Here is a 121,504-nt window from a genome sequence, read left to right as displayed (position 1 = left end):
CTTAGAATCAACTAATCTTTGCTGTTTACAAATAAGGAAGGAAGCTCGGAGGCTCTTGGGCGCTGGCAACCATTCATAGGGATCCAGGGCTGCCTACAGGCCGCTCTGGACGCGAAAGGGAAGAAGGCACGGAGAGGGAGGGCGCCACGCCGGTGGTCGCACAACGGAACCCACTCGGGATCCTCGCGACCCGCCCTGGAGCCCCGAGCGCGGACCGCCTGGCTCGGGGGTTTCAGCGCGCAGCCCGCGCGGTTCCCGAGTGCCCGCCAGGGGGCGGTGGGAGCCGCGAAATTGGGAGAGCGCGCGTGGGCGGGAAGAGCGAGCGGTCAGCGTGTCCCGGCGGCGGCGGGTGTGGTCGGGGGGCTCGGCCCGCGGTGTCCGCAGGCCGAGGCCCCCGGGCGAGAGCGCGCGCGCGTGCGCACACATGGTGGTCCCTGTGGGCAGCGTCACCTCTCCTCCAGGAGCCCGTTGGTCCCTGGTGTTACGTGTCAGGGGTGGCGTCCCAGGTGGCGCACGCTGGCGGTTGGGGCGGAGGCACGATGTGCCCGAGCTCGCGCGCACACAGCCCCACGCCCCAGGGCCTGGTTCCCAGGCCCCCGCGGCGGGAGGTGGGAGGGAGGGATGTCCCGGAGGGAGGGCCCCTGAGTAACTTTTCTTCGGAAAATATGTCGGTCTGGCCCCCAGCCCAGGCCTGAGTCATCAGGCTCTGCTGCATTGAGTCATGGCCTCCACCCCCCGCCCCTGGGACCTTGGAGGGGACCCCCCCCAACCTCAAGCTCTGCCCAGGGCTCTTTTTCCCCCGGAGTCCGGGGAGAGCCATCCCCAACCCCCCCCCCAACCCATCCCAAGACGGCCTGACTTCCACGTGGCTAGAAGCCTTGGCTTTATTTGCTCTGTGGGAACGTTCGCTGTTCGGTTCACAGGCCCCTCCTAGGCATGGCGGTGGGGGGGTGATGGTGGGTGTGGAAATCCCCGCGAGCATCGTGGGGGGGGGGCGTCGTCCCCACCTATGTCGCCCTTCCCCATCTTTTCCATGGGGTCCCCCACCAGGGTCAAGCACTAATAAGTGGTGAAGGCACGGATGGGTGGAGGGCGGGACGTGAGGGGTCCCTTTAGGGAGGAGAAGGGAGAGCTGTAGCACCAAGAGCCCCCCCGCCACGCATCCCTGAAAGGGGGACTAAAATAAAGCCCTGGCGCCTTTATATCTGGTGGGGGCTCTACTTAAATATGGGCTGATGGCAGAAAGGCTGTGCTCCCGCAGTCTACAATTCAGGCCACCAGCTGTGGGGAGCCTGGGGCGGGGGCAGCCAGGCTGGGTTTTCAAACCAGGGCCCTGTGGGCCGAGGCCAAAAATACCTCAAAGTGGGCAGAGTCTGGGCGAAGCAAGGATCGAAGGGGCTTTTCTGTCTGCTAAGAATTCTTAGTACAGAAAGGGGTGCAACCAGAACTGGGCGGAGGGGCTGAAGAGGGGTCCCTCCGACGAAGTAGGAGGTTGTGTCTCCCCTCTGAGCCCCCAGTGGTCCCAAGGCCTGAGAACAGGATGGAGTTTGGGGGGAGGGGCGGTCCTTGCCCGGATGGGCAAGAAGTGGGGAAGGGGGCCTTTGTGTTTGTTATTTCAAACAAGGGGCCACTGGACTATGGGGAGAGGCGAGGGGTCCTGCCCAGAATTGGGGATCGGGCTGGTTAGGGCCTGTGTCTGTGTGTGTTTGTGTGACTGCGTGGGTATCAGCCCCCTGAGGGCAGATACACGTGTCTGTTTTGCTCTCTGGGGTACTCCCCAGTGCCCAGAACAAGCCCTGCACATCCAAACATAGTACGTGCTCAATAAATACTTGAACGAACGATGACTGAATCGATGGCTCTGTGCGTGTGTGTGTTAATGTCAACGGGATGTGCCTAAGTGTACGTGAGGGTAGAGATGCAAGGCCAGGCAGAGAAGCCTTGCCCCTCCCCTGGTCCCCACTGTCTGGCAGAGGGGAGTAGAGAGACCCCCATCCTTACAGCTGAGAAGGTGGGCAGGCAGCGTGCGTGCAGGCTGGGGCGGGGGTGTGCGTGCAGCCAGCTGGTGCTGGGGAGCCACAGCAGGGCAAGAGGGAGGGAGGGCCGGCAGGCAGTGGCTGGCTCACTCTGCAGAGCCCTTGTGGCGCCGCTTGGAGGGCGGCACCAGGCGGCGGGGCAGGTTGGTGGGCAGCCCGTGGCCCTCGAGCTTGGCCTCGATGAGGTGGCTGGCCAGGGCGAACTCCTCGTCATCCAGCATGCCGTCCCGGTCGACGTCACTCAGCTTCCAGATGCGCCCCAGCACCGAGTTGGGGAGCTTGGTGCCCACCATCCAGGTCTTGGCCTTGGTGCCGCTCAGCTTGCCATCGGCGGGCGCCAGGTTGTAGAAGATCTCGTCGTACTTGGACTTGTCCTTGGTCACCACCCACTCGGCCTCGTCGTCCGAGCCCTCCTCGCCGTCCTCCAGGGCCTCATCGGGCCCCCGCTCCACGAACGGGCCCATGTGGGTGCCCTCGAAAGCGCCGCCCTGCACGCCCACCTCGGTGCTCTCCAGCTCTTCCTGCCGCAGGAGGGGCATGAGCTTGGCGATGTCGTGGGTCAGCATCTCGTCCAGGGCCTCCAGCAGCTTTGGCTTCAGCGAGTGGAATTTGGTGAAGTCGTGAGCCATCAGCAGCTCCTGTTGTGGGGTGAGGTGGAGAGGGGAGCGCTGGGAAGTCAGGGGGCACCGTCCTCAGGGCCCCCCAGCCCATGGGGGCAGTGGGACCCTTGGGCAGCTCACTTGGTAGCAGGTCTCGGCTGAGAGGTGCGTACCTGTGCAACCCATTTCACTCGGGCACCCACCACGCAGAAGAGACTAGGACAGCGGGGTCCCAGGGGCCCTCGCCCTGCCCCAGGCGTGCCCCCAGGATCACTGACGGTAGGGATGTACGTGGCCCTGTGAGGACTTAGAGCAGTAGCTGTGTACCAGCCGGCAGAGGATTTCAGTATTCCGACAGTGGCCCCAGCCTTACCCAGCACAGCCCTGGGTCTGCCCAGCCTCTGGGGCACCCCAGCTGCAGCTGGCCAGCACCCCACCACCACCCCGTTGTGCAAATCGAGAAAATTCCATTCCTGCTGCTCCATTAGCTCTGTCACCCCACTTCACAGAAACGGGTGAGTGGCTTGCTGCCAAATTTGGAGGTTAGGTTGGGGATGGCCAGATTCTTAGGAGCTCCTGGGACAACCCTCCCTCCCCCTGCCCCCCTCCCCCCCCCAGAAGTCATCCTGTGCTAGAGCAGCTGTGGGGCTGGATTTGTGGTCACGCTGCTTCTCCCCTGCGGCCGCTCTGAGTCACCTGCACCAGGAGACTCACAGCAAAGACCGATCTGGTTCATGGACCCACACTGATTTCCAGAGCCGAGGCAGAGAGGCCCGCTGATCTGGATATAAAGGGGTTGGCGGGGGGGTGTCTGGACTCCAGGGCCAGCCTGCCCAGGTCCCAGCCCAGTTCTGCCACTTAGGAGCTGTGTGCCCTCAAGCAAGTGACTTCACCTCTCTGGGCCTCAATTTCCACACGTGTACAACGGATCAATAACATTAGTGCTCCCCTCTTGGGGGGATGGGAAAGGCTAATGAAGTCATCTGGATAAAGCGTTCCAGAACTGTCAGTGTAATCTTACCAGCTGCTGTTTATCTAGCCCAGTGGTTCTCAGCCACGGGAGATGTTGTCCTTCCCCAGTGGACACTTGGCAAGATGTAGCCATTTTTGATTGTCACCAGCTGGGGGAGGAGTGTGCTACAGGCACCTAGAGGTCAGGAGGATGCAAACATCCCGCAATGCACAGGACACCCCTGACCACGAACACTCGGACCCCAAATGTCAGTAGCGCTGAGGTTGAGAACCTTGACCTAGCCCCAACTCTGTGCCACACACTGATCTTAGGGGGCTGCAAGCACTGGCGGATTCAGCACCCACAGCAATATGTACTATGACAATGCCCATTTCCCAGTTGAAGAAACTGAGGCTCGGGCAAGGTGACTTGTCCAGACTCACAGAGCTAGTAAGTGGCCGAAGGGAAATGCACTCTGCCAGAATTCCTCAGAGTCTTGGGTTAGAAACCATCTCAGACCCAAAGGTCACAGGCTTGGAGTATCAGCCTAATGTAGTCTCAAAACAGAGGCTCAACCCCGGGCTGGGGGGGGCTAGTCCCCGCCTCCTCCACGCCTGAGCCTGGACCTCTGTCCCCATGTTTGTTTGGTCCCTCCTGCCCCGCCCGCCTCCAGTAGCTCCAGCAGCTCTTCATTCACCCCCTGCCACTGCACCCACACCCAGTGCTCTCCCCAACACTGGTTAATCCTAGACCTGGACATGCAAGGGGTCCCCCCGTTCCCATTTGTTCCTTCATCCTCAGCACCGGAATCCCTGAACATTACCTGGACACCTGGCCACCTAGAAGGAAGACTACACTTTCCAGCTTACAGCCAGCCTTGGCCATGTGGCTACCTTCTGGCCAAGCGGATGTCAGTGTACCTTGCGGACACAACTCTAGAATTGTCCTTTCCAATACGGGAGCTACGTGTGGTTATTTAAATTTAAAATAGCTAAAATTAAATAAAATCTAAAATGTCAGTTTTAATGGGGCTAGCAGCTACCATATTGCAAGGCAGAGCACAGAACATTTCCATCATGGTAGAAAGTACTATTGGACAGCACTGTTCTAGAAAATGTCCTTAAAGACAGAGACTGTACAGGTAGCTTTCCCTCCCGTCTCCCTCATCCCTTCTTGCTGGCTGGAATGCAGACAAAATGGCTGGAGTTTTGGCAGCCATTCTGTACCACGCGGGGATCTTGGAACTGGAGGCGGGGCATGGAGGAGAACTGAGACAGAGGCGGACTTGGTCCCTAGCTCTGTAAAGCACCAAACCAGCCCTGGAGCACCTTCTAGGATTTTATGGAGAAAAACAAACTTCCGTCCTAATGAAGCCACGGTTCCTTGGGGTTTTCTCTTCATTCCCTTGTCCTAACGCACAAAACCATGCTCTTATGGAACCATTTGCAGGAGGTGCTTTCCAGAACCTGCCCTCCATCCCTCCCATTTTTGAGGGCCCACCCGAAAGCCCACAGAAGCTGACCCCTTCCGCCTCCCTCCCGGGCGACCTCCCACCTGCATCTTCTGGCAGTCCGGGAAGTCACCGGGAGATATGTGATGCTCTAGCTGGATCTTGGCAAAGATGACGGGCAACTTGAGGATCAGCTGCTTCTTCTTGTTCTCCTTCCCAAATACGGAGGGCATCTCCTTCTTCAGGTAGCTGATGATGTACGCGTGAACCTGCAGGAGGAGAGCGCTCACCTGAGCCTGCAGCACCATCACCCGGGGCCCCCACACCTACAGCTCCTGATTCGCGTGGCCCAGAGGGGGGCCTGAGAATGTGCATCCCGACCCTTACAGGTGAGTTGCTGCTGCGGCAGCCAGCAGCCGAGGGCAGAAGACCTCCCCCCAATCTGCATACCGGCCCGAGCCTGTCTCTGGATTGCCTTGTCCACATTCCTGGACAGCTCGTCTGATGCCCAGCGGAATCTGGGCCCGGCCCCCAGAGCTGTGTCACCCTCAGCTGTGCCCGTCGCGGGAACAAAGGGCAATCCCACCTGCTCCCTCCCCAGTTGAGGCCAGACTTCCCTGAAACCTTTCCTGCTTTGATGCTTCTGACTCCTCACCAGCCGCAGCCAGCCACCAGCGAGCCCTTTGCCCTTTGCCTCCTACATCTGTCCGCTCTGTTTTCACTGCTTTGCATCTCAGGGGGGCCACCACCCCCACCTCCCCACACCTGCCTGGGGAGACACAGCAGGCACCCCACTGGTCTTCTGGCCTCTCTTGCCCCTACAATGCCTTCTCCAGGCAGCGGCTGGAGAGGTCTTTTTGTTTTTTAGGAACAAACACCAGATCATGAGACACTGCTCCAAAGTTTCGATTTGCTTCTTATCCAAGTACAAAATTCCGACCATAGCTGACAAGTCCCTACAGCAGCAATTCTCAAAGTGTGGTCTGGGGAACCCCAGGGATTGCCCCCCACCCACCCCAGCCTCTTTCAGGGGTTCACATAGTCAGAGCTATTTTAATAACAACATTAAGGTGCTATTTGTCTTTTGTGCTCCCGTTTCCCCCCCAGGGGACAGTGGAGTTTTTAAAGGCAACAGGATGCATGATAACCGTAACTGAGTGCAGGAACAGATGTGCAAAATCCAGAGGTCTCCTTCGAAGCCAGACATTAAAGAGATTTGCAAAAATGTAAAACCAGGCCACTGTCCTCTGGAATTTTGTTGTTGTTGTTGTTTGGAGAGAATTTTCATAAAACGTATGGGACTTAGGTTACCAAGTCCTGGGCTTATGGTTATTTAAAAACTGATCTTATAATATCTATTATCCATATTAATTAACATAAATTGAACTCTCATAACTCATCGATAACATTTATCATCAATAAATTGCTACTTATTAATAGTTAAATGGTTATTGTTGGTTAAGCAATATTACTAGATAAATATGAAACATTTTCTCAGTTTTAACTTCTGGTATGGCCAATGTAGACAGATTCAACCCATGCACCTACACACTCTTTGGGGCGCTCAATCATTTTCAAGAGTGTCGTGAGCTCCTGTGACTGGAAGTTTCTCCAGAGTCTGGCTCCTGGTGTTTCATCCCGCATCCCCCCTGCCCTGCCTCCCTGCCAGCTTCCTCACCTGCCATCCTTGTCCCAGCATGCTAATATTTTTCTTACCACAGGGCCTTTGCACATGCCACTCTCTGCCTGCAGCCCTGCTCTGATCTCCCCAAGCTGGCTCTCTCAGCTTCCTTTTGATGTCACCTCCTCACGGAGGCCATCCTATGAGAAGCAGGTGCCCCAACCACCACCATCTAATTATTTTCTACCGTCACTTCCCTGGCCCCCAAAATGTTTATTGCAACCCATCCTTATTTTGTTTACCTGGTGGTTTACTTATTCTGCCTCCTTCCATCAGAATGTGAGCTCCAGGAGGGCTGGGACCTTATCTGTTCCCTCTGTCCCTCTGCACCGGCACGGTATGCACAGAAAGCACTCAAGAAATACTTGCGGAGGGAAGCAATGAACTTGGGAACCTTTGAGCCCCAATCTCCAGAGTTATCAAAAAACAAACAAGGAGGGCAGAATCATGAACATTTGCATTTTTGAACTGGAAGCTCAGTGATTAACTGCATGTGCTTAAATAAAAATAGACTATATCTGGATAAAGACACAAGAAACTCCTCATGGGGGCTGCCTCCAGGGAAGAGGCCCTGCGAGCTGGTGGGGGGTTGGGGGGAGGATCAGGGCTGGGAGGGAACATGTTTAACCGAGCTTACATGCTTTACCGTGAGACGGTCTTAAAGGTTCGATGGAAAACACTTGTTTGAAAGTTCTCTTAATGAATCATAGGTTTAGAATGCTAAAAATTTTGGCGGTCCCTGGCTGGTTCTGAATCTTTACGTCCCCCCAACTCCACCACTCTGCCTCCTCCAGCCGCCCTGGGCTCCTTGTGCGGGCCTGTTCCTGCCTCAGGGCCTTTGCACTTACTGTTCCCTCCTCCTGGTAGGGTCTCCCCCAGACCTCCACTCTCCCTCCTTCAGGTCTCTGCTGGGAGACCCTCCCTGACCTCCTTAAAACAGTCCCTCGCCAATCTCCTTTCCTGCTTCATTTTCCTTCCTGATCCTTATCACATACAATACTGTATGATATTATAGATTCATTTGTTTAATATCCACTTCCCCAGTGAAAAGTAATTCTACAAGAAAAAAAACAACCTCAACTCGTTTGTTCCCTGCTGTATCTCCAGGGCCCCAAACAGTGCGGAAGCACGTTGTAGGTGCTCAGTAACTGTTTGTTGAATGAATGTCACTGAGCCGCCTCAGAGAAACTCGGTAAGAAGACCTAGGGCACCTTGGCCTCTTTAGTATCAGACTCTCTCAAGATCTTGGCCTCAAATATCTCAACACAGTGAAATCGCCCCTTCTCGCCGATACCACTTCAACCAAAGGACGGAGCCAGGTGACTCATCCACACCCTATATCGTACAGACAGGGAAACCGAGACACCGAGGGGTAGTTACCCAGAGTCCAGAAAGGCCCTGTACTTTGGGGGAGAGAGTGTGGGGAGGTAAATGGTGTGGACTGTTGTTTGATGGCCAGACCAAGTGTGGTGGCGGAATCACACGTGGGGAATGAGTGGGTGACACGGAGCAGGGGAGGGGCAGGGAAGCTCGGTCACAGTTGGACCCTGGGTGCGGGGCACTGGGGAGCCACAGATGGATCCGAGGGAGGGAGGGGAAGGAATGGTCGGTCGATAGGTGTGAGGGGTTAGCGGGGCAGAGGCGTGGCCAGGCTGGTGGGCGGGACCTGCGAGCGCGGGCCAATGGGGGCGCAGGGGCGGGGCCTAAAGTGGCTCCTCGGGGACCCAGAAGAGGGAAGGCGGGAGGGCGCTGATGGCTTTTCCAGAGAGGAAGCGGGGGAAGGTGCCAGGAAGAGATAAGGTGGGAGGGCGGGCTGGGCCGGGGCGCGGGGCCCGGACTCCGGGGTTTGTCCGGGTTTCCGGAGCCGCCTCCTGCCCGGCGGGGGCACCAGGTGTCCGGCCCGACCCCGCGCCTCTGTCCCACGGCCCTGGGCCCCAGCCCCCGCCGCTGTCTGCGTCCCCGAGGGGCCGGGGTTCCGTGGGGGACGAGGGCGAACCGGAGGGGGGCGGCGCTGAGAGAGACACGGAGGAAGACAGAGGGGGAGAGATAGAAAGACAGGCGGGGAGATAGAAGGAGAGAGAGAAAGGAGAGAGGGACAGAGAATGAGGGAAGGGGAGGGGAAGAGGGGAAGAGCCCCAAGAGAGAACGAACGAGTAAGAGGGAGAGAGAGGGACGCTGTGAAAGAGGTAGAAATGAGGAGAAACACAGAGAGAGAGAGACAGAGACACAGAGACGGTCCAGAGCCCGGGTGGGGGAGGGGGGAAAGGTGGACTCCAAGGCTCTGAGCCTCCAGAGCCTCAGAGCCGTCCCTGCTGGGCCGCTCCCTCCCAAGGAGGATTCCTGGGGTGGGGGTGGGGTCCCTGACTCACCCCCTCTTTGCTGCTCCTTAAACCAACACCTCAGGCTCCTCCACCCCCCATAACCTTCTAGGCCTCCCTGCCTGCCCAGCTTCCTGCCCCACCTCCACCCTGGCAGCCTCCCCTATGAATGTTCCATTTGGCCTCCAAAATCGCTCTCAGACCAGTGCTCCCCTCCCCCTCCCAAGGCCCTGTTGGGATCCAGGCTCCTCCTTGTTCCTCCGTCCCCAGCCTCCTCCATGGTCTCTGGCCCCAGTTTAACAGCCCTTGAAAGCACCCACCAAAAGGCAGCCTGAGTAGGACCCTGTCCCTCCTCTGCTCTGAACCCTTGCATGGCTCCCCAGTACCCTCAGGACAAAGCGCAGGTTCCAGGTCACAGCCCTGGGTGGTGTGACTCCCACCTCACCAGCCTCAGATTCAGTTATTTGCACTGTCTACACTGGGTTCAACACTGACATTTTCCCTCTCTTCCTTGAAACGGGCCACGTTCTCATCTCCGGTCCATGCACTTGCTGGTCCCACGGTCGAGAATTCCTTCCCCTCCTCACCCTCCTTTTCCTCCCATTTGCAGCTCTGATGCCCTCTCCTCCAAGAAGTCTGCTGCCCCAATCCCCACCCCCCGGCTCCCCAGGACCGGCCCTGACCATGCTGGGTCATCACTGTCTGGGGATGGGTCTGTCTCCTCCCCTGAACTGCCTTGGTCACTGCTGTGTCCTCAATACCACCCAACACAGGGCTGGGGACAGGGGAGACTGTGTCGAACGAGACTGTTGGTTCAACGGCATTCGTTCCATAAATATATACGGAGCACCAACTCTGTTCCAGGTTCTGGGGATACAGCAGCGAACAAATTCAGACGTCTCTGATTCTGTGAAGCTTACATGTGAGTGGAGACAGGTAGTAAACCCAGAAACCCAATGAATGGATGATGTCCGGCCAGGCAGCAATGAATGCTATGAAGGAAACTACAACAAGGATAAAGCAAGACTCACATGACAGGAGCGGGGAGGGAGTTATAGTCATAAGGAGGGAGGGCAGACAGGGAAGCCTTCCGGAGCATGTGGAGCAAAGAGGAGGTGAAGGAGGTGGGGAGCGAGCCAAGTGAGAGAGAGGCGGGGGGGGGGGGGGGGGGGGGGCTGTTCCAGGAAGAGGGAACAGTAAGTGCAAAGGCCCTGAGGTAGGAGCGAGGAGGCCAGCGCGAAGTGCAATGGATGATGGGAAGGGAGTGGAAGAGCAGGACGGCGAGAAAAAGCGGCATGGAGGGGGAGGGGGAGGGGGAGGGGGAGGGGGAATGGGATGGCTGTGGACCTCACCGCAGCCCCGGGTGGCTTGTGCGCAGAGGTGGGCCATGATACAATGTGACTGGTGGTGGGACGTGGATGACAGGACACAGAAGAGACAGGGAGATGCGGAAACAGAATGATAGATGCGCAGCAGCAGGGGGATAACTCCCCATGCCATTCGGCTTCCCCCACTCCACCTTGCGCCGGAACGACCCACCCTGGAGGACTCTCTTAGACTGGTGAACTAAGTCATCGGAGAGCCCCTAAGCCAGGGAGACCGGGCGGGAGGCAGGGCAAAGGGCAGCCCCCGCCTCCGCGCTCCAGCCCCGCCCCCGCCCCGCCCCACCCCCACCCCCACCCCCCGCCCTCCCGCGCTGCTCACCCGCACCAGCCGGGCCCTCTTCACTAGGTCGTTGAGCTTGCGCAGGGCGGCGTGGCGGGGCAGGCCCTGGATGTCGCGGAAGAGGTCCTGCTCCTCCAGCTCGAAGAGGCGCCGGTTGTCGGGCACCAGGAGGGGCTGGGACCAGAAGGAGCCGATGTAGACGCGCAGCACCTCGGGCGTGCCCACCACCTTGCCCAGCGCCCACATGAGCGCCCCGTAGACGCGCATCAGCTGCTGGGTCTCAACCATGTCCGCCTTGTTGAGCACCACGCGGATCTTGTCCTCATGGCCCCGCAGGGCGCCGATGGCCTCGGAGAACTCGTCGGAGATCTCCAGCTTGTGCGCGTCGAAGAGCAGGATGATGAGGTCCACGCGCTCCGCGAACCAGCGCAGCACGGCCGGGAAGTCGTAGCCTGGGGGGACGCAGTGGAGGCGGCACGAAGGGCAGAGGTCAGCCCCACCCCCCACCCCACCCCGCCCTCCAGTCTTTCGCAAGCATCCATTCCCTTGGAGGGATAGCAGACCGTACAGACGTTCAGGTTGTTAACTTTCCGAAACCCTTCTCTGGGCAAAATAGCCAAGGGCCCAAGAGTATCCCATGGCTCTGCCCCCGTCCCCCCAGGCCCCAGAATTACCTCATCACTCTGGCCCCAGGCCCTCAGGCCACCTGGCTAGAGGGCTATCGCCCGCCCCCTTTTCATTCATTCCTTAGGCAGATATTAGTAGCGAGCACGGGTCCGGATGTACAGGTTGTTAAAATACTGAAGTGTTTTTTTAACAGACTCTCTGTGCCTCTATGAACCCCCCCCCCCGGGTCTCCCAAGTGCCTCCATCACCCCAGCCGCTCCCTAGGACTTCTGGAGCTCCCCACAATCCAGCAACTGAAGAGTCCATGCTGGCTCGGGCTCTGCTCTCGTCAGAGCAGATGGTAAATATTTTGAATTTATTTAACAATATTTACAGAGAGTCTTCTGTGTGCCAGGCCCTATCCTGGGCACCCAGAGATACCGCAGAGGGCACAGAGACAAGTCCTGGCCTTCATGGAGTACCTGTCTCAACAACGGGCTTCATTCATTCATTCCTTCCTCGTTCACTCATTCGTTCACACCCTTTGCTTTTGCTGCTCACTCGTGCATGCAGCAAGTGATGCTTAGGAGAGTAGGGAGGAGGGGTTGGGACGCCCTGACTCGGCGGTCAGGCAGTCCTGGGTTTGAATCCCACCTCTGCCCCACCCCACCCCCCAGCTGTGTGGCCTTAAGCAAGTAGGAAACCTCTCTGAACTTGTTTCTTCTTCTGTAAAATGGAGGTCCTAATAGAATGTGACTTGGAGGGCTGTTGCGGAGATTAAAAGAATATAAATGAGCTAGTATATAACATACAATAAGAGCCTATCTATAAAGAGCTTAAAACAGTGCCTGTTTAAAATGGGTGAGCTTTAGGGCGCCTGGGTGGCTCAGTTGGTTGGGCGACTGCCTTCGGCTCAGGTCATGATCCTGGAGTCCCGGGATCGAGTCCCCGCATCGGGCTCCCTGCTCAGCGGGGAGTCTGCTTCTCCCTCTGACCCTCCCTCCTCTCATGTGCTCTCTCTCTCTCTCTCTCTCTCATTCTCTCTCTCAAATAAATAAATAAATAAAATCTTTTAAAAATAAATAAATAAATAAAATGGGTGAGCTTTAGGCATGTCAATTGTACCTCAATCAAACAGTTAAAACAGGGGCGGCCTGGGTGGCTCGGTGGGTTAAGCGCCTGACTCTTGATTTCCCGGGTCGTGATCTCAGGGTCGTGGGATCGAGCCCTGCATCGGGCTCTGAGCTCAGGGTGGAGTCTCCTTGAGATTCTCACTCCCTCCCTGTCTGCCCCCTCCCCCTGCTCTCTCTCTCTCTAAAAAAATAAATAAATAAAATTGTAAATAAAAATAAACCGTTAAAACAAGCAAACACAATCTGGGAACACGGTAAGTGCTCAACAGTTATCAGTTGTTATACATGCGGGACACAGTGGGGACCTCCTTCGGGAACTGTCCCCAGAGCCATCCCTGTCCTGTTCTCATCCGGATCACAGTCCACTGAGGACACAAACCCATCCCCAGAGTGGTCAGGCCAGGGTGGGGGAGCCCAGAGAGCTTTAGGAGCCCAGCGGGAGCACCTGACCCAGCCTGGGGGGGGTGGTCAAGGAGGGCTTCTCGGAACAGGGGACACGGTGGTGACCTGGGAGACAAGGCGTTACCTGGCAGAACAGGGAGCCACCGCTGACTCACCTGCCATCACTGCTTGCTCTCCCTGAATCATCTAGTTGAATCTTCAAAACACCCTCGGGAGACAGGCGCTTTTGTGATCCTCATTTTCCAGATGAGGAAACTGAGGCACGGGCAGGTTGAGGGATTGACTCAAGACATGCGGGTGGGAGGTGCGGAGCAGGAGCCTGCATGGGTCTCTATGCTCCACTGAAGAGCGGGTGCTGGGCGCATCCTGCCAAGGGGGGAGCAGGCTCCTTGTGGTCCCTGGGGACTGGACGGGGGGGGGGGGGCATTGCTCGGGGGGAGGAAGGATGGCAGCGGGGGCTCCTTCCCTCCCCAATGTCTAAATGCACACACACACACACACACACACACACACACACACACACACACGGGCCAGGATTTGGAAAGTGTGTCTCCTGTGGGGCGGGAGGAAGGCAGTGAGGTTGAGTCAGGGTGGGAACGAGAGACGTGGAGACGTGGCAGAGAGTACCCGGGCCCAGAGCTACGACACTCACCGGGAACAGAGTTGCCCGCACATCCACAGCGCCTACTGTGTGTTGCACCCCGAAGTGCTTTGCAGGTTTGACATTTAATGTGAACCCTCCGTGCAACCTACGAGGCTGATGCTATCATTATTCCCCTTTTACAGCTGAGGAGAGCGAGACAGGGAGAGATGAGTGGCTCCCCCAAAGCCCATGGTTTAACAAGAGCAGAGCCCAGATTTGAACCCCACCAGAGGCTCCCATATGCTACAATCACACAAAAGTGTGGGCACAGATTTGATTCGCAAGGGCAGCCAGCCACCCATCCCGCCAATGCACGCACACGTGCGTACACATCCGGACACAGTCATAGCCGCGGGCTCCGCGCACTCCCAGACACACCCCTGCGCGCGCGCGCGCACACACACACACACACATCCACAGACAGACCGACGGACTCGCCTCCTCTTCCTCTACCCAAGCTGCCAGGGAGGGAGACCCCGTTCTCTACTCTCTCCTCCTCCCCACAACCTCGGGCCCCCAGCGAGCACCCCTCCCGCTCTCCCCTCCCGTTCTCCCCGCCCACTCTCCCAGGCCCAGCCCCAGGGGCGGCGCCCCAGGGACTCCCGGCCCGCCCCCCGCCCTCGGGCTGGCCGCTCGCCCTCCGATCGCTTCTGCAGCTGCCCCCTGCCTGTCTCCCAGGGGGACACGCGCCCGCTGGGTAGCAGCCAGGGACACCGTCACCCTCCGCGCTCCCGCCCTGCCCGGCGGCCCAGCGTCCCGTCCCCTCTGCCCGACAGTGCAGCCTCCTTTGCCCCAGTTCCGGGCCTCGGAGGCCGCCGAGCTGGCGCGGGACAGACACTGCGGGGTGACTGGGGGGTGGGGCGCAGATGCAGAACGGGCTGGGCAGAGGTGGGGGCCGGCTCGCCCGGAGGCCCCGCTGGAATTCACCCCCCGCCGCTCCCCCTGCACAGCTGTTTATAAATTCCAGGCCCGGCCTTGGCCCACGCCCAGATTCCCCCTCCCAACCCCTGCTCAGCCCCATCTGCGGCCCAGAGGTGGAGCCAGGAGCATGCCCAGGGCCCAGGGCCTCCCTCCTCTCTGGGTCTCCTGTGTCTCTGTAAGGCTGCCCGCACTCGGGATCTGTCTCTGACTTCGCGGGTCTCCCTCTGTCTCTCTTGATCTCTCCCTCCCCATCCTCCGGACCAGCCCAGGCACGGAGGAGCAGCCTGCTCACACGTGTTCAGGCACACGCCTCCCCTGCCCCTTCTACGTGCACAGACATGGAGGAACCACAGCCTTCCAACTGGCTCCCTTCTGCCACCAGCCAGCTCGGGGCCAGCTGACACAGGCCCGAGTCTCAGCAGAGACCCAGCTGCCTCCTCCCTCAGACCCAGGACTCGGGGCCCCACTCACCCCGGCTCACTCTCTGCTTGGCGCCTGACAGGATGCCCGGAGTGTCAATGATACTGATGCTCTCCAGGACCTGATTGGGGAGCTGGGCGCACATGAACCTGAGGCAGAAGGAAAGTCAGGGGTCAACACAGGGAGAGGCAGGAGGAGAGGACCCATAAGAAGGGAAAATTGGGACCGCACAGAAGGTGACTCAGGTACAGAGCAGGGAAGAATCTCGAAAGATGAGGACAGAGAATGAGAGCTACTAAAAAACACCTGAGAGCTGATGCTTACTGAGCACATACTTTGTGCCACATGCTGTGCTAAGCACTTTACATGCGAGTGGGGACTATGGTTATCCCCATTTTCCAGATGCAGACAAGAGAGGCACCGAGGGGTTAAGTCACTTGCCCAAGGCCGCCCAGGTAGAGCGGAGGTGGACCCAGGCAGGCTGGCCCTGCACTGGCTTCCCTGCTCCCCATGAGGAGGCGGGAAGGGGGAGGAGCAGGAAGAGAGGAGGGAATTGGAGCGGGAAAGAAAGAAACACAGGCGAGCGTGGGGGCCAGGGATGGGGAGATGCACCCCTGCCTCCCAAGCTGCAACACCTGTTGAGGAAGGTGTTCCCGAAAGGGTTGAGCTTGCGGAAGGGCTTGTCAGGGTCAACCACAAGGGCGTTGCCCGGCACAGTGCCCTCGGTGTCCCCGTGCATGACAGCCACGAAGCAGTCGGTGGTGGGCTCAGGCCCCACGCGGGAGCCTGGCACCTCCTGCTCCAGCAGGTACTGGATGAAGCTGGTCTTGCCCGTGCTGTACTGGCCAGCCACCAGGACCATGGGCTTGCCGTCGAAATCGGCATCCTCCAGGGCCGGCGAGTGGAAGGCGCCGAATCGGTAGTGCTCCTCGAGAGGCAGCAGCTTGGTGCGGTAGAGCTCCTTGAGGGACGAGGTCACAGTGCGGATGGCCTCAGGCTGCTGGCCCCGCGCGCCGCCCCGCTTCAGCCAGCTGAACATGGTGGCTGCACGCTGCCGCTGGTCTCGCCGAGGGAGAGGGGCAGGGGGGAGCTGCCTGCAAGGGGGGGGACAGGGCGTTGATGGGGGCCTGCCTGGCGCAGGAGGAGGAGGAGGAGGAGAAAGGGAGCCAGAAGGTGGAATGGGCGGTGGGGGGGTGGGAGAATGGGGAGAGGGGGAGCGGCAGAGAGCACGGCAGGGCAGGAGGTGATGGTTCATGGAGGAAGAAGGTGATTACTCCAGCTGGAGGAAGAGAAGGAGATTAACGGTGGGGTGATTGAAGAAGCCGGACTGATGGGGGGAGGCCAAGGGATGATGGACAAAGGGAAGGATGCAGAAGCTGCGTAGAAGAAATGGATTCCTTCACCCGTTTGCTCTTTCCGTCCTCCCCCTACCCATCCTTTCACGTATTTTCACTGAAATCACCTCACGTGTCAGGATTATGGATCCAGAAAGAGGCCTGAGATAGGCCCCTACCTATTCAGAGCCCCCATTGAGGAGGAGACCTGGCACCAAGCAGCCAGTGATGCCTGGGAAATGCCAGGCAGTGGACTTGTGGGCACCAGATGGGGACATAGTGAACCGACCACGGGATCAGCAAACTGGCTGAGCTGACTTTTGAACTGCTCCCCTCCATGCACAACAGGGATACCGTGCAAGACAGGCAGAGAGGGTGGTGTGTGCCAAGGCCCCGAGCTGTGAAATGCATGAAGGGGGTTGCTGGACACAGGAAGGGCGAGAAATTAAGCTGAGGAGTTGCCTGGGTGCACCCAGGTCATGAGGGTCCTCAGGTGATCACAAAAATATTAACATTTCTGATCACTGCATGCCGGACGCTGCTCTAACTCATTTAATCTCCCTAACAACATGGTAAAGTAGGGCTGTTACTATCCCCGTGTTTCTGACTCACAAAGGGGGCTCAGGAAGATAGCAATAACTTGCCCAAGATCACTTGGTTGGAAAGCGCTCAGTCTGGGACACCAGGCAACCTGACCTCGGAACCTGTGTTCTTATCTGAGTTAGGAAGAGAGAATGACCAATCCAGCAGCGGCAAGCACCCCCAGCACCCAGACTGTGTTCTCTATATTCCCTTACTATCTTTTCATTCTCTGTAGGACCTGTAGTGATGTCCCCTCTTTCATTCCCGATATCAGTCTTTTGTCTTTCTTTCTTTTTCTTCCTTGATCAGTCTAAGTAGATGCTTACAATTTTACTGATCTTTTCACAGAACCAACTTTTGGTCAGATTGGAGTCTCCAAACACCATTTTCCATTAAAACAACAACAACAACAACAACAACAACAACAACAACAGGACTTCTTGGAGAAATGGCTGATTCTAGGGCTGGGGCAGGGGAAGAACAAGTGAGCCTGGATCAGGTAGTGGGAAGGTGCTCAAAGATGGAAGGGGCATGCCACAGGGACGCAAGGACCAGCCTGAAGGAGCTCCCACTGGCCAAAGATGGGACAGTTTGAGCATCGAAATTAACTGCAAATCAAAAATGTTAAAATCCATAAAATCACAGTGACGCTTAAAGGAAAATGAATAAATAGAAAGGAAAAGGAGTAGAGGGGAAAGAGTGACGGAGAGGTAAAGGAGAGGCAGGAACTGGGAACTGGGATCTTGGCAGAGGGAGGGGGCCCTGGGCGGTGTCCCAGGCAGGGAGGGGTCCGAGGCACATTTTAGGGGTAGCTGGACAGGCCGTGGGGTTGGTAAAGAAGGAGAGCAGCTCTCGAGTGGCAGGAGGGACCAAATAGGACCGAGATGGGGGAGGGCAGTAGAGGGAGACTCCAAGGAGGGGATCTCTTCTGGCCGAGAGGATGGGGAGGCCAGTTGGGAGCGGGGGAAACTGAGCACGACGGGAAGAAACCAGGAGGGCAGGGGGCACTCTTACAGGCTGGAAGGAGCTGGAGGGAGTGGGGGAGAAAAGGAGGTTTCGCGGAGCGGGGTGCTGGAGACCCCGGGGACACCGCTACACGTTGCGGGGGGTGGGGACTGAGAGTCTTGGGGCGGCAGGGGAATAATCACGCTCCTAGGCTCCGCGGGCCGGGCGGGGTTTGGGAGGCGACAGCGGCGGTCGGGGACCACTCACCGATGGGGCGCGCAGGCGGCTGCACGGGTGGCGGGCTGGACAGGGGTCCCGCGGGGATCCGAGGCGCCCGCGGAGCGGCCTGTGGTCGAGGTCCGGGCCGGAGCCGTCTGAGCCGGGTGGGGCCCGGAGCGGGGAGGAGGGAAGGGAGGGGCGGGGGGGCGGGACCAGGCGCCCCCCGCCCCCCAAACCGGGAGCCCGGCCTCTGGTGCCCCCTGGTGGGGAGTGGCTGGGCGGCTTCTCGAGATGGGTGAGAGCGGGCTTCGAATCCGAATCCCGGTTGTTCAAAATCCGTTCCACCTCTGACGCTGGGCCACTCCCCGATCTCTGTCTCTCCTCTTCGCATGGGAGTGTTCATATTAATCCTGCTACTAACAACAGCAGCAGCAACACCAACAATAATAATTTAAAAACTTACCTGAGATCATGAGATTCCTCTTCTCACAACCGATCCCGGCTCCTCTCTAGAGAACTCAAAGTAAAAGCCAAAGCCCTCAATGGGGCCCACAAGGCCCTACGCGGATCTGCCCGTTCCCTTTGCCCTCACCTCCCTTCCTCTCCCCCTGGCTCACTCTGCTCCAGCCACGCTGGCTTCTTTGCTGTTCCTCAAGCGCACCAATAGCCCTCCAACCTCAGGGCCTTTGCACTTGCTGTTCCCTCCACCTAAACCACTTTCCCCGCAGGGATCAGAACAGCTCACCCACTCCCCTCATTCGTGCCTGCTCAAATGTCACCTCCTCAGAGAAGCCCTCCCTGATCTCCTTATTTAAGGCTGCCCCCACCATCTATCCATTATCACTGCTTTATTTTTCTCCACAGTTCTGATTATTCTACATTTCTCTGCTTAAGTGACTGTCTCCCTAGCAAGAACACAAGCCCTCTGAGGACAGGGATTTCCAAGTGGGTGGTTTCCTGTCGTGTCCCCAGGCTAGCACCGCGCCGGACACACCAAAAGGACTCAGTAAATATTTGTTGAATTAATCTTTCACGGTTATTGAGCGCCTCCTTATGTGCAGGCTTATTAGCTAAGAGTATTAGCTCGTTGAGTTCTTAGAACGTCCCTGAGAATGGTTATCCCCATTTTACAGATGAGATAAATGAGTCCCAGAGAAGTGAAATCAAAAAGCACAGAAGGATCGTTCAGGGCTTAGCCCTGCACCTGGCCCCTAACTGGTGCTTAAAAAACATCAGGTCATATAATCCAGGTCTGGAGCGGGGTTTTTTCTCTCAGCATGGGAGTCAGAGCATACAAAGCCTCAAGTCAAACCCCAGCCCCGCTACTTGCTTGCAAGAGAACCTCAGGCAAGCGATTCCGTCTCTCTGAGCCTCAGTTTCGCCATCTGTCTTACTACAAAGGACCACTTCCTTTGGGTCTTTGTTCAGATGGTACCTCCTCTGTAAGTCCTTCCCTGACTCCCCCCAACCCCCCACCACCCAGGTACCTACTTCCTTTTCCTTCCTAGCACTTAGCACCATCAGCCAGAAGAGAGAGGTTCCTTATTTTTACTTCTTTTTGCACTTTTATTTTCATGTATTTATTTTCAGTGTGACTTATTTTTAATCTGTCCCTGCAGGAATGTCAGCTCCTCGTGGGCAGGGGCTTGGGTCTGTTTTGTTTGCTGTTGTCACCCCAGTGCCTAGAACAGAGCCTAGCACCCAGCAGGCACTCAGTTAAATATTTAATTGGCTGAATTCAATAATGTACATAATGGGGGGGGGCACCTGGGTGGCTCAGTTGGTTAAGCATCTGCCTTCGTGGCTCAGGTCATGATCCCTGGGTCCTGGGATCGAGCCCAGCATTGGGGGGGGGGAAATCTCTGCTCAGTGGGGACTCTGCTTATCCTCTCCCTCTGCCCCTCCCCCTGCTTGTGCTCTCTCTCGCTCTCTCTCTGTCAAATAAATAAATAAATAAATCTTGAAAAAATGTACATAATGGGGGTGGTGGAAATGTTCTAAAATTGATTGTGGTGATGGTTGCACACCCCCTGCAAATACACTAGAACCACTGAATTGTACACTTTATTTTTATTATTTTTTTAAAGATTTTATTTATTTATTTGAGAGAGAGAGAATGAGAGATAGAGAGCACGAGAGGGAGGAGGGTCAGAGGGAGAAGCAGACTCCCCGCTGATCAGGGAGCCCGATGCGGGACTCGATCCCGGGACTCCAGGATCATGACCTGAGCCGAAGGCAGTTGCTCAACCAACTGAGCCACCCAGGCGCCCTTGAATTGTACACTTTAAATGGGCGAATGGCTTCTGAAATATCTCAATAAAGCTGAATAGATCGATTGATAGACAGCTAGACAGATACAGTTGACCCTTGAACAATATTCGTTCATGGGTCCACATATAAGTAGATTTTGTTCGAGAAATACAGTACACTATTGTAAATGTATTTTTTCTCATGATTTTATTTTTTTTAGAAATAAGCTTTTCTTAGGCTTGAGTATTACATATTTTGAGTATTTATTAGAGCTGCTAGCGTGACCCTAACTAACAAAGGTTTTGAGTGGCTAGCAATTGAAGGACTGGAACTTTTTTTTTTACTGTTTCTTTTTTTTTTCTATGTTACGTTAATGCCCATCATTAGTCTTTGATGTAGTGTTCCATGATTCATTGTTTGCATATAACACCCCGTGCTCCATGCAGAACGTGCCCTCTTTTTAGAAACATTTTATTTATTTATTTCTGTAAGTAATCTCTCCACCCAATGTGGAGCTCGAGCTCACGACCCCGAGATCAAGAGTCGCACGCTGTACTGACTCAACCAGCCAGGCGCCCCTCTTAAGATTTTCTTAACATTTTTTCTCTGGCTACTTTATTGTAAGAATACATATAATATACAAAATATGTGTTAATCGACTATTTATGTTATCGGTAAGGCTTCTGGTCCACAATAGCTTAGTCGGTAAATTTGGGGGGAGTCAAGAGTTATACGTGGATTTTCGACTGGGAGGTCGGCATCCGTAACCCCCATGTTCTTCAAGAGTCAACTGTATTCTATGGGACGCCTGGGTGGCTCAGTCATTAAGCGTCTGCCTTCGGCTCAGGTCATGATCCCAGGGTCCTGGGATCGAGCCCCGCATCGGGCTCCCTGCTCAGCGGGAAGCCTGCTTCTCCCTCTCCCACTCCCCCTGCTTGTGTTCCCTCTCTCTCACTATGTCTCTCTCTCTCTCTTTTTTAAAGGTTTTATTTATTTATTTGAGAGAGAGAGAATGAGAGATAGAGAGCACGAGAGGGGGGAGGGTCAGAGGGAGAAGCAGACTCCCCGCTGAGCAGGGAGCCCGATGCGGGACTCGATCCCGGGACTCCAGGATCATGATCTGAGCCGAAGGCAGTCGCTTAACCAACCGAGCCACCCAGGCTCCCTCTCGCTATGTCTCTATCTGTCAAATGAATAAATAAAATCTTGAGAAAAAAAAAGTCAACTGTATTCTATAAAGAGGTGTATGAATATAATACATTTTATACATAATTATATAATTATAATACATGACCACATATAATGTATAATGGTGTATATATTATATATATTTAATAACAGGCTTGGGGCTTAGTGGTGGCTAACATTATTACAGCTAGGAGCCAGGTCCTCTTCTGAAACCTTGACATGGGGCATCTCCCTTCCCCCTTGGAGGCACCCCCGGGGCTGCTCAGCCCACTGCGTCGTGCTCAGATGAGATTTGAGAGGGTCCGTGAACTTGGACATGGAGAAAAACATGATATCTGGATCGTTCGCTGAGATTTCACGGTTTCTGTCAACCGTGAACTAACAAAACACAGTGACATCAGCGGGACCTGTATTATTGCCACAAAGGGGAATGTGGTTGTTTTCACCGCATTGTGGTTGTTTTGGGGATTTCCAGTGATTGTTTACTCACCACTGATTAGACCCACCGTTAGCTCTTTCTAATTAGTGTCTTAATATAAGAGCCCTTATTACTGTGTCACAGATTCGTGGGGGGGCTTTAAATACACCAATAGCTGGATTTCAGGATAATTGGTCCCCTTGTCATCCTGCCCTGCCTCATTTTATTTTCATTCTTAATAAGATTTTTATTTATTTGAGAGAGAGAAAGAGAGAGATTGAGCAGGGGGAAGGGGCAGAGGGAGAGGGAGAAACAGACTGCCCGCTGATCAGGGAGTCCAACTCGGGGCTCAATTCCAGGACCCTGAGATCATGACCTGAGCCAAAGGCAGACACTTAACCGACTGAGCCCCCCCAGGAGCCCTGGACGCCGCCGCATTAAACATGCTTTGAGCTCTCAGTTACTGGGGCTACCGTCTTGTCTTGCTGTGTCGCTGATCTCCGAATCGGGAAGTCTCCGTCTGACAAGTCTCTCGGTGCCCTTACAGCCTCGGGAGCCCTCTCCCCATGGCACAAGCCCTCCAAAAAAAAAAAAAAAAAAAAATGCCCCCTACCCCTCTCCCTCGCCAGTTGTCAAAACCGGGTGGAGAAATTCTGGCACATTCTACAACATGAATGAATCTTGGAGACGTCATGCCAAGTGAAATAATTCCGTCGCAAGAGAACAGATACTGCATGAGCCCGCTCTGGAGGTGCCGCGAGCAGTGGGGCCCATCCGGACAGAAGGTGGCGGGCTGGGCTTGAGGAGTGGGAGTTAGCGTGTAAGGGGTTAGAGCTGCAAGTTCAGAGGAGAGCCGATGGTGGTGTTTGCACGATGTGAAGGAAGGTACTGAACGTCACTGAGCAGCATACTCAGAAATGGTTAAAGCAGTCAGTTTTATGTTATGTATATTTTATCACAATTAAAGAAGGAAAAAAAAAAAACAAACAAACAGATGGAGCAGGTGGCCAGCCAGAAGTTAGGGATGAACTTCGGCCGCGGTCAGTCTAGGGTTTCAATCCTGCTCTGTGCCCAGGCGACTATTTTTTCCCCAGATGCCTCAGCCAGGAAAGAGGAGACGCCACACGCACCCACCGAGCTGGTTCTAGGATCTGGGAGCAGCGGTCTATGAAGTTTGGTCCCCAGTTTTGGTCTCCTCCCCAGCACGGGGTTGGGGGGGGAGAGCCTCTGGCTCTCGCACTGCCCTCTGGGAAAGGCCTTGCTGTTGCCCGCCCCGCCCCCCACTTCCCTGGAAGCTGGGTGTGCAGAGGCCAAGATCGTGGGCTTGCAGCCAGACCGCCTGGGGTGCAGCCCAGCCTGCCACTGACTGCCGCGGGGCCTCAGTTTCTTCATCCGCAAGATGGGGCTATCAATCCCCATACCGGGGCGTCTGTGAGGACCAGATAAAACATCCTGGGTGAAGGGCTTGAAACAGTGCCCATGGTAAGTGTTCCATAGTTAGTCATCGCTGATTCCCTGCTGGAGCTGCATGCAGTCAACCTTCCAGAACCAAGGCCCCAAGCCCGCGGAAATCACCCGCAAACTTTTTGGCACAGCCACGTGGGGTCTCCCCGGAGCGCTCGGGGATCCAAAGATGTTAAGGACTTCGTTTTGCACGTGGGGAGGTAGGTATACAGCTAGGAAGGGGGACCGTCTCTCTCTCCGTGGCCCTACATACCAGCTTCCCCCGCCACAAACACCCCCAGGGCCTGCAGAGAAACTGGAACATCACCCTGGTCCAGCCGCGTCACGGGGCACCTGGACCTTAGCAGTGTGGCCTCTTGTTTGGGCTCCGGGTCCGCACTTGGGCTCCGGGTCCGCTCTTGCCCCATCCGTTCCCCACGCGGCCGCCAGAGGGCGCTCAGGAAACCCAAGTCAGTTTAGCCCTCGGCTTAGAACCTTCGCGTTCTAAGGGTCGTGATCTCAATGTCGTGAGATCAAGCCCCATGTTGGACCCTGTGCTCAGCGGAGAGTCTTGAGATTCTCTCCCTCTCCCCTTCCTGCTCATGCACCTGCTCTCTCTCTCTCTCTAAAGTAAATAAATAAATCTTAGAAAAAGAAGAACAGAGATTTATTCTTTCCGCCATAGGTCAGCAAAATCATCACCATGAAGCACAGGGTCCGACACCACAGGCCAGCTTTGTCCCCTCTGACTTCACCTCTCGTTCCCTCCCCCCTCCTCCCACCCCCCAGCTTCCAGCCACATGGGCCTCCTTGCTGTCCCACGACACTCCAGACGTGCTCTTGCCTCAGATGCTTTCCCCCCCAAGAACTCCCTGTGGCTCCCTCCCTCATTTCATGTAGGTCTCCGCTCAAATGTCACCTCCTCAAAGAAGTCTCCCCTTCCCACCCGATCCCGGACACCTTAATGTGCAGTTACACATGTTGTTCACTGCACAAAGCACTCACTGAATGGGTGAGAGGCGGCTGGAATCCAGCTCACACTCTGCCCTTCAAAACTCAGTGCCTGGAAGAAAGGGGCACTGCTTTCTAGTTCACACAAAGGCATCCTAGTTTGGGACTAGAGCCTTGTCCATTCCTCTACCCCCCCTACCCCCACCTGAGGAGATACGCATATGTCCTAACCCCCTGCACCTGTGAATGTGATCTTATTTGGAAAGAGGATCTTGGCAGATGTAAGCAAGTGAAGATGAGATCATACTGGAGTAGGGTAGGCTATTATCCAATATGGTCTCCTTTTAAGAGTAGATACCAACGCCGAAAAAGATGTAGCCACAGGACCAGGAACACCCAGAAAGTGGAAAGTCAAGGAAGGATCCCCCTGCAGAGTTTCTAGGGGGAGCATGGTGCTGCTGGTACGTTGGTATGGGCTGTCCAGCCTCCAGAACGAGAAAGAATAAATCTCTGTTCTTTTTCTAAGATTTCTTTACTTTAGAGAGGGAGAGAGCGAGCAGGAGCAGGTGCATGAGCAGGAAGGGGAGAGGGAGAGAATCTCAAGACTCCACGCTGAGCACAGGGTCCAACATGGGGCTTGATCTCACGACCATGAGATCACGACCCAAGCTGAAACCTAGAGTCGGTGGCTTAACCGACTGCGCCACACAGGCGCCCCAAATCTGTCCTTTGAAGCCACCCATTTCCTATGGCATCCACAGGGAACAGCCTGCTTGATGGCTCTTCCTCTCTCCATCCGATGCTCTTCACATTTACAGGCGATCCTCATTCTTTATGGATGCCCTATCTGTGAATTCATCTGCTTGTTTTTTTTTTTTTAAGATTTTATTTATTTGTTTGACAGAGAGAGACACAGCGAGAGAGGGAACACAAGCAGGGCGAGTGGGAGAGGGAGAAGCAGGCTTCCCGCGGAGCAGGGAGCCCGATGCGGGGCTCGATCCCAGGACCCTGGGATCATGACCTGAGCCGAAGGCAGATGCTTAACAACTGAGCCACCCAGGTGCCCCATCAGCTTGTTAAAATTTATTTGTAACGCCCAAACTCAAAGCACCTTCACAGACATGTGCAGCGCGGCAAAAAAATCTGGGTCACCCAACGTGCATGTTTCCAACTCAAGTTGAACAAGCAACGCTCTGCCCTCTGGTTTCGGTTCTCATACCCGACAAGCATCCTTTTCGAGGTCTGTTTCATGCCATGTTTTCACATTTTTGTGCTTTTGTTGGTGACTTTACTGTTTAAAATGCCCTAGTGCTGAAATGCTGTCCAGGGTGCCGAAGGGGAAGAAGGCTGGGATGTGCCTTATATAGAACACACGTGTTAGGAACGCCTGGGTGGCTCGGTCAGTTAAGTGTCTGCCTTCTTCGGCTCAGGTCATGATCCCGGTGTCCGGGGACCTAGTCCCACATCGGGCTCCTTGTTCAGAGGGGAGTCAGCTTCTCTCTCTGACTGCTCTGCCTGCCTCTCCCCCTGCGTGTGAGCTCGCTCTCTCTCGCTCTGACAAGTAAATAAATAAAATCTTTATTAAAAAAACCATACGTGTTAGACAAGCTTCGTTCAGGCGTGAGTTATAGTGTTGGCCATGAGCCCGATGTGCACAAATCAAGAATATATATTAATAAGGTGTCCTTATGGAAATACACACAAGGTTATGTATGAAATAACATACAAAAATGTTGTGATGGGAGGTTTGTAGGAAGCTAACTGTGTATTTCTGCCAGGAGCGGTAGTTCAGTATTCCCGAATTCCGTGTTCCAGGAGACCACAGAACCTTATGCGGGAATGGTAAGAATCCCCCCCGTTTGGTTTAGCTGTTTTCCATCTGGTTTCTCCACTAACAAGTCAGCCGCCCCCACCCCCAGGGGTAGAGACTTCTGCCTGCCGTGTTCAGCTGCACCCCTGTGCCCAGAACAGGGCCTGGCACCCCTAATAGGTATTCAACAAATAATATGTGCAATGAACCCTCACAATCCCTTCCCCCACCCAGGTCTGGACCCAACCCCCAGACTTCAAACAACACCCCCCTCCCAAGGACCCAAAAGCAATGGGGCCGAGACGGAGTCGGTACAGTTTTAAAAAAAGGATCAGTTTTTAATTTACAAGAGTTCTAAATGTACAGAATTCTCCTTTAAAAAAATCGTTATACACAATAAATACAGTACAAAAAAATTTATCTTACAGTACTAGTTTTGTCTCCGAGATTTCAAAATCTGGCGCGGGTGGCTGGCGGCAGGAAGAACAGAGGGAAGACTGGCTGGGGAGGGATGGAGGGGTGGGGAGGAAGACCCGGGTTTCCTGTTTTGGAGGTGTTCGGATTTCAGTCGAGGGGCGGGAGGGTTCGAACTCTCTCTCTCTCTCTCTCGCTCGCTCACTCGAGCACACACACAGGGACACGGGACGCGGAGCTGGACGCACACACATGGATGGGACACAGGTGCCCGCGGGCACAGCCCTCCGAGGTGGGGGTCCGGGACGCTGGCTGACGCCCGCCCTTCCCTGCGTTTCCTTTTACAGCCTGTGGGGGGCGGTAGGGAGAGGCTGAGCGAGGCTCGCGAAGGACCCTCGCGGCTTTGAGCGCCCTCGACGCGTGGATCTGTGCGGCCACACGGACAAGCCCAGTACCGGGACACGCGTGAGCAGTGGGTACGACCAGGGTACCTCCATCCCTGGCAAACACACACGTGTCCCCCCTCCCCTCCCCCACGGAGGGGCGGAGTGTGGCAGGAAGCGGGAAGAAATAGGAAATGACACACCGGGATTACCCCCACCTTTGGCAGGGGGACATTTTACATTACAGCCCCCTCCCCTCAATCCACAACCTCCACCCAACAACCCGGCTGAAGCAGGAAGTGGGGGAGGAGGCCTTTGTGACTCAAATAACTTAGGCAAGAAAAATCGGTCAGGGGATCCCCGGCTCGTGTCCCCCAGGAGGCTGAGGTCAGGCGCCCGTCTGCCGCCCCCCCCCCCCGCCGCTGCCCCCCCCCCCCGCCCGCCGCCGCCCGCGCATGCGCAGGACAGGGGCCAGGGAAGCGAAGACCAGCCCGGTGTTATCTGTTCAACGTCCTGGCGCCGAGGCCACCGTTGTGACTGGAGGGCGGGTAGGCCTCTGGCCTGTGCAGGGGCGACGGGGAGGCAGGCGGGACGGCCGTCGGGGCGGCGTGGGGGTACGGGGGTGCAGGTGTCCGCCCCGGGGCCTGCTGGAGGTTCAGGATGCTGTCGATGGCGCTCTGGAGGTGTTCCGTGAGCGTGTCGTCCTGCGGACTGTCGCTGGAGAAGCTGGCCTGGTCCACGTCGGGCGACTCGGACTTGCGCCGCTTGGCGGGGGGCGCCTCCCAGCCGGGGTCCCTGCTGCCGCTGCCCTGCCCGGCGCTGGCCGCAGGCTCCGGGGGGGCCCCCTTCAGCACGCGCTGGTACAGCTCGTCCTCCACCGCGGCCAGCTCGCGGATGAGCCCGCTCGTGGCCTCGTCCACTTTGGTGGGCAGTGGCGCCGGACTGCTGCCCCGGGCTCTGCCGCTCCCGGCCCCCTCCCCGGCCCCGGCGCCCAGGGCCTCCACGTTCTCGCGGTATGTCTTCCGCAGGGGCAGCCGGGGGCAGTGGGGGGCCAGGGCCGTGGGCTTGCGGTCCGGGGCGGCGGGCGGCGGGTGGTCCACTGTGCCGTTCATCTGGCCCGTGGCCGGGGGTGGCGGTGGCGGCGGGGGCCGGGGCGGGGGCTCTGCTGCCTTGAGGGCCGCAGGGGGCGGGGGCTGGTGCACAGGGTCCAGGGCGGTGTTGTGGACAACCTTGCTGAGCCCAGCTTCCTGCTTGATCTTGAGCTTGAGGCCGATGCGGCTACGGGCCTCGTAGGTCTTGATGGGAGGGCGGTTGCGGGATGGCATGGGGCCGTCCTCATCGGCGTCCAGGGAGGAGGCGGCCGAGGAGGACGAGGAGGAGGAGGAGGAGGAGGAGGAGGGCGCCCGTGCCCAGGTCACCGAAGGGGAGCCCCCCGCGCCACCGTGCCGAATCACCAGCTTGGTTGGCAGGTGCAGAGGGGGCTGGGCGGGGGCCCCGGACACTGACGATGCTGCTGGGCCCTGGCCAGGGAGCCGGTGTCCCTCAGAAGAGGCAGCGATGGGGAGGCCAAGAGAGCGCGAGGAAGACACATACTCATCTGCAAAACGGGGGCGGGGAGGGGGGCCAGGAAAGCATGAGACGCCTACGCAGAGCACAGCTAAAAGGAGCCCGCAGGCGATGGGCATCAACTATCTGCCAGGCCCGGGGGCCAAGCCCTTGACTCATCAGACCCTCAGGACGCACCGCTGGGTACCACTCTTCTCAGCGATCCCCAAACCCCCTAATGCGCAAGCAGGAGCTGATGCCGGAGAATGGCCCTTAAATTTTGCAACCACCCCAGTCCTGGCTCTGCTCCTCGCTTTTCTGTCCCCCTGGGGGTGGTGGGATGTCCCAGCCAGGATGGAGTGGAATGGACACACAGGGATGGAGGAGAACAAACTCAGTTCTCTCCAGTCCCAGAGCCTGGAGGTCAGGGTAGGCGCCGCCACAGCAGGAAGGCGGGGCGGAGAAAGGTCAGGCCGCCGTGTACCCCGTCTTCCTGCCCCCAGGTGGAATTCCACTGCAGGGGCAGGAGCTGGGGCCCCCCTCCCTCCCCTCCGCTCTTACCGGGCTTCTCCTTGGCCAACTGTTTGTCCAAGGCAAGGGTGGTCTTCTCCTCCTGAATGAACATTCGGTCGATCATCACCATCTCTGCGGAGGGGCTCACCCTCTGAGGGGGAGGAAGAGAGGATGGGCCAGGGAAGGAGCCAGGCGGGGGAGGGCACGTGGGCAACCCGGAAGGATGGGAACGGATTCCAAACGGTCTTGGGATCTGACTACCAGCCTCCCTTCCTCCCGAGGCTTCGAGGCTTCAAGGAGAAGGTCCCCCGCCCCCCCAATACGGGCCCAAAGAGAGCAAGGGGAAAGGGCGGGGCCTCCCAGGGCGGAAGGTGCCAGCACCCTACCCGGGACTCCTCCAGAAGCAGGAGGCGGTATTTATTGAGCATGGCCTGGGTGCGTTTCAGCAGCTGCGTGGAAACCGTCTCAAACTCCTCGTCCACTGTGGAGGAAGAGAAAAGGTCCAGGGGCACAGACGCTGGGGAGCGGGGCTTGTCCTGAGCCTCAGTCAAGCGGATGCAAAGGGGTGTCTGCACCTGCGTGTGTGTGGTCTCTTCCCACCCCCCTCCCCATGCTAGGGACCAGGGAGGGAGAGTCCCGGGGGAGCGGGGGGGGGGGATGGAGTGGTGGGCTCACCTTTGTGGTAGTCGTTGGGGGAGGGGAGGGCACCCTGGTAGACATGGTAGGGCAGGAGGCGATGCAGGGCATCCTCGAAGGAGGGGAAGGCTGTCTTGTAGTCAGGGTGCAGGACGGAGCCCTGATGTTTGTGCAAATGTTCCAGGAAACTGGGGGGTGGGGTGGGGAGAGACCACACACATACACACACACACACACACACACAAACACACACACAGAGCTGGTGGTGAGGCCGGGAGAAACCAGACCCCGACCCTGAGCACCCGGGCCCCAACACAGACAGCAGGGAAATGCGCTAACGTGGGACGGACGCGCTTGTTCTGTCTCACGGACTCTGGCAACAACCCAAGGGACGGGTGCTATCATTATCCCCACTCTACAGATGGGGGAACTGAGGCCCGGCGGAGTGATGTTCCTCCACCCAAAGCACATACAGAGTGGGGAAGAGGCAGAGCTGGGAGCCAGATGCCAGGGCTTGAAACGCATCCGCCTCATGCTATCCTGTCTCCTGCCACCTGGGGTCAGCACGTCCTTACTCTGCCTCAGGCCCAACAGCAACCTCGGGAAGGTGGGGAGCGAGGGAGGTTGGTCCGTTGGGTGGTACCATCCAGTTCTCTCCTGGGCTGTTTTCTACCACATCACGTGGCAGTGAGTTATGTCTCTTCATTGTGTGATTGTCTCCCTCTCCCCAGACATGTTCATCTCTACCCTGAGCTGAAGACCAGCACCCCCACCACACCATGGGGGCCGGAACCCTGTCTTGTTTTCAGAATCCAGCACAGGACTGGGCACTGAGTGAGTATTTCATAAACACAGTAGAAGGAGAGCAGAAGAGAGAGAATGCAGGCAAGCATCCAACATTTACCCGTTGTCCACCCAGACCCCACCCACCCAAACATCCATCTATCCACCCAAACACCCATCCAGCCAGCCAGCCATGCACCCACCCCAGACCCCATCTAGCTAGCCAAACACCCGTCAGTTCATCCATCCAAATAGCCATGTATCCACCCAAACACCCATCCACCCAGACATCCATCCACCCAAACATCCATGTATCCACCCAAACATCCATCCAGATCTCCATTCATTCACCCAAACACCCTTCCATCCAGCCATGCACCCACCCCAGACCCCCTCTATCCATCCATCTAGCCAAGCACCCATCGATCCTTCTAGCCAAATACCCGTTTATCCAACCAAACACCCATCCATCCACCCAAACGCCCATGCAGACCCACATTCGTCCATGCACCTACCCGAACTCCCATCCACCCATTCACCCAAACACCCACCCACCTTACCACAGTCGCAAGGGATCCTCACCTGTTACCCTCTCATCACTACTATTACCACCCCACTCTCTAGAAGGGAAACTGAAGGTATTTGAGGGAAATTATATAGCCCCAAACCACACAGCTAACAAGAGGCAGGGCCCGCGCAACCCCACTTCTGAAAGGTGGTCCCCATACCCTGCTTCCAAGCTTCCAGGAAGGCGGGGGGGGGGGGGAGGTGCGCAGTGCTGCAATGCAACTCACCAGGCTTCTTTGCTGGGCTGAAGCGCGGGGGGTTTCTTCAGACTGCTCATCTTGCTTTCATACTGCGGGGCAGAGAGGTGAGTCAGAGGCCATGCCGCCGAGGGGCCTTCCCTTGGCGCCCTGACCCCCTTTCGACCCCGCCTGTGACAAAGAGGAGAGCCGGCCCATGTCTCCCCACCGGGCCCCCCCTCCCTCCCGGGTGGGCTCCTGGCCCCAGGTGCCGGATGTGCTGCCCAGCACATGAACCTGCCGGGAAGACCTGGGCTGGGCCTTGCCTGGCTCGCCACCTGCCCCTTCTCCCATGGCGTGGGTATCGGCCTCCACCTGACTCTTGGTCTGGACACCAGGCAGGCTCCTGCAGGCTCCCTCCCTGCCCATCTGATGGCCTTGGCCTCTGCTCATGGTGCCGGGTTTGGCCCACCTGGCTGCCAGGGTTCTCTCTTTCTGCCCCTGACTCCGCCCATGATGCCTCAAACCTCTCCACCGTGACTTCCCTCTCGGCCGCTAGCCTCGGAGGCCCGGCATCCTGGTCCCCCCACCTGCTGTGTTCTTATCTTCCTGCCTCCCCTCCATTTCCCCACAGACGGCCTCTGCCTCAGTCTCCCCCACTCCCCTCAGTCTCCGCCCTGTCCCCTCCATTCTGGGCCCCCCATCGTGAGACACCCTGGCCCTCCCATCCCCCCCCCCAGCTCCGTCTAGGGTCTCACCGCCTCCTTTCGCTTGCCTCCCTCATCCAACCGTCTCCCCACGCCCACGTCCCCCCTCCTCCAGCCTCGAACTCTCCCTGCTCCCACCCCCCAGTGATGGCCTCAGGGACGCACGCGAGCCACCGCTCCTATCGTCACCCTGCGTCTTGGTGTCTGTGGTGCTCCATCTGTCTCGTTCTCTGGCCATGCGCCCATCTGGGCTGTCCTGGTGTTGGACCCACCGCCCAGACTGCTCTGTGACGGCCTGTCGGCCTCCTCCGCCCCGCCGGCCCCTCTGCTGGCTCCCCGGTGACCTCGCTCTGGCCCTAGCGCCCCCCAGACGGGGGGCCTCTTACCTGCAGCCCGGAGGACTTCCCTGGCCCAGCCGCAGTGGCCTTGGCCACACTCAGGGTCGGGAGGGTGCTGGCAAAAGCTTTGCTCTCGGCAGGAAGCAGAGGAGGGAGGCCTGAGGGTGGGGGTGGGGGCAGACAGGGCTCAGGGGTCACTGGCACAAAGGCCCCTCCACAACGTGACCCCCAAGCCTGCACCCCGTTCTCCTCTGGTCCTTTGGCCTTGGCAGCCCCGCTAGCCCTGAATCAGGTGCCCCCGCAGATCTGGGGAGACAGCCCTATCTCCTCCACCTTCCCTGTCCCGTGAGGTCTAGGGGACCCCTTGGGCTCACGCCCCCACAGCTCTGCCCCAGCCCGTCCCCCTCCCCCTGCCCACCCACCTTCAGGCCCCCCACTTCTCCTGCGTGGGCTACCTCTCCCCTACCTGCGGTGGCCATGGGTGCCGGGGCAGGGGGATGGCTGGGGGCGGTGGGGGTCCCGGACGGGGCCTGCCCGCTGACCAGCACAGAGGCAGTGGGGCTGGCGAGGGGCCCCAGGCTGGCGGAGGTCTGCGGGGCGGCGGGCGCCCCCCCGGCCTTGTTCTGGAGAATGATTCCGGACGGCACCTGAGGAGAGGGACAGGTGGTTGAGGGGTAGGGGGCACACACTAGGAGTGGCGGCGGCCAGGCACCAGGGCTGGGGATGAAGAGAAAGCTGGAGCGTGGGAGGGACTCCCCATCGGACTGGAGGGGGAGGGCAGGGCTTGCAGAGTGGGTGGTGGGGCTGGTCCCTGCCTCCGATTACCTGGTGAAATCTCTCGAGAAGAGCCTTCGGCTGGGGCAGCGCCGGGAAGGGAGTGGTCACCATCTGGAAGGTCCGAGGAGGCGGTGGGGGGGGCGCTGCGGGCTCAGGGACCAGGTGGAGGGTTGGAGGGGGCGTGGGGGACTTGTGGGGCCCCTGGCTGGGCGGGAACTGGAGCTGGAAGTCGGGGGGCGTAGGGGCTGGCAGCCTGGTGGCTGTATCCGTGGAGGCCACGACAGAGGATGTGGAGGTGGGAGGGAGGTGGGGGGCTGGGGGCAGTGGCCCCTCTGGGGGCTGGGATGGGGGGCGCAGGGGGGGCTGGGGTGGGCCTGGGGCAGTGGGGGCCGGGGTGTTGGCAGGTGGGGGGACTCCCAGCTGGTTCTGGATGACAAAGATGCCAGGCAGGGTAGGGGGTGCCTGGGGCGGGGGGCAAGGGTGCAGGGTGGGCTCTGAGGGTGGGCGGGACAAGCTCTGGGGCTGAGAGGGGGGGCGGGAGTGGGGGCGGGAGGGGGGGCGGGAGGGAGGCCTGGCGGGATGTGGCGAGGGCAGGTGGGGGCTGTCTCCCAGAGGGGCCTGGTGAGGTAGTGACGGGGACGAGGAGGGGCCTGGGCCCTTCAGCGGAGCCGCTGCCGGGATCTGGGCAGGGGAGGGAGGTAGAGGGGAGGGGGCGGGGGTCAGAACCAACCTTGGCTCCCATTGCCCCAAGACACTGGGGACCCCAGCCACACCCACCAGAAACCCTCCTTCTTAGCCACCCCTGTCTTGACAGAAAGGACTCCGCCATGCCTGTCCTTCCCACATCGAGTTTCTGAACTCCCCACTTCACCTGTCCACCTGTGCCCCCAACCCCACCCCTGCACCTGTCCCTACCTCAACCCGCCACCTCTTCCCACCCCACCCCTGTACCTCTCCCTTCCTCATCCCTCCACCAGTCCTCCACCTCACCCTGCACCTGCCCCCGCCTCATCTACAGACCTTTCCCTCTGCTCTCACCCCCTCCCCATTCCCCCCCCGCCCCCCCCCCCCAGATGAAGGTGAGCTCTGCAGGGTTTGGGGGCAGCAGCGGAGAAAGCAGTGGCGGCGGCAGGGGGCACCACACCAGCTGCCCAGCGGGGAGGCGGGGGGGGCAGGGAGCGTGAGCACAGCAGCAGAGGGGAAGGAGGCGGCCGGCCGGGGGGGGGGGGGGCAGCATCCCAGCCGCCAGCCCCGCGGGGCCAGACCGTACAGCCCCCCACCCGGGGGAGGACGGACGCCAGCATGGATGGAGCGGCTGCAGAACATGGGGCTGCTGGCTGTGGAAGGCACGGGGCGGGGGGGGGGGCGCTGGGGGGGCGCAGAGAGCGGGGGCTAAGGATGACACCTGAGGGGTGGGGCCGGGTCCCTCTAAGTGTCCGTGACCTCTGCCTCCGTGTGCCTATGTGGCCGCGGCTGCAGGCCTCCCTGGGTCCCGTGTGAGCGTGCGGGTATGGGCACGTATGTTTGGGTGTTATCAGACTCGCACATGACATCCGGGCACTAGTCTGTGATAACCGCGACCTTGCCGAAAACACACCTCCGCACTGTCCTCCCCCAGAGTCCTAACCTCGGCAGCCATTGTCTCCCCAGCGGGTACCAGCTGAGTCCCGACACTGGGCTGGCACCCCTTCGCTGTCACCGAATCCACACCCCGGTGACAGAGGAGAAACTGAGGCCAGGGAGCCAAAACGGCTGGTCCTGAGTCTCCCTGCCTCCCCCCCGCCCCCCAAAGCTGCCACGCTCCAAAGCTGGGGCTCTTCACTGTGAGCCCCCAAAGTGGGCCGACTCGTGATTTCGAAGTTACGACTTGATTGAAGCTTCCAACACCTTGGACCCTTCTCCAACACCCCGTCCGAGGCTGACCCTGAATAACTTCTGGCAATTCAAAACAAAGCCCCCCACACCAATCCATCCATACACAACCCCAAAGGCTAGCCACCTCTAAGAAGAGATCGGCGAGGCCCTTGGCTCTCGGAAGCGGCTGCTGAGGTTGTCACCCGGACAGCACTGTGGTCTGCGGACTTCGAAAGGGTCGCACGCCCTTTGACCTGGCAATCCGCCCTTGAGGAATCAGTGAGGAACCATTCAGGCACTGGCTCACAGGGCTCCCCCATTGTGGGAGCATTTAGAATAGAGAACAGAGGAAAACAACAGGTTTTGGTAAGGGCAGGGAAGACAGCTGGCTACCTCATGAAGCCCTGGGAAGCATGTGCTCGGGGCTTGGTGCTGAGAAAGAAAGGCCCCCGAAAGCTAAGGGTAATCAGGAGAGTAACGCATGACATGATGGCAGGACGACCAGCAACACTAGGTTATGCACAGTGGGTAACAGTACTGTCTCAGTGCTAAATCGGCTGAATTTGATACCTCCGCTGTGGTCAGGCAGGAGAATGTTCTTGTTCTGAAAGGCTGAGATGTTAAGGAGTAAAGAAGCAGAACGTCTGCAATTTACTCTCCAAGGGTTCTGAATAAAAATGTATACATATCGAGAGAACGGAGAATAAAGCGAATGTAGCCAGATGTTTACGGTGGGAAAATCTGGGCAGTAGCCAGCTTCCAAGGCGCCCTCCCCCCGTCCCCCGATCCCCCCCCCTCCTTACTATTCGGTCTCCTCCCACATGGTGCCCGGGGTTGGTCTCCGGGACCAACAGATTTGGCAGAAGTGATCTGACGCTACTTCCAAGATTCAGTTACAGAAAGGGCTGCGCCTTCCATCCCAGGACTCTCCTTTCTGGTGGATCATTTCCTTTGGGGGAAGCCACCTTTGGAGATTGTTATAAGCTGCCCTTGGAGAAGCCTGTGTAGGGAGGGGCTGAGGCATATTCTCCAGTCCAGTTGAGTCTTCTGATGACCGCAGCCCTGGCTGACTATAACCTCATGAGAGATTATGAGGCAGCACCTTCCAGCTACAGTGCTTCCGGACTCTTGATCCTTACAAGCTACGTGTGAGAAGTGAATGCTTGTTGTTTAAAGCTGCTAAGTTTGCGGGGGGGGGGGGGGGGGGGGGGGGTCATTTGTTACATGGCAACAGATACTAATATATGCGGGTAAAGAGTAAAGAATTCCCATGAGTTCTCTGTACTATTCCTATAACATTGCTATCTAAATTCTTTTTAAGCGTTTAAAAAATAAAAACTGAAAAAGTTAATCTCGTACTCATTAAAAATACAGACAAACACGCCTCCCCTCTCCCCTAACCACGTCAAAAAAACCAAATGATACACTGGGGGAAACAGCTGCAATTCACAGTGCAGACAAAGCTCCTTTCCATCATATATAAACAGCCTCCAGAAATCACTAAGAATAACAACCGGTGAGAAAAAGGCGCCAAGTATATGATCAGACAGTGCACAGAGAAGGAAACACAAAGGCTTATATAGTTCAAGAGAGGCTCCACCTCATTTGTACTAAGAGTAATGCCCATTGAAAGCTCCCTATGGAACCTTTTTCACTCATTGCATTAGGAACAAGCCATGTCTCATAAAGACACTCTCTTCTATCGCCTCTGAGGGTTACTGGCACAATCTGCTAAAACCAGGACAATGCAATCCAGCAGCAGCTGTGCGAATTTAAGTACACATTTGCTTTGACCAAGCAAACAGGCTTCCGGGAAATGACCTGACAGATGCACGTGCACATGTGGGAAATGACAGGTCGACAAGTTGTTTACCACAGCTGTGTGGGGAGGGACAAAACTGGACTTGGCTAGTGTGCATCTACCCAGCATTTACAGAGGAGAGGAATGACAGTCCGTCCCTATAGAGGAATACTTCACAACTCTAACAAGGGATCAAGGAAACTCTCCACATGCTGCCAAAGCAAGCATATAATGTGCTACCTTCTGGGCAGACAGAAACGGGAGAGAAACGTAAATCCACATTTACACTAGGCTGTACGTGCGCAAAGAACTGGAAGGATATACGACAGCTAAGTAACTGTGGTTATCTGGAAGGGCAGGTGGGCTGGGAATGTAGGCATGGGTTTGGGACACTCCCCCCCCCCGCCTTTTTAAATTTTATTATGTTTTAAAGATTTTATTTATTTATTTGATGGAGAGATAGAGACAGAGAGCACAAGCAGGTGGAGTAGCACGGAGAGGGAGAGGGGGTAGCAGGCTCCCGGCTGAGCAGGGAGCCCGACTCAGGGATCGATGATCCCGGGACCCTGAGCTCATAACCCAAGCCGAAGGCAGATGCTTAACCAATCCCCTTACTTTAAAAAAAAATGCTTTTTGGAGCACCTGGGTGGCTAGTCCATGAAGTGTCCAACTCTCAATTTTGGCTCAGGTCATGATTTTAGGGTCATGAGATCAAGTCCCGTGCTGGGCTCCGTGCTGAGCATGGAGCCTGCTTAAGATTCTCTTTCTCTCTCCCCTTGCTCCTCCTCCTGCTCATGCTCTCTCTCTCTCAAAAAAAAAAAAAAGCTTTTTGATGATTGAGTCATGTGAACATTAACACCTAATTGTAAAAATTAAAAATGCTTTAAACGGGTGGGAAAAAAATTAGGCTAAAAGAAAACCTCAGGGGCACCTGGGTGGCTCAGTCGGTTAAGTGTCTGCCTTCGGCTCAGGTCATGATCCCAGGGTCCTGGGATCGAGCCCCACGTCGGGCTCCCTGCTCAGCGGCAAGCCTGCTTCTCCCTCTGCTCCTCCCCCTGTTCATGCTCTCTCTCGCTCTCTCTCTCAAATAAATAAAATCTTAAGATATAGCTGGGAAGATGTGCTCAAATTCATATGAGAATGAGAGCAAGCACAGAGGGGTGAGACCCTGCAGCCTGGCCGGGAGCACAGCGATTACTGAGCTAGGGCTGATGAAGCCGCCGGAAGAAGCCTTCACAGGCAAAAACCGCATCTGAGGCGCAACTGCGTTAGCGCTTTCCATAAAATGGGAAGCGCATCCGCCCTCTGATCCAGCAGTTCTATTTCTAGAAATTTACCCACACATACGTGCAAAGCCTGGGCCCCAGAATATTCAGAGGAGTGTTATTTGTTGACATACACGGGAAACCACTTCAAGTGCTCTCTCTCGAATAGGGAACCAAGTAAATAACTCACGGTGTGTCTCTATAATGAAAAACAGACAGCAGCGAATTGCAGCCCATAGGCCAACTCTGGCCGGCCTGGCCCACTTGGCCTATCATTTTATATGGCCCACAGGCTGAAAACGGGTTTTATAAATTTTTAAAAACTATTTTATTTATTTATTTGACAGAGAGAGACACAGAGAGAGAGGGAACACAAGCAGGGGGAGAGGGAGAAGCAGGCTTCCTGCCGAGCAGGGAGCCCGATGCGGGGCTCGATCCCAGGACCCTGGAATCATGACCTGAGCCGAAGGCAGACACTTAACGACTGAGCCACCCTGGTGCCCCGGGTTTTACAATTTTAAATGGTGGAAGAGAGGGGCGCCTGGGAGGCTCAGTCGGTTAAGCATCCGACCCTTGATTTCAGCTCGGGTCATGATCTCAGGGTTGTTAGATGGAGCCCTGGGTTGCGCTCCACGCTCAGCAGGGAGTCTGCTTGAAATTCTCTCTCCCTCTGCCCCTCCCCACCATGTGCACACTCTCCCTCTAAAATAAATAAGTAAATCTTTTTAAAAAATGATGGAAAAGAAACCAAAGATATTGTGATTGGCGACAATGATATGAAATTCAAATTTCAGTGTCCATAAATAAAGTTTTATTGGAACACGTGCACGCTCACTCATTTACGTATATGGTCTAGGGCAGCTTCTGCGCAAAGCCTAAAATGTTTCCCACTGGCCCTCTATATAGAGTGTTGGCCTGACTTCCTTTCAACACGTCTGACCTCGTTCAAGCACCTTAACGTGTAATAGCTTATTTATTCCTCACAACAACCCTGTGACCTAGATGCTGTTATCCTCACCCTCATTTTACAGGGAAGGGAACTGAGGCACACAGAGGCAAGTGACTTGGCTAAGATCACTGAGCCTCTAAGTGCAGAGTTGGGATTCCGGAGTCCCCATGTCTAACGACTACCTCAGATGGTGGGTTTCAAATCACACCTAGTGCCTGTTAGTAATGGTTCCAGTCACTTTAGTGGGTCGTGACTAGCATTTAAAAAGAACAGAGGAGGGGCGTCTGGGTGGCTTAGCTCCATCGGTTAGGCATCTGCCTTCAGCTCAAGTCATGATCCTCGAGTCCCGAGATCGAATCCCCCATGGGGCTCCCTGCTCAGCAGGGAGTCTGCTTCTCCCTCTGCCCCTCACCTGCTCGTGCGCTCTCTCTCTCTCACTCTCTCTCAAATAAATCTTAAAAAAAACAAAAGAAAAAGAACAGAGGAAACTAAATAAAAAATAGTGTATTATCCTGTGAAAGCTGTTTCAGTGATATGCATATACATACAGACACACATGTGCGTCTCAGGGGGTGCTGTACAATGGGAATCTCATGCAAGTCAGCGGTCCAAGAGATCTGGCTGAACGAGCAAAGCAAGGTCCACAAGAACGGGACGGTGTGCTTCTGTGTGTAAGAAGGGAGAGTGTGCACCCGCATGTGCACACGCAGGCTGTCACGTCTAGCTGGCTCCAAGCTCAGACGACAAGGGAGGCCTGTCATGCGCACAGTACAGCGGTTCCCCACCCAGGTGATTCCGTCCCCCAGGCGACATCTGGCCATCTCCGGCCATCGCCATGGTTGTCCCACCTGGAGAAGGGGTGTTGCCGGCAACAAATGGTTGGAGGCTTAGGGATGCTGCTCAGCGTGCCACCGTGCTCAGGACAGTGCCCCACAATGGAAAATGACTCGATCCCAAGTGTCCCTAGTGCCTGTGCCATGAGGACACAGTGGGGCTCCACAGAGAAATCGACAGTGGTGGGAGTCTATGGGGAAAGGGCCAGAAATTCCACAGAAAGGAAGGCTCGCTTTCACTGTATGCCCTTTTTTCTTTTTAAACAAGATTTTTAAAACCACGGCTGGGTAACGCTCTTGAATCATGACAAAGTGTGTGTGTGTGTGTGTTAAGCCTACCATAAGCAACACACAGCAGGCCTTGAGCTTCCTGAGCAGGATGGTCAGTGTTCCCTCTCTGAAAAGACAGTCAGGGTCCCATGAAGGGACAATTTCGAGAGCCGGGATATTGATGACAAAATCCATCCCTGGAGTATGAGCCCCGAGAGGGCACGGCCGTGGCTGCCTCACCTGTACCTCCCTGCAAAGGGCTGGGCATGAAGCAGGTGCCTGGGGAACATGGGCTGAAGCAATGACCCACCTCCAGTCTGGGAGTGGCATGCGTGCACGCATGCGCATGCACGCACGCACGCACACACATTGGCACACTGCTGGTATTTCTGTGTGTCTGTATTCTTCAGTCAATCCAGTCACCCACTTGTCCACCTGTCCATCCATCATCCACCTGTCCATCCACCCACCCCCACCTCTCCATCCACTTGCTCACCCAACAAATATTCATTAAGAACTCCCGTCATGCACTGTCGTGGGCGCAGAGGCTGCAGGTGGCCAACGATGTGTCTAGCCCCGCGCTGGCCTGCAACTGGGAATCAGCTCACGTGCACAGCTGACCTTTCTTCTCAAAGGCCATCCACAGTTTTGTTACTACCCGTACCGCTAATGACAGGTACCTGCTCACCGAATGCCCACTCTGTGCAGAGCCACCGTTTCCCCATAAACCGTGTCTCAGAACGTTTGATGCTAAGCAGGGCTGGGATTCACGCTCAGGTCTGGCTTTCTCGAGACCTCAGGTGTTCCGGCCGCTAACCATTCAGGTTCGAATCCTGGCCCTGCCAGCTAGGTAACCTTGGGCAAGCTACTTAATCTCTGTGCCTCCATTTCCTCATCTGTAAAATGGGGAGAATATCTACCACCTACCTGATGGGAGGTTTCAACGAGACGATGCTTGTGAAGGGTTCTGAACAGCACTTAGAAATAATAGAAGTGTTACCATTCATGAAGTTTTTACCGTAATGCCCTCTTCCTCATGCCTCTAAATCCCTGAAGCAAGCTCCAGATTATGCCCTGAATCCTCCAATGTCCCTCATCATCGCTGTGACCACCCTGGTCTTTGAAACCCTGTCATCTTGTCCCATGAGGATCTCGGGACTTCATTCTCGTTGCCCACCAAACCATTTTCCGATGGAAGTCAGAGGGATCACTGAAAATCATATAATCAGCCCATGCCACGGCCCAGCTGAAAGCTCTCCAGTGGTTTGGCCAGGTCCAAACTCACTGGCCCACGAGGCACTGCCAACCTCTCCGACCCGACCTCCCTCCACTCCCCTTGGCCTATCTTCCATTCCTTGATATCCCAAGCTTGTCCTTGCCTCAGGGCCTTTGCACATGCTGTTGCCAGCCCCCCCCCAACTTCTCTTCCTTCAGGCCTTGGCTTAAATACATCCCCCTCCCTGAGGTGGTTCCTGCCTACTCTCCCTAGAGTGGGTTCCTCCCCTGTTTCCTCATGGGGACCCTGATCCCTTCAATGCTTTCATCTTTCGGGCTGTTTCCCTGCAGCTGACCCACAACTCCTTCGAGAACATTCTCTCCCTTTGACTGCACTGTGGTGTACTCAGCACATGGTGAGCACAGGGCGGGCTCCCGTGCGTGTGCTTGGTTTCATCAATAAATGATTTCCTCCACTGATTTACCCAATTCTACAAACCCCCTGGTACAGCTGACCATGGGAGGCTCGGGGAGGAGAGGCCGCTTGCTGGAGGGACCCAGGCCAGCAGCATCTGACCCACTCTAGAGATGCTGCTTCCAACTGGAGTTGTTCAAAGGCCAGGCGGCTCCTGGCCTCTTGTCTCTCCCCCACCTCTGCTTCTTTCTCCTCCTGGGGGAGAGATGGCTTGAGGCCATCTCAGTCCCGAGTCCCTCTAAGACTGTGATTCTGGACCTGATCCTGTTATACCCCACAACAATAATAATGATAATAAATATTTCTTGAGGGCTTACTCTGTGCTAAGCATATGTTAACTCACTTACTCCTAATAGGCCTTTAAGAAACTATTATTCCCATTTTCCAGATGAGGTAATCAAGGGTTCAGCAGTTACGGGGAATTGCTCAGGGCAGCACAAGGCCAGGCACATACTAAGTGCTGTTCTTCCCCAAATAATCTGTTTAAGGAAAGAAGAAACTGGTCGCTTAAGGTCACATGGCAAGTAGCAGAACCTGAGAGTGAAATCATGGCTGTTTAAGGCCAAAGCCCACGCTGCTTTCTGTCACCCTGACCTTGCTGAATGTCATTCCCTCCTCCACCTCTTACCAACCTCCTCTACCCATCCACCAGTCCTTTCTGAATGAGTACAACATCCCCCCTCCACAACAAAAGGGGGCCCTCTCTAAACTCTCACGTGCTTACGACTCATAGGAGACAAAGGCTAATTTTCCTAATATGTAAAGAGTTTCTACAAATCAACAAGAAAAGGACCAGTAATTTTAAGGACCCCAATTTTAAATTTGGCAAGGGGTATGGGCCAACAGTTCCAGAGAAAACACAAACAGTGCTCAATCTATGAAAACCTGCCCCACCTCATTCACAGTAAAAGAAATGCAAATTAAAACAAAATAAGGAGCCACTTTTCATCTGACCAGATTGGCTAAGTTCAATACGCTGCTGAGGTTGCAGAAGAACAAGCAGAAGCAACAGACTGATGATCAAGGGCAAACCAACTGATACTCCACAGAGGGCAATCTGGCAGCATCTGTCAACGCCCCAAGTGCAAATGGCCTCTGACGGGCCCAGCGCTTTCTTCTTTGAGAACTGACCCTACATAATGACATATCTACAGTCATCCTTTGCGGCTTCGCTCATCGCAGCAAAAAATCAGAAGTGGCCTGACTGCCTGACAACAAGGACTGGGGAGATAAAGAACAGCGCATCCACACAGCCAGAGCACCGTGCGGTCCTATGGAAGAACGAAGTACCGTCTCCAAGATGAATCTTTCAATGATCAAAGGTGCGAAACTGCCGAGTGCGCTACCGTGTTTGCAACCACGGGAGGGAAAGAATCCAGATGCCATTCTCCTTGTCCGTGCGTGGGAAAGGCTGCAAGAAACTGCCCTCGGGAAAGCAGGGGGCTGTGGTTCTGGAGAAGGGGCTTTTCAGCGAGACCTTTGGTAGCTTTGGAGATATGAACCCTCTGAATGTCCTGCTTATTCAGATATGAAAATGAGAACTCCCTGCCTGCTGTGTGCACCTCTGCCTAGAGTGTGGGCTCCCCCAGGGTTGCAGGGGGAGTCCATGACTGTCAGAAGACCCTCGGGAACTCTCTGGGGAGCGAAGGAGCACCCTTCCCAAGCCAGCAAGACAGAGAGACAGGCAGGGCAGCCAGAGCGGGGGAGGAGGGAGCGGGAGGAGGGGTCGCAGGGGCAAGGCTCGGTCTGAGCTGGGACAGAGGCTGCTGGGGTTCATCTACCTGGGGGGCCGGCGCTGGGGAAGCCTGGCTGTCGGGGGCCTGAGGGCCGAGGCCAGCTCCTTTGGCGATGGGGGTGCTCGGGGCTGGGTCTTGGGCGGGAGGCGGGGCGCTGACTATGACCGAGGCGGGCACGGAGAGGTGGGGGCCGTCTGCGGAGAGGGGCTGCTGGCTCCTCTCCTGAAATGGGCAGCCCGCACAGGGTCAGAAGGGCCACCCCGCGGTCCCACAGCCTCCCCACCCCGAGACCCCGGCCTCCCCAAGGCTCCGGAGAAGGGGGTGGTGGGAACCGGGCAGAGGGGCACTCGAGAGGCTGGGCGCAGAGGCCAGGACGGCCGGGAGCCCCGGTGTCCAGGCACCAGGCAGGGAGGCCGCAACCCCAGCTCAGTCTGCCCGGGGCCCTGCCAATCTTCCAGCTCCGCCTCGCCCACAGCCTCCCGCCCCGTCTGTCTGTCCGTCCATGTCTTGCCCACTCTCTCCGCAATTCTCACGCCCTCCAGCAGGAGGACGGTCAGTCCATCAGCCAGCCTCCTTGTCTGTCTGTCAGTCCCTGTCACCAAGGGGGGACACACGCCCCGGGAGCAGGGGTGCCACCTCTGAGACGCTCTCCCTAGCCCACCAGACCCTCCCCAGTCGCTGCCTCCACTGCACACAGTTTCAGCTCCAGCTCCTGGCCCCTCTCTGCAGCATACCCCCTGCCCCTGCCCTGGCCACCTCCTCCGTCCCCCCCCCCCCCATCCCCGCCTGCCCAGCCCCAGTTACCTGGGGCAGGAACATCTGCAGGGAGTCCTGAGTGAGGATGGCCGTGGTGGCGGCAGAGGGCGGCTGTCCCAGGACGATCTTCTCGGGGCTGGACGCCAGGCCTGGGCTGGGCTGGGGGGTGGTGGCCTGAGGCGGGGCGGCGGCCTGAGCAGTAGGGGCCTGTGGGGGCTGCTGCTGGGCCGGTGGCTGCTGGAGGCCCAAAGGCAGCGGGGTGCTGACCGTCGGTGGCGCCTGGGGGGCTGTCTGAACCGTGAGGACAGGCGTGGCCTCCCCCGTGGCAGCAGGGGTGGCTGGCTGCACCAGCCCATCAGGGGTGTTGAGCATGGCCACAGCGCTGGGGGGCAGAGTGACTCCCTGGAGGACGGTCGTGGCAGAGGGGCCGGTGGGTGCCGGCTGGCTCTGCGTGGGCAGGCTGCCTGCGGCCAGGGACACAGGCATCTGGAAGAGCGCCGGCTGGCCCACTTGGATGGGGGCGGCCGAGAGGATGTGGGCTGCGCTGTGGGCCCCAGAGTGGGGGGCCAGCACGGGGCCCAGGCTCAGTGGACCCGCCAGGTTCTGGTTGGTGAGGATGGGGTTTGCGATGAGCTGTCCGCCTGCGTGGGGGGCCGCGGCCGCCAGGATCTGCCCGCCGACGTTGGTGGGCAGGGCAGAGAGCGTCTGGGGGAGCTGGACGGCGGGTGTGCCTGGCAGCAGGAACTGGTTCTGGCCCGGCAGCATGTGCTGGGCAGGGATGACAATGCTGCTGCCTTGATTCAAGAGGTGGACGCTCATTGGCTTGCTCAGGGCCCCAGGGGGCTGGGGTGGGGCGGCCCCGGTCGTGGTGGCAGGAGGCTGCTTGAAGACATTCGCCTGCAGGGCAGGTGCGGGGAAGCCTGACAGCACCACGTTCTGGCCGGCCTTGCCCGCTGCCATGAAAGTCAGGTTCTGGGGGGCCTTGGTCTGCTGTGGGAGGCCCCCCGCCTCGCCCTGGATGGTGAGTGTGGTGCCTGCTGGGGCGAATGGCTTGGGTGTCAGCTGGTAGAGCTTGGGGGGCAGCACGCCGGCAGGCTTGGGCTGGATGGGCGTGGGCGTGCGATGCAGGATCACGTTGGGCGCCGGGACCAGCGGTGACGTGCCGAGGCCGGGGGCCACCGCCAGCGGTGGCCCTGAGGGCGCCCCACTGGCCGCTGCCGTGGCTGCGCCTGCCCCTCCAAACACCGAGTTCCCGTTGAGTGTGGTGGCCACGGCGGTGGGGAGGTTCTTCTGAATGACCAGGCCAGCCCCCTGGGGCGAGACGCCGGCGGACGCCAAGGTCACTGGCTCTGAGGGGCCGGCTGCTGAGGCCAGATAGCCACTGACGGGCACCTGCTTGGCAAGGAGCTGGGAGGTGGGCGGGTTGAGTGCCATGACGGGCTGGCCCACCACCTGGATGGGTGCCAGGCCGAGCGTGGCCGCCGTGGCGCCCCCAGGGCTGCCGTTGGGCAGGCCCTGGAGGCCTGGGATGGGCTGCAGGGTCACATTGCCCAGGCCCACAGGCTGCAGGAAGGGCTGGACGCTCAGGGCTTTGTTGACCACGTCCTGGGGCGGCACCAGGGCCTGGTGGGTCAGCACGGTGGGCGGGGCCTGCAGCCCCAGCAGGTCGGTGCCACCTGGGAACAGGGCCTGGGGCCCAGCGGCCACGGCAGCAGCCCCTCCGGCACCCGCCGGGCCTGCTCCGCCATCCGCAGGCTGTAGGGTGGGCAGCTGGAAGGGGCCCAGGTCCAGCTCGGCCTCGGCCTCAAGTGTCTGCTCAGTGATGTTGGCCTCTTGGAGGCTCTGCTGGAGGATGTCGCAGGGCTGGTCGGCGCCCCCGCCACCCCCGCCACCGCCCCCCGCGGCAGGCGAGCCCAGGATCGCATCCTCCAGGAAGTCGAGGTCCACGCTGGGGGCCGGCTGCGTGGGCTCTGGGCTCAAGTGGTTGCCAGAAGCTTCTTGCACATGGAGCTGGAGGCCGGGTAAGGTGGGAAGGGAAGAGTGAAGGTTAGCAAGGGGCTGGCTCAGGGCACGGCTGAAGCAAAGGGACCCTTGGTGCCAGAGCAGTATGGGCAGAGAGAATATTCCATCTGGAAGTGGCTGGACCTAGGTTCAAATCCCAGCTCCGCTTAGCCATACAACCTGGGGCTTGCTCAGTCTGGCCTATTTCCTGGTCTGTACATGTCAGCAGAATGGAATAAAGACCATCTTTTAAAGAGCCATAAAAGCCCATAATACTTAATCTGCAATTCCAAAGCTCAAAAGGGCCCTGAAAATGGCAAATGTCTTCATAACTCTTTTGATAGCAAAACCTGACCAAAAGTGACGTGGAGCGCTCGGGGAGGGCCATGATTTGTCCACGTAACGGGACTCTTCTTGACCACAGAAAGGTGTGTGAGCATGCTATGTGACGTTCTGCATCACCTTCCCAGCATCTGGAAAATTCCGAAATCTGAAACGCGCCTGGCCTCAAAGGTTTTGGATAAGAGACCACGGCTGTGTTAAAGACAGGAGCAGCTACCGCCCTGAACCTGATTTTGTGCAGGCGGCGCTGAGTCTGACACGTCTTCCCACGTTGCGTCCCACGCTGTCCCGGATTGCGATCCAGAATGAACACAATCGATAAACGTGTGATCATTTGAGCAAATACCACATGAGCGATAATTATGCTTAGAGCATGTAATCCCCACTGATATTTGACCAGATAACAGATCAAAATTTGGGAGTTTAAAAGATCCGGAGTTCAACCACATGGAGGGCTTACCATGGTACCTGGCACCTTAGCACGTGTGCGAGAAACACCACCTAACGCTATCATTATGCCGTCCATATTGTTGTCGGTAACAAGCTCAGTGAGGCGGGCACTGCCCCCCCATCCTCCTTTCCCAGACGGAGAGAGGGGAGTGCTTGGGAGGAGGGGGCCCCTGCTCGGCCCCCAACCCAGAATCAGGCGGTTCTGAGTTCTTCACCGCTAAATGGCTACAACCAAACCTGCCTCCTAGGATGGTCGTGACTTTCGCTGACCTCACATATGGGAGGCTTAGAACCTGACCAGGGACTTTATAGGTATTTATACTATGAAAGATGAATTATTATTTTGAATGAATTAATACGTTATTATACTTGTTGTGGGCATTAAATAAAAGTGACTGAAAGGGGCTTGGCAGCATATAGTAAGTGTTCAGCAAATCACAGTTATAATGACCAGGAGGGAGGGGGGAGAAGCGATGGGGGGGAAGGGAGAACGAGGAGGGGGGAGGGTTGGGGAGAGGAAGGGAGAAGCAGCAGAGGGGAGGAAGAAGAGGGAAGGACAGCTGGCACAGTCAGGCATACAGTAGGTGCTCAATTAATGTCCACTACGTTCCCCACTCTGGGCTTGGCTCATCACCCCTGCCTTCGTTTTCCAGATGGGAGACTGCAGTCTGTGTCAGTCGATCCCCTTCCCCCAGGTCACACCCCACCATGATGGCTAAGCAGGGACAGGCCTCCAGGCCCCCACACCCTCTGCTCCCGAGAAGAGTGTCCCCGGTGAACCCCAGCATCTGCCTCAATGCCCAGGACCGCTCTGTAGCAACTGATCCCCAAGGCCCGGGACCCAGGACCCTCCCTCACCTCCTCTGAGGAGCCCGTGGGCAAGGCATTCCACTGTGGCCCCACCTCCGCCCCACACTGCTGTCAGTGACTGCCCTCCCCAACCCCCCAGCGAGGTGCCCCAGGGGGATGGTCATGGCCCCTTCCCTCTCGCTGTTAGGGCCTCCCTCCTGCTGGCCGCCACCAGGGGCAACATGAGCCATGATTGAGAGCCTGGGGCCCTCCCTGAACCCCTGGGCCACTTACCCCAGGACCTTCATAGAAGGCACTTTGGGCCTCCCCGGGGTTATCCAGGAGGTCATCACCATCGAGCTGCAACAAGACCCGCCCCCACCCAAGGTCAAAGATCAGCCAGGCGGCGGGCAGGCCCTGCTCTAGAACAAAAACCAATTTAAAGTTACACTAGACCAAAGGACAAAGATGGGGTGGGGGGTGGGGGGTGCAAGGAGTACAGGAAACTCCATCTCCAGAGAAGAGGCACCAAAGAACGGGGCTTGGCAGCATGTTTAAAACCCAAGGTGCGCCCAGCACGGAGTCCAAGGCTCTCCCAACATGCCTGCCTGGAACCCTAGGATCCTGCCTCCATGCCTTTGCCCAAGCTGTGCCCCTGCCTTCCCCCTTCACCTCTCTGACAGCACATCCCTCAGGACCGGTCACGGTCACCGCCTCCTCCCAACAGCCGCCCGTCCCACCTGACTAAGCCACTCCTTTCTCTATGCAGCCCAAGTAGCTGGCATGCCCCACCACCCGGCCACCCAGTACACCCTGCCGAGCCCATCTCTGGGAGGCCAGGGACCTGTCCAACTCCCAGGGGCGTCTCTAGCACCTAGAACAGGGCCTGGCATCCACACGAGTGCCTGCTGAATGTCTGTCCATAGCAGAGCCTTCCCGGTTTCTACCTGGACATCTTTCCAGAGCCCCAGCCTGGCACGGCCAACAGCCTTCCTTGTGGAGTCTGCCCCAAACTCCCAAGCTCTGGAGACACAACCCACTCAGCTGCTCAGGCCCAAATCCAGGAGCTAACCTGACACTCTCCTCCTCGACATCTACTCCACCAGCAGGTCTAGTCGACTCTGTGCGAGAAACATCACCTAATACGCTATCATTATGCCGTCCATATTGTTGTCGGTAACAAGCTCAGTGAGGCGGGCACTGCCCCCCATCCTCCTTTCCCAGACGGAGAGAGGGGAGTGCTTGGGAGGAGGAGGGGGGGGCTCGGCAGGGTCTGGCACCAGGTGGGAAGGGAAGAGTGAAGGTTAGCAAGGGGCTGGCTCAGGGCACGGCTGAAGCAAAGGGACCCTTGGTGCCAGAGCAGTATGGGCCTGGCACCCCCTCCGCTGCCCATCCCACAGCCCTGGTCACCCTCAGCCCACTGCACTCGCCCCTGCTCCACAGATCATCTGTGCTTCTCCTTCCAAGATGTGGAGCTCCGCTCCCCTCCCTGGGAGTGTGGGCTGGGTTGGTGACCTGCTTCTAATGAATATAAGGTGACAAAAGCGATGGTGTGTGACTTCAGAGACGAGATCATAAGAGGCCCCGAGCATCCTCCTGGCTCTCTCCCTTGGGTCACTCACCCTGGGGGAACCTGGCTGCCATGTTGTGAGGATGCTTAAGGATCTCAGGGAGAGGCCGATGTGGTGAGGCCCTGAGGCCTCCAGCCCACAGCCGTGGGAATGAACCATCAGGGAAGCACGTTCTCCAGCCCTAGACGAGCCCTTGGATGACGGCGGCCCCAGCCAACATCCTGACTGCAACCTCTGGAGAGACCCCCGAGTCAGAAGCACCCAGCTAAGCTGCTCCCCGAGTCCCGACCCTCAGAAACTGTGAGAGCACCAACAAGTTGTTTTAAGTCACTAAGTGTTGGGACAATTTGTTACGCAGCCCTAGATAGCCGATACACTCCCCGTGGCTCAGCACTTCCATTCTCCCCCACTTTGTTCCAGGCCCCGCATGACCTGTGACTTTTGTCCACTCTGGTCTCACCACTACTAGTTTCCCCTTCCATCCGGTCCCACCAGCCTTCTTTCTGTTCCTCGAACACAGCAAATTTTCCTGCATTTCTACCTGCCCTTCCCCTGCCCAGAGCACCATGGGTGCCTCCCTCTGATCCTTCAAGGTCGCCTTCAAGGTCACCTCCCTGCCCACACTAGCTAAAGAAGCCACTGTCCCTGCCCCCCCTTTTGTTTTAAACCATTTTCGTTGTGCCGGGGACATTCTTGTTTCTTATCCTACACTGCAGGGTTCTGTCTGCGATCACCTTTAGCAGTTAGTACTTTGTTTACCAAGGAAATGTGTATGGCATGAGGGCAGGGATCTGTCATCTCTTCTGCTCTTGCCATAACCCCAGGGCCCAGCTCCCAGAATGCAAGAGGCAGATGTCTACTTAATCAGGGGCTCAGGTCTCTCAGCCCCCCCACCCCGGGGAGGCCCCTGCCTGCCCCAGCACTCACCTTCTCGGATCCATGTAGGAAGTCATTGAGGGCCTGAGGGTCACTGAAAGACAGAAGGGGAGAGACACTGAGGAGGTGAGGGGCAGGGCAGGGGGGGACAGGGAGGGCAGAGGGAGTCTGTTACTCACCAAATCACGTCTAGTAAGCATCTCCCATCCTCATCATCCATCGCCACTGAACCAGGGGGGGCAGGAAGGGAGCAAGGGGGACAAGGTTAGACGTAGGCAGTGTGCCAGGACCCTCCCTTCCAGGACCCCTCCTTGGAACCAAGGTCTCTGGTAGGTCAGAGTTTCTGTTCCCTTGAGCCTATGGGTGTGGGTGGGGGTGGTGAGCAGCCAGAGACAGCTGCCTTCTCCTCCTCCCCCGACCTCTTCCCCAGCATCTGATGCCCACAATGAGGACATCCACCAAGACTGAGTGAGCCCTGATCACGTGCAGGCCTGTGCTGAGTGCTTCACACACCCGTAACTCTTTTAATTCTCATGGCACCCCACAAGATGGGTCCTGCCACCCCCACCCGTGTTGCAGAGAAGTAAACAGGGGCCCAGAGCTCGTCATTCATTTCCCAGCCAGCAGGGGGCAGAGCCAGGCCTTGAACCCAGAGTCTGGCCCAGAGCCTGGGCTGCCAGGCCTCCCTGGGAAGGGGCCTGGCCCAGAGCGGGGTGTGACAGGGGTCTGCCCTGTGTGTGAACGGTCCTGAACTGTTCAGGTTCTTCTCTGAACAGTGCCTTGGAGAATCCGATGAAGGCAAAAGACCCTTCTGACAAAAACACGCAGGTGGGGCGACACTGTGACACACACTTTCCCAAGGGCTGTGGGACACACACGTGCACACCCTGGGGCCTTGGGTCAACACGCCCAGCCTAGAACACGCCATGCAAAGCTGGCGGGAACACCCCCCTCCACGCACACCAATGACTCTCCCTTCCAGCGTTGGCCATGGGGACCATCCCTCGAGGTCCCTCCCAGGCACTGGCTGCACTTGGCAGTGGCGACAATGGGCTCTTGCCAGCTCCATATCCCAGGCCCACCTATGCTTCCTTCTTCCTGTGTCACCACGAGGTCAGTGGCCTACTAGCCCTGCCCTCTCCGACCAGCCCGGGGCAGGGGTTGGGTGAGAAGGGAAGGGGACAGAAAGGAAAGACCTGCAGAGAATCTGGAGAAAAGGGGAACATGGGGAGAAGATCCCACCTGCAGTTGGCATGGAGAAAGGGGGATGGTCCAGATGACCCAGGGGGCCCAAGGCCGGAGGGGGAGGGGCGGAAGGGTGTTGGCTAAGTCAGGCTCTGCCAAGAAGGAGTGTTCCTTCCTCTTTTGGGGGTCAGGGTGGGCCCAGGGAGGTGGAATGAGGGACAAGCACCCCTCCAGGCACGAACAGGGACCCTTGGCCGGTTACCTGCGCTACAAACGAATCATGAAGGGAAGGAGGGGGTGTCCACTCCAGGTCTACGCAGGGCCCCCGGCTGGGGACTTGGGGAGTGTCCTTTCGGGGGCCAGCTGTGGAGAGAATAAGGGAGGCTGTAAGGAAGTCCGTGACAAGGAGAAGGATGGGCAGAGGGAGGGAGGGAGTGGGGAGCCCAGGAGAGGGGTTGACCAGGCCACGTGTAAAGAGGTAAGAAAAGAAGGGGTCAAACACAAGTTTAGGAGCAGGTGAGACAACACTACACGTGATCCCATATGCGATAGGCACACACAGAGCACAGGGTAGGGCGCTACATAGCCACACGTACTACAGCAAGGTAGAACGTCATATGATATAATTTATTGACACCTGGACCTCATAAAACACAGTCGATTCTCGTTATTTGAGGCACTTGTGTTCTGCACAGCTGCCATGAGCACGCGGTCGTGAATTCCACGCCACCGATCCCGGGGCGGGTAGGGGGTGGGGGGGAGACACAGGGTGGCCTCCTGCGAGCCTTTGCTCACATTCTCATCAACCCATCAATACACAGCCTCAGTCTACTGGTGTTTCTGTTTAGAGACACCTAAGGTAATATAAACTGTTGATTTGTTAACACCGAACCCACGGCTAACAGCTCTGTGCACTCGTGCCTGAAGGATACTCATCTAACACACGCGTTCTCCCTGGAGGGCACATCCTGGCCTTCCTGCACTCGGGGACACCAGGCAGCACTTCAGTCCTACGCTGGGAGCCGTTTTCAACAGCAAAACCACCCACAAAGAGCACAAAGATGCGAAAACCATGGCACTCAACAATATGGGAGCTGAACCAAGAAGGCAAAGCGTGGCCTTGTTCAACCTCAGCGGGCACAGACACTCGGGGCCACTCCGACTTTTCTCAAGTCCCCTGGTGACCAGGGAAGTGCATCGGTACTGATCTGCGGGTTATACGTGCTCACGAGTAGGCAGCTTCACAAATATGGACACAGCTGTGATGACCACGATGTTGGTGCCCGCCCATCACTGGTTTTAAGCGCTCTACCGGTATGAACCATTTCACCTTCTCTAGATCCCTGCAAGGCAGGCACTTTTATTAGCCTGTTCCGTAGATGGGGAAACGGAGGCTCAGAACGGTGTGCAATACGCCCAAGAGTCCTCAACTGGTAAAGCGGCCAGGCTGGGGCTTGAGCCAAGGCAGACTCACTCAGAGTCCCCGCCCTTAACTGCTATCCCATGCATGTGCCTCTCGTTCCTCTCATCATGCTGTTTCTCTTCTAAAATCTGAAGCAAATATGGCAAAAATGTCAAGATAAGATGAAGCTGGGTGGCAGCCTTTGTTATCATTTTAAGAATGCTTGGAATAGTTCAGATTCAAAAAAGCGAGAGGAATGGGAGCACCCAGTGGCTTCCCCTCTTGCTCAGCAGGCCCAGGCCTCAGAAAGATCTAGAAGCCATCTGTCACATGACCCAGGAACATGGGATCCTGTCCCAGCGAGATTCCGGGTGCACTGCCATGGCCTGGGGGTGTCCACGAGCACCCAAGGTGGCTTTGCCAGAGCAGCCAGATTTGTGTGGGGTCTTCCCTCCCCCCTGCGCTGAGTTTCAGGTGTGGCCCAAGCTCTGCAAACCTCGGGCCAGCAGAATTAAGAGCCAGGAGCGAGTGCTTCCTGATCAGAACTCTCCAAATGGGGCCCGCGGGTGAATGTATGTCTCTGTGAGGATTTTTTTAATTTGTGTATGTGCGTGTGTTTTAAGATTTATTTATTTATTTGAGCAGGGGAGGGGCAGAGGGAGAGAGAGTCTTAAGCCAACTCCATGCTGAGCATGGAGCCTGACATGGGGCTCAAGCTCACAACCTATAAGATTAGACCTGAGCCAAAACCAAGAGTCAGACGCTCAACCAACTGAGCCACCCAGGTGATCCCATTTGTGCATTTTCATTCCACCAGTAACAGCAGAGAAATGAAGGGGGGCTGGTTTTAGACGAGAGGAAAATGCTCTGCCTTGTGATGGGGTGCCTGTTTCGTGAGGGTTTAAAATGTCACAGCTCAGATTTGCGCATGTAAGTTCAAAACATGTAAATTTGACCTTAAAAAGCTCTAAAAAAACCCAAATCGTCACCATCAAGTGGTAGTGGGATTGGGGGGGGGGGAACGACAGGGTGTGGCAGGATGTTGATAACGGTTAAGGCTGAGTGAGGGGTACCTGGGGGCTTCACGGTACCATTCTCATCACTCTGTACATTCTGGAAAGTTTCCATAATAAAAAGAAAACGGTATGTCAGTGATCAGCAGGTCTGGTACCTCCGCCTCCCATGTCTCCTATCGGGTTGATGCCAAGAGGTCCAGCATGAAATGACAGGGGTTGGAGTCAGGGGTTCCGGTCCCTGCTCCACCATGTATGGGCTGGGTGACCCCAGGCAAGTGACTTCACCTCTCTGGGCCTCCGTGTGTTCACTGGTCAAATGGGTGGAATCACAGTCCTCATGTCTCATGTGGCGGTGAAGAGTCTCTTAGAACAGGGCCTGCGGTTTGTGCAGAGTAAGTCCTGGCATCAATACTGGCCTTGATCCTGCTGTTTTGTGAGTTCGCTAACAAGAAAAGGGCAAAGGTGCAGCGGCCTCCAGCTTCCACCCTCTGCCTCCCTGACCCTGTCTCATCTCATCCCTGCTGTCTTCACCCTCATTCCCAGGACCTACCCTGGGTCTAGGAGGTCAGAAATTGGGAGAGGGGCCAGAGTGGTTACATTTGGAATAAATGCTTCAGATTCCAGCGCAGCCAACAGCTCCGAGGTGGCGGGGCACCAGTGGCCCACCAAGTGCTCATGGCGGGCATCAGGTGCACCTAGACTGATAAAGGTCCCTTGTGGGACGGCGGGGTGGTATGCTCTGCAGCTAGCCGCCCCAGGGCCCACCCCAGCCCTGCCACTTACTAGCTGTGTGCCTACAACAAGTTACTTAATGCCCCCACACCCGTGCCTCGGTTTCCCCACCTGGAAAATTCAGATAACGGTATGCGCCGCCCCCCCCCCCCCGCCGCGGGATTGTTCCATAGGAATGTCTTTAATCTTCGCACGTGGTAAAGTATTTTGTGAGTGATGTATACTACTGCGATAATTTCAACTGACGCTGTGAAGAGGATCTCACGGGGCAACGTGAGATGAAAGCTTTCTGGCCCCAGCCCAGTCAGGCTGGAAAAAAGTCCCCGAGCTCTGGCTTGGCCACCTGCTGCCAGTTGCCCCGTGTCACCCTTGAGCACCTCTGGAAGGCTTTATATACCACCTGCTTCGGCTGTGGGTCATGCACACGGTCCTACTTAAACCACCAGGCACCAAGGCTCCTCGGATCCTTCCAGGTCCGTTCTTACCCCCATTTCTCAGATGAGATACGTGAGGCTGAACAGAATGGTTATGGAGAGGCCATGGGCCAAAGACAGCCAAGGAAACGTGCCTGCGCGGGGCTAGCCAGCTATACTGCAGCCCTCAAGCCAGCAGTCACAGGGAGACTTGAAGGACACAAATGAACCCACCAGCTGCTGAAAGACAGAATTCGAACACTGGCCGGGTATTTGACAATATTAAGAAATTGTGATTAAGATTCAAAGTGGATGGGGGCGCCTGGGTGGCTCAGTCGGTGGAGTGTCCGACTCTTGATCTCAGCTCAGGTCTTGATCTCAGCGTCGTGAGTTCAAGCCTTGCGTTAGATTCCACGCTGAGCGTGGAGTCTACTTAAAAAAATAATGTAAAAATAGTGTAATAATGGCATCATGGTGTTGTTTTTCTTTTTCTTTAGAGTCCTTACCCTTTAAAAACACACCCTGAAATATTTAGGGGTGAAACGGTAAAATGTCCAATTTCCCCCCAAAAGAACCTAGTTGTGGGTGTTCGGGGGGCATACAGACCTGTGCCGACCAATACGGCTGACCCCCAGCCACATGCAGCTACGTATAAATTCAGGTTAATTCAATGGAATTAGGACAGAAGACTTGAATAAGACATTTCTCCGAAGAAGATACACAGGCGGCCACAGGCATATGAAAAGACGCTCAACATCACTCATCGTTCGGGCAATGCGGTCGCGACCGGAGACACCAGCTCACACCCGTTAGGATGGGCTACTATCAAACACGACACAAAACAAAAAGACCCCAGACAACAAGTATTGTTGAGGACGTGGAGACATTGGAACCCTCGTGCACTGCTGGTGGGAATGTAAAATGGTGCAGCTGCTGGAAAACAGGCTGGCAGTTCCTCAAAATGGTAAAAATAGCACTCTGCCATATGCTCCGGCAAATTCACTTCTGGGTATATCCCCCCCGCCCCCCAAGAACTGAAAAAGGAGGGTCTTGAACAGATCTCAGCACACCCAAAGTCACAGCAGCGTTATCCACAGTCGCCAAAAGGTGGAAACAGCCCACGCCGATGGATGAATGGAGACGCGGTGGCGACTTACGATGGGATGTTATTCAGGAAGGACATTCGGACACAGGCTACAACCCGAATGACCCGGGAGGACATCGCGCTACGTGAAACGAGCCAGTTACAAAGAGACCCACACTACATGATCCAACATGTAACGTGCCCAGAGACAGAAAGTGGAATGGTGGCCGCCAGGGGCCGGGGAGAAGGGGGGATGGGGTGGTACTGTTTAGTGGGTGTGGACTTTCAGTTCTGCAAGATGAAAAGTTCTGGAGGTGGATGGGGACCGTGGTTGCACAACAGGGTGAGTGTTCCAATGCCGCTGAACTGCACGCTTAAAGATGGCTATAAGGTCGCAGGGGCGGGGGGGTGGGGGAAGGAGCCCAGCTGGCTCAGTCGGTGGAGTGTGGGACTCCTGATCTCCGTGTCATGAGTTCGAGCCCCAAAATGGGCAGGGGGAGAGATGACTTACATAAATCTTAAAAAAAAAAAAAAAATGGCTAAGGTGGTAAATTTTACGTTATGCATATTTTACCACGATAAAAAAAACCATGAAAATTTTTAAAAAGGACAATGAGGAGTATCAAAGATTTTTTTTTTTAAATTCACATAAGAAAGTTCAATGACATGAAGGTTTTTCTCAATCCCCCTTGCCACGTTTCGAGTGCTCAACAGCCACACGTGGCTGGTAGCTACCGTGTGGGGCAGCATGGACTGGGAACATTTCCATCATTGCAGCAAGCTGGTCTGCAAGAGTGGTAGCAACTGAAAATGGATCAAGGTGGTTCATGACCGGGGTGGGGGGGGGGGTCTGCGTTTGGCTGTTCTCTCTACTTGGTGCACGTTTGAAATTTTCCATAATGAAAAATGCTTACTTAAAAAAAAAAAGACTTTTTAATACCAAGTATCATGTCTGATTGTTTATTGTCTGCTTTGTTCCCCTGCGGGATGCCCGTGCTTACATAGGAGGAGCTCCATAAATATTCGGGGAATGAAGAAATGAACATACAGAGGTCATCAGACAAATCCGTTCATTTGTCCAGAGCAGCCTGGTAGAAAGGGCATTTACGAAGTGCTCACTGTGTGCCCAGCCTGGGGATACCCTAATGAGCAAAAGCACACCCAATCCTTGGCCCTGGGGGGCCTGACTCGTGGTTCTCAATCAGGGGTGGCATTGGACACCCCTCTCCTCAACACACGCATACCCAAAAGCTTAAAAAAAAAAGTGACGGGGGGCCACAGTTAGTGTGCAAAGTTGCCAGCCCCAAATTGTCCACATGGGAGTGGATATATTGAGCCCCTGTGGAGCAGAAGCTTTAAGAGCTATCACCTGGCTCTGAGTCCCAGAACAAAGGGGACAGACACATGGACAGAGCTACAGCCAATCCACGAGGGCGCGAAACGAGCCTTTGCCACTGAAAGCCCCGGAGAAGCGGGGCTTGCTTGCTACTGCACAAACTCAGCCAGAGCTGTCCGATGCACCCCGAAGAGCACCCCCACCCCATCCCAGTGCCTCCCTGTATTGGGCCTCATGCTAACGTCATACCCACTGACCCCCTCCTTGTCACCAGTGAGGCAGGAGGGACACTGTCTCGAGCGTCACAGCGCAGGACGCTGGGACTCAGAAGGGTCTGGACACTTGCCCCCAAAACCACACGGGGGGGGGGAGCCAAAATTCGAACTCAGACCCTGTGACTCTGGAGACCTCATTCTTCACCACCGCGCTATAAAAAGCAGGAAAAGCTGGGACCAAAAAACCACAAGCAGCTCAGGAGAACAGGCCTGACGCAACAATGACAAAGTGTCCTTCCAGAAACTGTGTGAATGTCTCCTGCACTGGTAATGTGAGCGGGGAGTTCTGCATTGTCATCAGGAGCCGCGCACAAGCCAGGTCGCCTAGCAGGACGCGGGATTCAAAGCCTCCACTCGGCTCCAGAAACAGGCTCGTTCTAATTTCCCAGCGAAGAGTTTTAGCAACCCCTGGGGGATTGATGGGCAACCAACATGCAAGTCTACAGAACCGTATCCTCTGCCGACAGGAAGGGATAGGAAGAGAAGCCGATGTGGCAAAGCCTAACTGTTGTCTTCCAAACACCACTTCCCCAGCCCTCCCCTCGCCTTACTCACAGAAGCCTGAAGCCGTTCAGGGTAACACTTGCCAACTCCAAGATGTAAACAAAGCCTGTTCTGAGTCAGTCTTTTTCAAACTATGGGTCACGCCTTGGAGGGTTGTGAAATCAAATGAGCAGGTTGTGACCAGGAGTTTTTTTTTCCTTTTAATTAAATAGTATAGAATAAAACGGAATGGAACAGAATAGGAAATATTAAAAGGCCTCATCCATGGGTAAGCGTTAAATATCAGTTTGTGAGATTGGTTTCAATTATGTGTGTCTGTGTGTGTACGTATTTCCTACTGTGGGTTGTGGTCAAAATAGCTTGAAAATAATTAGACTACACCAGCGGCACTCCTATCCCCTGTATCAAACGTTCACTTTCCTAGGCTTCCTTGAAGCTAAGGCAGCTATGGTTCTGCAAATAGGAAGAGCCAAAGGGCACAGACTTAGGGACAGTTTTTCTTCCAGAATATAAAGACAGAGCTCCTCTAGGGAGAAAATCTTTTGCTCCCCACTTCCAGCTTCGAGTATAGTTGAGAAGACTGGAGCTGCCGCAGCCATTTTGCAACAACGAGGCAATAAACCTACGGCAGTTAAGCCCACCTACAGAGGATAGCCTTTGGGAGGACAGAAAAAGACTGGATTCTTAACAACTCCTCCTGCACTGCCTGCCTCCAGACTTTTTTTTTTTTTTAAGATTTTATTTATTTATTTGACAGAGAGACAGCGAGAGAGGGAACACAAGTAGGGGGAGAGGGAGAGGGAGAAGCAGGCTTCCCATGGAGCAGGGAGCCCGATGCGGGGTTCGATCCCAGACTCTGGGATCATGATCTGAGCCCAAAGCAGACACTTAACAACTGAGCCACCCAGGCGCCCCCGCCTCCAGACTTCTTAATCCTTACAGATCAAACCACTATTAGGGTTTCTCATTATTTGCAGTCAGACATACCCTGATCACTTAGCTTGCATTTCTAGATATCTCTGCAACCCATCACAAGGACTCTCTCCGGCTTCCATGGGTCAAGGACTGCCCTCTGAGTGTCACTGATTGAGAGGGCTCAGCAAAATGGAACAGGGCTGGTGGAAAGGGGATCTGAAAAAGAGATCACTGTGGCTGATTGCAAAAGTGGCCGGCAATTCTTCTCCCTGGTCCCATCCATACTCTTGGCAGCTCCTCCTACCAAGAGATGGGGTCTGTCACCCCACACCTAGACCTTGGGCTGGCCTGCTGACTCGCTTTGGCCAACAGAATGTAGCAGAAGTGATGGTGTGTCTTTCTAAGCCCCTCCCCCCTGGCTCCTTCTCTCTCTCCCCAAAAAATAAATAAATAAATAAAATCTTAAGAAAGAAAGTCCCATCATCAGGTTATTCCAGCCCAGGTGCCGCGCACGTGTATGAACAGGCCTTCAGCCCTCAGGCTTTCAGTCTTCCCAGCCAAGATCCCAGACATTGTGGAAGAGAGACCCACTGTCAAATCCCATGTCAAATTCTTGACCTGTAAAACCCAGGCATACTACAATTGTTCATTTAAGCTACTACCTTTGTGGATAATCTGTTTGTTTTCAGATTTTATTTATTTGAGAGAGAGAGAGAGAGAGAGAGAGCATACATGGGGGGGGCACAGTGAGACAAGCAGACTCCCCACTGAGCAGGGAGCCTGATGTAGGGCTCGATCCTAGGACCCTGAGATCATGACCTGAGTGGAAGGCAGACGCTTAACCAACAACTGAGCCACCCCGGCGCCCTGTGGATAATTTGTTAAACAGCGATAGTTTGGGGGTTGTTTGTTACATAGCGGCAGCTAACTGATAACAGCCCTCTTCAGAGACAAACGACCAACCTTGACCTCACACCTCTGACTCCATCTGAGTTTTATCCATCACTCTACCTCCCAAACCTCCCCAAGCGCTCTCCTCCTCTCCACAGCCACTGTCCCTGCTCACATAGAGAGCCCATCGTTTTTCATCTATCCATCCACCCAGCCTGTGTTAATACTACCCTTGTTCACAACCGATTGCACCTATTGTTAAAATACTCAAACACTTCCACCCTGATTGGCAAATAAACGCTGCTTGAGCCCCCAGCACTCCACCTGGCCTCTTGGGATGTCCTGAAACACCCCCAGGACCCAGCAACTGCAGGGTGACACCTGGCCCAGCAGGGAGCCTGCAGGATCACCCTTCCACACCACGCCAGGACCACCTAGTCCGTGCTAATGGTCTACTGCTTGTTACAAATTTTAAATTTATTTTATTTTTATTTATTTTTAGAGAGAGAGAGTGAGTGGGGGTAGGGGCAGAGGCTGAGAGAGAGAATCTCAAGCAGGCTCCATACTCAGTGCAGAGCCCAACGTGGGGCTCGATCCCACAACGCTGAGATCATAACCTGAGCCAAAATCAAGGGTCGGACACTCAACCGACTCAACTACCCAGGCGCCCTGCCTGTTACGTGTTTTAAATGTTATTTAAATGTTATTAATGTTATTAAATTCATTCATTCATTCATTCATTCACTCACAGGTGTCACTCAGCACCTCCTACATTTCTGCCCGGCACTGACAAATTGGAGCAGGCAATGACAGTTCAAGTCCACCAGTAAAAACATCAATCAAACCACGCACAAACGACAACACAAAGCCTGCCTCCTCCTGGCCAGGCTCCCTTCCTCACCGGCCACCAGGCTGACCTGCCCGACCACAAGGCTCACCCCTGCTCAGGAGCCTTCCTCACATGGCTCCCTGGTGTTTGGAAGTCCAGGCACTGGAAGTGGTCCGGGTCTGTCCCCTCCACCCCTGAATGCCACAACTTCATGCTTCATCATCCTCTTCATCACCAAAGCCAAGGTTTGCTGAGCGCTTACAAAGTGCCCAGTGCTGTTCTAAGTGCTCCATCTTCCTACATTTCATTCTTAACAACAATCCCTTGTAGTAGGTGCCACGATCCTCATACCCAATTCACAGCTGACAAAACCGAGGCAGACAAAGGGGTTAGGGAACCTGCCCAAGGTCACTCAGTTAGCAGAATGGCAGAGCCAGGATGTGAACCCAGGCCAACAGGCTTCCAGGCTCGTGGGAACTACATGATGGTGCCGGGCTGGCTAGCTGCCCCCCATCCCAACCCCCAGGGGTACACTTCCTGCAAGGACCTTCAGCACCCCACCTCTTATGCCCTCTTCCCCTTATGCTGTCCTGAAGCATCGCAGAAAACTCAGCTCATTTCCCACACACCTGGGTCCAACACTGAGTGATGAGTTCCTGCAGTGGACCTCACATACCACAATGCCCAGAAACTGCCCTCTTCTGATTTTTCTCAGGGCATCTGTAGCACATTGAATAGTAATTCCCCAAAATGATATGTCTACGACCCCGGACCTGTGAATGTGGTCTTCCGTATTTGGAAAAAAAGGTCTTTGCAGATGTAATTAAGGATCTCGAGATGAGATCATCCTAAATTGTCTGGGTGAGCCCTAAATCTAATGACCAGTGATCTTCTCACGGACACAAGGGAAGACACAGAAGCTGGTGGAGCTAAAGAAGGACTCTGCCCTAGAGCCTCCAGAAGGTACAACTCTGACTGCCCGGGTGGCCTTGCCAACACCTTGATTTTGGACTTGTGGCCTCCAGAACCGTGAGCCGCCACGTTGGTGGTATTTGTTAGCGCAGCCACAGGAAACTAGTATAGCATGTAAATTTCTAAGATCCATCCTGGGTATACAATATATATACACAAACCACCATGTACAGTTGCACAGGTTGTTCACTACACAAAGGAATTAAGTCATGGGGACAAGTGGGGCCTCAAATCCAGCCAAGGTTCTGCTCACATCAGTGAGACCCAGAGAAGGGCAATATCCACCTGGAGAAAGGACTCTCTTCTAATCCACACAAAGGGGACCAGGGGACTGTGCCCTCCCAGGGGAGACACTTCTTTCAATTCCATTGGAAGGCCCAGTAAGAGCTGGCTCAGCCCTGAATATGTAGCCACTGGCATGCTGTATCTATTTTCAAAGCCAAAAAAGGAAAACAGGGAAAAAATGTTGATTCCTCACCCACTCCCACCCCTTTGGGGAAGAGAGAGAAAAAGCAATTTGAAGAGCAATTAAAATCTACACCATCTTTATTTTCAGTGACCTTTAGAGTTCTAAAATCATTGAATTAGTTTAACAACATTAAAGCATGCCCTATAAAACTTGGATTGCTCATAAAGCGACTGGTGTCTAGTTCCTAAAAGCCTAGTTTATACAGGTAGTTACACACTAGAATAGTTTGTGCCTTTTCTCCCCCCACTATCTACCATCCACTGCTGTTCTAAATGCAGCTATAAAGCTGCGGGCTTGCCAAGAAAATCAGGTATCTCAAAAGGTTTTACATTTTTTCTGAACGCTGCTTTATGAGAAACAGAAGAAACTCCGAGAAGGAGGGAAGCAGGCAGTGGGGTGGGGGAAGAGAACAGAAGGAATAATTAGGTTGACTGGACACAGGGCCTCCCGTGGCATCGGGCAACAGGGAAGGCTTCAAGGTCAGGACCAAGTGGAGCTCAGAGGAACAAAGGAGAAACAAAAAGCTCCAAAACACTGCGCATGCTTTAGACCACTGGGTCTTAAACTTGAAACTGCACCAGAATCACCTGAAGGGCTTTTAAAGTAAGGTTTACTGGTCAGAAGGTCTGGGGCGGGGCTGGGAATGTGCATTTCGAACAAGTCCCCAGGTGATGCAGATGCTGCTGGTCCAGGGACCACACTCGGGAGAACCGTTGTTCTAGAAGCTTCTGTCTCTGTTTTCCTCCCAGGGCTCTTGCTCTCATACTGAACATAAGCCACGGGTTCCTAGCCAGTGACAAGGTGGCCTCACGGGTCAACAGGCCTAAAGAGGTTGCCCATTATCCAAAGCCACTCCCTTCCTGACTTCCTGGTCAACAGAACTTGCATTTGGTTTCATTCAGCAATGTACCCACGCACGAGGATGAGTCACTATGAGCAGAGGCCTTTGCCCCTTGGTCAGAAACTTCCTTCCTCAGCCTCCTTTGAAGTTAAGTTGTGAACATGGGAAAGATTTTTACACTTGGATAAAGAGAGCCCTACATTGGGAAGATTATTTGCCCCTACTCCTTCTTCCTGCCTGAAAATTGATGTGAAGCATGATGACAATGGCTGGTGCTGCAGCAGCTATTTTGAACCCCAGAGGGAGAAAATTAAAAGAATCAGAATCCAGCAGCCTGGCAATACTGAGTTTCCCCAAATCCCTGGAATGGTCCATTAGACATCTTGTTCCAGAAGAGGATGAGAAACCTGGGTTAACTTAAGTTAAACATACACCTACTCTATGACCATAGTGAAAAGAATGTGTACAAAAACATTTTCACAAAAATTTTCACAGCAGCCTTCTTCACAAAAGCCCTAGACTGGAAACAACACAGATAAATGTACACTGCCTGGTAAATGGGAAAAAAACTGTGTAACAGCCGCACAGTGGACAATAAAAGGGAATCACTACTGTTACCGTCCAAAAACACGGATGAATCTCAAATGCATCGTGGTGAGCAAAGGAAGCCAGACAGAGAAGACCACCCACGATGTGATCGCTCCACGTAAGGTTCTGAGCAAGTGAAACTGGTGGGAAGAAATCAGAGGTATGGTGGCCCCAAGGGGGCAGGCGGAGGGACAGAGGGAGGGGGAATCTTCCCTGATGATGGAAATGTTCTGGATCTGGATGTGGGTAATGGTTACATGGGTAGTATTTGTCAAAATTCATCACGCTGTGTACTTAAGATGTGTGCATTTTGTTGCACGTAAATTATATCCCAGCAAAGCACAACTAGTGTGTAAGAGGAAAAAAAAGCCCGTACAATTGATTCTTATTATTCATGGTAGTTACATTCTATAAAGTCACTACGATCACTGAATTAGGGAATCCTGAACTATTGCTCCTGGGGGAAATCGAGGGTTAGGTCCCCGTGAGCCTCTGGTCACATTTTCATCAGGCGATCAATACGTAACCTTGTTTTATGTGTGTTTCCGTTTAAATACACCTTGTTTAATATATATTGCTGATTCGTTCACAATGAACTCACGCCCCACAGCACTATAACTCATGTCTGAATGAAGCTTGCCCAGCACATGTGTTTTCTACATGAGGCACTTTCCAACCTTCTCGCACTTGGGCGCGTTGGGGAGAGCCTCAGCACTAGGCTTTGGGGCATTTTTAAACGGTGAAATCACCACCACAAAGTGGTGGTGTGAAAAACATGGCACTAAAGGTTAGATCACAAAAGGGCACTTGTTTGCAGTATGGGAGCTAAAACAAGAAGGCAGAGTGTTTGCTTTTTCGATTTCCACTAGGAACGGGCACACAGGGAGACTCAAATTTTTACCCCGGCTCTGTGCATGTCTGCAGACGACCAACACTGTGGGGAGGGCTGATGATTGGGTTGCAAGGATGAATACAGAGCAAGCAGATGAATTCACAAATATGGCGTCTGTAAATAATGAGGCTCTCCAGATTCTAATGCATGCATCCCTTACTCAGCAACTTCACTTATGTATCAATTTCACTTATGTGTCCTGTAGGTACAACTGTGAGGTGTACATGTAGGCAGTCATTTATAAAAGCAAGATATTGGAAACAATCCACTGACCCTCAGTAGAAAACAGGTTGAACGGAAAACTACAGTCCATCTAAACAGGGAAAGATATTTGTTAAAAAAAATTTTGTTGAAAAAAATATGAATATTATTTAAGCCATCACCGGTCAGGTAAACTGTTACTTGCAGCCAAATGCACACAGACCAAAAGCTACTCCGTGGTAAAAGAAAGCGCCGGGATTTGAACCCAGATTTCGTGGACACCGAAGCCTGGACGGCTTTCTGATGTCCATGAAAACCTTGGATGCCCGAGCATCTGCGGGCAGCGAGCGGCCATCCTTCCCTCCACCCTCCTGCCGTGAAATGCTTTTCTTCCTGGATTCAAGCACAGCTTTCTAATTTCTCATCAGAGTGGAGCTGTCTTCAGGAACTAGCTAACCTCAATGGCTCCAAGACACCATGCTTCCTCCTGTTTCTTAATAAATCCCCCATCCTTCCCTGGGTTTTGCAACCAACACTGTCCGTGTAAAGATGCCCATGAGCGCTGCCTGGAGCGCTGCGGGGGAGTCGCTAACTGCCTTCCTGCTTCCTCTCTGGTTCCTTCTAAACTTGGTTCCCCACTCAGTGGCCAAAAAAACGATTCCATTTTATTTAAGGTTGTGTCGTTCTCAGCAGCACTGGGGAGGCAGCAGCGAAGACAACAGACATCCCTGCTCTCTCGGAGTTAATGTTGTGCTGGCAGGAGTCCGACCATGGAGACATACGACATACAGCAGAGTGGACAATGGCAAGGATGGAGGAGAAAGGTGACGGGGGAAGGGGGTAGGGAAGGAGGGGGATGCATTTTTAGCTGAAGTGGTCAGGACATCCTCCCAGATAAGAGGCGTTTGAGTAGACATGGAGAGAAGAACAGAAGCGACGTGGACACACGAGGAAAGGCATCTGAGGCAGAAGGGACAGCAGATGCAAAGACCCTGAGGTGGAAATGTGCTGGGGGTGCTTGAGCAACAGCAAGGAGGTGAAGAGGGGTCAAAGAGGCAAGGTCAAAGGCTAGGCAATGGAGGACCCAGTGGGCCAAGGTGAGGTCCTGGACTTATTCTGAAGGAGCCCAAGAGATAGGAGGGGCTCTCAACAGCATGGGCCATGATCTGACCCGGGTTTCACAGGATGTCTCTGGCTGCTGAGTGGAAAATGGATTGCAGGAGGTGAGGACAGGGGCAGGCAGCCCAGAGGGGAGACGCAGGTGGCGGGGGAAAAAATGGAAACTGGCCGGATTCTGGCCATGATGGCAGAGCAGCAGAGTCTATGGATCAACTGCCCAGGGGGCAGTAGGGAAAGAGCTGAATCAAGGGCCCTGCAGAATTTGAGCGGGATCGGAGGGCAGAGCGGGTAATTGAGGGTAGCCAGGCAAGATGTGCAAACACAGCCTTATACAAGCTTTCTGGTTTGCTCAAGCACCTTCTTCAGTGAAAACATTTCTATCTAAGGTATTCTGAGGGTCCCAAAGCTACTAATTACCCGGGTTAACGCACCCTACCCAGGGCAAGAGGCGTGTGTTGTGCGCACGCTCGGAGCCTGAGAGAGAGAAAAGGCTGCAGGGGAGCCCGTAGGCCAGAGAGGTGCAGGCCCCCAAGGCCTCCTCTCATAGAAATGCCCTTTGTATCTTGTTTTAGGATCTGTCCTCACCCCAAAATCTAAACAGTTTCTAAGTTTATCTGTGACTTTGAATCCGAAAACTATCTTGGGGTATATGGTGTGAGGTAGGGATCCAATTCCATCTCTCTCCACATGGATGACTATTTTTTGTTTTGGCACCAGCTTCGTCTACTAAGAGTCAGGGGCCACTGCGGCCCCATGCCATGTCCACACACACCCGCCTCTCGTCCTGGGCTCTGTTCTGTTCTGTTGGTAGAAAGTCAATTTCTATTTATTCCCTAACCTCAGAGATAAAACAGATTCAGCTGGACGGGTAATCAATATATGGATTGATGCTGGGCAAAGGTGACAGGCGGTCAGGGGAGTGAGGTGTCTCAGGGAAGGGCACAGGATCCCCAAAGCAGGCAGCATGATGTCCCTTAGCCTGAGAATACATTCCAGAGTAAGTCGACTTATGTACACCATACCATTGACTTTTAACTAAACTAATCCTCGTAACAGAGATGGAGGGCACGCAAAAGGGGCTCAAAAAGAGACCAAAAGATTAAAAATAAAGTACAGACACAAAAGCTCACATATCATATGGTTCCATTTATATGAAATTAGATGGAGATGATGGTTGTATAATGTATACATATGTACTTTATAATAAACAGATGACGGCGAAAAGCTCGGACTTTGCAACCAGACCTCCTGGGTTCAATCCCACCTCTGCCACTTAACTGATGTGTTACCTTGGGCGAGCCACTAGAGCCTCGTGCCTCAGTTTCCTTCTCTGTAAAATCAGGTTACAAGTTGTGTCCACCCCACAGAGCTGTGAGCATGGAAATGAGTTGATACGTGCAAATAGATTGACGCTAAGTCACACGCTTACCATTTTCATAGCCGGGAGCATAGAATCAAAAGTGCTGTGTCCTCAGCCATGTGATCAAGGTCAATATCAGCAGTAATAAGTCAAGCCGACAGTGTGTAGTACCTTTAATGTGACATGAGGAGAAGGGTACTTCACCACTGTGGTCTTCCTTCCCCAAACCCTAACTGCCAGTCTAATCACAGAAAAACATCAGACAAACCCCCAAGTGAGGCATGTTCTCCAAAACTCTCGACCAGTACTCCTCAAAACCAACAAGGTCATCAACACTAAGTAAAATCTGAGAGACTGTCACAGCCAACAGAAGCCTCGGGAGATACAGTGATTAAATGCAGTGTGGTTTCCTGGACAGGATCCTGGAACAGGAGCATTAGGGGAAAACTAGGGAGATCTGAATACATCCTCCTGTTGGTCGATGGAAATGGACAGTGTTGGTTTCATGGTAACGTTGTAAGATGTGAACATTAGGGAAAACCAGGTGCGGGCTATATGAAAACTCTGTATTACTTTTGCAACTTTTCTGCAGATCTAAAATTACTTTTAAAAGGGCGCCTGGGTGGCTCCGTTGGTTAAGCGACTGCCTTCGGCTCAGGTCATGATCCTGGAGTCCTGGGATCGAGTCCCACATCGGGCTCCCTGCTCAGCAGGGAGTCTGCTGCTCCCTCTGACCCTCTTCCCTCTCGTGCTCTCTATCTCTCATTCTCTCTCTCTCAAATAAATAAAATCTTAAAAAAAATAAATAAATAAATAAAAAAATTACTTAAAAAAAAGAGTTTATTATAGAAACAAAAATCCTCAACGGTCTTCAATGAACCTAAAAGTGTTGGGGGTGCAGCTCCGGTCGACTTCCTGAGAGGCCTGAGCTGCACCCGAGGGTCTGCTTGAACAAAGGCTCAGACACGTGGGGATCTCGGCCTTCCTGTGTGGCCTCACCAGCTTCTTTCTCCTCTGTCCACCGCCCTTGTTCTCCCACAACCTCATCCCCACATGGCAGCTAAAGGGCTCACATTAGAACCTCAGTCGGCCCAGGTCCCTCCCCTGCTCGGAGCCCTCCTGGGGCTCCCGCCTCCCTCAGTAAAAGCCCAAGTCCTTGCCAAAGCCCTACAGGCTCTGCACCATCTGCCCCCACTTCCTGTCGCTGTCTCCCACCCTCTGCCCCTCATCCATGCCCCTCCAGCCACACCAGCCCCCTCAATACTGCTCTACCACACCAGGCACAAGCCTCCCACAGGACCTTTGCACATGCTGCTTCCGGTCTGGTAGGCATTTGCCCTTACCTCCCTTTCTGTCACCAGGTCAGTGAGACTCAACCCGATTCCGTCTACAACCGCAATCCCTACCCGCCCCCTCGGCACTTCCACCTCCTTGCTTTGCTTTCCTTCGCAGCGCCGATTACTATCTGACGCGCTGTAAACGTGATTTATCTTATCTGCTGCCTGTCTCCGCCAGGAGGGGGTGAGCGCCGGGTCTGTTTGGTTCACTTTGTGTAAACTCTGATGGAATGGCTGAGGGGGACCGCTCTCAGCGGCCACAGCAAATGCTCAAGAGTGTAGGAGCCTGACTCACAACTGACCAGGGCTGTGGGGGGGCGGGGGGGGACCCATGCCTAGGCTGGCCAGAGACCCCAGGGCCGGGCTCAGAATGGAGGACTGGCCACTGAGATGGGAGGGAGGCCCGAGGGACCCAGAAGAAAGCTGTCAGCGTGAGCTGGGGCGGAGGCGAGAGGTCATGGGGGGGGTGTCACAGCCCGAGTGACCACTGTGGTCTCAGATGAGCCCAATCTGTGGGGGAGGGTGGTGAACTTGGGCTTCAGCTCAGAGGAGGGAAAGTGAGAAGTGAGCTGGGGCGGAGGCGCGGGGGGGAAGGGCACTCTGGAGAGACAGAGGGTGAGCGAGAGGAAGGGACACAGAGAAGGTGGGCACATCTCCCCAGGTCAGTGCAGGACACTCCACAGGACCTGTCTGCCTCTCCCACCCTGTGCACCAACCCAGGAGGCAGATTAAGCCAGTCACAGTCTACATCCATGGTTCCTGCGCACTCAATGCCAGGAGCCACCACAATAAGGAGGGCGAGCAGAACTCCGGGCAAATGTGCAGACTGCCCCCTAGGGGGCAGCAGCACCCCCTGCGGACTGTGTCAAGCCCAACAGGACCCCCAGGCAGTGCCTCCCGGTCTACACTGACCGCACGGGTGTCCAGTGCTTGGGCACCACGAAAGAGAACATTTGTCAAGTCTACAGAGCAAGGGTGAAAGAGCTAAAACCAGCTGCAAGGACCACAATCAAGGCTTTCAGTCCTCATCCAGGAAGAATTCTAGAACATGTGACGTGGGACACACATGCGTCAAGAAGGGAGGGGAGCCTATGGACAACCTCCACCTGGCATCACACGGAGCCTGGGGCTACTCTCCGTGTAATTCCGCCCTTCTGAATAATGGCAGATGTGGACCAGAGGGCATGTTCTAGAAGGTTCACAGCACCCCTGAACCGGAAACAACCCAGATGCCTCATCAAAGGGAGAGCGTGTGAATACACTGTGGTAGAGCCACACGATGGAATACTACACAGCAGCGAAAAAGGAACAACACTCAAAAGGAAGAACCTCCAAAAACATGATGTGGAGCAAAAGGAAACACCATCACAGGATTCCATATGTCTGGTACAAACCCAGGCAACACTAAACTATGACGTTATCGTGGGGATTGAGGCTCCTGGTGGGGGATGGAGAGGTCGGGAAGGGAGGTACGTCATGGTCTGCTTCTCATCTGGGAGCTGGTTGTTGAATGCGTCCAACCCATGAAAATTCATCCAGCTGCAGGTTTAGGATGTGTGCACTTTTCAGGACAATTCAACAAAAAGATCCCCCCAGAAGGGAAGAAAACACCCTCACACGCTCGTCTACTGCCGAAAGGATGCAAAATGGTACAACCACCATTTTGTGCCACACTGGCTGTTCGTCCAAATGTTAAACCCCCTACGACCCAGCAATCTCGCTCCCGGTAGATGCCCAGGAGCAGTGAGAACGCACGTCCGCAGAAAAACCCCTACGCGGACGTTCAGAGCAGAATTCTCCGTAACAGCTCCAAAGGTGGTAACAAACCAAGTACTCACCAATGGATGAACAGAGAAACAAACCGTGGTACATCCACACGGCAGGTATTACTTAGCAAGAAAACAGGGAAGGCATCCTGACCCACGCTATGAAACCACCGTGCAAAGTGAAAGAAGCTGGATATGAAAGACCACCTGTTTCAGGGCTGCTTCTTCAAGTGAGGAAAATGTTCTACAATTTGTGTAGAGCTAATCATGGTTACACAACCCTGCAAATGTATTATAAACCATAGAATTGTCCACTTGCCATGGTGGGGGGGTTGTATGGCATGTGAATTTTATCTCAATAAAGTGGTTGTTGTTTTTTTAAGTATCTGTGGGGGGCTCCTGGGGGGCTCAGTCGGTTAAGTGTCTGCCTTCGGCTCAGGTCATGATCGCAGGGTCCTGGGATTGAGCCCCGCATCGGGCTCCCTGCTCAGCGGGGAGCCTGCTTCTCCCTCTGCCCCAACCCCTGCTTGTGCACCCTTGCTTGCATGTGCTCTCTCTCTCTCTCTCTCTCAAATAAATAAAATCTTCAGAGAAATTAAAAAAATAAATTAAAAAAAGTATCTATGGGGTAGGGGTGGGCAAGATGGGTGAAGGCGGTCTAGAGGTACACCTTTCCAGTTCTAAAATAAGTAAGTCATGGGGATATAATGCACAGCACGGTAACTACACTGAATAATACTATAACTGCATATTTGCAAGTTGCTTAGACACTAAATCTAAAAAGTTCTCATCACAAGAAAAAAAATTCTGTATGGCAACGAATGTACACGAGACGTATAGAGGTGATCATTTCTCAGTACATAGAAATATTGAATCAGGGGCGCCTGGGTGGCTCAGTCGTTAGGCATCTGCCTTCGGCTCAGGTCGTGGTCCCAGGGTCCTGGGATCGAGCCCTGATTCCGGCTCCCTGCTCGGCGGGAAGCCTGCTTCTCCCTCTCCCACTCCCCCTGCTTGTGTTCCCTCTCTCGCTGTGTCTCTCTCTGTCAAATAAATGAATAAAATCTTAAAAAGAAAAGAAAAAAGAAAAAGTACGGGTGCCTACTCAGTGGCTCAGTCAGCTAAGCAACTGACTCGACTTCGGCTCAGGTCATGGTCTCAGGGTCGTGGGATCAACCCCCGTGTCAGGCTCTGTGCTGGGCATAGAGCCTGCTTAAGATTCTCCCTCTCCCTCTCCCTCTGCTCTTCCTCCCTCTCCCCTGTGCCTGCAGGTCTCTCTAGGGGAAAAAAAAAGAAAAGAAAGTAACTATGTATGAAAATATTCCTAGACCCTTTATTTCACAATTCAAAAGAGGAAAAGTAGCAAATATCTACTGACCACCTGTTTAACCCATTTTACACAGTGACAACTGACCACGCCCCTGGCCACAGAACAGGCCTGCCTGGAAGCTGGGCTCCCAACACTCTCGGGGCTGGTTCCTCCTAAGCATGGGGGTGCCTGGGACAGACGTTCTCACCTTTCCTTTGTCTCCTTCCGCTTCGCTGAAAGCATCCATTCATTCACTCAAAATTAAGAAGTATTTCCCAGAGCCACATTACACCTGCATTGCTTCAGCGATCTCCCCACTGGTCTCTCTGCCCCCACCCCACCAGCATCTGGTTAGAACATGAGTTGGCTCATGTCCCTCATCCGCTGAGAACCCTCATGTGCCTGTCTTACTCGGAGTAAAAGCAAAGTCCTCGCTGTGGCCCACAAGACCCCACAAGATCTGCCACTGCACCCTCTGGCCTCATATCCTGCTCTCTCCCCTTGGCTTGCTCAGCTCCCGCCACATGGACCTCCTCAATATTCTTCAAACACACCAGGCACCGACCTGTCTCAGGGCCTTTGCACTGACTCTTCCCTCTGCCTGGACTGCTCTGCCCCAAAAACCCACACGGCCTCTCCCCTAACCTCCCTCAGGTCTCTACACAAATGTCAACCTCAGTGACCTCACCTTCCCTAACACACTCTATTTAAAAGTGCAGCCCAACCCCCTGCACCCTGATCCCTCTTCTCCTGCTTTATCTCTGTTAGGAACACTTATTGACATCTGACATAGTAAATATTTTACTGGCTTATCTTGTTTATTGTCAGTCTCTGAAGTAGACACTTGAGAAATATTTGTTAAATATTGGGTAACTGTGTACAGTTGTGCACGTTGTACACTGCACAATCCCTCAACCCTTCCCCCTCCACCCCCCAGGGAGGCAGTCCCATCTTAGGACACTGTAGATTTGTGTATACATATGACCACAATTTTCTGGCAGATGGCAGAAAAGGGTCATGAGAAAGAGGCATCTGTTTTTAGTTCCACAAAAGCACCACATGGGCTCATGGAGGCCTGAGTTAAATAAATAGGCAAACTGCTGCTTCAGATGCAGCCAGAAAGCACCACACACACCCAGACTGCATGGGTTCAGAGCCTACTCTGCTATTTAAGCACCTGCCTAACCTTGGGCAAGTTACTTCTCTCTGCACCTCTGTTCTACCTTGGGTCTACGGGAACAGTAACACTCCCACGATACGGTGTGAGGCTTAAACGAATCAATACGTACAAAGTACAAGACCTGCGGCTCAGAGGATGGGCTGGAGAAGTGTGCGCTATTATCATAGTAGCTATTGTTCTCAAATCCCCAGGCTCAAGTTTTGAAAAACACAACTTGGGGCGGGGTGGGGGGGGATCCAGTCCTAGGCGCAATGCGCTTCAGCCGGTTTTGTGCTGGGCTGAGCCGCCCCGTGGGCTTTGGGTTCGGAGCCACCTCAAGGGGCTCTGGGGACCTAGGGAGAGGTCCAGCGAGGACCCAGCCCTACTCACCGAGGTTCTGATCTCCTCCCAGGGACAGTGGAGGATGCTGGTATCCACATAGTGGGGCGGAAACCCCAGCTCCGGGGGAACAAGCTCTCAGCGGGCATCCCCGGACCCGTGATGTGCCCGCCTGGCCGGTTCCCAAAACGCCCCTAGACTGAGCTCCACTTCCCGAATTTTCCTCCTGTCTTTAGCTCTCTATGTCACTCTAATCAACTGTGCAAGAATGAGTGCCCCGAGGGCAAGGGGGAAAAAAGCAGATCGATTGGGAGGAAATATGCCAAAACACTAACGAGGCTGCGCTCCCCGGGGTAACAGAATTACAAATCACTTTTGTGTTCTCAGCATTTCTAGAACTTTGGATATTCCAATGTCGCCCCCGTCTTTCCTCTTTTGTTCCTTCTAATGATCTTGTGCTTTTTTTTTTTCTGTTGAGAAACTGTGTTTTGCTTTCACTTTTTATGGAAACCGCATGCCCCCCAAACGCACACATTGTAAGTGCCACAGATCGTCCCCAACTGAAGCGTGCCAGCCGCCGGGATGGGAACAAGATGAGCTCAGGCCGGCCAAGTGTCCCTTTGAAAGGAAGAACCTCAGGATGCTCAAGAGAGCAGGTTCTGAAAATCCCAAGCAGGGATATGTAACCTATCTGACTCTCACGGGGAGGAACCAGAAGTCAAACCCCCTCAACAGAGGCACCTTCTACAAGATAACTATTCTGGACCCTTCCAAAAGGCAATGTCACAGAACACAAAGAAAAGCCTCCCAACTGAAGGAAGGGAAAGAGATAAGACGGCTAAAATGCAATGCGTGATCCCAAACAGGATCCTCTTGGGGGGGGTGCGTTGGGGATCCAGCTATTCGGGGCGTTACTAGGACAACCGACAAAAACCAGAATACAAAGAATTGTAGAGCAGATAACAGCGCTGGGTCAATGTTCAACCAGGAGCACCTGATCACTATCCTGGGCTTACGTAAGAGAATATCCTCGGTCTTCCGAAACACACATCAAAGTGTCAAGGGCCAAAAAAGCACCTGGTACCATTCCTAATCTCCAGCGGCTTACGTGTGTGTGTGTGTGTGAGTGTGAGTGTGTGTGTGTGTGTGTGTGTGTGTGTGTGTGTGTGTAGAGTTCAGGTCAGACTGGCCCATTTTCCAGATGAGAGCACTGAGACTCATGGGCAGAATACCTTTTGCACCACTGGCCCACAGAACAAGAGAAAAGGAGGGTGAGGAAGGAAATGCGGTAAAATGTCACAAGCCGGTGAATCTGGAGAAAGATTTCTCTGTATTTGTTATTTTTGCCACTTGTCTCGAGATTTGAAATTTTCTTCAAAATAGAAAGTCCGGCTGGCTCTGGGGCCACGCTGCCTGGATCTGTCCCTCGATCTGTCCCTCTCGGCTGGGCAACCTGGAGTCAGTGACTTGCCCTCTCTGTGCCTCAGTGTCTGTGTCTATAAAACAGACCACGGAGGCCAGTGGTGTTCTGCTTGAACATGCATAGGGGTGTTTTACTGCCAATCTGTGTTCCAATGGGGCTTAAATATTCTCGCCATCACCCCTGCTTACGGGGCTATTTCAGGATTTAATGAGTCCACACGCAAAAGACATCAAATGCTCAAAGTTAACTGTTACCACAATGAGTGAACCAAGGCCATGAAAATGGGTGCCTCATTCACTTCTCCCTTGTCTCACTGTCCATGGACACCTACCAGGGGGGCTGGTCCCTGTCTGGTGCTGGGGAGCTTGGTGATAGCACCATGAGTGGCCCCAGGGACCGTGATACAGGGTCCTGTGTCCTTGGAAGTGGGTGCCCCTGCAGGGCCTGGACCGAGCCCCATTCAACTGTGTCACTCTAACAGCCAGCAAATCAGAAGCCCCAGATATAGATCCAGTTTACACAGAGTTCCTTTGGTGGGCCAAATTTTGGAAAGCCAGAGACGTGTTCTGTAAGAGACTCCCAGGTTTCCAGCTCTTCTTGAAAAACTGGAATATCGGCCCTGGAATGAGAAGTGAGCAGTGTCTGACCCCTTTCGACAAAGGACAGGGATGCAGCACAGAGGAAGAAACTGACCACCCGATAAAGAAGATGACAAACAACCCGATTTCAGAACAAAATAAGATCGACAAGGGGCACATAAGCCAACGGAGAGGTTCAACCTCTGTAGTCAGCAGGGAGATTTAAATTGCAGCCATAATGAGATACCACTAGGTACCCAACAGAATGTCTAAAATGAAATGGACGGACGCTAGCGTGTGGTGGTTAACGATGTGGAGCCCCTGGAACTCTTCAGCCTTGCTGGGGGTAACACAAATCATCACAGCCTCTTTGAAAAACAGCGGGGGCCGTTTCAACTCCAGTTAAACACATTCTTATCTGCCTTAGTCATTCTACTCCGAGATATTTACCCAAGAGAAACGATAGCATGTGTCCACACAGAGATTACTACATGAGAGTTCACGGCAGCCCCACTGGTCAGGGCCAAACACTGGAAATAACCTAAAGGTCCACCAGCAGGTGAACGATACACAAATCGTGATCTGCCCACACCATGGGATCCCGCTCAGCCACGAACGGAAGCAAATCACTGACAAATCCATCACAGACGGATCTCAAAATCACTCTGCTGAGTGGCAGAAGCCAGACGTAAGAAGAGTGCATGCTGTGTGAATCCGTTTATATCCAATTCTAGGAAAGGCAAATCAAATCTATTGTTACAGAAAGCAGATTTCACTGCCTGAGCCCAGGAAGCGGGGAGCACTGATTGCAAGAAGGCAGGAGCGACTCTTTGGGGAAGGCAAATGTGTCTTGACTGTGACGGTGGTTTACAGGATGGTACTATTTGTCAAAATGCAGCCGACAGTACTCTTAAAATGGATGTATCACATTGTACATAAATTATATCTCCATAAAGTTCATTAAAAAAAACACAACAACTGGGTGGCTCAGTTGGTTAAGCGACTGCCTTTGGCTCAGGTCATGATCCTGGAGTCCCGGGCTTGAGTCCCACATCGGGCTCCCTGCTCAGCAGGGAGTCTGCTTCTCCCTCTGACCCTCCCCCCTCTCGTGCTATCTCTCATTCTCTCTCTCTGTCAAATAAATAAAAATAAAAAAAATCTTAAAAAAAAAAAACAACAACCAGAGTCTGGTGTGTCTGGCTCCAATCCTGGCTCCATTGCTTACTGGCTGTGACTTGGGGCAAGTGTCTTCACTTCTCTGTCTCAGGGCCTTTGCACTTGCTATTCTTGTTGCCGGGAACACCCTTCCTGCAGACAGCAACAGGGCTGGCCCCCTCGCTTTCAGGTCTTTGCTCCAATGTCAGCTTTTTGGGGGAGGGCTGGTTAAAATGACCACTCGCACCACCAGCCCTCTCCTCCCACTTTCCCTGTTTCGGTTTTTTCCCACAGCACTCAGCACCTTCTGAGGGGTCCTATCATGGGTCTCCCCACCAGCAAGCCAGCTCCCCAAGGGCAGGGACCTTCGTCTAGTTCGTGACATAGCCCCCTCCTAGAATACTGCCTGGCAGATCACAGTCACTCTGTAAAAAAACTGTAGAAGAAGTAAACAAAGGGATACATACTACTCCCATGTGGGGACGTGAGTTGTAAACACTGATAAAGGGAAAAAGTGCACTTCATGATCCCACCCTGTCCGGGAACCGATGATCAGAGAGGTGAAGACACTGACTCCAGGTCACCCAGCATGTAAGGCGTGGAGCTGGGGTCCCCCCGCTGCCCCGGGGCAGTCTTACTCCATCAACTGCCTTCACTGGATCCCGCACTCTGCCCCAGGGGAGGGCGTGATCGAGGACCTCCGAGAGACCCAGATTTCATGCCGAGTAACAGGGGGCAAGAGGGATTGGGGGTTTCTGTATAAGAAGACTACTCTGTCAAGACCAGGCACCGTGAGGCTGAGAGACCAGGGCCAGATTGGAAACCGATCAGAATTCACAACACACAGCCCCCACGAAAGACACTCCACATCATCAGCCATCAGGGCCACGCAAATCAAAACCATAATGAGACACCACTTCACACCCACTAGGATGATTATAATAAAAAAGATGGAAAAATTAGAGTCCTTGTGACTTGTTGATCGAAATGTAAAAGAGTGCAGCCGCTGGAGAAAACATCTGGCGGGTGGGTGGTTGCTCAAGAAGCCAACAGAGAGTTAGTGTATGACCCAGCAATCCCGCTTGCAGGTGTATATATCCATGTGAGAAGTGAAAGGTCCACATGCAGGTCCACACACGTGCTCGTGCATGAATATTCACAGAGGCATGATTCACAACAGCCAGAAAGCAGAAACGATGCACATGCTCCTTGGCCGATGGGTGGGGAAGCAACAGGCGGCAAATCCACACAGTGGAATATTATTTGGCCAGAAAAAGGAAGGCAGTACTGATCTGCCGCTACAGCATGGATGAACCTCGGAAACACCACACTGAGTGAAGGAGGCCAGATTAAAAAGACTGCATATTGCAGGAATCCATTTATATGAAATCTCCAGAACAGTGGCAAATCTACAGGAACAAAACAGATGTGGGGCTGCCAGGAGCTCCCAGGGGAAAAGGCAGGACTTGGGGAAATGAGGGCACGATCAATGAGTGTGGGCTTCTTTCTGGGGTGATGGAATATTCTAGAATCCGATGTGGTGATGGTTGCGCAACCCAGTGACTATACTAAAAAAAAAAATCACTGAATGGTGCACCTCAAAAGGGTGAATTTTATGGCATGCAAATTACATCTCCATTTACAAAAATGTAAAAAAAAAAGGCATATCCCTTGATGATACCAAACAACTTTTAATTTTCTTAGGTTTGATAATGTCATGGTGGTCATGTAAGAAAATGCTTATTTTTGTTCTTTAAATACATACTAAAGTATGTAGCATTAAAATGACAGGAGATCTGGGATTTGCTTTAAAATCCTTCAACAACAACAAAACAGAGATTGATAAAGCCAGTGTGGCCAAATCAGGATGTACGTGGAACTTGGGGATACAAGTAACAGGAGTTTATTACATTGCCGTCTCCACTTTCAGGTACATCTGGAAATTTTCATAAATTTTTTTTTTTTTAATTTGCCCCCGACAATTCCAACTCTGGGATTTTAACTTACAGCTGTCCTTGCATTCATGCAAATCAACACTTTACAGTTACTCAGCGTTGTCTTATTTCTAAGAGACTGGAGCTAACCTAAATATCCAGCAAAAGGTCACTGGTTCAATAAGTTAGGGCCCTCGGATGGGATACTATGCAGCTGTGACAGGCCCTGAAGTTGATAAGTTAGAACCTCCAGGATATATTATTAAAGGCAAAGGGCAGAGCAGTGTTAGAATACCCTGTTATTAGTGCCTGAAAAAAACGTGTGTGTGTGTGCACACACGCCTGTGTGTGATGCTTACACGTGCATGGAACATCTCTTGGGAAAGACCTCTAAAAACTATAAGCATTGGGGGCACCTGGGTGGCTCAGTCGGTTAAGCGTCTGCCTTTGGCTTGGGTCATGATCCCAGGGTCCTGGGATCGAGCCCCACGTAGGGCTCTCTGCTCGGTGGGGAGCCTGCTCTCCCTCTCCCTCTCCCTGCCGCACTGCCTACTTGTGCTATCTCTCTGTCAAATAAATAAAATCTTAAAAAAAAACAAAACAAAACTATAAGCATTTTACCTCCAGGAAGCTGGGAGATGGGGGGAGAGAGGGAGACGTTCCACTAGAAATCTTTGCTACCATTTGAGTTTTTGTACTTGGGCATGTGTTCCTGCTGCTCCCCAAAATACATAATAAACACATACATTTTTAGAAAGCCCCAAAGAAAAGCTGTTTCCTAACCATGGCCGTGTCCCCACACATCTCCCCTGGGGCTGGATTAGAAGGATCAGGTTGTCCCTTCTGCTCCCTCCCCTGGGGTGGGCAATGGGCACCAGGCTGGGGCTGAGGCCTCCCTCCAGGGAGAGCAGAAATGACCCACGGGCCTGCTCAGGGCTCTCCGGGAACGATTTCCAGACTCATACTCCCTTGGCTGAGGCTGGGAAGAGGGAGATACAATACAGAAAGAACTGGAGGAAGAGAGAGGAGAAGAAGGGGGAGGAGGTGGCCTGAGTGCCTGCAAGAACAAAGCAAGGACAGGCCTGGGCAGGAAGCCGCTAGAAAGGCCGGCCCCCACCTCAGCAGAAGAAATGGCCACCAAGGAGCTTTATTCATAAGCGACAACAAACTGGAAAACTACCCAAATGTCCATCAGCCGATGAATGGAGAGACGCAGTGCGGTAGATCCATACAATGGAATGTTATTCGGCCATAAAAAGGAGAGAGGCCCTAACACGCGTTTACAACACGAGTGAACCTGGGGACGTCATGCCGAGGGAAAGCAACCAGACACAAAAGGCCACATAGTGCAGGATCCCGTGTAAAGGAAATGTCCAGAGCAGGCAGATCCGCAGAGATGGAAAGTAGATTAGTGGCTGCCAGGGGTTGGGGGGGGGGGGGCGGCGGGGGGGAGAAATTAAGTACAGAGTTTCCTTCTGGGTGATGAAAATGTTCTAGAACTAGATTGTGGTCACGGTTGCACAACTCTGTGAATATACTAAAAACCACTGAATTGTACATTTGCAAAAAAAAAGGAGATGTTTACGGCATGCGGGTAGCTCAAATGTGAAAAAGAAAATGAAAAGAGAAAAACAACAACAGGAATGAACACAGTGATGAAAAGTGACCGTATGGACGGACCTTAAGAACGTTCCGGTGAGTGAAAGAAGCCAGGTGCAGAAGGCCACATGGCGTGGTGTTCCATGAAATGTAGGATTTACGTGAAATCTCCAGAAAGGCAAATCCATAGAGACAAAAAGCAGATTAGCGGGTGCCAGGGGCCGAGAGTGGGGGGAATAGGGAGTCACTGCTTCATCGGTGTGGGGTTCCCTTTTGGGGTGATGAAAACATTCCGGAACTGGAGAGCAGAGAATATCCTAAAAAACACTGGATTGTACAACTCTAAGTGGATGAGTTTTATGGTATGTGAATTATGTCTCAATAAAGCTGTTTAAAATTTTAAGCAAGGGGAGAAAAAAAAAAAAAAAAGAAACTGATCACAGGACCCACTTCACCACCCCAACCTGACCCTTCATCCCAGCCTGTACACTCACTTGGGGCACCTCCTGTCAGCACAGCCCCCAATCCCCCAAACACACGGGCCTGGTCAAGAATGGCAGAACCGGAACCCCCACCTCCAGTCCCGGTTGTATTTTCTGGGCCCTCCTTACGTGATGCAGGGGTACCCCCCCAAAGCCATCCTGGGTTGCTTTCCTTCTGTACCCACAGTTGGTAGAGGCGCCATGAGGGTGGGCACCAAGTTTCGGCCTCATATTCTCCTCCCCCCACAACCCGAGCCAAAAATGGGCAAGAAGACATAGAAACCACAAAGGAATGTGAAATGTGCCTGCTTTGTAGAATTTCCTAAGTGCAAAATGCTGATTTCAGAAGCATAAATACCTTTATAAACAAAACAAAACAAAACAAAACACGGACACTGTTATACTTCGCTAAAAAGTAAACACACACACACACACACACACACACACGCACACACACACACACACACACAGGAAACCAGCCTCGAGGGACAGGACCAGAGGGGACTCCTCCCCCGCCCCCCTCCAATCTACTACCACCTGCTCTTTGTGGTGCCTCAGGAGGTTAAGTTGATAAGAGGTCAGGTTTAAGTCTGGTATCAAGGAGGGAGGAGGGAACAACCACATTGCTCGTAAGCAATTCTTTTTTTTCCACAGAGCTCCTGGGAAGGGTTTCCCCGGCTCCGGTTTCTCTCCCTCCCAATGGGGCCCCCCCCCACCTTGTCTTTCCAGTGCAACACCCTGCACTTTCCCACTGGGTGGGGAGAAAAACACAACCAAACACCTTTGACTCATTCCCTCCACAACACATACCTAGTGAGCACCTACTGTGCCCTGGGAGACCCCTCCGGTAAAGAAGCACACCACACCTTCATAAACAAATTAATCTATAACGTAATCTTAGCTGGTGGTAAATGGCTAGGAGTAGATCAGGATACAGGATGAGGAGTGATGGGGAAAGGGAGGTTTCAATTTTAAAACAGGGTCCTGGACAGAGGTGACATTGAAGCAGAAACTAGAATGAAGTAAGAAGAGAGCCACGCAAATATGTGGGGGAAAGCACCTCAGAGGCCTCAGGGAACAGTGAGTGCAAAGGCCCCGAGGCAGGAAAGTGCCCGGTTGGCTCCAAGAACAACTAGATCACTATGTGGTGGGTACAGGGCATTAGTAACGATGTTAGACAGGGGGTGGGGGTGGGGAAGAGGCATGGGAAGCCTGTAGATTTTGTTCTAAGTGCTCTCAAACTGGGGTTGGGACCCATGGGGCAGGAGGCAGTCCTCTCAGGAGCCCAGAAGTTGCCCATATAGTTCAAGTCAAACAGCTAATCCACATGCCCCATCCACTAGTACTGAGTCCTTCCCATCCAGTCCACTGGCTATGCCAGCATCAACAAAAACACACCCACTGTGGCGAAGGCTGTTGTGTGTTCCCCCAAAACCACGATTTCCTCCTAGGCGTGCTGTGGGACTACATTTCCCAGCATCCCTTGTAGCTGGGTGTGGTCACATGAGTGCACTGCAGTCACCAGGAAGCAGGAGGAAGCAACATGGGCACTTTCCAGGCCCAGCACATGACCTATTCCTCCATCCTTCCTCATCCACGGCGGGCCCCAGACTTCGGGGAGGGCAGAGCCACAAGAGGGAAGGAGTCTGGTTCCTCAGTTCCTCCCAGGAGGCTGCCCGACAAGAAACACCCTCGCTGGTCCATAACATGCGCAAGAAGAAAATTTTATCATCTTGAGCCACTGCGAGTACAGGGCTATTTGTCACAGCGGCTAGCAGGACCCCCGCTAACTCACATACCCACCAAACTAAGGCTGGTCAACTTGGCAGCCTGCTCGAATGAGGAACCTCTTGCAGAAGTTCCAGAAAGGGAAGCGAGGGTGGGGGAAACTGAGTCTCTGCATGCTTCAGGGTCTAAGAGGTGTGCCCAACTCAGAAAAGCCTACAGCAAAGCTTCAGGGCTGCATCCACGGCCCAGGACTTAGTGTTCCCAAGATGCTCTCAGCCGAGTCAAGTTTGTCTTTTGAAAAGAAACGCCAACTTCATGATCAAAGCTCAGCTTACATCCCCAGCCCGATACCACACCACAAAGGATGAGAGCCCCAATTTATGAACCACCAGTACCATTCCCGAGGTACTGGGCTACCCCGACAACCCAGTATAGTAGCTCCCTTTATCCCACAGGTAAGGCAAGCTGACACCCACAACCGCTAACCTGACAACAGGAACTGCGGGTTACCACAGGCCCGCCAGGCAGGCGTTTAAATACTCAATTTATCTACGGGCCCCAGGAGGTGGGAGCCTAGAAGAGAAGCTCAGTGAGGCCAAGGACTGTACCTGGCACACGGGAGGTGTGTAGGAAATACTAGTTGAATAAATGAACAAACAGTTCCTATTTTCCCTTTTTCCAGATGAGGCAATGAAGCTCAGAGAGGGCATGTCACTGACTTGAGGTCACCCAGCAAAGGGGTGTGGGAACCAGGTTTCGGGTCAAGATCCAACCCCAAGCACTTGCCCTGCCGACTCTGCCAGTCTGTTTCTAATGCCCCTCACCCCCAAACCAGAGCCTGACCCGGACCATCTAAAAGCCTCAGGGCTTTTTCTTGACTGTTCTCAACTGCCCGCCCCTGCCACCCCCACCCCAGTACACTTTCCTTCAGCTCATTCACATCCTCCCAAGTTCCGTGCTCACTAAGTATTCATCCATTCAGCAACTAAGGACTAAGACGCATGCGTGCCAGGCTCTATTCTAGAAACCGCGGGGAGTTGGGGGCGGGGGGAGGAGCGGCATGAACAAAACAAAGATCCCTGTTCACCCAAAGCTTGCGCTTTTGACCAGGGTAAGGATGGAGACAGTAAAGAAGGGTAATATAACGTATTACACTATGTACTTACAAATTAAACTTCCATGTATTTAATTTCTATTAAATAAAAATGTTAATGCTCACTATAAATTATATTTATAAATGTTAAAATAGAAATGCCATCTTATGTACAGAATTATTTATATTAAAAGCACTTACAAATATTATAAAATACTGATATATAAAAAAATCAATAAAATGTAAAATAGATGGAATGTCAGAAGTTGCTAAGTGCTATGGAGGAAAAGCAGAGAGATAGAAGGACCAGGGATTTGTACAATTTTAAATAGGGTGATAAAGGCAGGCATGGGTGAGGAGGAGGGAGCCATAGAGCAGGGGGACAAGCAAGTGCAAAGGCCCTGAGGTGGACAAGTCAGGACATGCTTCTTGACTTGAGGAAGGAGGCCAGTGTGACTGAAACAGAGTGAGTGAGGGTGAGTAGTTAGTGGAAGATGAAGTGAGATTGTAATCCAGGGACCAGACTGTGTGTAATAACAGCCAAAAGGTTGAAACAACCCCAGAGCCCATCAACCGAAGAATGGATGGAATGGAAGGGTAGGCGCTTGATCCGTGCAATGGAGTACTACTCAGACTCAAAAAAGAATGAAATTCTGATCCGTGCTGCAATATTGATGAACCTTGAAAATATGAGGCTAAGTGAAATAACCCAGACACAAAAGGACAAATATTGTAGGATTCCACAGAGACAGAAAGTAGATTGGAGGTTACCACCAGGGGCTGGTGGGAGGGGGAATGGGGAGCTGCTGAGTAATGGGTACAGAGTTTCTGTTTGGAATGATGAGAACATTCTGGAAATGGACAGGGGTGATAATTGCACAACACCGTGAAGGTACTTAGTGCCACTGAATTGTACACTTAAAAAAGGTGAAAATGGTAAATTTTATGTTATGTGTATCTTACCATAATTACAAAGGAGCTAACGCTTTACTCATATTGTGTTGGATATATCCGGCACTGTTACAAAAGCTGTACCTATGTTAATTCATTTGCTCCTTCAATGACTCTTTAGAGAGGCACCTTCTGAACCAGGGCTGCCCAAGAGAAATATGATGCGAGTCACCTATGTCATTAAAAATTTTCTAGCAAGGGGCGCCTGGGTGGCTCAGCCGTTAAGCATCTTGCCTTCGGCTCGGGTCATGATCCCAGGGTCGTGGGATCGAACCCCCCGTCAGGCTCCCTGCTCAGTGGGAAGCCTGTTTCTCCCTCTCCCACTCCCCCTGCTTGTGTTCCCTCTCTCGCTGTGTCTCTCTCTGTCAAAGAAATAAAGAAAATCTTAAAAAAAAAAAACTTCTATGAGTTTAAATATGTTAATTTAATTTAATTTAATGAGGGGGAGGGGCAGAGGGAGAGAGAATCTCAAGCAGGCTCCATGCTGCCCAGCACAGAGCCCTGACATGGGGGCTCGATCTCACCACCCTGAGATCCTGTCCTCACCAGAAATCAAGAGTCGGATGTTCAAATGACTGAGCCACCCAGACACCCCTAAATATGTTCATTTTAATATTATATGTAACCTGATATTTACAAACATGATCATTTCCATGTGTAATCAATATAAAAATATTAATGAGAGCATTTATCCCCCCTATGCACTTCATTCTTTTTTTTTTTTTTAAGATTTTATTTATTTGACAGAGAGAGACACAGCGAGAGAGGGAACACAAGCAGGGGGAGTGGGAGAGGGAGCAGCAGGCTTCCCGCTGAGCAGGGAGCCCGATGTGGGGCTCGATCCCAGGACGCCGGGATCATGACCTGACCGGAAGGCAGACGCTTAACGACTGAGCCACCCAGGCGCCCCCCTACGCACTTCATTCTAAGACTTTAAAATCTAGGGTGTATGTCACACTCGGCTCAGCCAGTGTTCAAGGGCCACACGTGGCCCATGGCTACTGCATTGGACAGAGGAGCTCGGGGCCACTGTAAGGACTCTGGCTCTTGCTCGGAGTGATGGGAGCCACAGGAGGGACGTGAGCGGCCTCAGGTTACAACAGGGTCCCTCTGGCCGTCTGGGGGGCATGGGGTGGTGGGAGCACCAGGAGGAGAGGCGATGGTGCAGGTGGGAGGTGACAGTGGCTGGGGGCAGTGGAAGGGGTGGAGACGAGGCCAGATTCTGGAGACATTCTGGAGGCAGAGCTCCCAGGCCATGCTGTGGGACTGACCAGGTACCGAAGAGAGAAGAAAACACCAATTTGACCACGTGAATATACTTAATGCTACCGAACGGTACACTTCGAAAGGTTTAAGATGGTTAAGTTTTATGTTATGTGTTGTTTCCTAGAATAAAAAAAAAATTAAATTTAGGGGCGCCCGGGTGGCTCAGTCGGTTAAGCATCTGCCTTCGGCTTTCTCAGGGTCATGATCTCAGGGTCCTGGGATCGAGCCCCGCGTCTGGCTCCCTGCTCAGCGGGGAGCCTGCTTCTCCCTCTCCCACTCCCCCTGCTTGTGCTTTCTCTCTCTCTCTCTCTCAAATAAATTAAATCTTTTTAAAAAATTAAATTTAAATTTAAAAGAGAGAGAAAGAGGCATCAGAGCTGATGCCAAAGTACTGAGCCCAGGCCACTGGGAGGACCACACTGCCATTGAGAGATGGTGACAGCCCAGAGGGAGCAGGCTTGGTTTGGGTTTGGGTTTGGGGTTTGGTTTCGGTTTTGGTTTTGGGGTGGGCGAGAGGTGGGGGGCTGGGTGTTGGAAACATTAAATCTGGGGTGCCTAGTAAACAAGCCGGTAGGGAGCTTAGCAGAGGGATAGAGACTGGATACAAAGCGCCAGAAACCAAGGGGGAAAGGGAATAAGATCCCCGCCCTGGCAAGCCCCGCCCTTAATCCCACTACCTGACATTTATGGGAGTTGGCCTCTCTCTCCCAGTTCCCACAGATCTGGCCCCACAAGGAGCATCTGCCTCAAGGGCAGGCCCCTCTCTGGCCCATCACTCCATCCCTCCTTCCTCCCTCAACACCAGCCACAACCTGACACAGACTCCAGGCTCGGCAGCTCTCGGAGAACGGGTTTCGAGAAGCCTCACCGCCCACTCGTGCCGCCCACCCTGCTTCCTCGCCTGCAGACCCTGTCAAGGCTTGACACGGCTGCTCATTAGAATCGTCTAGCAACGAGCGGAGAACACAGGTAGTAAATATAATCCAGCAGAGTGCAGGAAGACGCCGAGCAGTGCCTGCACCATGCAACCCCTACACGCAACTGAGTGGGTCCCGATCCTTCCTTCAAAACCCTGGAGGTGAGATGTGTTCCGAAATGCAGCTTTTCTGCAGGCTCTGCAGGTAGATAGAGCGCGCACACATCTCTCCTGGAAAACCCTCAGCTCCGAGGCGGCACCCTGTAATCAAACACTAATATTTCTGCAGCCAAACATGTGAACAGTCACATGCAGCACGATGAAGACAGACCATAAACAGCCTGGCTTCAGGTCAGGTCTTGCTGCCCACCAAGGCCCCGTGGGTGAGCCGGCATCGCTGAGGTTGGTGGTGGCGTCTGGATGGCGTGCCTGGCTCGCCGGCTCTCCTAAGAGGGGGAGAATCTTCGTGTGCTAACCCGGGAGGCTCCCCGAAGGCCCAGAAGGAGGCAGCCCATGGGCTCTGGTTTAGACAAACCTGGCTTCAAATCCCCGCTCCACAATGCTGACCCTGGGCAAGTGGCCTCATTTCTCAGGGTCTCGGTCCTGGGGGCCAAGGAAGGATCTGGCTGCTCCCCTATAGGCCTTACTGTGGTCCTGGAGGGTACTATGCTCTGTGCTGGCAGCATCGCAGTGACAAGGACCCTTGTCACACTCCTGGGAGGAAGGCAGCTTCTGCTTCTAGCCTCTTTTTTTTTTTTTTTGAGAGCGAGCGAGTGGGGAGGGGCAGAGGGAGAGAGAGAACCCCAAGCAGGCTCCAACAGGCTCCAAGTCCAGCGCAGAGCCTGAAGTGGGCGGTGATCTCACAACTCCGAGATCACGACCTGAGCCAAAGTTAAGAGCGGGCCGCTCAGCTGACTGAGCCACCCAGGCGCCCCTACTTTTATCCTCTTTTAACAGAGATCTGGAGAAGGGCACCTGGGTGGCTCAGTCGTTAGGCATCTGCCTTCGGCTCAGGTCGTGGTCCCAGGGTCCTGGGATCGAGCCCCGCATGGGCTCCCTGCTCCGCGGGAAGCCTGCTTCTCCCTCTCCCACTCCCCCTGCTTATGTTCCCTCTCTCGATGTGTCTCTCTCTCTGTCAAATAAACAAATAAAATCTTAAAAAAAAAAAAAAAAACAGAGATCTGGAGTAACCTGCCTGAGGAAAGAGCGAGCTGGGACCCCAAGCCCAAGATTATCTGACACAGGCCTTAAACACTGTCTAAAACTTGGGTCAGGCCCGTCGGGTTGACCTGTTCCGATGCTGATCCGCCCTCACTCTGATAATAATCTAGTCAAAACACCAACCCCTGTGCTCTCTGCCTTCCCGTGAAATCTTCCCAAACAAAGCCCCACAAGGGAGGTATTATTAGTTTACTCCTCAACAGCACCCCAATGTGCCCCACACTGATGGGGAGCCCAGACATGGGGTCCCCAGACCGATACAGTACGTCTCCTGATCCAGCTAGCTCTAAGGCCACCTGGGACATGCCAGACCTCCTTGACCACCTAGAATATTTTCTGGTCTCTCCACTCCCTTTTTGGTTCCTGTGAAAGCTTCTCCTTCCTTTGAGCTCAGAGGCAGCTCCAGAAGCTGGCCTGGGACTCGAGGCCTGAGAATCATGTAAGCAGCAGGACCTGGGCTGTTTCTCACCAGTGTCCCTAGGGCCCGGCATGGGCCTGGCACCAAGCAGCCACTCAATAAATCCTGGCTGCTGTTTGCAAGGGGTGAGAATGGTAAAGCCTTTCTGGAATGCAATTTGGCAGGGCTCACCCAAGTCTAAATGCACGCTTCCCTCTGCCTTAGCAATGCCTCTTCCAGGAATCTGGCCGGTAAAAACACTCTACCACAAGTGACTGAAGGTGTGGATACAAAAATGTTAGGTCGGGTCACTCCCCAGCTCAAAAGCCTCCCATGGCTCCCACCTTACTAAGAATCGAAGCCCACAGGGTAGTCGAAGGCACAAAATGAAAACTCCAGAGCAACAAAGAGGTAGCATGAATCAGCTAATAATGGAGAGAAGATGGGATACTAAAACACTCATTTAATCCTAAGGCGGCAGGGGATGAGAAGAAAAGGCATAAAAAAACATAGGCAATAAACGGAAAACAAATGGCAAGATGGAAGATTTAAATCCGGCCACATCAATAAGGACCATAAACGTAAATGGTCTAAAGGGGGCTGATCACGCTGAGCAGACTCACATGACTGCCAAGCACTTGACATGCAGCTAGTCCAAACGGAGATGTGCTATGTATAAAATATACACTGATTTCGAAAATTTAGTCGGGGGAGGGGGAGATGGTATAAGAGGCGCTGGCGAAGATGTGAAGAAATTGGAACTCTTGGGGCGCCTGGCTGGCTCAGTTCATACAGTGCACAACTCTTGACCACAGGGTCATGAGTTCAAGGGCCACATTGGGCATGGAGTCTACTTTAAAAAAAAAAAGAAAAGAAAAGAAAAGAAATTGGAACCCTGATGCATTGCTGGCAGGAACAAGAAATGGTGCGGCCACTGTGAAAAATCAGCAGTTCTTCTTCCAAGTTCAACACAGAACTCCCACAGGATGCAGTCGTCCCACGCCCAGGTATACGTCCGAGAGACCTGAAAGCAGGGACTCAGGTGATGTACATCAACGTTCCCAGCAGCAGTAGTCACAATAGCCAACAGGTGGACACAACCCAAATGGCCATCGAAGCATGAACCGATGAACAAAAGGGGGTGTATACAGACAACGGACTATTAATCAGCCTTAAAAAGGAAATAAACACCAATCCAGGCTGTAGCATGGGTGAACCCTGAGGATATGACACTGAGTGAAAGAAGCCAGACACAGAAGGATGAATACAGTACGATTACACTTCTGTGAGGTGCCGAGGGAAGGCAAATTCATGGGGACAGAAAGGAGAACAGAGGCTCCAAGCGGGTGAGGGGAGAAGGCGTGTTTAATGGGTAGAGAGTTTCTGTTTGGAATGAAGAACAAGTTCTGGAATGGAGAGTGGTGATGGTTGCACAACGCTGCAAACAGACTGGACGCTGAATCATACCCTTAAAAACAGTTAAAGCGGGGGGCGCCTGGGTGGCTCGGTTAAGCGTCTGCCTTCAGCTCAGGTCATGATCCTGGGGTCCTGGGGTCGAGCCCCACATCAGGCTCCCTGCTCAGTGGGGAGCCTGCTTCTCCCTCTTCCTCTGCCCCTCCTCCCACTCCTGTGCGCGTGCCCGCGCGCTCTCTCATAAATAAATAAAATCTTTAAAAAAAATACTTAAAATGGTAAATTGTATGTTCCACGTATTTTACTGCAATAAAAAGAATGTAAATATCTCGATTTCTACATTGATCACATGTCAGTATAATAGTGTTTGGGATATATTAGTTCATATAAAATATACTCCCTTTAGTTTCCCCTGTTTCTTTCTACTGTGCCTACTAGAAAATTTAAGATAACGTGTAAGGGGCACCTGGGTGGCTCAGTGGGTTAAGCCTCCAACTCTTGATTTCGGCTCAGGTCATGGTATCAAGGCCCACATCAGGCTCTGCTCTGGGCGTGGAGCCTGCTTAGGATTTTCTCTCTCTCTGCCCTGCCCCCACCCCCAAGCCCTCTAGGTAAATAATTAAGTAATTAAAATACAATAAAATAGCGTGTAAGTGGCAAGCATTTTATTTCTACCGGACAGTGCTGGTCTCAATATTCCAATCATCAGATGGAGACTCTCAGACTGTATGCTATCTGCCAGAGACACACTTTAAATGTAAAGACACACATAGGCTCACAGCAAAAATTGGAACTAAACTATAAAGGGCATCCGCAGAGTGGAGGTTAAATAATTTAGGGAAGGCTCCTCAGCTGCTAAAAGAATGGGATGCTAGACTACAGAAATGGAACCAACTCTAAGACATTTGTCCAATTTTAAAAAGTAAGACGTCAGGGTGTGGGGGGCAGACGAAACAGGTCACGGGGACAGAAAGTACAGCATAAGGAATATTGTGAATAATATCATAATAATTCTGTGTGGTAACTACACGTACTGTGATGAGCACCCCGTAACGCAAAGAACTGTCAAACCGCTATGTTGTACTAATACAGGTGGAAACTCCTACGACATTGCACGCTGACCATACTTCAATCGGAAAAAAAAGATTCGGATCAATAAACACGTAAGAGTAAGGTGTGGAAGAATCCACACGGTCTGTGCGATCAAAGGGAAGAAACAAGAAGAGCAGCTGAATGAACCCCAAATTCCTCGCAGAGTCTCTTGGTGGAGAGGGAAGGAACGGGGCGGGGGGGGGCGGTAAAAAGATGATCACAGTGTTACTTACACGCCTTTCTTCCTTGTATAATTCATACGCAGCCACCCCCAAAAGCTAAGAGTTAAGGAATCCTATTTTAGCCTTGGGGCCCCATGTGTCCATCCCATTTGCAGGACCCTGGAAGCAACTCAGACACCGTTCGATATCCACGGGACACCGTGCTATTCAAGTGTGTGGATCCCCCCGCCCCCCTGCCCCGCCCACCCTGGGGAGCTTGTCAGAAACCAATTTGGGTTTGAGAAGCTGTGGATCTCAGGCACAGCCCAAGCTGTCTGCAGCAGTAGGTCCAGACTAAAGGCTGGTTGGTGACAGTAACAGGCCACAGCAGAGATAGCAATAGGACAGTAGCACTTAACAACGTGCTTATGAGGCACCACACACTTGACCACACGTGAGCTCAATCAGACTCCACAGAGGGTCCCACCAGCTAGGTATTTTACTTTTTTATTTTTAAAGATTTTATTTATTTGACAGAGAGAGACACAGCGAGAGAGGGAGCACAAGCAGGGGGGAGTGGGAGAGGGAGAAGCAGGCTTCCCGCAGAGCAGGGAGCCTGATGCGGGGCTCGATCCCAGGCCCTGAGATCGTGACCTGAGCTGAAGGCAGACACTTAACGACTGAGCCGCCCAGGCGCCCCCAGCTAGGTATTTTAGATCTACGATTCCAACCTCCAAAGGTCTCTGACAACCATCCTTTTACTTTCTTCCTGTCTCACTCATTTGGGGGCACAGCCAGGCGGGTGTTCCCGTTACCCGGTGTGGGTTCCCCGTCTGAAATATTCTGCATTTCCAAACACCTACGAGGCCTACCGGGGATTGCCATAAATGCGGTGCTTCTGTTGACGGGCGATGTCACCGAGCCTCCGCGGGGGGGGAAGGCGTCGGGCCCCTCTCGCTGACTGATGGGGAAACTGAGGCTCAGAGAGCTGGAGGGCCCTGGCTCCCCGTCCCACGGGTGGCTCCGGGCCAGCGCTGCCTGGAGTCCTGACCCTCCGCCCCTCGCAGGTCTGGCTGACTCACATCAGCTCACAAGCAAGCTCACAAACACATCCGCCGTCTGGAGGAAGCTGGGCGGCCTCCTCGCTTATGCTAATGAAGACAGAACAGAGGGTAAAAAGAGAAAGAGGAGGGAGGGATGGTGCCCCGCTGAGCCCAAGCCTCCGAAGGCTCAGCTGAGGCCCAAGCTGGATCTCAGGGCAAACCCGGTAAGGTCGAGGGCGGTGGGGGGGGGGGGAAAGGCAGCTTCCGGGATTGTGGGCTTCCTCATGGTGGGGGGGGGGGGCCTCCCCACTGTAACCAGGAAGCAGCAAGGTTCACGGCTAAAGACCTGGGCTGTGGGGGGGCCAGACCACCCGGGGGGAATCCCCACTCTGCCGGTTAGCAGCTGTGTGACTGGGTAAGTCACTTAACCGCTCTGGCCCTTAGCTTTCTCATCTGTAAAATGGGGATGCTCACTCACCTACCTCTGCAGGTCCTCCTGTGCAATGAGTCAGTACTTGTAAAGGGCCTAGCCCGGTGCCTGTGACAGTGCTGGCTGTTACTACTGTTGCTATAGGGACAACCTGTGTAAAGCTCCTAACTGGATCCACAACCCCCTGAAATCCTTGGCCAAATGCTGGGATGTGGAGTCAAGGGCGTGGTTCTCTGGGGAAAGGTCTGACTGGCCTCTGAGCAGGTTCTCAAAAGGACCTAAACCTCCTTCTCGCAGATTGAGAACAACCACATGCTCTTAAGACCTTCGCCCCAAAGAAATAAAAGGTGGACTCTCCCAGGCAGGAAGGCTCGCCCCCAGCCACCAGCTGGCAACACTGTGGGTCACCCCGCACCCCACCCCAGGCCACCTCTGCTCCTGTCCCCAAGCAGCCCCACGCTGGCCCCCGGAACCCCTTCCCAACTGCACATCTTTCTTCTGCCTTCACACCTTGCTCCTCACCTCCTGACCTTTGAGAAAACCTCACTCCTGAGCCCCACCCAGTACCACCCCCCCTCCTGCTCTTCTAGAATCTTCTTTCACTCCTTTCCTTTTCTCTCCTGAGGCTCTAAGCCTGCTCAGCTCCTAAAAAACCAATCCAATATGCTCAACTCACGATCCACGTAAAGGTCGCCTGGCCCTCACTGGTTCAATAAACCCTGATTACAGACTTATTCTGAGTCAGGTCCTGGGGATGAATCCTAACACAGAAACAAGCTCAGCGAAGTGAAGGAAGTGGGATGTGGTTGTCAAGGAAGGCTTCCTGGAGGAGGGGGTATGTAAGCAGCGGCCTGCTGGAGACAGGAAGGAGTTGGGGAAGATACACTGCAGGTTGAAGGCACAGCAAGGGCAAAGGTCCGGAGAGGCAGGAAAGAGCTTGGGGCACGGAGAAGGCAAGGTGAAAGAAGTCAGGGAAATCCAGGCCACCAGACTAGGGTTTTGTCAGAAGAGGGGAGGGGCAGACTTACCTGAGGGCACTAGGGAGCCAAAGAGTGTAGTAAGATTTTATTTTTGTTAAAGGTCTGGCTGCCAAGAGCTCTCGTCTTCCTGTCTTCCTTCCTTCCTTCCTTCCTTCCTTCCTCCCTCCCTCCCTCCCTCCCTCCCTCCCTTCCATCCATCCATCCATCCATCCATGAGGCCATCCTTCCCCTTCCTGTAGCTCCTCACCGTATTCCAGTCTGGCTCCTGCTCCTACCTACTTCTCAGACCCAGGAAGCCCCCCTCAAGTCCATTTAAGCTAAGACCTTTCTAGAAGCTCTCTCCCTTTGCTCCTGAGACAGAGACGGTGCCTGATTCCAACCCTCCTCTCCTTCTGTTTTGGCCTCAGAAGTTCTGCCAATACATGGTTGAGCCGATTCTGGACTCTCTCCTGTCCTCTCCCTGGGGAACCTTCCCCATCCCTGGGACTGATCACTCAGTGTCACCATCTCTCACTCGTGACCCCGACAGCTCAACCATTCTGCATCTCTCACCCCTCTGCGTCCCTCCACCATCCATGAGAGTGTTAGAGCTTCACTCCCTGGGGATTGTGCTCCTTAAACTAGAGACGCCTCTACCCGTCTCAAGAGGGGACACCTGCATCTATCCAGTTGCTCAGGCCAATGACCTTTGTGCAAAGCATCCCAACATCTACCAACCACTGTGCCTTCTCTCTGCTGGGAATGGCCTTGAGCCCAAAGCTTGCCCCCAGGAACCCCCTCCTCCAGGAAGCCTGGCCTGATGCCTCCCCCTGACCTCCCCCAGCTCAGCACGCATCCCTGAGATATGGATCTCACCTTGCAGGGAGGATGGGTGTGTTGGTGGCTTCCCTCCCTCCCCTGTCCCCAAGGGCAGAGCTCTGGGGCCAGGCACACAGGAGACCCACTGTGTGGGTCTGAATTAACCGGAGGCACGTACCTGGATTTAAACCTTTGCTCTGCCAGCGGCTAGCTGTGTGACCTTGGACAAGTCACTTCACTTCTTGCTGCCTGTGTGACAGGGAAGTGGTGGCAAGCCAGGGGTCTAGCCCTGGGGAGAATTTTAAGCCAGGACAAGGAACAGATCTGATGGGCAAGGAGCAACATGGGGGGCGGCCGAAGAGCAGGTCCAGAAGTTGGTTCGGTGTGCCCCTGACACATGGGGATAATGCTCCCCTGCTTCAGAAAGGTCTAAATGAAACAGGACTGTGGAAGGGGGACGAGCTCAGACAAGGGCAAAGGGCTGGCCACAGTCCTGATGTGCCCCACAGGCTTGATTCCCACTGGCAAGCATGCAGGGATCGCGGACTAGGCACTGGGGAGGCAGCGACGGCAGGATAGACAATGTCCATGGAAGGAGGGTCCAGTGTGGCTGGAAGACCCATGGCTCCCTGTCCCAGGTGAGGGGCCTGCAGGCTGAGCCCTGGGACTCTGTGAGGTGGGCTTCCGGAGTAAACAAAGTGCTCAGGGCTGGGGCCCTGGGACGGGCACTTTTCACAAACACCTCTGGTGATTTGGAAGCAGGTACGTACATCACTGTTTTGAGAAACAGCATAGGGATTCCAAACGCGGGCTCTGTACTCTCCTCTCTCTACTCCTGTGATATGCCCACCATTAAGTCAGTCAGTCACTCAACAAACATCGGGGCTCAACTGCGCGCCAGGAGCTGAGAACACGGAGCACACTGTTTCTCTCCTACTGCAGTTTAGAGTCTGGTGAGAAAGCCAGGCCTGAAGAAGAGCTCACAGAAGACCTACTACATCCCAAGGGGGCCATGGGGGGCCAGCCAGTGAACTGGGGCCTGGGCAGGGTAGGCAGGGGAGAGATGTTCAGAGGCTGAGACTTCCTGGGGGAGGGAGTCTCTCTCTGCTGAGAGAAAAGGAGGCAAAAACCTTCCCATGCACTCCTGCTCCATGAGAGAAGAGAAGGCCTTCCGGATGCCCACAATACGGCTGAAGCTTAAAATGATGCTGCGGAACCAGAAATGCTCAACTCAAAGGACCACACACGGTAGTAGTCTGTGCAATTCGAGAAGGGGCCACGTGGATCCACCTTCGACTGACAAAGAGGACCAGCACTGCCGAGCAGCTGTGGGCAGGGAAGGGCAACAAGGGGACTTCTGGGCCGTGAGGCGAACGTTCTGGATCTCGATGGGGGTGTGGGTGACACAGGTGGCCACGTTTGCCAAGACGCATCAAGAGGCACACTTCAACTCCGCACTTGATCGCGTGTAAATTATGTTTCACTGACAGGACGGGGGGACGGCCTGCATACGTATGTACGAATCTTTCCCGCAACACAACAGGGAGGTCGCTGGGCACGTTCTGGGGAGAAGTCAGGCCAGTGTGGCAAGAGCTTGGCGGGAGAGCGTACAGAGCTAAGAACCCCCCTCACCCAGCCTGGGGGGGCGGGGGCTCCATGTTCGAGGATGGCTGAGGTCCCACAAAGGACAGGAGGGAGGTGTCAGTGCAGCAAAATGTCACAGCCCCTTGGTGAGGCAGGAGCTGTGGGCACCTGCCTGCCCAGCACCGCACAGGGGACAAGAGGCAGCACCCATTCTTTGCAGAGGGGGCTCCTGGGAGCTACAACCTGCAGGTGTCCTGGGGGGGATGGGCGACCCTTTGCCTCCAGGTTGCAAAGCACTAGGGGCTCCCCCCCAGGGCCCCAGGGGTCATGAACGAGGATCCGGCAGCCACACACAGACATTCTCCTCTCGCTCTGCTTCGAAGGCTGCCAGGCTGGGGCCTAGGGGACCCAGGCTGGGGAAGGGGGGGGTCACCTAGAAGTCAGTAGCCCCCTCCAGCCCCTCCAAGCCTAAGAAGCACTTGGAAGGGGAGGTACAGAGGGATGGAGTGGCCAAAAGGAGGGGACAGAGGCGGCTGAGCCTAGCCGGGGCTCCAGGGACCCTTCCTCCTACCCTCTTACCCCTGGGAAGAACAGCTGGTTACACACAGTCCAAGTACACACAGAATAATTAACAAAAGCGCCAATGACAATGACCGCCACCGGCTGCCGAGCGCCTCCTCGGAGCCAGGCAATTGTAGAATGCTTTTCCATGCGCGACTCACAAAATGGATGCAAACGCTCTCAGAGGAAGCGTCTCTTATTATTCCTGTGCCCCTGGTTCTCCAACCTGGGTTTAGAGAAGGGAAGTAACTTGCCCCAAGTCATAAGATTAGAAGGGCAGCAGGAGGATGCAAACTGGGGCAGCCGACCCAGTCACCCTCCCCTCCGGGGTCATCCTGTCCATCACCCCGCGCTGGCCCAACTTCTCCGACTCACCCACTACAGAGACAATTTCTGCACCAAACAGCAGAACCGAGGCCACACTGTACATATCCGGGGGTAAATCCCAAACCTGTGTAATCGGAAACAGCCCCCAGGGTCGAAGGCCCGGGGTGGCCAAGACAGGGACCTCACCAAGGTCCCAAAGAAGGCAACACAGAGAAAAGACAATCTGGCCAAAGCCCACTCCCCGCCACCTCAGTCTCCCCAACCTGGGAAATGGGCTTCATGTCTCCTCCCTCACAGAACAGGACAGATCCTGGAGATGGTGAAACCGATTCTGGACCCCAGAAATAGCAATACCATTAGTAATAAAATTGAAATGATATAACGTCTGGAATTTGCTTAAAAGTATCTAGCAGAAGAGAACAACAAAAAAAAAAGTGCAGCGCAGGGAGGTGGACTAACAGAAAAAAAAAAAAGATGAGCAGAAATCTGTTGAAGCTGGTGATGGGCACAGAGGGGTTGATTTTGTTATTCTCTCAACTCTTGATGGGTGCTTTAAAATCTCCATGCTAGGGGCGCCTGGGTGGCTCAGTTGGTTGGGCGGCCAACTCTTGATTTCTGCTCAGGTCATGATCTCAGGGTCATGGGATCGAGCTCTGCATCAGGGGGATCCGTGCTCAGCGAGAAATCTGCTTGAGATTCTCTCTCCCCCTGCCCCTTCCCCCTCTCTCACTCTCTCTCTCTCTCTCTCTCAAATAAATTTTTAAAATGCCAATATTGATTGCCTACAGTTTAGGGGGAAGGCAGTACGGACCTGGTAACAGATCCCACAGGAGACTTTACTACTTTTTTTAATCACCATCATCATCACCACATTTTTTTTTTTAAGCAGGCTCCATGCCCAGTGTGGAACTTGAACTCATGACCCAGAGATCAAGAGTCACATGCTCTACAAGCTGAGCCAGCCTGGCGCCCCCCAGGGCTAACATTTTTGAGCACCTGCCATGTGCCAGGCATTGTGTTCAGCACTGAACGTCCATGAGAAGCCGGAAGCGGGTCTCCTGTCCTTCGCGGTCTTTCAGTTGGGGAAACTGAGGTACGGAGCTGAGATGCCCTGTTCCCAGGGTCACGCCACCACCCCTCATGCCAAAGCAGTGCCCTCTGCTGCCATGCGGCTTACTATGCCAACATTGTTCCCCGTGTGCCTTTGGGGAAGACAAGGGAGACCTTTCAGAATGCAGAAGTCAGCATGGGTCCCACAGCAGAACAGTAATCACAGTGAACATAAGGGCAACATCCGTTGCTAGTTTCCGAAAGCCTACTGCAGGCCCAGCTCGGGACAGCAATGCCCCATTCAGCCCTCACAGCAGACCCTACAAGGGAGCCATCGTGGGCCCATTTTACAGATAAGGAAACGGAGACCCAAAAGAGGGATCATTTGGCCTGGGTCACACTACAATTAAGTGGGAAAGCAAGCCTTCTCTCCCCTGCCTGCCAATTAGGGTTCACAGCCAAGAATCTGGCAGGTCCCGGCCCCAGGGGAAAGAACTGCCAAAGAAGGACAGCTAACACCGCCAATGACTGATAAGGCTATCTACGCACTTTATGGGTGGTGTTAGGTAATCCTCAAGACCTTCCAAAAGTTGGCACTGAGATGAACCCATTTAGCAGAGGAGAAAACGGAGGCCCAGAACCAGCAAGCTCCTTGCCTGCAGCCATTTGGCCAGCAAGAGGTGGAGCAAGGGTTCCAACCCACAGACAGTCGGCTTCCCAGAGCTCAGGGCCTTGACCTCCATACCAAGTGGCAAGGACACAACGCAGGCCACGGGCAGAAAGGAAGATGCCAGGAGGTCACAAGAGGCAAAGACACCAGAGCAGGAGAGGAATGACTTCTCCCAAGCACATCCGCAAAGGTACCTCCGAGGAGCAACGAAATGAGAAATTGCAGACTGCTGATCTAAGGATCCCACTTCTAGGAGTATATCCCACAGGAATACCGAATTCCCGATGACCTGGGAATGCCGCCTTCCAGCGCTGTGCGTTGGGAAACGCTTCTGCACCCATGTTAGTACATGAGGATTCACCCACACCACCGAGTAGCATGCAGCCAAGAAAAAGACAGGAGGAAATCCTCCCTCTACGGTGCAGCAGTCTCCCAGGGAAATAAAGTGGAAAAAAAAGCAATTGCAGGGCAAGGAGGAGGGCATGTGAAAGAAACATTCTTTTTTTTTTTTTTTTTTTTAAGATTTTATTTATTTGACAGAGACAGAGAGAGAGCATGAGCGGAGAGAGGGAGAAGCAGGCTCCCCGCAGAGCAGGGAGCCCGATGCGGGGCTCGATCTCAGGACCTTGAGAGCATGACCTGAGCCAGAGGCAGCCGCTTAACAACTGAGCCACCCAGGCGCCCCAAACAAATATTCTTAAAAGATACACACGCCGTTATAAAAGCGGGTGCACAGAACATCAGGACTGGGGAGCTGCCTCAGGGCGGTGGGGGGAGCTGAGGGGCCCCTCACAGACCACCCAGACAGAACTGCTTGAATCCCACAGCAGCGAACCCAGCCCTGGAGACAACACTTGCCTCCAGCCTCCTCCTGGACTGGGTCCCTGGCACACAGTAGGCCCTCAAAGAAGCTTTATTGGGAACAATTAAAGGAACAAAAGCGCCCTTCCCTGCCAACAGATTCCACGCCACCACGAATGCACAAACTCTGGCACAAAACTAATTGTCACCAAACGAGAAATGTCTCAGTAAACTCTCTCTCTGCTGGGGGACTCTGGCATGTCACCGAGACACAAAGCCTTTAGCCGATGGGGACAAAGCTCTAATGCCTGGCACTCCAGGCAGGGGAGGATTCAGAAGGAACGAGGAGGGAGGGAATCCTTGGGGACAATTCAACCAAACATTTCCCACGTGTCTCTGGGGTGAAGCATCCTACTCTGGGCAGCGAACTCCGGCAGCCCTGCCATGTTCCAACAGGGGGGACAAAACTCATGTGACAAGGGGATTAGTAGGGAGCAAATCATTCTGATGGGGGGCTGTACATCACGGATGTAGCTCAGGTCACTTGTTTCCCTTGAGAGGGTGCCTGGCAGGGGAAAACCCAAAAGAGACCAGAGCAAGATAACCATGCCCCCTACCCCTCTCCCCAGCAGGGCGGGATGGGGGGGGAAAAGGCAGCCCCTCACTGCTTTCCAAGCCCAGGCCCCGCTGGAAAGGAATGCCATGTTTTCCTGTTTCCAATTAACTACCCCCCCCCCCCCCCAGCAGCAGCCTTCTGCATTCTTGAGACCAGGAATCAAGACAGCCACAGGGGAGAGCTGGGAGGCCTGGCGGGAACTCCTCATTGGTGGCTAGGCCTGGGGCTAAAAGGTGGCCCCCAGGAACCTGGGGAACCCCCCCACCCCAACCCCAGGACCCTCCTACCAGGGCTCAGTGCTGCGCGCTGACCCCTTCCACAGCTTTTGGGGGTGGGAGGGCAAGACCCCATGATCCCAAGGGAAGGCTGGGGGAAGGCCCCAGAGGCCTCTGGGAAGGAAGTCAGCAGGGAGGGGGGTGGAGCCCAGGCCTGTCCCTCTAGGGCCTTACTCATGCTTCTCCACTCAAAAAAAAAAAAAAAAAAAAAAAAAAATCAGTTCCTATTTTCAGGAAACGCTCAGGCTTGAGGGACCTGTAGGTGCCCTACAGCCCCTCTCCTCTCACCCCGAAGGATTTATTATGACTTATGCCTCTCATCTCGGGAAGACAGGACAGCAGCTAAGGGACAAGGGCTCTCTCCAAACACTGTCTCCCCGAGCCCTGCTGACAAATGCGAAACCCCTCTCCCACTCTCTCCCACCCCCTGCAGTCTGGGTTGGAGTCCCCTCCCAGTCAAGGAATAGGCTTTCCACGGGCTCAGTTTTCTCATCTGTAAAATGGCGAGATTACCCTTGTTACCCTCTTCACTGGGCGAGCTGGGCCCTCCCCGGTCCCTCTCCCTCAGCAACCCCCCCCCCATGTTTATCCAGCACCAGTCTGTGCTCAAGGGGAAGGGTCCCCGTTCAGAGAGCTGGCAGGCAGGGGGAACATCACAGATTTACAGATGGCCCTCAACCCCCCTCCCCCCAGGGCCACAGGGACCTCCTCCAGGCCTTTTGCTACTGGTCCTTAAATGCCCAGCACCCAACATTCTTCCCCACCCCCTACAGGCACGCCATATCCCATCTGCTGAATGACAAAAATAACACGTTTGGATAATACTTTCACCCACCTCAAGGTCAGTTAAGGGAATCACCTGCAGATAAAGAAACTGAGGACTTAGGGACTCAAGTGACTTGCCGAAGGCTACAGAGTGGGGCAGGGGGTCTGATGCCAGCCATGGGGAGAATGGGCAAGAAGATTCTCTGCCAGGGCACCACAGAGGGTGGCAGGGCAGAGTGACCACGAAGGTCCCCAATAGCAGCCCGGCGTCCCTGCTGGCAGGGCTTAAGTAGCAGAAGCCGGGACAAGTCCCAGCTCAGGTACAGGAGAAGGATGACGGTGGGGCCAACTCCCAGGGGCCCCCCAGCCCCCCACCCAGCCAGGCCTGCGGCACCCCTTCCCAGCCCACACACCTCCAAGTCTCAGCTCTTCCCTGCAAACGCTCTGCTCCAGCCACGGGTGAAATGATTCTGCTCTCAGCCCAACTTCCAGGTGTCTTTACCCCTTCCCAAAAACCAGCATGGGGTGGGGAGTTGGGGGGGGCGCCGGACGACGGCGGGGGACATGACAATAGCTTCTTCCAGGTTACTATGATATTTGAGACCCAAGTCAACTGAAATCAACAGGACAAAGTGCCAAAGAGGGGTACAGGAGAACTTAACAGTTTTGAGCTGAGTTGGAGAAACCGGAAATGGTTGCAAATTGGCGCTGTGTGACCCTGGGCAACTCACTTAACCTCTCTGAGCCTCCATTAGCCTGTCTGCAAAATGGGACTAATAACTGTTCCTACTTCCTCCTGGGGCTGTGGCCAGTGTGTAGCAGAAGCCAATCCATAATGCTCCCAGGGTAGAGAGATGTTGTTATTTCCGGCTTCCAGGAGTGGGGGAGCCCTGGGGGAGGGTGGGGTAGGTAAACATGCCCCTGAAAGTCCCACCAGACATCAGCACGAGGGAAGGGGATGATTCCTGAACTGTCCAACTCCCCTGTTCTCCCACCACCCCGCAGGTCAGAGTTGCCCGACCCCTTATGCCCACCCCAGGTGAAAGGGCACAGAAAGAGCCAGCAAACTGTGTCCCCCCACAGGCGCCGGCAGAAAGAAGACGTGAGGGAAACGCAAACCCTCGGTACATCCCCAGATGGTTATTATTCTATTGGAGGGCCGTGTGACAAAAGGGGCTGATTGTCCGGACATGAGGCTGGGCACGGACTGCAGCCCGCGGTCTGGGAACACCAGAGGGCCCGGACCTGTCACCCCGGCCTCCCGGGGAGAGCTGACACGGCGGCCTCTGACCCCACCTCCCAGGAAGTTCAGCTGCTCAGAACCACAAAGCAAAACAAAGGGGCGCGGAGAGGAAGGAGCCACCGTACCTTCCAATCGCCGCTGGCCCCCAAGCCCCGAGCCCCGAGCCCGGAGCCCGAGCAGGAGCCCCAGCGCGGCTCCTCGCCCGGTTCTCCGCCGGCCGCGGACCGAGGCCTGGGCAGCCCCTGGGTCCCCCGTCTCCCCGCGGCCGCCCGTGACAGGAGCCGGGGAAGCAGCCGAGGGGCAGCCAGGGATGGGAAAACCAGATGGCTCCATCCCTCCTCCCTCCTCCTCCATCCCTCCCTCCGGGTGCCCGCGGGCCTGGCCGCCCTCCGCAGGGGCTCGGGGAGGCCGCGGGCCCGGCTCGTCCGGGCTCACCCCAGGGAAAGGGTTGCCTTTGTCTAAAGGTCACCACCCGAGCGTGGTGCCCGGGCTGGGCCTGGTGCCTCCTATTCCCAGGCCGAGGGGGTGGAGATGGGGGGCCGCCCCAAATCTCGGGAGGTGACAAGGGTAAGGCTCCCCTCCCTTCCCTCCCCCTCCCCGTAACGGCCCCCTCCGGGACCAACCAGCTAGCGGGGGAGGGGGTCAACTCCCTTCAGCGCTGGGGGGGTGGGGGACCAAGTCAACTCCTTTCATTGTTTAGGGGCGGTGGGGAGGGGGAGACCCAATGGCCTCCTTCCGCATCCATCCCTCCCCAGCCTGCCGGAGGCCCCGTTTCTCCCGGGCACCCCCGGCAGGGATTTGGGGAGGGGGCGCAGAGGACGGGCGAGAGGGGGAGATGAAGGCTCGCCACCTCCGGCCGGGAGAGCACCGACTGCTGCCCCATTGCCCTCTTCTTCTCGGAAAGGCGGGGAGCAGGGTGAGAGGAGGGGGGGCCCCCCGGGCCGGGGGAGGGGGTCTCCCCGCCCCTCCCCCCGTGGAACGTTAGGTCTCGTTTTTCCGCCGCTCCATTGTATCCCCGGCAGCCGGCGGGAGGGCCGGGGAGGCACCGGGCGCCGGGTTTGGGCAGGGGAGCTGGGGGGGGGGGTCCCCGCAGGATCGGGGCGGCGGTGATGGGGGGAGAGACGCAGAGGGTGGGGGGGCTGCCGGGGGTGGTGGGCGCCGACCAAAAAAAGAGGCAGCGGGCGCTGCGCCCCGGTTGGGGGGCTGAGTGTGTGAGTGTCGGGGGGTGGGTTCGGCCCCGGCTCCGGCTCCCCCCACACACACCCTCGCCGCCAACCCCCACTCCCCCCTCGCTTTTGCGCCCTGTCACAGCCCCGACTCGCAGGTAGAGAGAGTTAAGAGATTTAAAGAGAAATTGCTACATTGTGAGAAACTCACCCTGATGTTTGAGCAGCCGTCGGCGCGGGGTCTCCGAGACGGCCCCGCACGGGCTGCAAAGGGAGGACCCAGAAGGGGCCGACCGGCCGGGCCGGTCAGCGCACTGCCTGATCGCATGGCGGCCGCCCGGCAGCCTCCGCCAGGCCCCTGCCGCCGCCCCGCGCCGCGGCCCGGGCGCCCCGGACCCGCGCGCGCTCCGGGGAGGACCCCTCGGGTTTGAAAAAAAAAAATTTTTTTTTTAATTAAATGCAAAAGAAAAAAAAAAAAAACCTTGCAGGTTTTGTGTCCGCCCCCCCTTCCTCCTCCTCCTCCTCCTCCTCCTCCCTCCGCCCTCGCCGGGGGACGGGCTTGAGGGAGGCCCCGCCCCGCGCTCCGCACACCAGCCCCGGCTCCGGACGCCGAGCGGCGGGCCCGCGAGCAAATGGGAGGCCGAGGACGCCCGGGGAGGGTGGCCTCCGCGCCAGCGCCGCCCCCTCCCCAGCCCCAGTCCTGGGGGTTTGGGGTCGCGCCTTCCCAGGCTCTGGTGGAGTCGGCCGACCGCCTCGCACGGTGCTCCAGGTCGGGGGGAGAGGCTAAAAGGATTCGCGCTCCCGGACTCCGGGCGCCCTGCCCGTTGGGGAAGGGGCGCTGTGCGCCGGACGCGGGGGACAGTCGCCGGGCGGGAGGACGCGCCCAGGGCGGGTGCCGAAGGTTCGAAGAGGTAGCGGGAGTAGGGAATAAAGAGTGGCCGCCTCGCCGGTGGCACCGCGAAGGAGCCGGGAGTGGGAGCGAAAAGGGTGGAAGGTAGCGGGGGGTTTGGGGCGACCGGCCCGGAGGGGCCCCGGGCATGGCTTGATCACTCACCTCAGTCGGTCTTTGCCGACCTGCGACGGCCCGGGGGGAGGGCGCCAGGAACGCGGGGTCCAACTTCAGAGCCTCCTCGAGGCCTCTCGGCCCGCGCTGATGGGATTCCCAGAAGCCCCAGGACGCCTCGGTGGTGTTGGGTCCGTTTCCGCCCCACCAGCCCGTGAACGCCTTGCGGGCGGGACACTTAGATTCCCGCGTTCATTCAGGGAACGCTTGGTGGGTGCCTACTGCGTGTCCTGTGCCGTGCTGGGGGCCCAGTGGGGACCCAGATGGCGCGGACCGGCCTGCCCTTAAGGGGTGCACAGGCCTGGGAGACCTCTATTCGGGTCTTTTATTACCTTCTGTCTCGCCAGTGCCCTAAAAAAGCCCCGTACATACAGAAGCTGCTTAATAAATGTGTGTTGAATGAATTGGTGATCGAGACCTGTGTTTTAAGCTTTAGTGTTTAAACTAGTATGTCGGTGGTACTCTTCATATTTTTTTAAGAGATCACAGAGTTTAAGGGCCCTGACACAAACCGGTGAGCCCCTGGTTCCCATCCTGCCTTTGCCGCGTCCTTGCTGTGTGACCTTGGGCAAATCACTTCACCTCTCTGTGCCTCCATTTCCTCCTCTCAATCATGGGCCTCACTTCACAAGGTCATTAGGACCAAATAAGCCCTCATGGAGATCTGCACCTGACAAGAAGTGCCAGATAAGTGCTGACCGTTATTGATTATTATATAAAAAGTAAACTTTATCAACTTCAGAAGTGATCACATGGGTTGCCCCAAACATAAGACAGTGGTGAATCCATAAATTATATAGGGGTCATACTGAAGGTATGGGACCCTTCGGAGAAGGGTAATATACACACTTAGACTTTCTTTTTATGTAGCTTGCCCTTCTATTTGCTGTGAGCCAACTGAGCTATGCCTTGTTTATTCATTAACTAACTAGTGCCAATCACAATGTTTTGAGACCTCAGTACTGCCCACCAGGAAGAGACTTCTAGCAACCTTGAATCCCATTTTACAGCGTAGAGAAGTAAATTGGCTTCGAGAGGGGAAGTATTTTTGCCCAAAGTCACACACAGCCAGGAAGTCGGACCTGATTTGAGCTGGGTGGCACTTGGGTCTGTCAAAGCTCCCAGCCCCTGGGGGCGCTCAGCACATGAAGACTGGTTAAAAGTTAGTAGATTAGAGGCACTAGGAGGGGTGACTGTCCACATTTATTCATTCCTGCAGGAAGTATTGTTTGAGTATCTAGTGTGCCAGGATTATAGCTGTGACCAAGAGCACCCTGGTTCCCCCCCTACCCCCCCCCCACACACAGCTCACAGTCTATTAGGGAACACAATGTGCAAGTAAGCAAAAAAGACCTAGCTTCAGTTTCCCCCCTGCATTCCATGGCAGAGATGCACTGGTATCCCCCACCCCAAGAATGCTGCCTGGTACTTGATGCTCAAGAAAGGTCTTTGGAACAAAGAATAGCCCCCCCCCCCCCCCCCGCCCCAGACACACCGGACCTCTTAGGAAGATGTCCTAGAGGCTATGCCACTTGGAATGGTCCTGGCTGGGTGTGAAGGAAACCAAGAAAAGGTCAACCCCAAACCTAGCGACAGCTGGCCAAGCCCTGGGAGAGGAAATGTCCAAGGCTAGTGTAGGGTCATTATGGGCCCAAATGAAAAGTGACCTTAAGTCTTTTGGGGATGGCACCCATCTTCCCTTTGAGAATCCCACACAAGTCATGAGTTCTAGGTTAAGGACTGAGTTAGCAAGACCCAGATAGGTTCAGCTCCTTGTCCCAGGGCTACCGAGTCAGGATGGGGGCCAACCCAGTACACCCAGGTGTTCGTTCCATCACCAACTGGCTCGGAGTCATCAGATGAACTTGGGGTGAGTCACTTCTCTTCCAGCTCCTTCACTTTCTCATCAGTACAATAGGAGTGTATAGTCAGACACCAAAATCTCCCTCACCCCGACATTTTATTCCAAAAATTTCCAAACGTGGAGAAGTGGTAGAAACAGAATGAACACCTAATTACCCGCCACTTAGATTGGACCATCGGTATGTTACTCTCCTGGCTTTATCACACATCTGTGCATCTCCCCATCCATCAGATCCGTCTTCTTTGTCGATGTGTTGCAGACATGTTTACCTCCCCCTTAACTTGGTTAACTGGGTAATGTTAACTCCCCACTCTGATCAGTGCTCTGATGAGTGTAATAACCCTCTGGGCCAAGTGCTGACTCTCTTTTAAACCTCAATTCTATCCTCTTTTTTGTGAAGGAGAAACATTCAGAGAGGATAAGAAACCGGATCAAGGTCACACGGCCTGGGATTCAAACCCGGCTCCGTGTCCCCTGGGTCCGAACTTTATAGGAAGATCATGGAGAGGATGAAACGAGACAAGGATCCAGAAGGTCTTGGGGGTGGCCACAAAGCAGTGTACAGATGTGAAAAATTAGGACCAGACAAGATGCACCTACATATCCTCAATAGGCTGCATCTCTGTGTTCTGCTGGGCTCCCGGCACAGGGTCTTTGCCTTCCAAGTTGGGACTTAATCCCATATGGGTGACAGTATCTCCTCTTTCCTAACATGAGGCTGGGCAGGTGCTGAATGAATGGGGGGGGGGGGTCCAAAAAAGTTTGCTGTAAGGAAAATGGCTTCTGTAGGTTGTGGCCCTCCCAACAGCAAGCAAAGCCCTAAACATTGGACCTGGGGTTATTAAAACCCCACAGCCCCAACACGAACTTGGGATTTCTGCCCTTATCTCAACGCTTAATGGGACTGTTTTCATTAAAACCGAGCAGCTGAAAAGGAACAGCAGGAAACCCACTATTGGCTGTGGAAAGGTCCAGTACATTGGAGGACTAAGCCGCCCTGTCCCAGGGCCCTGATGCTTTTTTCCACTTTAAGCCCACTGGTTGCAAGTCCCCTTTGCGTTCCCAACCCTCCAGCTAGGAGAGCTCTCCTCCGCCGCACCCCCCTCCCCCCGCCCTCGCATTTCCTGTCTCGTCCAGTCCCACTGCTCGTCCTTCCCCGCCCCAACCTCAGCTCTGCCCACCAGACCCTAATCCCCTTTGCCTCGAACAGAGGCCTGCCCCTCCTATCCGGCCTGCAGCCCAGCTCCTGCCTTGGAGGACCCTCACCAACGTCTGGCCTGATCGCCATCTCCCTACAGAGATGGGGGTGGGATTTCTTTTTTTCTTCTTTTTAAATAAGGGCCCGTCGCGCCCCCTCCCTCGCACGGGCAGCTGCAAAGTTGAAAACCTTGCCAACCCACGTTCTGTTTCTTGATCTGGGAGGATGCCGGTGCTATGGGTGTTTTTGATTTTCGGTTCAGCCGCACACTTAGGATTCATGCACTTTTCTGTATGTATGGAACACTTGAGTAACAAGAGGGAACAAAACAAGAAGCAGCCTTGCCCAGTCCTAAAACACCCTGCGGTCCCTTCAGGTTTCGTTTCAGTGGGGTTTGAGGAGAGAAAGTTTCCATCCAAGACCTCTCCAAGGGCCTGGGTTTTCGCCGCGCGGCGAGGAAAGAAGGGGGACTCAGAGGGCACCGACTTCGGTCCCACAGCTGCCCTCTGACCGCGCCCTTTAAATATGGCTCGTACAGCCGGAGTGCGCAGCCCCAACTCCCGGCCCTACCAGCCCGCTCGGAAGGCAGACGCCGACAGCGGCAACGAAATCAGGCAGCTGCGAGCCCAGCCCGGCCTCGGGTCCTCAGCGCGGCAAGTGCGGGGGGCGGGGTCTGACCGCCCATTGGTCCACGCCCGGGGGCGGGGCCACCTCACTGTCCCGCCCCCAACCCCTGCCGGGTTAATTGGGCCTCGCGCCGGCTCGGGGAATTATTCATCGGAGGGCGGGGCCTGGGTTTGTTTACACGCTGCCATTGGCTGGATTTGAATCGGCCCGACTGCGGGCCAGCCGCGGGGCGGAGCTTCGGAGGGCCCGGGCTCGCGCCTGACAGGTTCAGGAGGTAGGGCCCGTGCGGGACGCGCAGCCGGAGCAGTGGGGTCCAGGCGGTGGGGGTACCCTCGACGGGTGCGGGCAGCGGGAGTGGGCAGGTTGGGGCTTCCGCTCGTTTCTCGACAAATGCTAATCAAGGGTCGGGTTGGGGAGCATTGTTTTTGTTTTTATAAAAACGCCTGACAGGAAAAAAAAAAAACATGAACCGGCAAACAACCTAGCTGTCCATGGATGGGGGACCCCGTAATGGGACACGAAGTAACCGTAAAATAAGGAAGTTATACCCGACCCGACACCGAACAAGCCATGTATCCAGGCAAGAAAAAAAAGGCAAAGAGGGGAGCCGAGTGTATAATGATTTAAAAGTGGGGGCGTGGGTGAAAAAAAAATACAAGCTTTTGCTTGTTAAATGCACAGAATATCTTCGAAAGCAGAAACAAACTGGTAGCAGCATTTGCCTGTGGAGTGGAAGACAGGGTGGGTGGAGGGTGGATCTTTCTGTACTTTTGTAAAGTTCGAACCTTGTATCACCCATTCAAAGAAACACATACAATGTAAACAAAAATACTGGGTTCTGAGAACTGTCCCTTTGCACCCTCCCACCTTTCCCTTTGCACCCTCCCACCTTGCCCCTACTGCCCCTGGGAAAACTCTTGACTTGGCTATAGAGGCCATGGGTCCCCGACCTGCGCCCCCTGGACCCCCACAATGGCCTTGGGGTTTGGGGGGAGCCTGGCTCAGAATGAGTGTCTTCAATGGCTCCTGCACCACCAGATAGCCAGACTCAAGGAAGAGAATGGCTTTGTTGCTTTAAGTGATTTGGTGATCGTGGGGGGATTTAACATACTAAGGGGCTGCCTTAGCCATTCTTGGGGGAGGATGAGGAGAAACAAGCCTAACCAAGCCCTTTTAGGAAAGAAGCATAAGACAAATCTAGGGCAGGCCCCTTTAAGAAGGGAAGTTGGCCTCACCGATAAACCTTGTGAAGTTGTGAGGTCCACGGAGTGCATGGGCAGAGGGGAGAGTTGTCCCCGGTTTGGATTTGCATTAATGTGTTCTGGGAGATCTATTTTTTTTTCAAAGATTTTACTTATTTGTCAGAGAGAGAGAGAGAGAGAGCACAAGCAGGAGAAAGGGCAGGCAGAGGGAGAAGCAGGCTCCCCACTGAGCAAAAGTCCAATATGGGACTCGATCCCAGAACCCTGGGATCATGACTGGAGCTGAAGGCAGACGCCCAACCGACTGAGCCACCCAGGTGTCTCTGTCCTGGGAGATCTAGAGAAGAGGATGAGAACAGCTTCCTGCAACTAATGAGTTTGGGACTGTTGGGGTTCTTACTTGCCAAGATTTCCTCTATATAAATTCGATGATCCGGGGTTTGTGAAACATTTAGTTTGCCGTGAAAGTCACCCAAGCCTAAAGTGAAAATTGCCCACCTACAAGATGTAGTTGTAAGTAAAGCTTGAGTGGCACCACCAGCCCTGGTATATAAAGTCAATGAATGCCCAATCAATTCCTAGCAGATCGGATGTTCTAATATCCCTGGTTTACAGATGTGGAAACTGAGTCACAGAGAGGTTACAGAATTGCCAAAATCAGGCCTCGCGGGGACTCAAACCCAGGCAGCCCTGCTCCAAAGCTCATACTTTTAACTGCTTTATTACACTTGCCCCTAAAAACTGTTCTGTCCTCATGGAGGTGAACTCTTTTGCATCTACCTTCTGCAGTAGAGAGTTTTTTGGTTTTTTTTTTTTTTTAAAGATTTTATTTATTTATTTGAGGAGAGAATGAGAGAGAGAGAGCACATGAGAGGAGGGAGGGTCAGAGGGAGAAGCAGACTCCCTGCTGAGCAGGGAGCCCGATGTGGGACTCGATCCGGGGACTCCAGGATCATGACCTGAGCCGAAGGCAGTCGCTTAACCAACTGAGCCACCCAGGCGCCCTGGTTTTTGTTTTTAAAGGTTTATTTATTTGAGAGAGAGAGAGAGAGAGCACGGGGGGAGGGACAGAGGGAGAGGGAGAAAGAATCTCAAGCAGAATCCCTGCTGAGTGCCGAGCCCATCATCACCATCATGGGGGCCCAATCCCATGACCGCGAAATCATGACCTGAGCCGAAATCAAGAGTCGGATGCTTAACTGACTGAGCCACCCAGGCACTTCTGTTTTGTTTTTAATAAAAGAATTTCAGGTGGTTCTTTCTAAAATTCTACACAGGGCAAACTTTTAAATTTTTTTAAGTACCATTCACAGAGGAAACGTTTTGCCCTTGGCCCTTTTACCCCTCGCTCCATTAAACATTTATCTGAGGCTTACTGTGTGCCAGGCACACTTCTAAGTCTTTCATATACATCAGCTCATTGAAGCATTGCAACAACCCAGAAGTCAAAACTGTTACCACTCTCATATCACAGATGAAGAAATTGAGGTACAGAGAAGTTAAATAAACTGGCCCACAGTCCCACATCTCCCTCCAGAAAAAAAAAAAAAAAAGAAAAGGAAGAGCAAGAAGAACGGGCAGGACGTGGCTGGAGAGAGAGGAAGTTGTCCAAAGTTGCTAGGGGAGAGGAAATAATGGGAGCTGACAGGTCGTGATCTCACGGGTCCTGGGATTGAGCCCCACGTCGTCAGGCTCCGTGCTCAGCAGGGAGTCTGGAGATTCTCTCCCTCTGCCCGTCCCCCATCTCAAATCAATCAATAAATCTTAAAAAAGAAAAACAGAATGGGAGCTGAGATAAACCTTTGCATTGGTAAACATGGAGAAAATGGCTTTTAGGGAGGTTGCGGGGGGATGCTGTGGGTAGTTCACAAAAGGTGCCCAAAGTCAGCAGTCACCAGGGAGATGCAAATGAAAACCGCAGTGAGGCACTCATTCACGCTCACTAGAATGACCATAATGAAATAAAGGGACAAGAACAAGTGTTGGCAAGGATGTGGTGGAATCAGAACCGTCACGCACCACTGGTCAGTAAAATGGTGTAGCCAACATGGAAACCAGTTTGGTGTTTCCTCAGTAATTTGCACATGGAATCACCATAGACCCACTTTCAGGTATACACCCCCAAATAAATGAAAACACGTGTTCAAACAATAACTTGTGCGAGAATGTTCATAGCAGCACCATTCACCAGAGCCGAAAGGTGAAAATAACCCATACATCCATCAACTGATAAATGAATAAACAAAATGGGGTGTATCCATACAACGGAGTAGTATTCGGCCCCCCAAAAGGAACCAAGTACTGACACGGGCTGCAACGTGGATGAACGTTGAAAATATCATGCTGGGTGCCTAGGAGGCTCAGTCGGTTAAGCATCTGACTTCGGCTTGGGTCAGATCTCAGGGTCCTGGGATGGAACCCCGCATCAGGCTCCCTGTTCAACGAGGAGTCTGCTTCTTCCTCTCCCTCTGCCTCTCCACCTCCTGTTCTCTCACTCGCTGTCTCTCTCGCAAATAAAGTTTTTAAAAGCAACAACAACAAAAGGAAACATCATGCTAAGTATAAGAAGCCAGACACGGAAGGCCACCTATTGTAGGATTCCATTTGTGTGAAATGTTCAGAATAGTCAAATCCATAGAGACAGAAGGTAGGTCAGTGGTTGCCAGGGGCTGGAGGAGGGGGGTGGGAGGGAGGAAGGGAGAGTGATTGCTAAGTGGGTATGGGGTTTCCTCTTTGGGGTGATGAAAATGTTCTGGAATTAGTAGTGAAAGCTGTATGAAATTGTGAATGTACATCATTGTCCCGCAGTGTACACTTTCAAATGGTTAAAATGGTAAATTTCAGGATGGAAAGTGTTTAAAATTAAAAGGTTAAAAATTGTAAGATGCAGGTAAGGAAAGCAGTGGTATTGAGCACAGACGACTTTAAAAGTAATGCACATGGGGCACCTGGGCAGCTCAGTTGTTAAGCGTCCGCCTTCGGCTCAGGTCATGATCCCAGGGTCCTGGGATCGAGCCCTGCACGGGGCTCCCTGCTCAGCAGGAAGCCTGCTTCTTCCTCTCCCACTCCCCCTGCTTGTGTTCCCTCTCTCGCTGTGTCTCTCTGTCAAAAAAATAAATGAAAATCTTAAAAAACAATACAATAAAAAATAATAAAAGTAATGCACATGACAGTGTATACAAGGAGCCAGAAATAGCTGGAGAGGGGCCAGGTGGAGGGAAAGAAGGGGGAGATCGGGGGAGGTGGTAGGGGAGTGAGATTCAGTCAGTGCACCTGCTCTGGAGGGATTACAGAGAGCCCAGGGTAGACCTCGTGAAGCTCTCCCAGGTCTATGGAGGATACAAACCTATCACCAAGGTCGTCAGGGCTGGGATGGGAGATGGCAGGGGGCTGTGGGAGCCCGGAGCAGCTGGCTGCCCCAGCCTGGGGTTCAGAAAGTCTTCCTGGCAGAGGAGAATTGATAAAGAGGAGTTTGATAGGAAAAGGTAGTGCGGGGAGGAGTGTTGATTTTCTGGGCCCAGAGTAGAGAGAGAGCCCAGCATTCCTAAAGCACAGATGAACCTTGACATTCCTGATTGAAACCGTGCTAGGGATAGTGCCCTTGGTGGAAAGGCCACACACCCTGAGGCAGCTTGGCGTCCGTTCTTTCAACACACATTCCCTGAGCACCTGCTCTGTGCCCCACCCTGTGCAGGCAATGCTGGGGACCCGGGTGACAGGGACAGCCCAGCCCTGCCCCACCCCAGTGGGGGGGAGACAGACATAAAGCAAGCCGTTCCCCAAGTGACAGCTATTAGCCTGATGGCTGCTATGGGAGGTCAGGCAGAACCCGGCCCCCAGCGGCTTCTCAACTTCTGGGATTCCCAAAGGACCATTTCACAATTTGTGCATAGTATTGCGTTTACTGTTTATATTTTTAATTTGTTCTTTCAACCAACTTGGTTATTTTTCTTCCTTACATGGGTTCCCATGGGGCTGCCTTAGGCTCATCCAAAGCACCAATAGTCGTGAAATCACAGGTGTGATGGGCTGGTTCCTTTTTTTCTCCCCACAGCATGCATTAAAATAAATGCATGATCATGAAAATAAGTCAGCTGGAAATGATCTCAAATGCTACTTTGGAAGCCTAGGGCCTGGTCTCGGGATTTGGGGTGACCTTCCTGCGGGAAGTCAGTTGTAAGCTAAAACTCCAAGGTGAATAGAGCTTGTCCAACAAGGTCAGAAGGGAAGAGCAGGTGCAAAGGCCCAGAGAGAGAAGCAGCCCGGCAAGAAGGCAGGCCAGGCTGCTGGAGTGTCAGGAGCTTGGCTGAGAGAGGCCGAGGGACTGGACAGCTTTGTAGGTATATCATGGATTTGGGATCTGATCCCAAAGACGATACACAGTCATTGAAAGACTTGCTGTCAGCTTCGTTACTTTTAGTCGCTATGCAATTCACATACCATAAAACTCACTCGTTTTTAAGTGTACATACACTTCAGTTGTTTTCCGTACATTCCTGAGGCTGGGCAACCATCACCCTTATCTAGTTCCAGAACATTCCATCACCCAAAAAGAAACCCTACACTCAGTAGCAGTCACTCCCCATTTCCCTTCCCCACCAATCTGCTTTTTGTCTCTATGGATCTGTCTGTGGTAGACATTCCACATAAATAGAATCATACAAAGGTGGCCTCGTGTGTCTGGCTTCTGTTACTTAGCATAATGTTTTCCAAGTTTACCCATGTAGCAGGGTCAGTACTTCATTCCTTTTTATGGCTAAGTAATATTCCGCTGACTTGGATACACCACATCTGGTTCACCCGTTCAGGTGATGGACATCTGGGCTGTTTCCACTTTTTGGGTATTGGGAATAACGCTGCTTTGAACACCCATGTACCAGTTTTTGTGAAAACATAGGTTTTCATTTCTCTTGGGTATCGACCAAGGAATGGAATGAATGGTTTGTTTTTGTTGTCTTGTTTTTGTTTTTATTTATTTACTTATGTGTTGTTGGTTTTTTTTAGATTTTATTTATTTATCTGAGAGACAGAGAGAGCAGGAGCAGGGGGAAGGAGCAGAAGGAGAGGGGGGAAAAAGACTTCCCGCTGAGTGTGGAGCCCAACCTGGGGCTCAATCCCAGTCCCTGGGATCATGACCTGAGCCAAAGTCAGACGCTTAACCGACTGAGCCACCCAGGTGCCCCTATGTGGTTTTTTGTTTTGTTTTATTTTGTTTTGTTTTAAGTAGGCTCCATGCTGGGCTCGGGGCTCAAACTCACAACCCTGAGATCAAGACCTGAGCTGAGATCAAAAGTCCAGCACTTAACCAACTGAGCCACCCAGGTGCCCCTGTTGTCTTGTTTTTCACCTGAAATAAGATCAAACTACAGAAAACTAGCAGAAAGGGTAAAGAGAACCCCCCTTCCCTCAATTCATTAGTCAATAACATTTTGCCACATTTGTTTTATGTCATGACTTTCTGAACATTTGAGGCAACACTGTGTCCCTCGATCCCCATAAACGGTTTGGCATGGAGCTACAGAACAAAGAGATTCTCTTCAGAAACCCCGGGACCATTATTGAAATCAGGAAATGTAACACTGCCGCACTAATACCACTGTTTAATCCACAAATTCACATTCTTTCCATTCGCCTCCATAAGGTCCCTTATAGCAATGTGCTCCCCGGTGCAGCATCTTGCCCCGGATCACGCACTGTCCTGAGTCGCATCTCTGAAGGGTCTTAGGAAAGGGGGAGCTTTTTTTTTTTTTTTTTGAGTTTATTTGTTTGTTTATTGTTCATGACTCTATACAGAGCACTTACTGTGTGTCAGGCCTTGGGGCCACAGCAGAGAACAAGCAAGGTTGATGCTGCCCTCCATGGCTTATAGTCTTATAGAAACCAGCAATCAGCCAGCAGTAACAATAAAGCATACACAAGGCCAAATAGGAAAGATTTGGACTGACACAGAGCAGAAGGCAAGGCCCTTACCCAACATGAGGTCTGGGAAGACTTCCTGGGGAGATCTCCTTGTGGTCAGGTGAGCAGCTAGGAAAGGGGGAGCTTTGATCAGCTTTACCCTTCAGTGCATCCCTTTGTCGTGGAGAGGAAGGAAGAGGGAGAGGAGAGGAAGCAGGGACACCAGTGAGAAGGTGGTGCTCGCAGTTGGAAAGAGAAATTTAGGAACCAGATGGATCTCAGTTCAAATTGCGGCCCAATGATTCAGTAACTGTGACCTTGGGCAGGTGACGGAACCTCAGTTGTCTCATCAGAAAAATGGAACCAACCCCTAGGCTTGCTGTGAGAGCAGAGCCCCGGCACCTCGGAGGGAACCAGTCCCCCACACATCCTGTCATCCCTACTTATTCCCACCAATTCCCAGGACCCAGAACAGTCCCAGGTGCTCCCGATCTTCAGAAGTCCTTTTTGGCTCCAAACAAAAAAACGTGTTAGAAGCAGGTGTTACCATCATCCCTGCTTTATAGAGGAGATGTGTTTGTTCTTTCTGGGCGCTCGAACAGAACACCCCAAACTGGGTGGCTTCTACCCAACAGGAGTCTCTTCCTCACGGTTCTGGAGGCTGGTGAGTCCAAGATCGAGGCACAGGCAGATTCAGCGTCCGGTGAGGACCCACTTCCTGCTTCATAGACAGCCAGCTTCTTCCTGTGTCCTCCCTTGGTGGAAGTGGTGTGGGGGGCCTCTCTGGGGTCTCTTGTACAGGGGCACTGATTTCATTCAGCAGAGCTCCACCCTCATGACCTAACTGCCCCCCAAAGGCCCGGCCTGCAAATACCATCATATGAGGGGGTAGGTTTCACCATATGGAGTTTGGGGGGGGGGGACAGACACAAACATTTGGTCTACAGCAAGAGGACACTGAGGCACAGAGAGACCACCCAACTAGTCAGCAGCAGAACCAGGATTAACAGGCAAACCCTGGCCTGCCACCTATAAGTATGGTTGTTGCCGGTCTAGGCAAGAGATGATGGCAGCCTGGCCCAGGGCAGAGACGTGGGGATGGAAACAGACGGACCCCCAGGAAGGGAAAACAGTGACTGACTGGAGAGGGGGCTGAGAAAGCAGAAGTCCAGGCCGAACCCCTCCCGAGCGCTTGAGGAGAAATACTTTCTTGCAGGAGATGGAAGGAATAAGAACATCCTGGAAAACTAGAAGGAGCCCAATCCTGAAGTATGTTAGGGCCGGAGGTGGGGGGATCTTCAGCCTCCGGGGATGTGTGGAGGTGAGGTTGGGGGCTTGGGGAGTGAGGAATGAGATAGAGAGTCCCCAAAGGATACCCAAGGGACTCACAGGACAAACTGGAGAACAGAGTGAAGCCAGAAAATGAGGAGTGTCGGGCAGACAAAGCAAGTGTGGCGAACGGGACTCAGGCCTTGGCCAGCTCAGGAGAAAGGAAGCCGAAGTCTGAAACAGTAAGCATCCCTCTCCTCTGTGCACAAGCCACCCTTAACCACCCTTCCCAGAGTACAAGCCCTTTGCTATGGGACTTTGTGGCTCCTCCCACAAGAGGTGGGGTCTATCTCTCCATCCCCTGACCTGGAACCTGCACCTTGCTCTGGCCAGCAGAATGCGGCAGAGTGGCAGACCCGAGTCCCAAGCCAGGACTCAAGATGTCTGGGTGCTTCTCCTCGCTCTCTCTCTCCTCTGCCTTCGCCTCCAGAACATGCCTGGGCTAGCATGCTAAACAGATGTGAGGGAGAGGGAGAGAAGAACTGAGTCATCCCAGCTGAAGTCATTCCAAACCAGCCAGCCTCTAGCTAACTTGCCAGAGGATGGCAGAGTCAGGAGTGAGGCCCGCCCAGGTCAGACGAGCCTGGCCCAGATTAGCAGAACTGTCCAGATGACCCAAATACACGTGAGAAAAAATAAATAAATAAACGGTCGTTGTTTTAAGCCACTCCGTTTTGAGACGGTTTGTTAGGCAGCTTAGCTGACTGAAGCAAGGGAACAGACTAAGAACTAAGATAAAGGTGTGGGCATCCCCAATACCCAGTACTTTAGGATTTATTGAATGACAAAGGAAATCCAAAATCCTCTCTTTCCTTCAAACTTCCCCTTCAAACTCTTATTCCAAAATGCAGATTCCTCTTGCTGCTAAAAATACAATATATCCTCCTTGTAGGAATGCTGGATTAACACTTTAAGAAAGAGACCGTGGTCAGAGAATGATGGCTTTGGAGCTTGTGCGGTTTACGAGCTGGGAGCTATCACGACCACTTAAGTAAAGGAACAACGGTCTTAATTTCAAAGGGACGGATGATCTTCGGGAATTTCGGGAATGAGCTGAATTTCGGGAAATGAGCTGATAGGTCCAGGTGGAAGGGAGGGCAGCACCAAACTCAGCTACCCATGTCACCTGTACGAAGATGGCTTTGACCACGTCTCCTTGGATGTGTCCTTTCTTTTTTTCTGGATTGCTCACAAGGAAACCATGAGGACTTGGGTAAGGAAGGGAGGGTATCTGTGAACCTGGATCCTTCCGTTAGGAAAAGGAATGTCCTGGGTGTCCTCAGAGACAGGATTCGCTCCGATTTTGTGTTCCCCAAGGAAGGAGCTGTACTTCGGGATCGTTGAGCCTGTGCCTTAAACAGACATGATGTATCAGAGCATGGGCCCATCTGCCAGGTCTGGGCTGGTGCTGCTTGTACTTAGAAAAGGTCATTCTGAGGGCGCCTGGGTGGCTCGGTCAGTTAAGCGTCTACCTTAGGCTCAGGTCGTGATCCTGGAGTCCTGGGATCGAGCCCCTCGTGGAGCTCCCTGCTCAGTGGGGAGTCTGCTTCTCCCTCTCCCTCTCAAATAAATAAAATCTTAAAAAAAAAAAAAGGTCATCCTGCAAGGAATCCGATGACATTGACCGTCATTGAACGAAACAGAAAACAGAGCAGAAGGAGAGAGAGCGGAAATGACCCACAACACACACCCCCACCCCGACACACACACCATTAATCAAAGATATTTATGGCGGCTTCTTTCTGAGGCCAGTCTAGTGTTGAAGAGGGCAGGCTCTGAAAGGAGGTCTCTGGCTTTGTTTCCCACCTCTGCCACCTACTGGCTATGTGCCTTGGGTAAGTCACCCACCTCTCTGTGCCTCAGTCTCCCCATCTGTAACAATCCTCCTCTCAGGACGGAGCAGATGTGAAGGGCTTGGGACAGTACCTGGAGCTTTGTTGTCATTATTATACTGAAAGCCCCGTCAGGTAGGGGTCACAGGGACCAAGACAAACCTGGGCCCTGTCCTCATGGAACGAGCAGAGGAGACACATGTTTAGTACGTCGCTACACGGCGAGTGATTTAATTACAGTTAAAACCGGAATCTGAGCACCTCTCCCCATCACTGTCCCTACTAACTGAGTGCAGGCTGCTGATACCTCCGATATGGCCAATTGCCATGTTGTTCCAGCCAAGGCTCACTCAGCAGCTGATGCTAAAATCACTGGGGAAAGGTTGGTGGGGAGCAGGGTACTCACACAGTCTCAAAGCATCCCCTCCCGACGGCTGAGAAGAGGCTCCTTCCCTCTGGAGACCGCTAGCGGTTACCACCTGTGGGAGCTGAACTCTGTCCTCGATTTTTCTGGCCCCTCTTCTGAGCAGGATGAAGAGCTTCCCGTTTGCTTTTTAGAAAGGACTGCAGCAGGTAGAGGTGGGGGTGAAGGAGAAAGACAGGAGAAGATGGAGAAGCTGAAGTCAAAAAGGGAGAGAGGTGGGGGCTCCTGGGTGGCTCAGTCGGTTAAGCGTCTGCCTTCGGCTCAGGTCATGATCCTGGAGTCCGGAGATTGATCCCCACATCGGGCTCCCTGCTCCGCGGGAAGCCTGCTTCTCCCTCTGCCACTCCCCCTGCTCATGTTCCCTCTCTTGCTGTGTCTCTCTGTGTCAAATAAATAAATGAAAAATCTTAAAAAAAAAAAAAAAGGGTGAGGAAGAGAGGTGGAAGGAAAGGGAAGGGAAGGGGAGGGGAGGAAGAACGGAGATAACCTTGATCCCGAGAAAGGGGAGGGAAGCCAGGGGTTGGTAGGTTGAAAGGGAGGGGGCATAGAAGGGGCAGAAGACAAGGGGCTTGTGCCCTGGGGATGGGCAACAAGAGGATCTGGTCTGGTGACTTCAGTTTGTGCAGGGAAGTGTGGGACTGGGTCCTCAGCTGGAGGGCAGGTGGGGGGCGGTGGGGGCGGCCGGCAAGGTCCTCTTTTGAGCAAGCAGGTACCAGAGCCTACGGAGAGAATGCCCTGTGCCTGTGTGAGGTCTGTGATTTCTCTGGTTCAGGTAAAACCCGTTGGGCTGGCTGTCTGGTTTCTTCCTGCTGCGTTCCGCTGGGGGAGAAAACAGATGGCTGGGGTTTGGCCAGGTGTGTACCTCCGAGGATGAGGGGGCGAGGAGTGTGGAGGTGCTTAAAGGAAGTGAGTCAAAAATGAAACAAGGAGAGGAGAGCTGAGCCAAGCAAAGAGGTGAAGAAAGGGTGGTGGAGAGGAGAAACCAGTGGTCAGGGTGGACCCCTCGATCCTTCTAGAAAGCATCTTCTTCCTTGGCTTTGCTGGGGCTTCCTTTTGCATGGGTTTCCTTCTACTTCTCCGCTTCCCCCTTTTCAGGGTCCTCACTGATTGGCTCCTCCAATGCTTACAATTTTCCAAAGTGCAGATTGGCCACCCACCACTCACCTCCCCTTTACTGTGCCTTCCAAGGGCTCGGTGACCACAGATAACATTGATCCCAGGGTGAGAAGCACTGTCCCAACCTGTTGGAAAGAATAGGTGGTCTGCAGGCAGGTGGGGAGTGGTGGGAGGCAAAAGGACCATGGAGGCAGGTCTGTCCACCAATACCCCAGAGAGAGTACATGGAGGGTCTGACTCCTGAGACGGGCAGGTTTCCTGTGGTCATTGCAGCGACTCCCAAACCTGGCTACACACCAGGGTTACCTGGAGAGCTTTAAAACAAAAAAATGCTGGGGCGCCTGGGTGACTCAGTTGTTTAAGCGTCTGCCTTCGGCTCGGGTCATGATCTTGGGGTCCTAGGACCGAGTCCCGGATTGGGCTCCCTGCTCAGCAGGGAGTCTGCTTCTCCCTCTGCCTGCGTTCCCCCTGTTTGTGCTCTCTCTCTCTTCCGTGCGCGTGCATGTTCTGTCTCTCAAATAAAAAAGAAATCTTAAAAAACAAGACAAAACAATGCCCGGGTCCAGGCCTGCTCAATTCGTTCACCATCTCTGGGCCTGAGACTGGGCTGGCCCTCAGACAGTGCACTTGCCTCCTTCGCCATTCCGTTTGGGGTTGGTTGTGCAAAATTTGGTCACACCAGGGGAGAAGCTATTGGAAGGTGGTGATTTTGCCTCCCCTCCCACTTTCTCCTCTGCAATTATGTATTATCAACCTTGGGACGGCTCTCGTCATCACCCAGCATATTATTAATATTTATTAAAAATTATTTATTTACTTATTTTAGTGGGGGCAGAGGGAGAGGGAGAATTCCAATCAGACTCTGTGCTGAGGGCGGAGCCCACCGTGGGGCTTGATCCCACGACGCCGGGACCATGACCTGAGCCGAAATCAAGAGTTGGACGTCCAACTGACTGAGCCACCCAGGATCCCTTAATATTAATATTTTTAAGGTGAGATATTTGGAGGACAATTGAGGCAATCTGAATGTGGACAATATGTTAGATAAAAATCACCGAGTGAGTCTGCAGGTGCACATTTCTCTTCTGGCCAAGCCTAACCCAAAACCACACATGGAAGGAAATTCTGAGAAACGTAGTTCCAACAGAGCTAAGTTGTCACAGTATGAACCCACAGCAGACCCAGAGGGACATTTTTGTAAATGTCAATCAGATCGTGCCCCACCCCCCCATGTGGCCCTTCCATGGATGGCATGAGCTATCCAAATCCCTTCCCAGGGCCCACCGGGGGCTGTCACCTGCCTCCCTAACCTCAGCCAGTTCCCCCGACCAGCTTGCCCGAACCACCCCAGTCCCCTTGGAACTCCTCAGACCTCTACCTGGTGCCACGACCTTTGGACTTGAAGTTCCCTTTGCTTGGAATCTGTGCTCTGCGCGCAGCATGACTCTTTCCATATTTAGGTCTCAATTCACATGCCACCTCCTCCGAGAAGCCTTCATGGGTCATGCTGTCTAAGGCAGTGTTTCTCAACCTTCAAGGTGCACACGCATCCCATGGGAATCTTTCTAAAACAAGATGCAAGGCCTCCTAATTCAGGAGGTCTGGGATAGGGCCTGAACTTGTGTCTTTCTAGCAAGCAGTCCAGTGCCGCTGGTCTGCGGGCCACGGTTTGAGTAGCAAAGGGTCTAAAGCACCCAGGGGCCGGTCTGTCACGCATCACCATCATGTTTCTTCCTTTTATAGCTCTCATCGCGCTTTGGAGTTAACTTGTTTCTTCTCTTGTTGATTTATGCCTATGACACAAGAACTTAAACCCAGGAGGCCAGGGACATTGTCTGCTTGTTCACGGCGGCATCTTGGCACAGGGCAGGTGCTCCGTATTTGTTAAATGCCTGACTGCAGGGGACTCAATGGTAAAAAGAAAAAGTCCCCGACCAGAGGATACTGAAGGGCAAACTCACACTTACAATGAGATAATGGAGGTGTGGCAGAGTATGGTGAAGGCTTAGCTAGACTTAGCTACTTTTTTTTCCTAATTTTTTTTTTTTTTTAAGTAAGTCTCTACACCCAACATGGGGCTTGAACTCAGGACCCTGAGATCAAGAGTCACGTGTTCCACTGACTGAGCCAGCCAGGCGCCCCGAGGTGGGTTGTTTTTAAAGAAGGCTAATCCTAACCTTAATAGGTATTCTTTATTATTTTATGTGTCTCTCTCTCTTTTTTAAAGATTTTATTTATTTAGGGGCGCCTGGGTGGCTCAGTTGGTTAAGCGACTGCCTTCGGCTCAGGTCATGATCCTGGAGTCCCGGGATCG

General features: G+C 53.9%; 2 protein-coding genes across 7 annotated transcripts; both read right to left on the bottom strand.

Annotated features, from left to right (window-relative positions):
* Nucleotides 1-841: 841 nt before the first annotated feature.
* Nucleotides 842-18,075, bottom strand: EHD2 (EH domain containing 2). The gene is made up of 6 exons (XM_027618111.2): nucleotides 17,955-18,075; nucleotides 15,462-15,920; nucleotides 14,878-14,975; nucleotides 10,741-11,153; nucleotides 5,142-5,306; nucleotides 842-2,674 (listed from the first exon to the last, which is right to left on the bottom strand). Exons 2-6 carry the CDS (start codon nucleotides 15,863-15,865, stop codon nucleotides 2,123-2,125), a joined length of 1,632 nt encoding a protein of 543 aa, XP_027473912.1. The 5' UTR covers nucleotides 15,866-15,920; nucleotides 17,955-18,075; the 3' UTR covers nucleotides 842-2,122.
* Nucleotides 18,076-26,288: 8,213 nt separating this feature from the next.
* Nucleotides 26,289-102,949, bottom strand: BICRA (BRD4 interacting chromatin remodeling complex associated protein). Of its 6 annotated transcripts, none has more exons than XM_027619486.2 (15): nucleotides 102,849-102,949; nucleotides 51,436-51,536; nucleotides 50,168-50,213; nucleotides 50,040-50,082; nucleotides 47,836-47,901; nucleotides 44,008-45,969; nucleotides 43,249-43,425; nucleotides 32,854-33,486; nucleotides 32,495-32,675; nucleotides 32,077-32,186; nucleotides 31,035-31,096; nucleotides 29,497-29,645; nucleotides 29,208-29,302; nucleotides 28,870-28,972; nucleotides 26,289-28,360 (listed from the first exon to the last, which is right to left on the bottom strand). In XM_027619486.2, the coding sequence occupies exons 3-15, from the start codon at nucleotides 50,206-50,208 to the stop codon at nucleotides 27,261-27,263; spliced, it is 4,722 nt and encodes a 1,573-aa protein (XP_027475287.2). In that variant the 5' UTR covers nucleotides 50,209-50,213; nucleotides 51,436-51,536; nucleotides 102,849-102,949; the 3' UTR covers nucleotides 26,289-27,260. The 6 variants fall into 6 exon arrangements, with proteins under 6 accessions (XP_027475287.2, XP_027475289.2, XP_027475288.2 ...); XM_027619488.2 differs by lacking the exon at nucleotides 102,849-102,949 and adding an exon at nucleotides 91,201-91,417; XM_027619487.2 differs by lacking the exon at nucleotides 102,849-102,949 and adding an exon at nucleotides 57,987-58,040.
* Between the last annotated feature and the right edge of the window lie 18,555 nt (nucleotides 102,950-121,504).

This window comes from Zalophus californianus, chromosome 17, assembly GCF_009762305.2.
Source record: "Zalophus californianus isolate mZalCal1 chromosome 17, mZalCal1.pri.v2, whole genome shotgun sequence".
Taxonomy (NCBI): domain Eukaryota; kingdom Metazoa; phylum Chordata; class Mammalia; order Carnivora; family Otariidae; genus Zalophus; species Zalophus californianus.
This window is presented reverse-complemented; position numbering and strand designations above follow the sequence as displayed.

Coding starts and splice junctions, on each gene's coding strand:
- EHD2 (XM_027618111.2), bottom strand. CDS start 15,865: ATGTTCAGCTGGCTGAAGCGGGGCGGCGCGCGGGGCCAGCAGCCTGAG. Junction 14,976..15,461: donor GGGAACACCTTCCTCAACAG/GTGTTGCAGCTT, acceptor CTTCTGCCTCAG/GTTCATGTGCGCCCAGCTCC. Junction 2,675..5,141: donor CGGACTGCCAGAAGATGCAG/GTGGGAGGTCGC, acceptor ACCCCACAACAG/GAGCTGCTGATGGCTCACGA.
- BICRA (XM_027619486.2), bottom strand. CDS start 50,208: ATGGATGATGAGGATGGGAGATGCTTACTAGACGTGATTTG. Junction 33,487..43,248: donor CCCCAGCGCCGGCCCCCCAG/GTAGATGAACCC, acceptor TCCCCTGCCCAG/ATCCCGGCAGCGGCTCCGCT. Junction 28,361..28,869: donor GTTGGCCAAGGAGAAGCCCG/GTAAGAGCGGAG, acceptor CCCGTTTTGCAG/ATGAGTATGTGTCTTCCTCG.